The sequence below is a fragment of the Piliocolobus tephrosceles genome, chromosome 2 (assembly GCF_002776525.5).
Source record: "Piliocolobus tephrosceles isolate RC106 chromosome 2, ASM277652v3, whole genome shotgun sequence".
NCBI classification, from domain to species: domain Eukaryota; kingdom Metazoa; phylum Chordata; class Mammalia; order Primates; family Cercopithecidae; genus Piliocolobus; species Piliocolobus tephrosceles.
The window spans coordinates 46,000,696-46,110,573 of NC_045435.1; the positions used below are offsets into that span (position 1 = coordinate 46,000,696).

General features: G+C 41.9%; 1 protein-coding gene across 9 annotated transcripts; it reads right to left on the reverse strand.

Moving 5' to 3' along the window:
• Positions 1-4,640: 4,640 nt before the first annotated feature.
• NR2C2 (nuclear receptor subfamily 2 group C member 2) lies at positions 4,641-100,205 on the reverse strand. Of its 9 annotated transcripts, XM_023216105.2 has the most exons (17): positions 99,888-100,013; positions 88,631-88,670; positions 88,186-88,291; positions 43,340-43,450; positions 42,694-42,750; positions 32,507-32,707; positions 30,021-30,123; positions 25,392-25,571; positions 22,987-23,134; positions 22,127-22,220; positions 19,614-19,747; positions 17,692-17,869; positions 15,381-15,502; positions 13,178-13,317; positions 9,852-9,989; positions 8,748-8,853; positions 4,641-5,157 (listed from the first exon to the last, which is right to left on the reverse strand). In XM_023216105.2, exons 4-17 carry the CDS (start codon positions 43,409-43,411, stop codon positions 4,983-4,985), a joined length of 1,848 nt encoding a protein of 615 aa, XP_023071873.1. In that variant the 5' UTR covers positions 43,412-43,450; positions 88,186-88,291; positions 88,631-88,670; positions 99,888-100,013; the 3' UTR covers positions 4,641-4,982. The 9 variants fall into 9 exon arrangements, 7 of the variants coding, with proteins under 7 accessions (XP_023071873.1, XP_023071853.1, XP_031791022.1 ...); XM_023216085.3 differs by lacking the exons at positions 88,186-88,291; positions 88,631-88,670 and adding an exon at positions 85,373-85,456 and having other exon boundaries at positions 99,888-99,952; XM_031935162.1 differs by lacking the exons at positions 88,631-88,670; positions 99,888-100,013 and adding an exon at positions 85,373-85,456.
• Positions 100,206-109,878: the final 9,673 nt, after the last annotated feature.

A 109,878-nucleotide genomic window follows, 5' to 3' on the forward strand; every position in this document is an offset into this window, starting at 1 on the left:
CTGGGGATAGAGAGATGGAAATTACTATTTGTTCAGTCACAGGACGGTGTCCCAAATCTTGCTGACTGAGCACAGAGCAAGCCTGGGAAATTGCTACCATCTTGGGGAGTCAGGCCTTACTGACACAGACCGTTCTGAATCTCTGACCGTGACGCCTGTCTCTGGGCTACTCAACAGAGCTGAATAGCTGGGAAGGCTGACGGCTCAACCCAACTGCCAAGTCCCTTCCAGGTAGTGCCATGAACAGGTGCACGAAACGGTTAAAAATTCCCACGTAGTTTTGGATATTAAGATAAACTGTCTTCCAGCTTCCTGGCTCTTGTCTGTACCTGGAGAATACAGGGAAATGTCACCCTGTCAGAACCTCTTCTGCCTGGAATTCTTCCTTTTGCAGAGTGGAGATTCTGACTTCATGGCCCTTCCCAGGCAGGCTCACCCAAAGGAAAATGGAGTGAAGAAAATCACCAGCAAATCTTCCCCGCTGAGGGACCTTGCAACACCCACATTAGTTTACATTAGCAACTTTATCAAAAACTCTCTTTAGAACATAAGGAAAGTCTGGATACATGTCTGTATACATAATATACATCTATGTACACATACACACACTATATACACTGTACATAGAGGATATAAACACATGTACATTCATTCAGTCTTACAGCCTAGAAACCTGTACACGCACGACGCTGCTGAAGGGACCCAGGGCCGGACATGCGAAGTGCACGCTGGTGGGAGGCACACAATGAGAAGGTCCAAACCCTGCGTACAAAAGACCCAAACCAACCCTGTCTTGATGAGAGGTTGGCTTTAAAAATTTACATCAAAGTTAAGACATTTTCAAAGAGCCACATAACCGAGAGAATGGAAGCTGGATAAAGGAAGCACGTGGGGCGTCTGCTCTGCTGGCTCAGGCATTCCCAGGGCCTAGTGGGTACCGCCCTCCCTGGGAGAAAAGTGGCTATCAGATGATGAGACTTTCCATGACCTGGACTAAGAGAAGAGTTAAAATGTTACCTATGACCCCACTGCATTTACACTAGAAAGTGGGCAACAAACTTCCGGACTCCAATGAGATCAGGTTCCAGAACATGGATGTACAGACATGGCATGAACTACTGATTGTGGCCAGGGGCTGGAAGCCCTGCAGAGGGCGGGCTGTGAGCAAGAGTGCTCTGCGGGAAATATCCTCAAAGAACTATGAAAGTAAAAGCACTAGAAATAGCTAGAGTCCTTAGAATTTTTTGTTCCTTGCCGTAACTATCCCCCAAACAAGACAGACAGCTAAGTACGTGTGTAGCGTGGATATTGCCTTGAGATCAGGGAGCCGAACGCATCCACTGTTACCACCATGGCTGGTGTCCTAACTGCCTCAGAAGAGTCCACATTCAATACTGACAATGACAAGCTAAAAATCAGTCCCTCTTGAGGGCAATTACACATCTTAGAAGTGACTATACCTGAAATTAAATATAAAGCCCAGAACAGCAAAAGAACCTCAAACCACAGCTTTATGGCAAGGATTAGACAATAAATAATGTAACCCCTCAGGACACACATAGAAATGTCAAATTAGGAGAGTATGGTAGGTAACATACTTCCTTAAAAACACCTTCCAGGAGTAACTTGAAAAGTATTACTTGCTCAACTAATTTGGTCTTTCAAAAAATCTCTTCCTGTCCTGTTTTATGCTAATGTGTAATGATCTCCACCATTTTCAACATCTATCTGTCTTAACCCAACATTATATGAGATACTTCTGGAAAAGAGTCCACTTAACTAAGAGGTGACAGCATGTGTCTGTCCCACCTCTCTGAGCCAGCTGCCTCTCCTCACTGAGGGAGGAGCGGCCAGGCCAGCAGAAAAGGGAGCATGACGTGGCTCCGTGGAGTTCAGCAGCCAGAGAACAGGTCTCACTTCATGAAACCCAAAGTTTCACAAACTGCTAACAAGGGCCATAAGCCCTGTGAAAGCTGGAGCCCAAATATTTGGTTTGCATCTCTTTAAGTAATTCTTGACTTTGGGCTGACTTTCCTTAACCAACCTGACGGGAGATGAAATGGACCTGCAGTCAAAGGCTTGAAATGAGTTCAAGCAGCAAGAATTCAGGTTATGTGGACATGATCCTTAAAGAAAAGGCCACTTCAAAGTAAAGCCAAGAGGATCTCAGAAACCAAGAGGTGTTCAAAGCCAAAACAGTCCCTGGAATCAGCCATCACCAGCAAAGGGACTTAAAGAGCAGGCCCAGGTTAGAATCAGCACCTTTCCAAGCAAAATCATGTTTTCTCCAAGGCTGTTTCACCAGAGCCTAACACTTCCTCATCCAACCTGAATCTAAGAGGCCTACTGACTGCCACTGAATGACCTGGGAATGAGAGGAGGGGCTGGTGGAGACCTTTTCACCAACACCAAGAACTGGGATCTGAAAGCTGTTATGCTTGTATTCCCAGGGAACTGCAACATGGCCCTCATGGTCACTCTCAAGAATCAAAATGACGGAAGGCAGGCAACAATTTGTGTTAGAGGCACGGCTGAGCTTCAGGATGCCTGCTACTAAAATCCTTCACAAACAAGAAATGAAACAAACCTGCCCTAATTCCATTGTCTCAGCTGGTTTTTTGTCTTAATTTTGAAACTGAAAACACATCAGGGTTAGAAAAGTAAAAAATTACTTCAAGCTGCCAAAATGAAATCCTTTCCATTATTTTATAATGGCCACCCCCACTACTCCCCAAAATTTGTTGCCGAGGCAAGAATTATAAAGTGATATAATTAAATCCAAGTAAGAATTTAGGGCCGGGCATGGTGGCTCAAGCCTGTAATCCCAGCACTTTGGGAGGCCGAGACAGGCGGATCACGAGGTCAGGAGATCGAGACCATCCTGGCTAACATGGTGAAACCCCCGTCTCTACTAAAAAAAAATACAAAAAACTAGCCGGGCGAGGTGGTGGGCACCTGTAGTCCCAGCTACTCGGGAAGCTGAGGCAAGAGAATGGCGTAAACCCGGGAGGCGGAGCTTGCAGTGAGCTGAGATCCGGCCACTGCACTCCAGCCCGGGTGACAGAGCGAGACTCTGTCTCAAAAAAAAAAAAAAAAAAAAAAAAAAGAATTTAGAAGTTGGAGACACTGTTCTCACTTACCCTACTAACAATGACTTGCATAAAGTGCTGCTAAGCCTTCAGGATCAAGCATCCTGTTCTGCCTTGAGCCTGCGGCAGCTTCCATTCTGTCCAGTGTAGCTCCACAGGGGCATCTGTAGTTGGCTAGACTGCACCCCTGTGGAGCACATGTGTGGCACCATCTCTCAGCCAGATCAGAGCACCTGTGAGGCAGGGGAGTGTCCAGGGATCTTTTTGGATATCATCTGATTAACAAATCAAGAGGGGCAAATTTAACCCAACAGGGTGTATTTTCTTAATCTGGACTATTTAAAAAGAAAAGACAAAGCAATTGACCTAGTCTTCCACATGCCACTTTTCTCAAACAGGAAAAGCTTGCTATACATTCACATCCATGGGAATTTATGGGCGTTTGCAGTTAGACATAACTTCCTTTTAAGCACGTATTCTGTTCTTGCTGTAAACTCTGGTTGCTATAATTTATGAGGAGAAAGACTATCACCGTGGAAATTAAGGGTTGTTTTTAAGGAGCAAGCAGTCTGCATTTAAAATGCTCCAGGGTAGTCGGCAGGCACACACCTGGGGGAACCAAAGTGCAGAGAGTGCTGGGAACAACAGATTTGCCAACAGAGATGCCAAGTCTACACACATTTTTAAAATCTCTGGTATTTAAGGTCAACAGGAAGAAACTGTCCTGAAACCTTCCATCCAGCTTTACCAGGCCCTGACCACTCTGGCCAGCCCCACAGTTCTGATGGAGCTGCAGAAACACAAGTCCTTTTCAAGGGGGCATTTGGAGTGGAAAGCCCTGGGAAGGTAACCCTCACACTCCAAGGCCACACTCCTCCATCTGGACAAACATGCAAGCACCCCCAATTGTATTGGAAGTACTGTCAAGGGCTCAAAATGCCCACCTTGCGCTTTTTGGTCACAAGGCTCCATCTGCCACGAGCAGTGGATGTGACTTGGGGATGTTTTCACTTGCTGGAGGAATTGTACATCTCATTTGGCAGTTAATGTCTGACTAGTTGCAATCCAATTCAGATAACCAGTCATCAGAGGAGAACCCCAGGTTCTAGAGGAGTCTGCAGATGCCCATCAGAGACCAGGACCAAGTAGTCAGGGAACCTGACAAGTGTCTGCTCTATGGCTAAAAGCTTCTGGACTGGGTCACCACCGACTGTGCTACCACACTCCCACTTACTGCATGATGCAAATGAGCCACGTTTCCATTCACAGAATTCAGCTCAACTCCACAACATGTGCACACAATTAGGAATGATGCCTTCTTTTCTTAAACATAAATGATTGTCTCCTGTACCCTAGTGAGTTTTCACAGAAACCATTAGCATTTCGGCAAAAGACATATACAGTTTTCCATTTGCCCTGCCCACAGGCAAGATGTTGCTAACATTACACATTGATAAGTGCTTAGAAAGTGCTAATATTATTACCCTGGTAATTAGTATCTATAATTCCAAGGACATTTTTTATATATATATACACGCATACTATTCTCTTAGGTTCTTTCAGTTTTCTTTAATACTAGTCTCTGACATTATAAAACTTTTTTTTTTTTTTTTTTTTGCCCTTTGAGAATTTCTAAATACAAATTGAGTTAAAAGATTGCTCCAAAATCTGCTGCTTCATCAAAAGGCGTTAAAACATTTCTTATGTCAGGAAAGGATCCTACTAGTCTTTTAATTGCCATTGTCTGGGATTAACAGATAAGGAAAAACCAGACAGGAAACGGCTAACATATGGAAATATTTGCACATACCAAAATACCACTACTTTTCTTTTCTTTGTATGTGAACGGTCCCGGTAGGATTCTGTTGCTCCTTGGCAGGTGTGTGGTGTGTACTATAGACTGGCTCCGGTGATCTGGCCATTATACTCTGCTGTCTCCATCTTGAGGATGTAGGGGATTATGCTGTCTATCGAAACATTGCCAATGAGGCCAGTAAAAAAAAGTTCTTCTGTTATGTTGGAGCTCATCAGCCTGAGTGCCGGCAGGCGAACGAGGATCCGGGCCAATCTATAAAAGGGAGCATCATTAGAAAAGGAGACTGATGCCCTTCAACCACAGCTCAGCACAGGCTCCTGGGGCCCTGTCTGTACTGCACAGAATCAAACCAAATGGATCCACCATCCACCCACCTCTTTTTTCTGATTTCAACAGTTCCTCTAATAGAAATTTATCATGAGAAAAAAACAAATGAGTACAAAATGTATGTACAGATATGTTCCCTTCACTCTTGTTTATTCCAACTCTCCTCACCCCCACCAAAAAGAGAAAACCTGGAAATTCATCAACAGATGACAGGTTAAAATAAACTAGGAGTCTTCATATGATGAACTGCTAGAGACTCATTTAAAAAATAATACGAATCTGTATTTACTGATCAGGAAAGACATCCATGACATATTGCTCAATAAAAATTTAAAAGGAGATTATAAAACAGCAAGTATAGATGTGTACACAGAGTACTGGGAAAATGTTCACCACAATGCTAACAGTTGGGCTCTGGGTATTGGGATTTGAGGTGATTTTTTCTTATTTTTTTGTACTGCCCTAATTGTCAGTGTCCATTTAGCATTATAAATAAAGCAGTAAAATAGCTTTCATTTTGAAGAAACTTGGGGTGGAGGGTGCACCACGACGCTGCCCTGGAGGGCCACTGAACACTGTGTTATCTCAAGTGTCCCACGTGACCAGGCCATTTCCCAGCCAGGACTGCATCCCAGGTGAACAAGTGAAGCATGTGCCAGGATGCTACTGCAGAGTTATGTGTGACAGCCCAAACTGGAAACACCCTACCGTTTCATTAGCAGGGAAATAGGAACCACAGAAAATGAAGAAGATTATGTATCGTTATTGTATATTACATGAAAAAAGGTTACAAAACCTTTGGTATTTTATGATCCCAATTATAATACATAAAAAATTTCTGGAAGTGAATACGCAAAATGTTAATAGTAGGTATCCCTGGATAGTGCTTTTTTTGTTTTTGTTTTTTATTTTGAGACAGCGTCTTGCTCTGTCATCCAGGCTGCAGTGGAGTGACGTGATCACAGCTCACTGTAACCTCAACCTCCGAGGCTCAAGTCATCCTCCCACCTCAGACTCCTGAGTAGCTGGGACTACAAGTGCACACCACTACATCTGGCTAATTTTTCATTTTTTTCTCGTAGAGATGGGGTCTCACTATGTTGCCCAGGGTGGTTTCAAAGTCCTGGGCTCAAACAATCTTGCTGCCTCAGCCTCCCAAAATGTGGGAATTATAGGTGTGAGTCACCATGCCCTGCCCCTGGATAGTGCTTTCTACAAAGTTTTCTTTTTCCTTTCTAGAACATTCTAAGTTTTTCTACAGTGAATACTACTTATTTTTTAAATGGGAAAATGTATTCATACTACACAGGTAGCATTCCAGCACCAGCATCCATTTACTCAGCCACAATGAGTCACTGTGCTCCAATCTTGCAGGGCACACAAAGGTGTAAGGGACCTGCCATTTCAGCTGGGCCTTAGGGGCTGGCTAAGATTTCTATCAGCAGAGATACAAAGAATGGGGAGGGATGGGAGGTATTTCAGGAGGAATAATCAATATGATTATTGGTACAAGGTACAAGGATGGGGAAGAGTCAAAAATGGATATTCCAAACAGTAAATACCAAGATAAAGAAAAAAATGAATATGCAAATAGGATGTAAAACACTCTAGGGCCTTTTCTTTGAGAACTCTCTCTGCGTGAATTTTTGAGCCCTGTAAGAAAGCCTCCCTTATCATTTTGGGCTCCAACTAACCTGTCATCACCCCACCCAACCCTGGGTACCTGACTGGACAGGAATGACTCATGATGTTTTCAGACACAGTATATCTACTTTCCAAGGCAACAGAATTGCTGATGTTAAAGTGATTCTAGAGTGTGCTGTGGCTCTGCCAACAGCCCCAGATGGCCATTTCCAGCCATCTTTTGGCCATAGGAACTGTGGGGGAGCAGGCCTGTGGCCTCCTAGGAGGACAACCTGACTGTACACTTGGCTGGATGTATAAATTCCGGGTGTGGGTGCATTCCCTGACAGTCCCATTCTCTATGTATTGAGGCTGAAGTTATTCTAGATTCATGATGAAGTCTTTGATGATTCCAGTAGAAAATGGATCTTGCTTTTGTAAAAGCCACATCTGGGCAACAGAAGTATGCCAAAAGGAGAAGCAGGTTCTTGTCTACCAGCAGGACCAGCCAGCCATAAGACACCCCCAGTCACACCAGAGAAATGGCTGGGACTGTCCTGGTTTTAGCGCTGAAAGACTAAGAGCTGGTTACCCTGCTGGGGGGCAAAATCATTTCTTTTGAGAAGCACTGGGCCAGAAGAGGTAGCCCCCAGGGGCATCTCTGTTCCATGGGGCTCCTGGAGACTGAGGTCTGTGCAGAGGACACACGTCTGGGGAAGGTGGGCCCGTGTGTCTTCCCAGGCTGTCAATTTTGTTCCAGTGTTTATTTTAGGGGGACATGGTGGGGAGGGAAATAGGAAATACTTTACTTGAAAGGGTCTCAGAAATTCATGTAGCTTCTGGTAGGTCAGAAGTTGTCATAGGAAAGCACTCTTCCATCTTTGGCTGGAAAGCCTGCCAATGCATTCTGACCTGAACACTTTTCCTGCCTAAAACTGCATGAGAAAGGCTTTTTTTTTTTTTTTTTTTTTTTTGGGGCGCACCTTATTTTTTTGGTTGGAGGACAGTGGCATGATCTCAGTTCACCGCAACCTCTGCCCACCCCGCCAGGTTCAAGCGATTCTCCTGCCTCAGCCTTCCCAGTAGCTGGGATTACAGGCACCTGCCACTGTGCCTGGCTAATTTTTTTTTTTTTTTTTTTTGTATTTTTAGTAGAGATGGGGTTTCAACCATCTTGGCCAGGCTGGTCTTGAACTCCTGACCTCGTGATCCACCCGCCTCGGCCTCCCAAAGTGCTGGGATTACAGGTGTGAGCCATCACACCTGGCCCTAATTTTTATACATATAGTTTTGCTGCACATTAATTACAAATGCTACCACTAATTTTCACCCAAATAAACTTTTTTCCATCAGTTTATCTGAGGGCAAAATGACTTTATGTAACTCATCCACTCCTTTATAGGGGTCAGATTTGATTTCTGTCAATAAGAACTTTTCTGTCAAGTACTCTAGCACTGTCTCTTCAATGGATGCTGACCAGAGAAGCAGACCTTTCAAACTATTCTGGACAAGGGAATCTCCATGAGAACTCAAGCCTCATGTACAGTGTTAGCCCTAGAACAGGCCACGTAGCATCTGCTCCAACTCCTCCAATTAAAGAGTAACAATCTGAGGCCTCGCTCACAGTCACACAGCAACACTGGAATCAGCCACAGTCTTGGCCCTCCTGCTGGCACCGTCTACACTCTACACCACCTCTAGCATTCAAGAATTATCTCTAGCTCTTGGGAGCTAGGAAAAAAACAAAGAAAACTCAAGAATTAGAGTGTGATCCAATGGAGGCTCTATCAGGCTGCTAAAAATGGAAAGGTTAACATAATTTATATTAGAAACTACAAACCCAGCCACATTCCTTGCGACCCCAAGCAAGAGTGCATGCCTGAATGCCTCACCGGTAGGTGTCTTCCGAGTAGGTTTTCTGAACATAGTCCTGCAACTCCATCTGTGCCTTTTCTTGGAATTTTTCAATCTGGCTTGTGCTGGTCAAACCTGGATGATCTGAAAACAGAAAAGTACCCCCCCAATTCCCTCTGTATTTGAAAAGTCTCATCTGCAGACTTCTTAGTATTTTTAGTCAAACGTCTGCAAACTTCTTAAGTATAACAAATTGAACTCAAAGACTGATCTAATTTGGGTATTATTAGAACACTGGGCTTTTCCTCTGTTTTCTGCCCAGGCCTGAAGTTCCTGGGAGGGGGTCGGGGACCCTGAGTGGATGCCAGTCTGAGCAGCCCCACATGGATGGTTCTGGACATCTGGCTTCCTACTACCCTAGAAAACACAGTTTTAAAAACTAGTGCCTAAAATTAGAAATTGTCATTTACTTTCTAAATATTTAATTATATAATTTGTCCCAATTTTACTAGCTATTTTGTTATTTGTGAGTGGAGGGCTGGGAAAGAAGAGAAAAAGGTTAAGCTGTGTCCAACCCCTACTGTGAGGTGAACAATGAGCCTAGGTTGATTCTTCCAGAGGCCTTGAGAGGAGTGAGGCCAGCCCAGGCATCGTGATTGCTGCCTGTTCATCTCCTGTGAACATACCTTTTAGCATGCTCTGCAGCAGCTGCTGCTACTGCTATACACAGTCTGTGGGCAAACAGGTGGAGCTTCAATGTGTACTGGATTATATGCACTAACAAAGCTTTGAAATTGGCAAAGGGCCAAAAAAATAAAAAAATAAAAAGAAAGGACATCGGGTGGTAGCACACTTTTGTTTTGTATGGTGTAGTCTTGTTTGGCCAATGGTTTCATTAGGACACAGATTAAATCTATTCAGTGTGTGACATCATCAGGCACTGCAGCATATTTCTTTGGGGCTGTAAAGGCAAGAATTTAAAAGCGTTTATGTATTTATCTAGCAAAACACCTATCGTAAGAACACTAGGTCACATATAATCTGCAGGCCTCTTTCTACACCACTGATGGCAACATGTTCATGTTCAGAAACATCAGTAGATACAGGTGGAAAGGGTCATGCGTCCCCACCGCATATCTTACCGGGGCTAAAGAGAACTATAGCTTTAAGGTATGCATACTCATAGCCATCTATATCCAGCTTCGCCATGCTGTTACAGAACTCCTGCAGCTTCCAGATGTGCTCCATGACTTGCTTTATCCGGTCACCAGAAAGTTTATCTAGAAACCAATATCACAGATCCTCTGAGAAAGGGTGGTAAGAACAATAAAACCAGCTTATTTGAGGGACCACAGATGGAAAGAAATGGGACCATTTTACTTTTTAATGAAAAATCAGTAATCTCAAGATGAACAAGAGCTTCATTTTCCAGCTGCAGGTGAAGTGACAAGGGGTACCCAAATTCTGCTCCAATATGGGTTCTGCCTCAATAACGAACCCCTAGACCAGTGATTCTCCCTAGCCCTGCTGCCAGGCAGCTGGCCTGTAGGTGTACATTGTGAATTCCTTTTATTCTGTACCTGAATAATAATTTCTTTATTCTGAAGACTCACAGCTTACATACTTGGTTAGGTTTTTTAAGTCTCTGCAGGCACCTGAACACTAAATGCTGGTAATTTTTAGTTATCAAAACAATTTTTTTTTTTTGAGTTGGGTGTCTTACTATGTTGCCCAGGCTGAACTTGAACTCATGAGCTCAAGTGATCCTCCCACCTCAGCATCCTGAGTAGCTGGGACTACAGGTGTGCATCACCATGCCTGGCTTCAGAACAATTTTATATATTTCATTTAATCCTCATGACAATACTTTACTGGCAGTATTAGTATTATTATTCTCAGTTAAAAAATAAAACTGGCTAGTTGTGGTAGCTCATGCCTCTAGTCCCAATGTTTCAGGAGGCCAAGGCAGGAGGACTGCTTGAGGCCATGAGTTTGAGACCAGGTTGGGCAACATCATGAGAGTCTGTCTCTACAAAACAACAACAACAACAAAACATCAACACCAAAAAACAAAGAAAACTAAAGCTCATTTGTGAACAAATCTTACTTCAATAAAATGTAAGGGTTTTTTTTTCTTTTTTTAAGTCTCACTCTGTCCCAGGCTAGAGTGCAGTGGCACAATCTTGGCTCACTGCAGCCTCTGCCTCCCAGGTTCAAGCAATTTTCCTACCTCAGCCTCCCAAGTAGCTGGGATTACAGGCACTCACCACCACATGTCCAGCTGATTTTTGTATTTTTAGTAGAGCCAGGGTTTCACCATGTTGGCTAGGCTGGTCTTGAACCCCTGACCTCAAGTGATCCACCTGCCTCGGCCTCCCAAAGTTCTTAGATTACAGGTGTAAGGCACCACACCCAGCCTGTTATAGGGTTTTTAAAACTTCACCCTTATGTAACTATTCCAAGGAAATAACTAGAAAAACAAATGTATGACTAGGTCACTCACATTCCTAGATATCAAACACCCGGAATGCCCAATTAAAAGTGAAGTTCCAAGCTTAGGCAGCATGGCAAAACCTCATCTCTATAAAAAAAAATGTAAAAATTAGCTGGGTGTGATGGCGCATGCCTGTAGTCCCAGTTACTTGGGAGGCTGAGGCAGGAGGATCACTTGAGCCCAGGGGTTCAAGGCTGTAGTGAGCTATGATTGCCACTGCACTCCAGCCTGGCAACACAGAGACTCTGTATCAAAAAACAAACAAACAAAAAACAATAATTTCCACTTCAGCTACAAGTGTAGATTTTCAGTGTTACTTAGAATTCTGGGCATGACAGCGGTCTTCAGAGTGTCACAGACATGCTACACATGAAGAGACTACAACGGCTACCTCCTATTCCTGACACTGCTGGTGTTTTGAACACCAAATACTAGATAGTTGCCACAGATCTCACTAGAAAAGTCATTTGTTCATTCTTAAGGAGCAGCCTGGGTGAGGTACATATGTTCTGGACTAGGGGGTCAGCATGATGCAGGTCTGTGCCCTAGTTTTTTTTTTTTTTTTTTTTGAAACAGTCTCGCTCTGTCACCCAGGCTGGAGTCAGTGGCGTTAGCTCACTGCAACCTCTGCCTCCTGGGTTCAAGCGATTCTCATGCCTCAGCCTCCTGAGTAGCTGGAATTACAGGCATGCGCCACCATGCCTGGCTCACTTTTTTGTTTTGGAGACAGAGTTTCGCTCTGTTGCCCAGGCTGCAGCATAGTGGCACGATCTTGGCTCACTGTAACCTCCGCCTCCCAGGTTCAAACAGTTCTCCTGCCTCAGCCTCCTGAGTAGCTGGGATTACAGATGCCCACCATCACGCCCGGCTAATTTTTTGTATTTTTAGTAGACACAGGGTTTTGCCATGTTGCCCAGGCTGGTTTCAAACTCCCGAGCTCAAGCAATCCACCCGCCTCGGCCTCCCAAAGTGATTAGAGGCGAAACCCCTTCTCTACTAAAAATACAAGATAAAAAAGGCCACCACACCTGGCCTTTTTTATTTTGTATTTTTAGTAGAGAAGGGGTTTCACCATGTTGGCCAAGGCCAAGCTGGACTGTCCTGACCTCCCGTGATCCCGTCTTGGCCTCCCAAAGTGCTGGGATTACAGGCGTGAGCCACTGCACCTATGCCCTAGTTTTTGTATTTACTGTTTCATTTGGGGCAAGCCAGGGACCCTATCAGGGCCTCAGTTCCTCCATATGAAAAAATGAGGTAATAGTCCCTACTTTATAGGGTTGTGAGGATCTGTGAACTATTAGACATGAGAAAAGTAACTTGTCAATGTCAATGAAGATGAAAATATCAGCTGTGATTATTCTGCAAACATTACTAAATGCCTAGCAAGAAGCTGACCTTTTCCATTTTTTCTTCATATTAATCATATGAAGAGGACAGTCGGGCAGAAATTTACATATTCTAACTGATAAGCGTCCTGTAACATTCATTCATTCATTGAGATGAGATCTTGCTCTATTACCCAGGCTGGAGTACATGGAATGATCACAGCTCACTGTAGCCTCAAACTCTGGGCTCAAGCAATCTCCTGCCTCAGCCTCCTGAGTATCTGGGACTATAGGCAGATGCCACCAGGCCTGGCTAATTTTTTGTACTTTTTGTAAAGACAAGGTCTCGTTATGTTGCCCAGACTGGTCTCAAACTCCTGGGCTCAAGTGATCCTCCTGCCTGGCCTAACAGTGTTAGGATTACAGGTGTGAGCCACCATGCCCAGCCCAAAGGTTCCATAACTTAACAGTCAAACTTCTCTCAGCCTATAGATGTTGTGGGACACTGAGGCTATCCAATTTGCTATGTTGCCAGCCTGGGTCGACAAAGGTGTCTCTGACATGGGCCTCCAACCAGGGGGCTAGGCTCTGCTCCACAGCCACAAGACTAGGCCAAGATACACCCCAGCCCCAAGTCCCTGTGCCCTACCTTCCTGTATGCTGTTCTGCAGGTGGTTGACGATGGCAGCCAGGATGGTGGAGAGACTCATGACCTGGGCACACTGGGCCAGGCCGAGGGTGAAGAGCTCATTCCAGCAGGCCCGCACCAGGCTGGTGTTGCAGTCCTGCCTAGGAATACAGAGAGGAGCCTGAGTGTGGTGTGTGCTGGCATTTCTCCAAGGTTGTAGGGCATCCAGGCACTAAGTGACAGCTGTTCCTGAACAGGTGAACTCAGTGTTTGTTGAAGTGCTATCCAGGATCATTCTTCAAGAAAAAGATGAAGTCTATGAATAACTCTATGAATGTTTTAACTAAAGTCCTTCTAATGATCAACTATTCTCTTAAAAAACATCCTTTAAATAAAAAATTTTAATAGGCATGGCCAAATCATCATTTCCTACAGTATTCTAAAGCCTCAGCATCCTGGATTGGCTCTGTCCCAGGAGATGGTATCAGTTACTTAGGTCCTGCAGCCAAGGTCACGAGAGGCTGCGGGGACCAAAAGACTAAGGGCTGAGCACAGATTCTGAAGGGCAGAAACATGCCCTCCAAACCTTGCAGGGAAGGAGGCAGGCTTTGTGCTGGATCCGAGACAGAAGCAGGGAGGATGAGGGTTCAGCTAAGGCCGCTTCCAGCCCTGCCCTGGCTAATTTCTACTCAGGTTAGTCAGCAAAGTTGGCACATCACAAAACAATACATCCTTATTCTCAGAAACTCGTAAATTGCATTCCCTCACCTGTCTCAAGATTTCAGGAGGCTGGAGAAACTGGGCTGTTTTGACAAAGCTGTTTCCTCCAGTTGCCTTAAGTGTGGTCCAGCCACAGGAAGGCAGTGAGAACCAAGACTACTGCACTGTGTCATTCCCAAATGCCCCAGATGCATGTCTAGTATTTTACTGTGATCACTGCCCTGAACAGTAACTTATGCAAAACGGTACATGAAACGTAACTGAAACCACTTTAAATGTGGTAGCTCATTTTATCTAGCCCGGACTGAGAAACTCTGTGGAGGAGGTTCCAAATTACCTAACTAGAAAAAGTACACTCAGGGCAGTGGGTGGACCATGTTTTAACCTCATTAAAAAAAATCTCAGGTACCTATCAGTACTATTAACTGTGGACTGTGGTGTTACTTAAAAAAAAAAAAAAATGCCTGAGGTTACACCACATACCAGATACTAGCAAGGGGTAGGCCATTCTCCCAAAGAGCTAACAATGAAACTCCTAATACTTGTTTAGCAGTCACTACCTGTCTTGTTCTCCCTGGAGAATGAGACAATTCTGTCTGCCTTTCCTTTAATCATGGAGGGAGGTGACCATTCTAACTACTCAGGACACATCGCACACCACCTGACCCACAGAACCACACTGCCTTCTGCTGAGTCCCTTGCATGCCAGGCACTGGGTTAAAAGCTTTATAGATCTTAACTCCATGCAAGGATTCTACAACAAGAAACTGGAGGCTCAGAGAGGTAAAGTGACTTCCACAAGGCCACACAGCTGACAAGCGCTATTCTTATGCCCGACAACCAGGTCTGTTTGCCCCAAAGACAACAGTGTAAACTACTAGACAACCCTGCCCTCCATTCTGGTGTTTTCCACATATTACCTAAGGATGGTTACTCTGCAATATGCAATAACTCTCCTTGTATTTCCATTTTTATATGGTTACTTATCTTTCAACCAGACTGCTAGTCACCTGATGGTACAATGGCCGCCACACCAGCTGCACAGCACTTGGCACACTGGCAGAGCCGATGATGGGATTTAGAGGAGAAACATACACAAGTGGTACTCCAGAAAGCAAGAAAAGGAGGGGGTTTCCTGTAGAGATGACACCAGGGTCTGTATTACTCAATGTGCCAGTTGGCACTGTGGCTTGTGTGAGAGCTTGTGCATAGCACAGTGCTGGGGACTACCCCTTGCCTTCTACATTCTTCTCCATCCCCAGCTCCCAGCAGCAAATCCTTGGTATATCTAGGAGGCTCCATAAAGGTTAGAGGAACACTGCAGAACTGGCAACTGGTAATCCTGCTACCAGTCCACTAACTATATTTAATAAGAAATTCAGGGTCCTTTGAATGAGGTCATCGGAACAGTCAAACTAGATGGGCCCTCAGAGTTCTTCCAGGTCATTCCTAGGGAGAGGAAGGCCCCTGCCCAAGGATACATGCACAGAAAGTGGCCACTTACCCAAGTGCCTGAAAAGCTGGGATTGACCGAGCCCAGTGCATTGAGAGGAAAAGCAGACGGGATGCAGACTCACAGATGTAGTGCACGTTGAGGTACTCTGGCATTGGGCTGGGCATTGTTAGCTGGAAAAGAGGAGGCACATGGCACAGGCAGTGAAGGAAGGACAGGGGATGGCTTTGTCTGTCAACATGTATCCCCGTCATGCTTCAATAGCAGTGGCATCTAGAGTCACTGTCTCTGATTCTGAAGTCCCATGCAGTCAGGGGGCTTGCACAGACTCCCCATGTTTTCTTGCTCAGTGAACTAGGGTCTAAAGGGCCTTGGAATGTGGTCCATAAGCCTAAGGGGATCTTCCCAGCCCACTCCCATAAAAACATACTCCTCAAGTCTTGCCTCAGCTAAACTGTTATTTGTTCTATGGCAATTCCATTTTGAGCCATAAGTTAAGGTCTAAATTAAATCTGGGGAACAGGGGCCAGGTGCAGTGGTTCATCCCTATAATCCCAGCACTTTTGAGAGGCTGACGCAGGCCGATCACCTGATGTCAGAGTTCAAGACCAGCCTGGGCAACATAGTGAAACCCTGTCTCTATTAAAAATACAAAAATTAGCCAAGTGTGGTGGCGTGCACCTGTAGTTCCAGCTACTTGGGAGGCTGAGGCAGGAGAATCGCTTGAACCCAGGAGGTGGAGGTTATGGTGAACCAAGATTGTACCACTGCACTCCAGTATGGGTGACAGTGAGGCTCAGTCTCAAAAAAAACAACAAAAAAAATCTGGGTAACCAGGGCCAACTTCATGGACTAGCAGGCATTTTGGGAGATGGTCTTAAGGTGGCAGTTACCAAGAGCCAAGCAGCTCACATGATAGGAGGATGACATCCCATGACTAGAATGTTGTGTGAGGCTCCAGGAATTCCATTGTCTAGAAGGGGCTCCAGTGCTTTTGAAGCTGGAATCACACTGGTGACCTCTCTCTTAGGCACCTTTGGGAAACTATGAGCAGGGATCTAACTTCCTAAGTGACTGGCCACATCTCTCTAGCAAAAATACTGGGTCAGGCACAGTGGTTCACGCCTGTAATCCCAGCACTTTGGGAGGCTAAGGTGGGAGGACTGCTTGAGGCCAAGTGTTAGAGATCACCTTGGGAAACATATCAAGGACCCCATCTCTACAAAAAATAAAAATAAAAATTAGTTGGGCATGGTGGTACATGCCTGTAGTCCTAGGTACTTGGGAGGCTGAGGCAGGAGGATCACCTGAGCCCAGGAGTTTAATCCCAGGAGTTTGAGGTTACAGTGAGCCACAATCACATCACTACACTTCAGCCTAGGTGAGTATCCATAAAAAAATAAATAAATAAATAAAAAGAAGGAGGAAAAAAAAAGAAAAAATACTGAGGGAACAGGAAGACTCGGCAGTCTGGAGACCTACAGACTGAGAGGGCTTCGGGTGCCCTCTGAGCATCCTGTAGAAAAAGCAAGACCAGTGAATGACAGCATGGGGAAGACCTGTGAGGTCTTAACAGCACTCTTCAAGGGATCTACTTTCTGTGGCTCTAGAGGGCAGAGTAGCCAGGATCAACAGCTGGCTGCCTGCTTGTTGCAGACTTTATATGAGGGTTTCTATGACACGGAGAAGAGACAAAAGTGCCTGCCTGAATCCATGGGGCAGCCAGGCTGTCATAGAATGGCAGAGGCAGAGCATTCAGCCCTCAGCAGTTACCACTATGTCAGCCTGTCTTAGTAATGATGGGCCACGCCTGCTTCAGGGTTACCTTCAGAATCAAATAGCACTGTGAGCAAAAGACAAGTGAATATGCTTCGTAATGGGAATATCATTCTGGAATACAAGATCCAGTTTGAAGTCATAATGTCCAATACCGCAGTGTGAAGATGAGCTCACTCCAAAGTTTAATTTTTATTTATTTATTTTTTTGAGGCAGAGTTTTACTCTTGTCGCTCAGGCTGGAGTGAGTGCAGTGGTATCGGCTCACAGAAACCTCTGCCTCCCAGGTTCAAGTGATTCTTGAAACCTCAGCCTCCAGAGTAGGTGACACTACAGGCATGTGCCTCCATGCCTGGCTAATTTTTGTATTTTCAGTAGAGACAGGATTTCACCATGTTGGCCAGGCTGGTCTTGAACTCCTGACCTGAAGTGATCCACATGCCTTGGCCTCCCAAAGTGCTGAGATTACAGGCATGAGCCACTATGCCTGGCCCCAAGGTTTGATTTTTAAAACTGCAGACCAGCTTTGGTACAGAAGCTCTCCCCCAGCAGGTTGGGGGCACATAGTTAGGCTGAATCCACTCACCTTAAATGTGACGTGTGTGTCTGAAAGGAGGGGGCCTTCAACCTCAATGATGGGTGTCGACTGGTCTCTGCTGATGACGTGGATGCTGCCTCCTCCACTGGTGTCTATCCCATCTGCCAGGCTTGGAGAGGAGGAGCTGTCTGTGGTATTAAGTGCTTTAGCTAAGGTATCAAATGCCCTGTGAGCAAAAATGAAGCATGTAATTGTTGTCAATCTACAGCTTTTAGGGGGAACAGAATTCTAGCTGAGATACGATTTAGAAAAACTACAATGGGAAAAGACAATTAAATTCTACCTGGTGAGGGAAACGCTAACAATGAAAGCTTTTTTATTTGATTTTTTTTGAGATAGCAGAGGCTGGAGTGCAGTAGCAGGATCTACCCTTCCTGGCTTCAAGCAATCCTCGTGCCTCAGCCTCCTGAGTAGCTGGAACTACAGGCACATGCCACCACACCCAGCTAATTTTTTTCATTTTTCAGAGACTGAGTCTCACTCTGTCACCCAAGCTGGAGCGTGGTGTTGTGATCTTGGCTCACTGCAACTTCCGCCTCCTGGGTTCAAGTGATTCTCTTGCCTCAGCCTCCCAAGTAGCTGGGACTACACACGCTGGTGGCACACGCCACCATGCCTGGCTATATATTTTGTATTTTTAGTAGAGATGGGATTTCACTATGTTGGCCAGGCTGGTCTCAAACTCTTGACTACAGGTGATCTACCTGCCTTGGCCTCTCAAAGTGCTGGGATTACACACGTGAGCCACTGCATCCGGCAAACAATGAAAGCTTGTACATATTATCAACACATCATATTAGGCACTGAGCTATGTATTACCTAACTTCACGGACAATTTCTTTCTTTTTCTCTCTCTCTCTCTTTCTCTTTACTTTCTCAGAGATGGGTCTCAGCTAGTCTCAAACTCCTGGGATCAAGTGATCCTCCTGTCTCAGCTTCTCTAAGTGCTGGGATTATAGCTGTGAGCCACTGCAACTAGGCCCAATTTCTATTTTTCACAAGTACCATCCAAAGGTAAAAATTCTCTTCCACTTTACAGATGTAAATGCTGAGCTTACAGTTGTTAAGTAACTTTTCCAAGACCATCCATACAATAAGTGGTAGAACCAGAATTCTACCTAATTCAAATCCCACCCTCTTTCCACTGGACCTAGATCTTGTTATCAGACCACAAGTTAACAAGGGACTGGAACCCTTGAATAGTCTCCAGCTTTGTATCTGGCTGGTCTGGCATGTTAGGAGCAGAGCACAAGAGCCAAACTGCAGAGAAGAAACATCCTTAGCAGCAGTTATTGATGTCTGGCATTAGCTCATACTATCTATCAGCCACTATCAATCTAGTTACCCTGGTGGATTTAAGCTCTGAATTCATTACTCAGAAAAAATATACATGAGGGTTGGGGGTGGTGGCGCACACCTGTAATCCCAGCACTTTGGGAGGCTGAGGCGGGAAGCTCACTTGAGCCCAGGAGTTCTAGACTAGCCTGGGCAACATGGCGAAACCCCATCTCTATTAAAAAATAAAAATAAAAATAAAAAAAGACGAGAAAAATAGGTTAAAACAGAAGTAGAAAAGGGAATGAACTCTTAATACGTAGATGCATTATGAAACAGTAATTAATACAAATAACTGCTGTCCACTAGAGGTTTCCCCCTACTTCTACTGATTTACTCAATTTTCTTTTCCAAGGTTGGCAATGAAAAGAAGTTTTGATTGTTTTATACTATATAATATAAGTGGGTCTACGTTCCCATAGTTAAAATTTGAAAGAAGACAGATATGCAGGGTCATTCTAACAATTTTGTCATCCTTAAATACAGCACAGGTACCAAAATGCTGTTTTCCACCCTCACAATAGAGGGAGGGTGTCCAGGCCAGGAGGGGGGCCTCCACCTTCATGGGCTCGTACCGAGTAATCTCACTTGCAGACTGGTCCTCTGGTTGGATTTCTGAAGTGTCACCGTTGTTCAAAGATTCACTTAGGTTGGCAAGCGAGGTCACTACATTTGCCAGTGTGCCCAGAGCTCCCTGGCTTGTTTCAGCCTATTAAACAAAAAATACTGACGTTAAAAATGAACACAGATATGCAAATGACTCTTAGGCCAATGAAGTTACAATGCTGGTTCAAAAACAGCTTAGAGGGGAGGGGAATGTGACTACAAAGGAGCAACATGAGGAAGATCTTTTTGGTGATTTAACAGTTCTGTATCTTGGTGTGGTGGCATTTACACAAATCTAGATATGTGACAAAGTGACAGAACAAAAACAAAAACAGATAAATTAGACTTCATTAAAATTAAAACTGTTGTGCTTCAAAAGAAATTGTCAAGAAAGTAAAAGCCCATAAAACAAAAGGACAATTCACAGAATGAAATATTTGCAAATCATATGTCTGACAATGGTTTAGTAGCCAGAATATCTAAGGAACACTAACAACTCAGTAATAAAAAGACAACCCAATTAAAAAATAGAAAAAGAGGCCAGGCACAGTGGCTCATGCCTGTAATCCCAGCACTTTGGAAGGCCGAGGCAGGTGGATCACCTGAGGTCAGGAGTTCAAGACCAGCCTGGTGAACATGGTGAAACTCCATCTCTACTAAAAATACAAAAAATTAGATGTGGTGGCAGGTACCTGTAACCCCCGGTACGCGGGAGGCTGAAGCAGGAGAATCATTGGAACCCAGGAGGCGGAGGTTGCAGTGAGCTGAGATTGTGCCACTGCGTTCCAACCTGGGCAACAGAGCAAGACTTCTACTCAAAACAAAACACACAAAATTAGCTGGGTGTGGTGGCACATGCCTATAATCCCAGTTACTTGGGAGGCTGAGGCAGGAGAACTGCTTGAACTCGGGAGGCAGAAGTTGCAATGAGTCGAGGTGGCGCCATTGCACTCCAGCCAGGGAAACAAGAGTGAAACTGTATTTAAAAAAAAAAAAAAAAAAAAAAGAGGTACATTGTTTCGCAACAAAAAGGAACAAAGTACTGATACATGCTATACATTATGACTCTTAAAAACATTATGCTAAGTGAAAGAAGCCAGCCACAAAAGACCATATATTGTATGATTTCCTTTATATGAAATGTACAGAGTTGACAAAACCATAGAGCCAGAAAGCAGATTAGTGGTTGGCAGGGTTTGAGAAGAGGGGGAAAAGAGGAATGACTACATAATACGGTTCAGGGTTTCTTCTGAGGTGATGAAAATATTCTAAAATTAGATAGTGGAGATGGTTTGTACAACCTTGTAAATATACCAAAAATGACTACATTGTACACTAAAAGGGTGAGTTTTATGGCATGTGAATTATATTTCAATTAAAAAAGAAAGCCAGGGGTAGTGGCTCATGCCTGTAATCCCAGCATTCTGGGGGGCTGAGGTGGGTGAATTGCTTGAGTCCAGGAGTTCAAGACCAGACTGGGCAACATGGTATCTGGGCTTCACTTTCAGGCTTACGCTTTCTCTGCATTTGACCATGCAGTCAGAGTCACTGTCCTAGAATGTGTGCTAGTGACAAGCTAAGCCCATGTGATTCATCAGCTCCCATCATGCATATGGCCCCTGCCCAAAGATAGAAGGTGCAAGGCCTAGCCTGAGGACTAAGGCACGCAGGTCAGCTCTCCATGACAGGCAAGGGCTCTAAATTTTGTCTTCTCTTTCCCAAAAGAGAATGCCCTGTGATGCCCTGTAATGCCCTGAGAACACCCATGAATGAGACTGTGAACAGATGAGAAGGAAGCCTGCAGACCTTGCTCTGGGTCTAATGGTCGCAGCAATGCCAGTGTTCTCAATTACCAAGTCACCCTCTTAGAGTTGTGACTTGCTGCTACTACTTCCTCATTACTTGGTTACATCAGGAGCACCAAGATGAGAAAAACAGTGAGTTCCCTGGCCTGGAAAAATCCCCCTCCTTGGTTATCTTCACAGAAGCCAGCCAGTCTCCCCTCTTTGGACTGACAAACGTCTCTGTCCACAAGTTAAATCCCTATGACTGATCTGCTCTAGCAGTTTTGGAATTGATAGATTCCTGGCTGAGCTTCATCCTGAAGATCATCTAATAAAAAAGAACCCGGGGCTTTTGCAAAAAGGCCATCTGATAAGCAGCTCTTTCCTTGGTATGCTAGTAGTTTGCCAATGTGTATAAGAGAAAAAGAAAACTGTAACAGAAAAGAGAACCACCGAATGTCCACCAAATTAACATCCAGACTGACATGTCACAGTGATTATGACCAGCCAGCTCTGATCTGAAAAGCCATCAGCATCTCTAAACAAATCACAAGATAGCTACAACAAGGAGACCGAGACGTAGGTCATGCTTTTGATGTGGTCTCTGAAGGCCAGGAAGAAGGTGGTGCACACAGTTGGAGAAGCGGCCTGCAATGTCAACATAAAGGATGGGAGAAAGCATGAGTAGAGAACGTCACCTTGGAATCCGTGGCCAGAAGAACTGTACCATCCTCACGTATCAAAGGCTGCTGGATGTTCACAAGCATTCCTGGATCAAGAAGACCTGTTTGTCTATTTAAGACATAAAGAAACTCAGAGTAGCTTCCAACATTTTATGCACAGTATGATCATGCTGCATTTACCTGTCCTTCCATATTTGTGAAGCTATCTGAATAGCAGAAAAGCTCTAACCAGACTCAGCCGCTTAGTGACTAAACAGAACCCCCACCCCTGTCTCTCTGCAATGAGATATACATAAAGTTGGGTTTACAGCTTGAGACAGGATGAAATGCAGATGCATTCCACAGGGCTTTCCAGGATGACTGCACACTGTGGCCATTCTGCCAAGAAAAGTTAACTTGATTTTCAGAAAACCAGCAAGGCATCCTCAACTCCAGCTCTCTCTCTGATACATTTTGGATTTCTTGTTTTCCCCTCTTTCTGTTCCTTTTAAAGTAAGTTCAACAGATTACATTAAAAAGAATATACAAATTAACTATAGCACTGAGACCTTATCTCACCTTAGGCCTTTTGTCTGTACTGCAGAAAAGCCCCAATCTTGAATTATAAAATAATTGTCTTTCTGTATGAATGATGCCCAAATTGCAGGACATAATCTGAATTCAAGGCTAGGAGAATTTCTGACCCCATGATAAATCAGGCATCCTCAGGCCTGTCTAGAGGTGTCACTGAGCAGCTCCAGAAGGGGCAGAATTAGGCAACACAAGGTTGGAGGCTATGGCAGGTGGGTGGGAAGCCACAACAGTGCCTGTTCTGGGACGCGTCTGTGCCTCCTCCATCAGCTGCAAAGGCTGACTGCAGTGAGAAAGGGACTGACCTCGCTCCATCTTTGTCTGCCACAAACGTGGGAGTGGCTATCAGGGGACTTCTCAGGTCTTTCCGGATATAGATTTTCTCAGTTGAAGCAGCACAATTGCTTGGTTTCTCCCGTTGCACATCGAAGGGCTTCCGTTCACTCTGTACAGCTTAAATCACAACATAAACATTTGCGTTTAGAGAAACAATTCAAATCAATAAAAACCACATCCCTCGTGGTAAAGTAAGGGGTTTTCTTTAGTAAATCCATTACCGCAGGGAGGATGACTTTGGTGCTAGGTTTATCTAGCTCAGTTTTCACAGTGGACTTTTCGGCCAGAGAGAAGAAATCAAGCCAAACCATGCCATGTCAAATCTAAAGGCATAAAAAAGACCTCACGATGGGTGGTACTCCCTGCTAAGAAACTGCAGCACAGCATCTACGTGGCCTATGGAAGCACCCATGAGCCTTCTGGGCCATTTTGTTAATTTTATGTTATTATTTTATTGTTTTTTGTAGAGATGAAGCCTCATTATGTTGCCCACTGGACTCAGACTCCTGGGCTCAAGAAATCCACTTGCCCCAGCCTGCTAAAAGTGCTGGAATTACAGGCATGAGCCACAGTGCCCAGTTGGTTTTTATTTCATGATGCTAACAAAATAGACCATTTCAAGGATAAAGAAACGCCCATCTTTGGGCCAGAGGTGGTGGCTCAAGTCTATAATCCCAGCACTTTGGGAAGCTGAGATGGGTGGATCACTTGGCCAACATGGCAAAACCTGGCCTCTACTAAAAATACACATATTAGCCGGGTGTGGTGGTAGGCACCTGTAATCCCAGCTACTTGGGAAGCTGAGGCAAAGAGAATTGCTTGAACCTGGGAGACAGAGGCTGCAGTGAGCCAAGACGTGTGCTACTGCACTCCAACCTGGGCAACAGAGTGAGACTCCGCCTCAAAAAAAAAAGAAAAAGAAAAGAAAAGAAATGCCCACCTTCAAGTAGGCCCTCAATAGAATGCATTTCCTATGCCACAATTTGTAGAGGAACCCTTCTAATTTCCAAATCAAGTCTGAATCACTTCTGCAAACTCTTTAATGGGTGTCAATTTTATATCATGCTAGCAAACTCTCCTTTTAGCAGTCTAATATAAGAGCAAATATGCATGTTAGAAGCAACTGAAGAAAACGAAAGCTTTTTAAAGACAAGACAAAAGTGATGAAGGTCAGGGACTAACATTCAGATATGCTGCTAATCAAACTGCTATCCAATTGAATATTGTGTTTGCAGCTACAGCTGTGATCATCACAAGAAAACTGATTTCAGTCACTGCTCTGAGTAAAAATATTCATCATTGAGAAAAAGGAAAGCTTAGCAATGTGGGCCAGTCCCACACCAAGCCAGTGATTTATTTACTCACTTTGGGGAAAGAGCAGTATCATTAGATTAAATAAAAACATCACACCAGGCAGAAATTAGGTTGATATTTCTAATTTCTCAAAAAATAAATTTCCATTTATTCTCCAGTGAATTTTACAGATTCCCATTCCCAGAAACGTCAACATCAATACTGAAATACATTGGTTTTCAGTGTTCCTACAAAACTATGCAAAAGATGACAGAACCACGCAGCATACTCAGCGGGAGCCTGCAGTCCTGGGTCCACGGCCACCAGACTTGCGAGGCTGAGTTGCATGCCTTGCTCTGCTAAGCTCCATTTTCCTACTGTGGTTTGAGCCTAACTCCACTCTCCTTGAATTTCTTTGTGCTGCCCATCTTAGGTCCTGGTCTTCATGTTTTCACCGCAAGTTAGGGAAGTGACCTCCATGCTGATTGGTCCCTGAAAACCCCCAAACTTCTGGCTATGGGAGTGGAAAGGAGGGGCCTGAGACCTTCCCTGGCTGCCCCACACATCCAGAAGCAATATATTTCTCTTTAGAACCCCAGTTACACAGAGGCTTGGCAAAGGACCTTATCCCAAAAGAAAGCAGAGGGGCTAAGAAGACAAGGAGTAGGCTGATGTAATCCTCAGGAGCAATATATAAGTAAGGTGAATAAGTAGATCACAAAAGAGGACCCTGTGGCTGAGAGGCTACGTGTGTCCTCAGGCGTCATAGCTCTCTCTTAGTGGCACACCTGGAGGTAGATTTGGTATCAGCTTTCCTCCAAAGCCTGTGTCCAATCCACTCCACTAAGCTGCCTCCTGATGCATCTGGAATAAGGCTTTCCATACACACAGCAGGAGAACAGACCAACCCCCGCAGCACTGGCTCTGAATCACCTAGCTGACCCATGAGGTAAACCAAAACGAAGCTTAAGTGCGTAATTTTTCTTCAAGTATTTTAAGGCCAGGTATAGAAACCTTATTTTTTCTTGTTTACTCTCTCCCTCTGTGTTAACTCATGTGGTTTTAAAATATTGTTACTCACATTCCATTTTCATGCCCATCTCTAAGCATTTTTTCAGCCGGCAAAACTGACAGCGGTTCCGGTGATGTTTATTGATGATGCAGTCTTGGTTGCTCCGACAGCTGTAGGTTAAATTTTTCCTCACACTCCTTTTGAAGAAACCTTTGCAACCTTCGCAACTCACAGCCCCATAGTGACGGCCTGAAACAGGAGAAAGAATATACAAATATTTTGTGACTATATTTGTGGATTCAGTTCCTGTGCAAGTCTTATTGAAGTGATGGGTGCATACGCTGTTAGATGCCAACAGCCACGTGGCCTGAGCATTAAGCATACTGGCCACACCCTTCACGTAATTTCTCTACAACCTTTCAAGTAGCCTTATGAGTTCATGATGGAAATACTGAAGCTCGGACAGCTTATATGACAGCTGGCAGATGGCATGACCTTAGTGCTCTTAGTATACAAATGGTCTAACATAGAGTAGGAGCTCACAGGTGACAGCTGAACTCTACTATCCACTTGAACACACCTGGGTCCTATTCCTGGAGATCTGGGCTTATGAAGTGGATCAGGTCCCCTGTCCTGCCACAAGTGGCACATAGCAGACACGTGCATGTGTGGCTTCGGCACAGAGGGTCTCACTTCCTGCATTTACCCCCTCTCTCTGATTCACGTCCTGGGCCCTAAGCCTCCCCTGGGGAAGCGGGATAGTCACAGGGAGAAGCGTGGGGACCGTGACTGCCAAAGCCCACAGCAAAGGAGGATTACCATATGGCTCACCTGGGCTAGCTACTCAGAGCCTTCTAGAAACACAGTTCTAGGAATGCATTTATTAAACACAGTTCATTTTTCTAATCTCGTTTTACTTTGGTGTCTCTTTTTATTTTTGATACATTGTAATTGTCCATATTTATGAGGTATAATTTGATATTTCAATATATCCACATGTTGTATAATGATCAAATCAGGTAGAGTGACCACCACCTTATGCATTTATCACTTCTTTGTAATAAGGACATTCAAAAACCTTTCTTCTAGGTATTTTATAATATATAATACCTTATTGTTAGCTATGGCTACAGTGCAACAGAACACCAGAACTTGTTCCTACTACTTAACTGTAACTTTGTACCAGCTGGTCAGTCTTTCCTAACCATCTCCCACTTTTCCCCTCCCGCGTCTTGGTGCCATTGTTCTACTCTCTGTTTCTATGATATCATTTTTTTTTTTTTAAGGATTCCACAGGAGTGAGATCATATTTGCCTTTCTGTGTCTGGCTTATTTCACGTAACATGATGTCCTCCATATTCATCTACGTTGTCACAAAGAGGAGGATTTCATTCAATTTTATCTATTCCACTGTGCTACATACCACATTTTCTTTAGCAATTCATCCACTGTTGGATACTTAAGCTGACTCCGCATCTCGGCCATTGTAAATAGTCATGCAGTAAGCATGGGAGTGCAGATATTTCTTCAACATAATGATTTTATTTCCTTTGGATTTGGATCCAGTACTGAGATTGCTGGATCATGTGGTAGTTCTAGTTTTAATTTTTTGAAGAACCGCCATACAGTTTTCTATAGTGGCTCTAGTAGTTTACAATCCCACCAACAAGTGTTCCCTTTTCTCCACATCCTCCCTAGCACTTCTTTTCTTTTGTCTTTTTAATTGTAGGCATTTTTTCTTTTCTTCTTTTTTTTTTTTTTTGAGACAAGAGTCTCAGTCACTTAGACTGGAATGCAGTGGTGTGATTTCGGCTCCCTGCAACCTCCACCTCCTGTGTTCAAGTGATTCTTGTGTCTCAGCCTCCCGAGTAGCTGGAATTATAGGTGTGCACCACCACGCTAGGCTAATTTTTTTATTTTTATAAGATTTTATAAAATAAAAATAAAACCTTATATATTTTATAAGATCTTTTTTTTTTTTTTTTTTAAGACAAGAGTCTTGCTTTTGTCACCCAGGCTGGAGTGCAGTGGTGCGATCTTGGCTTACTGCAATCTCTGCCTCCCAGGTTCAAGTGGCTCTCCTGTCTGAGCCTCCCAAGCAGCTGGGATTACAGGAACCCACCACCACACCCAGCTAATTTTTGTATTTTTAGTAAAGTCGGGGTTTCACCATGTTGGCCAGGCTAGTCTCGAACTCCTGACCTCAGGTGATCCGCCTGCCTTGGCTTCCCAAAGTGATGGGATTACAGACGTGAGCCACCGCACCCTGTCAAAAAATATGTATCTTATAAAAATACAAAAATTAGTAGAGATGAGGTTTTGCCACGTTGGCCAGGCTGATCTCGAACTCCTGGCCTCATGTGATCTGCCCACCTCAGCCTGCCAAAGTGCTGGATTATAGGCATGTGCCACCGCACCCAGCCTGATTACAGACATCCTACCTGGAGGTGATACCTCATGTAGTGTTGATTTGCATTTCCTTGCGGATTAGTGATGTTGAGCATTTTTTCATATAACCGTTGGCCATTTGAATGTCTTCTTTTGAGAAATGTCTGTTAAGGTATTTTGCCCATTTTAAAATTGAGTTACTTGTTTTTTTTGCTGTTAAGTTCTTTATACGTTCTGGGTAGTAATCCCTTGTCAGGTGTACAGTTTGCATGGTATTGCCAACTTTTAATTATCAATGACATCAAAAAGTGCCCCTGGCCAGGCAAGGTGGCTCACGCCTATAATCCTAGCACTTTGGGAGGCCGAGGCAGGCAGATCACAAGGTTAGGAGTTTGAGACCAGCCTGGCCAATATGGTGAAACCCAGTCTCTACTAAAAATACAAAATTTAGCCAGGCGTGCTGGCAGATGCCTATAGTCCCAGCTACTCGGGAGGCTGAGGCAGGAGAATCACTTGAACCCGGGAGGCAGAGGTTGCAGTCAGCCGAGATCATACCACTGCACTCCAACCTGAGCGACAGACCAAGACTCCACCTCAAAAAAAAAAGTGCCCCCTCCTTCAGTTTAGCTTTCTTATTCACAAAGTACTTTCACATACATTATGCCTCACTTGTTTCCAGCTGAGACTGACCATGGACATGCTCTTCTGATTCTGTCTTGTTTGTATAATCCAATTTCACAGCTACATTGCCAAGGAGAATACATTTCACAGGATTACCATTTATGGTGGCTACAGAGAATCCCATTGTTCTAAGCTCTAGTATGCAAAACCATTTTCCAAGTGTGCATTTGGAACAACTCGGTCTTGTTCTTTTAAGAATAGTTGTGGTAAAGTGCCTTCTATAACATTGTTTTTCCTTTCTTTGCAATATATTTCCCTGAGTTCTCTATCTCTTTGAGTGACACTAGTATCAGGAGACAATGGCACCAAGAGCCTGTGACTAGGCCTTTCCTTAAGCTCAGAAGAAGACTGACAAAAGGGGAAGTCCAGCAGATTCTATGGCCCTTTTGTTATGTTCATGCTTCATTCATTTGTTCAGAAGTTTGTAGAGTGCCTTTCCTTGCTGAGCAAGAAGACAAGAATACAAAGATAGATGGTAAGACATGGTTTTTGCTCTGACATTCTGATGGGGAAGATAGGCCTGTAGAGTGAATTATATGAGTAGGCAACAACTGATTAGAGAAATCTGTAGGAAAGGGCAATCAGAATCACAGGCAGCACTGTCTATCTGCCTACTGGGGTAGGTAAGGACTTCAGAGAAGGGATAGGATGGATTGGGTTTACCAGGACAAAGGGTGGGAGGAGAGGCAGGCACCATTGGCAGATAAATGGTGTCACCAGCATGGAAGAGAAACTGGAGCTTCCGATCTTCTGTAGATGCTTGTCTGGGTCTGTCTTCCTAAGAGGCTTGGTCCAACCTCCTTTTTAAAAAACAAAACAAACAAAAACCAGGACTACAGTGTCCAAAGTTCCTGTGAATTTTGTGACCACAGAAGAAAGTGGAACCAGGCAGCCATCACAGAACACAGGCCTGTGCCCTTGGCATCCCTGGTACTGTGTTCTTATAAAATACTTTTCCATTCCTTCCTGTCTGCCTCACTAACCTTCTATGGATCCCCAGTACAAGCAGGCCAGCACTTGAATTTTTGGGCCAGACATCTGCTTCAGTCTCACTTTACCCAATCGTAATCACAGAAGCCTATGAGCTCTCTCTCAAGGACACCGTGAGTACAGACCTTAAACTCTAGGCCCTGGCTCCACTTGCTGGAATGCCCTCCTCCTGCTCCAACGAATATGTACACAATCACCAAGGCTCCCAGGTGTTACTGCCTCTGTGGGGCCTTTCCTGACCCTGGGACTCTAGCTGGAATCACATGCCGCCTCCTGCTTCATTACAGCAGTTATTCATAGTGGGTTATAGTAAGGGGATGATAGAGACAGTTACAGTTAGGATGAAGGGGGATTATACAAATTATACATCTTGTAAAATAGCCAAGTGCTGTGCAAATGCACACTTAACCAAGATCTACAAATCACAGAAATCGTTTCTTGACTTTTCCTTTTTATGTCTAATTATTCGACAAACTACCTTATTTACATCATTACCCCAATAAGAAAAGTAGAATTCATGTGTGAAACCTACAAACGTACATAAAATGGTCTTTCTAAATTAACTACCACCCCACCTCACAACAGTTACTTCATGCTGTTGGCCCGTTATAAGTGCCAACATAACCTGGAACTACATACCGGAGGCTTTGTCGCCACAGACCACACAGTACTCTACCACCTGGGGCCGCTGGACGTCCGTCTTCCCCAGTAAACGCTCCACAGAGGCAGAATCCGTGACAATCTGAGAGAAACCAGGAAATAAACAGGGGTGCCAATTAAAAACCAAATCACTGCTGGGCACGGTGGCTCACGTCTGTAATCCCAGCACTCTGGGAGGCCAAGGCGGGTGGATCACCTGAGGTCGGGAGTTTGAGACCAGTCTGGCTAACATGGTGAAACACTGTCTCTACTAAAAATATAAAATTAGTCAAATGTGGTGGCGGGCGCCTGTAATCCCCAGCTACTGTGGAGGCTGAGGCAGAAGAATTGCTTGAACCCGGGAGGCAGACATGGTAGTGAGCCGAGATCGTGCCACTGCACTCCAGCCTGGGTGACAGAGTGAGACCCCATCTCAAAAACAAACAAACAAACAAACAAACACACACACACAGACAAAAACCCAGATCACTAAGCAAAGTAATGTTTAACTATAAATTCTCAATGCTGGGTTTCTAAGCAGGAGAACTCTGGACAGAACTGAGAAAATTTCAAATGACAACTTAATCTGACACCCAGAATGGTTCTGCCACTCATCTGGACTGCTCATCAGCTGGGTGGTTTCCCAGGATCAGGTGCTGGTTTCCACTGATCTACTCTATCTGGCTACTACAACCACCCAAAATTGTGGCCCATGTGGGGAATCACACACAGACGCTTCCAAATGAAGATATTTAAGATTCTTCCCATAACAACTTGAATGTATGCAAAGAAGTGTATTGGCAGAGAAATAACCAAACTTTATTAATTAAATAACTAGGACTCTGACTGAGGCAGCCGGTGGTGAGATGACGAGAACAAATGACCTTTGAAACCTGCTATCTTCCCCTAATTTGTGGTGATTTTCTAGGCAACAGCAATTCATCTGGGAGAATACTATAACTGATATATGCGCAAGTGAAAAATAGCTGTTATTTTAAAATGTACTTGAACTTGAGCCAACAATAAGCCTTAAAATGATTTATACACGGTGGGAACACATACAGAAATCATTAAGTAGAATCACCTCTTGTGAAACATGCAACAAAATCAACAGCCATTCTTTCACAGACAAGGAGTACTCTAAAGGAGGAGGAATTCCTTTCCGATTTCAGATGATCGCAATGTACTCCGGGAAAGGAAGGATGAGACAGCATTTAGTAAGTGTGGCGTTAGGTGTCTAAAAGAACAGTTCTGAAAGCTGAACACGTTGGCATTCTGATCCCAGCTCAATCAGAAGACAAAAAATTTCTTCCCTTCCTTAAGTTTCTTCATAGTAGAACCTCCCCACCCAAAACAGAGATTCTAAGCAGCATGAATTCAACAGTCAAAAGGTGGAAGCAACCTATATGTCCACCAACAGGTGAAGAGAAAAATGTGGTCTATATACAGAGAGGAGTATTACTCAGCCTTTAAAAGGAATGGAATTCTGACACATGCTACGACATGGATGGGGGAAATAAGCCAGTCACACAAAGGCTGATTTCACTTATATGAGGTACCTAGAGTAGTCAAATTCATGGAGACAGAAAGTAGAATGGTGGTCACCAGGGGCTGGGCGAAGGGGAGAGGAGAGTTACTGTTCAATGAGTATAGAGTTTCAGCCTAGGAAGAGGAAAAGAGTTACACAGAGCTGGACAGTGCTACAACACTGTAAATCTACTTAATGCCACTAAACTGTATACCTAAAGCTGATTAAGATGGTAAGTTTTATATTATGTATATTTTATCAAAAATTAAAAAAAAATTAAACACAACCCTGACGAAGCATGCTCTGCGCTCAGCCATCATGGGATACTGACCTTGAGTTTCTGTTCTCTAAGTGTTGGATTTGGAGATTCTATGCTTCCCATCCTCATGCTGAGCAACAACCCTGCTTTCCTTCAATGCCTGCTCCTTTCCTTGCTGTAGACTGTCCTCAACCCCATCCTGCCTTGAGAGAGCAGGAAGAACCAGGGCAGAGATAGAGACAAGAACTGAGGGGCCCAGAGCGAGTAGTAGACAGTGGCAAGTAAAGACAGAATGAAAAGCTGGGACCACAGACCTGATGATCTGAACAAGTCAGTTCTCGCTTGGCTGTAGTCAGCCCTAGGTGGTACCTTTAAAATATCAACGGCTGACGCTTGATGGCTTTAGGTAAGAACAATTCTCCAGTAGCCTCAGGACCGGCTTGCTCATGCCAGTCTCCTGTGGCCACTGACCTCCTTGTTCTACTTCCATCCTCTCTGAGTGTTATAGCTGACTGTCTTCTGGGCCTTGCCACTGGTTTGCTGGTTTATTACTTTGGCCAAAGCAGCAACCTGCCATGTTTGCAGGTCCCCAAAGAACCTTCCAGGGATGGATTTGGCCTCGAAGGCAGATGTAAGAACAAGTCAGGAACAAGTTCAATAGCAGAAGTGCTGAAACAAATACCTGTCCAAAGGCCTTACCTGGATCCTGCCAGGAACGAGGTTGTCTGAGGTGGTAAATATGAGTTGCTTGGCGCTGGATGTCTCTGGGGAAGCCAGGATCACCTTCCCAGTTCCAGCTCCATCTGGGCTGGTCAGGATGAACTGCTGTTTAGGGGATCCGGAGGCGTCCACTGCGGTGACTATCTGGATCTTCTGTCCTGTCTGCTGGTCTGTGACAATCTGTAAGACACAACATGGAGACCGCTCTCATGGAGTGTCACAAGACCCATGCATTTGCAGGTGGTGCTTAAAGTGGTGACTGCCAAACACCTTGAATTAATGCTGTCTAACATGCGGTTTCACCAGTCCACGGTGAATCGAGAAAAACAAAACACAATAATGAGTTTTTCAGAAACAAATTTTCATAAAGCTTATTTTAGTCTAGGACCATATCTTTCCTACGTTTTTAGAAGTAAAATGTCCTTTCTTTTATGAAATGAAGGCAGTAATAAATAATAGATAGGTTTAACTTTTTGAAAATTCCTTGTCCTCACCTATTAAGAAATGTAGGCAATCCTAACTCTTGAAATGCTACTGATCCATAAAGTCCAAAAACTTGGGAATGACTGCTTCAAAGATGGCCTCTTTCTAAAAGGTCCTGTAAATACTATTGCCTTAGGTTGAGAGAATACAGGGAGACCCTTGTCGACACACACTCAACTCACCACTAATTGACCACCCACCTCCTTCACTCCCACTTCCTGACTCTGAGGTCTTTAAGGATAGAGACTACTTCTGATTCACTGCTATATCCCCAGGGCCAGCACAAGGCCTGGCACATAGAGAGAAGACAATAAAAGACCATTGGATGCACTGAAGGAAGTGGGCACTGACTCTGGAGAAGTCTTGACCCTTATTCCTCTGGGAGTTCCCACTCTTCAGGAGCATCACTGTCAAGACTCCACTTCTTCACACAGTCCTTGTCTAACTGCATCAGTCACAACAAAAACAGTTGCTATGACAAGAATGAATTCTCTTTTTCTTGCTCGTGAAGTTCTTTGAAGTTGTTCTAATCCCTGTCCTGCCTCTCTCCTAGGCCAGATGTTCCTGGCTAGCAGCACTGCCACCTCTCCCTCCAGGCACCAGCAGACCCTTACTACAAAGAGGACTCTGAAGCTGCTGCTGCTGTGTTAGGTGAGGGGAAACATGCTATGTCTCTGGCTGGAACTCAGTTTCCTACAGCACAGTACATTTATGGACAAGTCTAGCATCTGTACCACCTCTTGACAGACTTTTGAAATGGAACTCTGGCCAGGCACGGTGGCTCATGCCTGTAATCCCAACACTTTGGGAGGCCGAGGTGGGAGGATCACCTGAAGTCAAGAGTTCAAGACCAGCCTGGTCAACATGGTGAAGCCCCGTCTCTACTAAAAATACAAAAATTAGCTGGGCATGGTGGTGGGCGCCTGTAGTCCCAGCTACTTGGAAGGCTGAGACACGAGAATCGCTTGAACCCAGGAGGCAGAGTTTGCAGTGAGCCAAGATCGTGCCACTGCACTCCAGCCTGAGTGACCAAAGGGAAACTCCGTCTCCAAAAAAAAAAAAAAGAAATGGAACTCCCAAGGTTGAGATAACAAACTCACACAGTCTAACACAACAGCTTTGCTAACTGCAATATGGAAAATAAGACAATGTTGGCTGGCTCAAAATAAAATGACATAGGCAAGAAAAGATTCAATCACTTAAATGTTTACTGAGCACCCACTATGAGTCAAGCACTGTTCTAGGTACTAGGAATAGGGATGTGAACAAAAAAAGGTCCCACTATCATGGAACTCAACTTCTAGTGGGGGAAACAGACCCTGAACTCTGAACAAATAATATCAGTCAGTGTAAATGCCCTGGAGAAAACAAAAAGCAGAATAAACAGAAAAAGCATGACACTGGGAAGGAGACAGGGATGCAACTTTAGGAGGAGAGACATCTCTGAGTATGTGACACTGAGCAAAGACTTGAATCAAACATAAGAGGAAACTGCAAAAATGTGGCAAAGTGTGCTACAGGGTACAGCCAAGTGCAAGACCAGAGAGGACAGTAGAATAGGATGACAGATCCAAGAATGAATCCTCAGCTGATCATGGGACAAACCCCAGTATATCATCATTTCCAATTAAAGGGGCAAAAGATGTTTAAGGCTCAAGGAGAACAGATTTGGAGGGAATGAAAGGAAGAACCTTTCATCATTACAATCTGTGGCATGCCCAGAGTCCCCCAGAAACATAAAACATGAGACAGAAAATCTTGTGAAAAGAATTATCTTTAAAAAAATCTTTCCCACCCAAGGCTCAACTGAGAGACTGCAGACACAGGCTGGTTGACACACACTTCTCTCAGCTGCCACAGAAGGGATTTCTTGCGCCTTAGATAAACAAGGTGGCCTTTCGAAGCCCTTATAACCTTGAGCTCTGTGAATCAAATGTCTATCAATTTTTTTTTGAGACAAGAGTCTCACTTTGTCACCCAGGCTGGAGTGCAGTGGCATGAGTATGGCTCACTGCAGTCTCAACCTCCTAGGCCCAAGCAATCCTTCTGCTTCAGCCTTCTGTATAGCTGAGACCACAGGCGTGTGTCACCACACCCAGCTAATATTTTAGAAAAATTTTTTGTAGAGATGGAGTCTCATTTTGTTGCCCAGGCTGGCCTCAAATTCTTGGGCTCAAGTGATCCTGCTGCCTTGGCCTCCCAAAGTGCTAGGATTCAGGCATGAGCCACCAAGCCTGGCTCATGTCTATCAATTCTTATTTCCTTCCTAAACTGTTTTCCCTGTTAAGAAATGACATAGTTATGTGATTGAGAGGGGTCTTCAATTACCAACTAAAACCAAGGCAACACTAGTAATTCCTTTGCCCTTTTGTATTCAGAGATGACACATTCTGTACCAGAGCACACACAGATAACCAGCATGTCATTTCCTTGTATGCTCTTCTCCAGTCATTGTGGTTGAGGTATGGCAAGTATGAGGTAAGGGTATGGTGTTGGGAGGTAGAAGTTACTGGTTCCAGACAGGGACAGCAGCTCTTAGTGGCAGTATATAACATACTTCAAGGCTCAGAATTTTTTTTTTTTTTTTTTTGAGACAGGGTCTTGCTCTGTTACCCACGTTGGAGTGCAGTGGCATGATCCTGGCTCACTGCAGCCTTGACCTCCTGGGCTCAAGCAATCCTCCTATCTCAGCATCCAGAGTAGCTGGGACTACAGGTAAGCACCACCATGCCTGGCAATTTTTTTTTTTTTTTGAGATGGAGTCTCACTCTGTTGCCTAGGCTGGAGTGCAGTGGCCGGATCTCAGCTCACTGCAAGCTCCGCCTCTCGGGTTTACGCCATTCTCCTGCCTCAGCCTCCCCAGTAGCTGGGATTACAGGCGCCCGCCACCCGGCCCGGCTAGTTTTTTGTATTTTTTAGTAGAGACGGGGTTTCACCATGTTAGCGAGGATGGTCTCGATTTCCTGACCTCGTGATCCGCCCGTCTTGGCCTCCCAAAGTGCTGGGATTACAGGCTTGAGCCACCGCGCCCGGCATTTTTTTTTTTTCTCTAGAGATGGGGGTCTCACTATTTTGTCCAAGCTGGTCTTGAACATCTGGGCTCAAGTGATCCTCGTGCCTTCACCTCCCAAAAGCTGAGAACCAATGTACCTGGCTAGATTATTCTTTTCTTTTTTTCTCAAAGACTCACGCTCATAAAAATTCAATGAATTACTTATAATTTGGGGGTTTTTTTGTTTATCTTTACCCTCCTAAGACATTTGTATCCTCCATTTAGAGAGAACACCTCCATGAGAAAACTAAAAATGCAGGCAGAAAAAAAAAAATCTTCCAAATACCCTATTGGAACACAAGGGTGACCACTAAGCAAGACCTTGTTAACAAACACAGATAGATTTCTATTTAATGACCTAGAGGAAACATCAAATTGCAAGGATATATCCAAGCTCATTAAAATTTAAGTCGGCTGTGGAGGAGAGGTATCGTGCATAGAACTTTACTCCCTGAAAAGACACATTCCAGCCAGAATTCCCAGTATCTATTAATGTGACCTTACTTGGAAGTAGGGCCTTTGCAAATGTAATTAGGATAAGATGAGGTAATACTGCATTAGGGTGGGCCCTAATTCAATGAATGGTGTGTCCTTATAAGAAGACCACGTGGCAATGGAGGCAGAGATTGGAGTGATGCAGCTCCAAGCAAGCGAGGAATGCCAAGGACTGCTGGCACTCACCAGAAGGTAGGAGGAGACAAGGAAGGACACTCTCCTAGAACCTTACCCTGCTGACACCTTGATTTCAGACTTCTGGCCACCAGAAGGTTGGGAAAATAAATTTCTATTGTTTTAAGCCACCAAGTTTGTGGTAATTTATTGTGACAGCCCTGGGAAATTAATACAAGAGGCAAATTTTATTTAATTTCTTTATTTGGAACAAAAATTCTTAACTTTCTGTCTGTAAACTATAACAAATTGGGGGGGAGTAATGTAAGAAGATAAGGGCTATTTTCTGTGATTTTTAAGGCCCTCAATAGCCTACCTAGTCAGAGCTGCTATAATGCTTGTTGTGAAAAGGTGAATTTGTTTGAACATGATTGATATGTTAGTAAATAATTAGCATATAATGCAAATTTTGTGTTTATGCGTGGTTTCTTCCATGAATAACACTAAGTAAATAGGTTAACAGAAAACGACACTGAGCTGAAGTTATCCATGCAGGGATACTCAGTGCACGTGGTATGAGTCACATTCAATCCATCTGGTGATTTCAGGTCACCCCACGTCCACCACTCACAGTAATTCATGAGATGCAATCCTCCCTACACCTACCTCCAAAAAGAAACTACAGGACTTTTTCAAGGTAAAGTGCCGTATTTATTTATTTTTGAGATGGAATTTCGCTCTTGTTGCCCAGGCTGGAGTGCAATGGCACGATCGATCTCAGCTCACGGTAACCTCCGCCTCCCAGGTTCAAGCGATTCTCCTGCCTCAGCCTCCAGAGAAGCTGGGATTACAGACACACGGTACCATGCCCAGCTAATTTTTTTGTATTTTTAGTAGAGATGGGGTTTCTCCATGTTGGTCAGGCTGGTCTCAAACTCCCGACCTCAGGTGATCCGTCCACCTCGGCCTCCCAAAGTGCTGGGATTACAGGCATGAGCCACCGCGCCTGACCAAGTACCATATTTATTATAATCACTATGTATTTAACCACTTGCAGGTTTTATTAGATTCACTATCTGTTTTTTAATGTTACTGACAAAGTTTTTGAGTATTGTGTCACTAATCTCATTTTTTTCCCATCAGTCCTGTGGTTTTCATTGCACAAGTTGGCAAAGTGTGGGAATTTTCAGGAATGCATGTCACATTATAGCACAACTGACTTTCCTCTACTAAGCTAAGGTCCTCTCTAGTTAAGGTCCTCTCTAGTTCTAATCCCAAAGGACCTTGAAACGATCTTATACACTACCATTCTCCCCCATGTTACCCACTCTGTTCCAGCCAGCTCAACATCTCTGTCGCAAAGAAGAGCCTGCCAATGAATGGGCTGCGGGCAAAACCAGCCACTGGATAACTTTTGTTTGACTACCCAAAATTATTTTTTTTTTTAATTTTTTTCTTGAGACCAGGTCTTGCTCTGTCACCCAGGCTGGAGTGCAGTAGCATGATGTTGGCTCTTTACAACCTCCACCTCTCAGCCTCAAGTGATCCTCCCATCTCGGTCTCCCAAGTAACTGGGACTACAGACTCGTGCCACCACGCTTGGCTAATTCTTTTATTTTTTTGTAGAGATGACGTCTCATTATGTTGCCCAGGCTGGTCTTGAACTCCTGAGCTCAAGCGATCCACCTACATCAGCCTCCAAAGTGCTGGGATTACAGGTGTGAGCCACTGCACTCAGCCCCCTAAATTTTTTTTTAAAGAACTTTGCTAACATCTAAAAATTGAGTATTTCCCATAATCAAAATCAAATTTGTAGTTCTCTTGACAAACTGGAAGCTCAGGTCATCCTGGGCTCAAGTTCTCCCCATGGTGCCAGGTGGCTGGAGATGGGGGTTGGCTACCCTTTTAGATGTGGTAGCCTCTCCAGTTCATCCCTATCTTCACCTTGCCACCTTTCACTGTAAACATGGGAGACAGGGCTTGGTAGCTACAGACATGAATATGAATGCTTACTCTACTACTTTCCAGCTGTGTCAACTTGGAGCATTTACACAAGCCCTTGAGCTCCATTTATGAACCTATGAAAAAGGATGACTAGGAAAGTAAAACGATATGATGTGTGTGAAACTGCTTGGTACACTGCCCAGAACATGCCAGGACCTTGGTAAAGTATTTCTTCACTCTAAGCTCTCACATACTCCTTTCCTCACTCAGTCTTGTCTTATCCCTTTCATCTTATCAAATCGCTCCTGATGAAAAAGTCAAGACTTTTTACCATGGCTTACTCATTCTTTCATTCATTCCTCAAATATTTACTGAGGGTCTACTCTGTCAGACAGTGTATTAGATAGTGGCATATGAAGATGGCTCCTGCCCTCATGAAACTTTTAGTTCAGTCGAAGAGACTGGTAATATACAAGGAAACAAACCAGTCAGTAAACAATTTCAATTTATGGTACATGTTATGAGAGAAAAGACCAGGTTGGGGTAACCCTGAATAACAAAAGTACTTAACCTTAGAAAGAGAAGTCAGGGGGCTGGGTGCGGTGGCTCAATCCTGTAATCCCAGCAATCTGGGAGGCCGAGGCGGGCAGATCACGAAGTCAGGAGATCGAGACCATCCTGTCTAACACAGTGAAAACTCGTCTCTACTAAAAATACAAAAAATTAGCCAGGCGTGGTGGCAAGCACCTGCAGTCCCAGCTACTCGGGAGGCTGAGGCAGGAGAATGGCGTGAACCCGGTAGGTGGAGGTTGCAGTGAGCCAAGATCACGCCACTACACTCCAGCCTGGGTGACACAGCGAGACTCCACCTCAGAAAAAAAAAAAAAAAACAAAAAACAGAGAGAGAGGTCACGGAAAACCTCTGTGACAAGGTGACATTTAAGACAAGATTTGGGCTGGGTGGCACAGTAGCTAGTGCCTGTAATCCCAGTACTTTGGGAGGCCAAGGCGGGCGGATCACCTGAGATCAGGAGTTCAAGACCAGCCTGGTCAACATGGTGAAACTCTGTCTCTATTAAAAATACAAGATTAGCTGGGCATGGTGGCGCATGTCTGTAATCCCAGCTACTTGGGAGGCTAAGGCAGAAGAATCGCTTGAACCTGAGAGGCAGAAGTTGCAGTGAGCCAACACTGTGCCACTGTACTCCAGCCTGGGTGACAAGAGCGAAACGCCTTTAAAAAAAAATAAAATAAAATAAATAAATAAATAAATAAATAAATAAATAAATAAATAAATAAAAGGCCGGGCTCGGTGGCTCAAGCCTGTAATCCTAGCACTTTGGGAGGCCGAGACAGGCGGATCACGAGGTCAGGAGATCGAGACCATCCTGGCTAACACGGTGAAACCCCGTCTCTACTAAAAATACAGAAACTAGCCGGGCGAGGTGGCAGGCGCCTGTAGTCCCAGCTACTTGGGAGGCTGAGGCAGGAGAATGGCGTAAACCCGGGAGGCGGAGCTTGCAGTGAGCTGAGATCTGGCCACTGCACTCCAGCCCGGGCCACAGAGCGAGACTCGGCCTCAAAAAAAAAAATAAATAAATAAATAAATAAATAAATAAATAAATAAATAAATAAATAAATAAATAAAATAATAAGAATAAAGAAAAAGATTTAAGGCTGAGGAGACAGCAGCCAGATAAATGTTTAGCATTCCAGCAAAGAGAAATGTTCTGGCATATGGAAAGCCCTGGGAGGAACAAACTCCTAGGAACTGCTATCAGGCCCATGGACAACCAGCATGGCCCAGGAACCTAAAGAGGGAGGTGGGACGGCCCTGCTGCGAGTCTGGATTTCTTTCTGAGTACAATGAGAATCCCTTCAAGGGTCTGTCCCCCGACCCAAAACCAGCTCTTCAGATTTCCCATACTATTTATATACACATACCACCTGTCCACTCACATACCTACATATATACAATTTCCTATAACAAATATAGAATTCACATATAGAATATATATAAAGTTTATAAAACAGATCATATATTAGAGCATACCAAAAGATAATAGCAAAGATTATTAACTAAAAATAAAAAGGGTAGAAGGAACCTGCTTTAAAAAAGGTTTGCAAAAAGGTAAATAAATCCTGACCTTTGCGAAAAGGTAAATAAATCTTTTACTTAAGTATAAATCTTAGCTCATATGAATAGTTCTGAATTACTATTTTAATTTTTTGAGACAGGGTCTTGCTCTGTGGCCCAGGCTGGAGTGCAGTGGCATGATCACAGCTCACTGCAGCCTCAACTTCCGGGGCTCAAGCAACCCTCCCACCAAAGCCTCCCAAGTAGCTGGGACTACAGGAATGCATCACCATGTCTGGCTAATTTTTCAGTTTTTTTTTGTAGAGATACAATCTCACTTTGTTGCCCAGGCTGGTCTCAAACTCTTGGGCTCAAGTGATAAGCCTTCTTCAGCCTCCATAAGTGCTGGGATTACAAGTGTGAGCCACCATACCCAGCCTAAATGGAGGATATTAATCCAAATATATCAACAATCACTTTATGAATTGATCCACATTCACAATGAAAAGACAGATTGTCAGCTGGGTAAAAAAACAAGACTCTTATGAAATTATACAGGAAGTAGGAAAAAAATGGGAAAAAATCAAGACCCCAATACATATTGCCTACAGGAGACCCATTTTATATATAAAGACACAGACAGATGCAAAATAAAGTGATGGAGTAGCTGACGGTGCACATCTGTAGTCCCAACTACTTGAGAGGCTGAGGCAGAAGGACAGCTTGGGCTCAGGAGTTTGAAGTTGTAGTGCCCTACAATCCTGTCTGTGAATAGTAAATGCACTCCAGCCTGGGCAACAGAGCAAGACTCTCCTTAAAAAAAAAAAAAAAAGGCCGGGTGCGGTGGCTCACGCCTGTAATCCCAGCACTTTGGGAGGCCGAGGCAGGCAGATCACAAGGTCAGGAGATCGAGACCACGGTGAAACACCGTCTCTACTAAAAATACAAAAAATAGCCGGGCATGGTGGCGGGAGGCTGAGACGGGAGAATGGCGTGAACCCGGGAGGCGGAGCTTGCAGTGAGCCGAGATCGCACCACTGCACTCCAGCCTGGGCGACAGAGCCAGACTCCGTCTCAAAAAAAAAAAAAAAAGTTGGCCAGGCATGGTGGCCCACACGTGTAGTCCCAGCACTTTGGGAGGCTGAGGCAGGTGGATTGCTTGAGCTCAGAAGTTTGAGACCTGCCTTGGCAACATGGTGAAATCCCATCTCTATTAAAAAAACAAAACAAAACAAAACAAATCGTGTGTGTGTGTGTGTGTGTGTGTGTATCCAGGCATGGTGGTATGCGCCTGTAGCCCCAGCTACTTGGGAGGCGTAGATGAGAGGATGGCTTGAGCCTGTGAGGTAGAGGCTGCAATGAGCTGTGTTCACGCCATTGCACTCCAGCCTGGGTGACAGAGCAAGACCCTGTCTCAAAAAAAAAAAAAAAGAAAAGAAAAAAGAAGAAAAAGTGTCCAAACATAGAGAAAGTTACACCATGCTAGCAACCAACACTAATAAAAAGAAAGCTGGAGTAACTACAGTAATTTCAGACAAAGCGGACTTCAGAACAAGGAAAATAAAGATAAAGGGAAGTGGTACATAATAAGAAAGGGGTGGCTGGGCCTGGTGACTCAAGCCTGTAATCCCAGCACTTTGGGATTACAAAATACTCAGCTGAGGCAGGAGTATCACTTGAGGTCAGGAGTTCAAGACCAGCCTGGGCAATACAGCAAGACCCTGTCTCAAAAATTAATAAAAAGAAAGCAAGCAACCAAGAAAGCAAGCAAGAAAGCGGTTAATTCTCCAAAAAGACATAACAATATAAAACACATATGCAACTAACAACAGAGCATCTAAGTGAGGCAAAAAAACCTGATAAAATTGCAAGGAGAAAAACAGAGAAATCAATAGTTATAACTGGCTTTTTGATTCAGCTTGTTGAGATAACAATAAATCTTTGTCATCAATATATTATCCCTTCCTCCCAGCTTTTTGCCTACAAGCTTGATACACCTACCTTCTCTTTGTTCAAAGAGGTGAAAACACTCAATGGGCCAGAGGCAGGTTCAGAGCCCTAGGGAAGACAACTTCCCATAAGTGAATATCGATTAGTTAATAACAATATTAATAATAATAGTTATTATATAATTAGTACATATTGAACATTATTATGTGTCAGGCACCATTCTAAGCACTTTATAAGCAAGACCCCTTTGATTCTTCATAATAACTTCGTGAGGCAAATAACTACTATTATGTATATTTTCCAAATGAAGAAAGTGAGGCATTAAAATGTTAATTGACCAAGGTCAAAAAAGCTAAGTGGGGCACTGGAATTGACTTCAAGTAGAGGCCCTTGCTCTCAATCACAGTACTAAGATATGCGGCCTCTCAATTTGGAAGCAAATAAGTAATAAAATGGTACTTCATCTCAATAGTTTGAAACAACAGTTCAGGCTTTTGCTTTACATGTAAGTTGGTTAAATAAATGTAAGCATTTTTTATTTTTTTTTAAAGAATTGATGAAGTTGTATTGTATTTGATGCCTAAAAGGCACAACTCCTTAGTGAAACCCTTAGGAAGGTTTGTTTTTGGAAAGAGTTCAGGAAAGGCAGAGTTGCCTTTGGCAGATAGGTGGAACGAAGTGGGACTGGTGCAGGTACCTGAATGCGCTGAGGTGAGGCTACAGCAGAGTCGGTGGAGATTATCTGGATGCGTGGGGAGGGGCTGGTCATCCCTGGAGATTCCGGCCGAGAGGTCTGTGTACGTGTTACCTGTGGGCGAGAAGTGGGCTGGATCGTAAGGGGGTTCAGAATGATGCTCAGAGGTGGCCTGAAGACCATGCCTCTTGCTTTCACTGTGGCTTGGAGTGATAAACTTGTGTGGTTCTGAGGTTGGACCCAGAAGGATGACAAAGGAATCAATGAGATGTTGCTACAGGGTGCCCCCCAGGAAAATACAATCTTAAAACAGCTGTTCCTAATGTTGGAAATGCAAGAAGAAACCAAAGGAATTTGCAATTCTGCTCTGCACACTTTAATAAAGTAAAAACCTACCAAAATAACATTTTAAAGATGATCTTTGAATGTTATCCCTGTCTCCAAAGCCACCTGTAAAACATTCCTTTAATATGATGGTTTCCCAAGAAAGGCTCTCACAACACAGCAGGGGATGACAAACAAAACCGACATTACACTGAAAACTACTGGGATTAGTACTTATAAAAGGGTTCTGGTAATTTCTCAGCCCCAATGGGATGGAGCTGGGAAAAGCCTGTCAGGACCACAGGGTCTGAAATTTAGTCAATACTTATACCAAAGGCAAGGTTCAGGTGCTAGGTGGTCACCTAGATATTTGAAGTGGACAGATATAATTTTTTCTTGATAGAAAGTGTATTGTGGCTGGCTGTGGCGGCTCACACCTAAAATCCCAGCACTTTGGGAGGCTGAGGTGGGAGGATCACTTGAGGTCAGGAGTTAGAGACCAGCCTGACCAACATGGTAAAACCCTGTCTCTACTAAAAATACAAAATTAGCCAGGCATGGTGGCGTATGCCTGTAATCCCAGCTAGTAGGAAGGCTGAGACAGGAGAATTGCTTGAACCCGGGAGGCAGAGGTTGCAGTGAGCCAAGATCGCTCCACTGCACTCCAACCTGGGCGACAAGAGTGAAACTCTGTCTCCAAAAAAAAGAAAAAAGAAAAAAGAAAAAGGAAAACCCCCCCAAAACAAAAACACAATAATCAATTGTATTTTTATATATTAGCAATGAGCAATCTGAAAATGAAATTAAGGAAGCAATCCCACTGACCACGCATCAAAAAGGATAATATATTTAGAAATAAAATAAATTTCACAAAAGAAATGCAAGATTTGAATACTGAAAACTATAAAATATTGCCATGAGAAATTTAAAACACCTAAATAGGCCGGGCACGGTGGCTCACGAGGTCAGGAGATCGAGACCATTCTGGCTAACACAGTGAAACTCTGTCTCGACCAAAAATACAAAAAATTAGCCGGGCGAGGTGGTGGGCGCTTATATCCCCAGCTACTAGGGAGGCTGAGGCAGGAGAATGGTGTGAACCTGGGAGGCAGAGCTTGCAGTGAGCTGACACTGCGCCACTGCTCTCCAGCCTGGGTGACAGAGCAAGATTCCGTAAAAAACAGAAACAAAAACAAAAACCCTAAATAAACAGAGACATTTGTGTTCATGGATTGTAAAACTTAATATTGTTAAGATGGTGATATTCCCCAAATTGATCTACAGATTCAATGTAATCCCTATCAAAATTTCAGGTGCTTTTTTGCATAAATTGACAAAATGATCCTAAAATTAATATGGGAATGAATGTGACCTAGAATATTCAAAACAATCTTGAAAAAGAATGAAGTTGGAGGACTCACACTTCCTTATTTCAAAACTTATTTACAAAGCTACAGAAGTTAACACCGTGTGGAATCCAGCAATCACACTTCTGGGTTATTTACCCAAAAGATTTGAAATCAGTTTGTCGAAGAGATGTCTGCATTCCCATGTTCTTTGCAGCACTGTCTGCAATAGCCAAGTTACATAATCATCCAATATGTCCATCAACAGATGAATGAAGAAAATGTGGTATATACACACAATGGAATACTATTCAGCCTTTAAAAAGAAGGAAATTCGGTCATTTCTGACAACACGGATGGAATTGGAGAACATTATGGTAACTGAAATAGGCCAGGCACAGAAAGACAAATACCACATGTTCTCACTTAAATGCAAAATCTAAAAGAATCAAACTCATAAAACCGGAGTAAAATGGTAGTTACAGAGGCTGAGGGGCAGGGGGAATGGGGAGATGAAAGGTCAAAAGGTACAAAATCTCAGACAGGAGGAATACTTTTATTTTTTTTTAGATCTATTGCACAGCATGGCGAATATAGTTAATAAAAGGCTAGTGTACATTTCAAAATTGCTAAGAGTAAATTTCAAATGTTCTCATGGCAAAAATAAGTATTTAAGGTGATGGATATGTTAATGAGCTTGATTTAATTTTTACACATTGTACTCATAGATCATAACATCACTTTGTACTGTAAATATATGCAATTATAAACTCAATTTGTAACTTATAAAAAAATTGCAGTACTGGTATAAAGACAAGACATACAGACCAAAGGAATATAACAGAGAACGCAGAAATAAACTCTCACGTGTATGTTCAAATTTGAGAAAGGTGCCACAATAATTCAATAGGCAAAGAACAGTCTTTGACAAATGGTGATGGGACAAGTGGAAATCAAACGCAGGGGAACAAATCTGGACACCTACCTTGCACTATTATAAAAAAAAAAAAATCAAAATGGATTAAAGATCTACATGTAAGAGTTAAAACTATAAAACTCTCAGAAAACACAGGTGTAAATTTTTGTGAACTTGAATTAGGTGATTCTTAGATGACACCAAAAGCAAAAGTAGCACAAGAAAAATTAGAAAATAATCATCAAAACTAGAAACTTTTTTTGGGGGGACAAGATCTCTTACTCTGTCACCTGTGCTGGAGTGCAGTAGCACAATTATGGCTTACTGCAGCCTCATCCTCCTGGGCCCAAGCAATCCTCCCAACTCAGCTTCCTGAGGAGCTAGGATGACAGGTGTGTGCCACCATGCCCGGCTAATTTAATTTATTTTGTTGTTTTGTTTCTGAGATGGAGTTTCACTCTTGTTGCCCAGGCTGGAGTGCAATGGTGCAATCTCAGCTCACTGCAACCTCTGCCTCCTGGGTTCAAGTGATTCTCCTGCCTCAATCTCCCAAATAGCTGAGATTAAAGGCATGAGCCACCACACCCGGATAATTTTGTATCCTTAGTAGAGTCGGAGTTTCTTCATTTTGGTCAGGCTGGTCTCCAACTCCCGACCTCAGGAGATCCACCCGCCCTCGGCCTCCCAAAGTGCTGGGATTACAGGCGTAAGCCACCGTGCCCGGCCGTAAAAAAATTTTTTTTTGTTTTTTGAGACAGGGACTCACTCCTGGATGCCCAGGCCAGAATGCAGGGGCATGATCTTGGTTCACTGCAGCCTCAACCTTCCAGGCTCAAGTGATCTGCCCACCTCACGCCCCCAAGTAGCTGGGACTATGGGCGTGCACCACCTAATTTTAAATTTTTTTGCAGAGATGAGGTCTCCCTATGTTGCCCAGGCTTGTCTCCAACTCCTGGTTAAAGTGATCCTTCCTCATTGGCCTCCCAAAGTGTTGGGATTACAGGTGTGAGCCAGCATACCTGAACCCAAATTAATGAGTTTTGTGTCTCAAAAGACACCATTGAGAAAGTGAAAAGACCACCTATAAAATGGGGGGAAAACAGTGCAAATCATGTATCATTACAACTTAATAACAAAAAGACAAAAATCCCAATTTAAAAATGGGCAAAGAGTTAAGACATTTATCCTAGAAGATATACAAATGGCCAATAAGCACAGGAAAAGATGTTTAAAGGTCATTAGTTGTTAGAGAAATGCAAATCAAGACCACAATGAGATATCACTTCATATCCATTAGGATGGCTACAATGTAAAAGATAGACAATAACAAGTATTGGTGAAAATGTGGAGACAGGAACCTTCATACACTACTGGTAGTAATGTAGAATGGTACAGTTACTTTGGAAAACAGTCTGGCTGTTCCTCAAAGGGTAAACAGAGAGTTGCCATGGGACCCATAATTTCACTCCTAGGTATATACTCAAGACAAAGAAAAACATATGTATACACAAAAGCTTGTATACAAATGTTCACAGCATCATTAGTGATAACAGGTAAAAATTAGAAACAACTCAAATATCTCTCAAATGATGAATGGATAAATAAAACATGGTATATCCATGTAATGGAACATTATTTGGCAATAAAAAGGAATGAAGTGCTGATACATGCTACAACATGGAAGAATCAGCCACAAAAGACCACCATTATATCGCATGATTTATTTATTTAAAATGTCCAGAATGGGCAAATCCACGGAGACAGAAAGTAGATCAGTGGTTGCCCAGGTGATAGGGGAATGGAAGTAGCAAGAATAATTGTTAAGAGATGTGGGTTTTTTACTGGGGGCACGATGAAAATATTCTGGATTTAGACAGTGGTGATGGTTGCATACTCTTGTGAATGTACTAAAATCCACTAAGCTGTCCATTTTAAAAAAATGAATTTTATGGTATGTGAATTATTATCTCAATTTGATAAAATATTATCAATTAATTCATTACTGGGCTATTAAATTTTTTTCTTTCATAAGCATACATTTTAACACAACAAATTCACTACAATGAAGTCCACAGAATCCCACATTTTTACAGTGACTTTTAGCTTAAAAAATATGTATTAGCTCTCTCTTCACTAAGAAATAGGCAGGACAAGCACAACCATTTTATAGGAGGTATGGTGAGGCTCAGATCCTGCAAGGTATGTCTCCCAGGATCATGTACACATAATGGCTGGCTCTGTTTATTTGTAACTGAAAAGAAAAAGCTGGCCACTTTATCAGAGTATATTCATTGAATCCTTTAACAATGAACATTTAAATTTTTGGTTGAGTCTATTAGTTTGCAAGTTAATTCTGACAGTTTCAGATACATTTACGTGTTGTTTAAAGATAGGAATATGTTTTGAGAAATGTGTCATTAGGTCATTTCATCGTGTGAACACGACAGCGTGCACTTACACAAACCTAGATGGCATACCTACACATCTAGGCTATGTGGTATGGCCTATTGCCCCTAGGCTACAAACTTGTACAGCATGTGACTGTGGTGAATACTATAGCCAACTATAACACAATGGTAAGTATCTGTGTATCTAAACATAGAAAGGGTACAGTCAAAATGCAGTTATAATCTTATGGGACTATCTTCCTTCCTATAGGCACTCCGGCACTGACAGAAATGTCATTATATGGTTCACATTTGGTTTGTGACTGTATTGAGAATTCTTCACTGGCAGAATAATAGGCCAAATTTTGGCTCACGTCCTTACTTTACTTGCAAGAAGTTTTAAAGTCATCATCATTATTGGAGTACCCCAGGCTATGGAATCTGACAGACCTGGACTTTGAAACTTGTACTATCACCTTAAACAAGTCATTTAAACCCCTAACCAGGCGCGGTGGCTCACGCCTGTAATCCCATCACTTTGGGAGGCCGAGGAGGGCAGATCATGAGGTCAGGAGATAGAGACCATCCTGGCTAACATGGTGAAACCCCATCTCTACTAAAAATACAAAAAATTAGCTGGGCGTGGTGGCAGGCGCCTGTAGTCCCAGCTACTCGGGAGGCTGAGGCAGGAGAATGGTGTGAACCTGGGAGGCAGAGGTTACAGCAAGCTGAGATCGCGCCACTGCACTCCAGCCTGGGGGACAGAGCGAGACTCTGTCTCAAAAAATAAATAATATATAAATAAATCTTCTAATAGCGAATATGTGAAACTTCAAAATTTCCTCAAATTCAACATGGACATATTGTTACTACTTTATGGCACTGGTGTGAAAGTTAATGAATAATAAGTTAAACATTAGTTACCTTCAGCAAATGGTTAACTGATACTGTCATAAACCCTCTGAAAATTTTTCTAAACCTAAGTTATAAACACTACATAAGTGTCTTTGGTACACATAATAAAATGTGCTAATGTGTCTCTCAAACAGAAAATTCTTTGTATTTTATTTTAAAATATAATATTAAATCCAACCTCATATCATATATAAAAATTAAAAAACACAGGTGCAAATCCTCATGACCTTGGATTAGGCAATGGTTTCTTAATATATTACACTTGAAACAAAAGCAACAACAACAAAATACATAAAATGGGTTTTACCAACATTAAAATCTTTTGTGCTTCAAGACAATTAAGAAAGTGAAAAAGAAAATGGATAGAATGGGAGAAAATAATTCTCAAATCATATATTTGATAAGGGACTTGTATTCAGAATACATATGAAGAACCCTTATAACTCAATGAGAAGAAGACAAAAACCAATTACAAATGATCAAAGGGGTTGAACAGACATTTCTCCAAAGAAGATATACAAAATGGCCAATAAGCACTTGAAAAAATATTCAACATCACTGGAAATACAAATCAAAACCACAATGAGATACCACTTCACACCCACTAGGGATGGCTACAATAAAAAAGATGCAGGATAACAAATGTTAGCAAGGTTGAGGAGAAACCAGATCCTTCATATACAGCTGGTGGGAACATAAAATGGTGCAGTCACTTTGAAAAACACTCTGGCAGTTCCTCAAAAGTTTGAAAATAGTTACTATTTGACCAGCAATTCCACTTTTAGGTGTGTACACACACACACACACACACACACACACACACACACACGTAATGAAAACGTGTTCACAGAAAAACTGGTACACAATGCTCATAGCATTATTCCTAATAGCCAAAAAGTGAAAACACCCAAGTCCATTAAATGATGAATAGATAAAATGTGGTGTATCCATACAATGGCATATTATTTGGCAATAATGAAGTACTGGTACATGCTACAACATGGATAAGCCTTAAAGACATTATGCTAGGTAAAAGAAGCCAGTCACAAAAGACCATATATGATTCAATTTATATGAAATGTCCAGAACAAATACAAAGATAGAAAGCAAATTAGCAGTTGCCTAGGGCTGGGGGGTGACAGCTAAGGAGTATGGGGTTTTTTTTGACAGGGTAATGAAGATGTTCTGGAATTACGTATTAGTGATGGCTGCACAATATTGTAAATACGCTAAAAGCCACAGAATTGTACACTTTAAATAGGTGAACTGCCAGCCTGGGCAACATAGTGAATTTGGTCTCTAGTAAACAATTTTAAAAACTAGCTGGGTTTGATGGCGTGTGTCTGTGGTCTCAGCTGCTTAGGAGGCTGAGGTGGGAGACTCACTTGAGCCCGGAGAGTTGAAGCTGCAGTGAGCTATGATTGTGCAACTTCACTCCAGCCTGGGTGACAGAATGACAACCTATCTCAAAAAAACAAAGAATTGTATGGTATATGAATTATATCTTAATAGAGCTGTGATTTTTTCTTTTTTTTTTTTAGAGACAGAGTCTTGCTCTGTCACCCAGGCTGAAGTGGCACAATCATAGCTCACTGCAGCCTGGAACTCCTGGGCTCAAGCGATCCTCCTATCTCGGTCTCCTGAGTAGCTGGGACTACAGGTACACTCCACCACAGCTAGCTACTTTTTTTTTTTAAGAATGAATAGGCTGGGTGTGGTGGCTCACATCAGTAGTCACAGCACTTTGGGAGGCTGAGGCGGGTGGATCACGAGGTCAAGAGATCAAGATCATCCTGGTCAACATAGTGAAACTCTGCCTCTACTAAAAATACAAAAATTATCTGGGCGTGGTGGCACGCACCTGTAGTCCCAGGTGCTCCAGAGGCTGCGGCAGGAGAATCGCTTAAACCCGGGAGGTGGAGGTTGCAGTGAGCTGAGATTGCACCACTGCACTCCAGCCTGGCAAGAGAGTGAGACTCTGTCTTAAAAAAAAGAATAAACAACAATAACAAATTCAATCCATGGTGTAAGGGGTTGGGATAGAGGTCATCTTTAAGGAAGAGGGTGCAGGTAATGATTGGGAGAGGGGCATAAGGAGAGCTTCTGGGCTGCAGGAAATTTCTATTCTGTTCTTAACCTGGGTGGTGAGTACATGGAAATGTTTTCTCTGTGATAATTCATTGTGTTATAAACTGATGAATTTTAAACTTAGGTATGTTATACTACAATAAAAAGTGTTTTTTTTTTTTTTTTTAAATCAGTGCACAGATGAGGGGATAAAAAACCAAAAATTTAAAAACCCTATTCAAGAAGTATTTAACATATCTCAGAAACTTTTCTATGTCATTAAGACAAAGTGACAGTGGTCTATGCTTTACTTGAACCTAGTAAGCACTCACTCTGTGCCACGTTGGGGGTTGTGTGCACAGGGCAACCAGATGTGGCCCTGCCTCTAAGCCGCTGTGGAGGACGAACAGCTACCGGAAAGCACAGGTTGGGTGCTGAGACTGCTATTCCTTGGCTTTGCTACCTTCCCTGAGCTACAGTTTAAACTCCCTGGATTTTGGCTTCCTCACCTGTTCAGCGATACACTTGCAAATTTTATTTATTCCCTTGATATGAGAAGCCCTCAAGACGCTTTACCTGAGAGGGGGCATGGGTCATATTGGCAATGGGCTCCCTGTAGACTCAGTAATAAATTTAGAGTGAGTGAACAGCCCTGAGATTCAGTGAAAAGACGATTAACTCTGGAAGTGACAGGTTAATCAGAAAATGTTTGGGAACCCCTACTCCTGAAGCCATTAGAAAAAAGGTATGTTTAGGCTGGGCGCGGTGGCTCAAGCCTGTAATCCCAGCACTTTGGGAGGCCGAGATGGGTGGATCACGAGGTCAGGAGATCGAGATCATCCTGGCTAATATGGTGAAACCACGTCTCTACTAAAAATACAAAAAACTAGCCGGGCGAGGTGGCGGGCGCCTGTAGTTCCAGCTACTCAGGAGGCTGAGGCAGGAGAATGGCGTAAACCCAGGAGGCGGAGCTTGCAGTGAGCTGAGATCTGGCCACTGCACTCCAGCCTGGGCAACAGAACGAGACTCCGTCTCAAAAAAAAAAAAAAAAAGAAAAAAGAAAAAAGAAAAAAGGTATGTTCTAGTGGCACCAGAGGCAGTTGAGATATGGTCTTGCATGAAGGCAAAGTGATGTTATGATGGACTGCTAAGAAATTATTGCAAGTATATGAATTTAGAGTCTGATAATTATGAACAGACATCAAGGCAGGAAATTTACTTTTTTTCCTGAAACATTTCTTTTTTTTGAGATGGCGTTTTGCTCTTGTCACCCAGGCTGGAGTGTAGTGATGCAACTTCGGCTCACTGCAACCTCCGCCTCGCAGGTTCAAGCGATTCTCCTGCCTCAGCCTACCGAGCAGCTGGGATTACAGGCACCCACCACGATGTCTGACTAATTTTTGTATTTTTAGTAGAGACGGGGCTTCACTACGTTGGCCAGGCTGGTGTCGAACTCCTGACCTCAGGTGATCCGCCTGTCTTGGCCTCCCAAAGCACTAGGATTACAGATGTGAGCCACCATGCTTGGCCTTTTTTTCCAGAAATATTTTATTGAGACTCATCAGCACAGCAATAAAAAGTCAGTTTGGTAAAAAGGAAATAAAAATATTAGATGCATTTCTGACTAGTTGAAATATCTCCTTTCTATTTTTTCCTGCCTAGCACCTCAGTGCCTAATGTCAGTTTTGGCCTTTGCCTTACCCTATTTTCTACCCCTTTAAGCTGCTCAAGTTGCAAAGGATAGGATCACTTAGTTTACACTGTATAAATGCCAGACAACACGTAGGTGTGTGTTATACCTTGGTTAGGGCCACTTTACCTTGACAGGAAAACTGCCAGTTCAAAGGACTCAATTAAAACCATGGGCAAGCTCAGTGTGAAATGTCTTTAGACACAGGCCTTCCAAGGCATGGTCTCCAACTCATACTTAAAGGGTAAAATCATCTGTTCCATTTCACATCCTTTCTAAAGGTAACCATGCTTGCCGAACACAGAAATGTTTTACTGAACACTAAAGAGTTTAATAAAAGCCATGCTCCTCTGGCCAGCCTTTCCTGACACCCCTCAGGTTAATACAAATGCCCTCCTCTGGGCTCCCACAGTCCCTGCACCTTAGTACTCTCCACAGAGCACCAGGACATTTTCTATTTCTCTGTTTATTCCCAAGGCCAGGCACATATTAGGCCCACAATGAATGCTTAGTGAATGAACACTTAGGGAATGAATACCTTTGGGGATGAATAAGCAGTCACTGTCTTCCAGTCTTTGATCCTGGGACTCCGCCTGGACTTTGCTTTACCCTACTCCTGTGCCTGTCTGCTAATTAGACACCCTGGAGGTACAGCACAACACCTGCCTTGGCAGTTCATTATATAAACCAAGGAGTATTGGCTTCCACCGACACAGGTGGGTTTATCAGGCTGTTGAAGAAGTTCATACATTTTCACCCTGGAATGAGAACGTCCTCTATTCCACAATGGCATGACATTGCTTTGACAGCAGGGTTTTTGTTGTTGTTGTTGTTTGTTTTATAAAGAAATAATTGTCAGGAAAAATTTCTGAGGTTTACATGCAATCACTTGCTGAAAAATGAACATCCAGGCTGAAGATGATGCTCATAGGCCAGGTGCAGTGGCTCACGCCTATAATCACAGCAGTTTGGGAGGGTGAGGAAGGAAGATCACTTGAAGCCAGGAGTTTGAGTACCAGCCTGGACAACACTGCAAGACCCCATCCCTACTAAAAATCAAAAACATTATCCAGGCCTGGTGGCACATGCCTGTAGTCCCAGCTGCTTAGGAGGCTGAGGCGGAAGAAGCACTTGAGCTCAGGAGTTTGAGGCTACAGTGGCAGTAAGTTATGATGGCACCACTGTGCTCCAGCCTGGGCAATGGAGCAAGACCTTATCTCAAAAAAAAAAAGGGGGGGATTAAAAAAAGAAAAAGATGCTCATATCATTGAATTAATGTGCAATATTAAGAGTTTCTAAATCTATAATTTATTCTGGATTTTGGCTACAAAAATTCTTATGGGTTATTAATAGGATAACAGAGTTACACTCTGTGAAAACACAGATTGTGCAGATCTAGTGTTACAAATTTCAAACAGGAACTCAGTACTTCTTAACATTCCAGTGAAATCATGAACAATGTAAATGCTTAAGTAGGGTAAAGGGTGTCAGGCAGGAGACACCTCCAGCTTGAACTGAAATGTACCACATAACCTTCACTAGTTTATTTCAAAGGACCATTAAATAGTAAGTGTGTTGAAGGGCCAATGGGCAAAGAGATTAACCCCCTTTGTGCAACAACTTGCATCAGCGAGAAGAATCCATAGGAGGCTGCTGGCTTTTACGTGCAGTTCCAGTCCTCAAAGGACTAGAACCTTACAATAACAGTGTTAAGTAAAGAACTACTTCTCTTGATGATATATATATCCAGCTCTTCTTTACAGTAAAGCCAATGAGGGAATGAAATCTAAATATTATAAACCAGCATCATTTATATCAGGATTAGACAGTTTTGAATTTTACAGTTGGTAATAGAGATTTTAAAAAGATAAAACTTAGCGCTAAATTTCTTGTCACAAAAAAACAAAAACCCCGAGTCAACAACCACTCCCCACAATTATGTAAAACAATGAGATATTCAAGAGCAATATGGTTCATAAACTGTTCACAGGCTGATTAACCTGCCAAAAACAACAAACAACTTTTGCCCCACCTAAATTTACCCAGCATATTCAAATACAAGTTCCTATGAAGAAACAATTTGCTAGGAGCTTCGCATAGCAAGGCATTAAATTGAATTTCTTCAAATATACAATAGGTGTCTAAATCCACTGCTATTATACCAACTGCTGTAAAAATAAGTGCCTACTGAAATACACTGCATTACAGGGAGGCTTCTCTCAGACACACAGGGAAAGAGAATAGACTTCGATACTGCAGTCTTGTTTTCTTTAGGACACTCACACTTACCATGCCAATGGCTCCCTGCAGCTTTATTTATATTTTTTCTCAGCAACCTCCCAGGCCAAAGGTTGGTTGAGGGAACTCACCGGCATTTGCTTTCAAACCCTGCCAGTGCAGATTCCATTCACCAAAACCAGACAGGGCTGTTTAAAGATGCCCTCTCTGTGACCCAGCTCTGCGGAAGGTCAAGTACACTATCACTGCCTGTAACCAAGGAAGCAAAATCGACGTGTTCTTGCTGTTTTGCCAGCTGCTGAAACAGTTTGTCTAATAATATGACTAATTGCTTCTAGGGAAGATGTACTCTGCTTTACAAAGTTCTCCCTTCACCTAGATTGTTGACATTGTTAAACTCTCTCTCCCTCCACCCCTTTCCCCTTAAAGATCACCTTTCCTCAACTGAAAGTTCACAAGAATGTTACCATGGAGTCCAACCAACTCAAAACATTTTTAAACCTACAAGGAGAGGAGGGAAGACTTGGAAAGCCCAGAAACACCACGTTCTGCATATAGCATCTTCAACCTAACAGTGCAGTAATCTAATATTCTTCTTCTTTTTATTAAATAAAGACAAGGTCTGGCTCTGTCACTCAGGCCGCAGTGCCAGTGGTGCAATCATGGCTCACTGCAGCCTTGACCTCCTGGGCTGAAGTGATCCTCCTGCCTCAGCCTCTCAGAGTAGCCAGGACTACAGGTATGTGCCACCACACCCAGTAATTTTCTTCTTTTTTTTTTTTGTTTTGAGATGGAGTCTTGCTCTTGTCGCCCAGGCTGAAGTGCAATGGTGCAATCTCAGCTCACTGTAACCTCCACCTCCTGGGTTCAAGCGATTCTCCTACCTCCACCTCTTGAGTAGCTGGGATTACACGTGCCCGCCACCACACCCTGCTAATTTTGTATTTTTAGTAGAGACGGGGTTTCACCATGTTGGCCAGGCTGGTCTCAAGCTCCTGACCTCAGGTGATCCGCCTGCCTCAGCCTCCCAAAGTGTTGGGATTACAGGTGTGAACCACCGCACCAGGCCAAATTTTTTCTTTAATTTAGTTTTTGTAGACACAGGGCCTCACTATGTTGCACAGGCTGATATTCGAACTCATGTGATCCTTCCACCTGGGCCTCTCAAAGCACTGGAATTACAGGTGTGAGCTACCATGCCTGGCCCTAATATTCTTAAAGATAGGAGGTCTTTGCAAGTTCCTCTTTCACTTAAAGTGCAGGCAAGAATATACGGACTGTATTACATACAAAAGACCCACAAGAACAAAACTGGGCTCATTTAACCATATTCACCCAACATGCACCAGGCATATGAATACAGGATTGAGTTCTGGACTCAGAAGCCTCTCATTCTTGCAGGAAGATGGGCATATGTAGTCAGAGCAAATGAAGAACACTATAATAGGTCCATAGAATGACTTCAAGTCTAAGTCCCATCCCTTCCCCAAAGCCACTGAGGGGATGGAACTCCTGAATTCACAGTGCATTAGTGGTGAGGCTGAAACTAACACCTAGGTTTTCTGGTTTTGAGACAAGAGCACCTGCCGCTAAGGCAGGCTGCAGCCCCATGATGGACATGGGGACTCACTACTTGGTTTTTATACCTCGACAACTGATATGAAGTGAATGCTGACCAATCGGCAAAAACAAACAAAACAAAAGCCTAGGGGAAGAGTAGGAGGAAAGAGGTGTTACAGATATTTACTTTTACAGAGGGTGGAGAAGGAGGCTGAAAGAAAAAATTTGAGAATAAATTCACGCTGCAATAAATGATGAAATTTCCACTCCAGAAGTTTGTATGCGTACTAACATAAAACAATTTATGGTGAAATAAATATGTAATTCGTTCTCAGATGCTAGCACAAACCCAGGCACTGCTATCCAAAAGAGAAAAAAAATTAATCAAGAGGGGGAAAAAAAGAGATGATTGTCCTTTGAGTAGATAAGAAATCCCTTCACCTCAACAACTATTTAAAGTTCTAAGAAACACAACACTTTATTCACTAGTAAGTGAATAAGTACAGCCAATAAATGTGCTTTATGTATGTGTAAAAGGAAAGATTAATACAAGGAAGTAAAAAGTTCCAAGACTAAACTATTGAGGTCAAGAGATCTGGTCCTTTATAATCAGAATTTGCTCATGTTCTCTGACCTGATAGCTATACTTCTAGGAATTCACCTTATACAAATTATCCTAAACATAGAAATGGCTTTATCAGTGTGTGGTCCTAAATTCTTTTTCTAGGAAATATAAGAATTCCCTCTCCCAGGGGTTTGGGTGAGGCAGTGCCTTTCTCTACCTGTAAAAACAGACAATGCCAGGTATTTGCAGTCCTGCTTCCCCTGGAAGAGAGCATGGGGTCAATCAGATTCACTGGTCTCACAGACTTGGCACTGGAAGCTGGAGGTCCGTCTCCAGGCTTTGTGGTACTGGCTGTACAGCCATGGTTTCACCAGACTGGCTCTGCAGCGTGATTTGGGGTGTTGTTCCAAGCTGCAGAGCCACTTCTCCAGTCCTCCCACTGTAAAGTTTATCTGTCTGTCTATATATACATCTGTCTGTTCATCTGTGCATCTTTTCATCCTCACATGAATATACTATTAATTTATAATACAGAAATATCAAAAGCAATCTATATGTCCCAAACTAGGAGACAGTTTAGTAAATTATGCTATGTTTCCGGGATACAGAAAAATAATGATCAAAGCAGGTTATGTGGCAACCTGGGGAAAAGACAATGGTATTTATTCTGTGTAATAACATTTTATAAAAACACAAGACACAAAGTTATATGCACACTGTGATTACAACCAGATGATATGCATGTGAGAAAAGAGCAAAAGATTTATTCATTCAATAAACATATCTTGATTGCTCACTATGTTCCAGGCACTGTATTTTAGGCACTGGGAACACAACAGCAAATTAAAAAAAGTTCTGGTCTTCCTGGAATCTACAATCTAATGTGATAAACAAATTAAGTATATATGTTTGCAGATAATGAGAAGCATTATGGAGAAAGACAAGTACGAGTAAGGAGATTAAGAAGTGACAGAGGTAGAGGTGGAAATGATTATTTTTACGCAGTATGGTAATCAATTCACAACTTTTATAATCAATTAGAAAAAAACTTTGTAATACAAGGCTACCTTTTAAAACCTGCAAATATTGCTACAAATTAGCACTAGGAATGATCTTATTTTCTACCCCACATCTGAAATTACTGGCGTCCTTCACATTTTTCTTCACTTTTAAAAGAAAGACTTGGCAGCATGGTGGCTCATGCCTCTAATCCCAGCACTCTGGGAGGCCAAGGCAGGAGGACTGCTTGTGCCCCGGAGTTCAAGACCCCCTGGGTAACACAGAGAGGCCTCATCTCTACAAAAAACAAAAAAACTAGCTGGGTGTGGTGGCATGTGCCTGCAGTCCCCGCTACTTGGGAGGCTGAGGTGGGAGGGCTGCTTGAACCCAGGAGACTGAAACTGCAGTGAGCTGTGTTCCTGCCACTGCATTCCAGCCTGAGTGGCAGAGTGAGACCCTGCCTCAAATAAAATAAAAAATAAATAAAAATTTTTCTTACCCATCTAAGAAATAACACAGAAACTTTTTTTTCTTGGTAAAACGAGGTATAAAAGTCTACTGTGAAATATAATTATCAGTCTCCTTGCCTATTAAATAATTGCTACTAAAGATTTAAAAAAACCAGGCTGCTTCTGCAATTACAAAGCTAACCTGAATCATCCTGGTGGGCAGCTGATTACACAGAAACACACTACACTTAGAATTACGTTCACGTTTGGGTGGCACTCCTATTAACAATTTCCCTGGAGAAATCAAGTGCAATGCTCAACCTGTGACCCTGAGTAAGATGTTACCTTCTCCCACAGCAGATGCTAATTTTTGATTTTTTATTCTGGTAGACAAAATGGTTTCATTTTCTAATTCTCTATTTTCTGTGACCAATAAAAGGATATGCTCTCCAAGGTCTTTTTAAAAGTATCAGACACTAAAGGTATATCTCACATACAGATTTCAAGAAAGGAGATGTTCTCTATGACATAATGTCATTACTCTGTGGCAAGACATACCGTAAGAAATCATTATGGCACAACACTTCCACATAAGGTATAGATCTTTTGCAAGGGCATCATGCTTCCTCAATTTTCTCCTTAATAATTCCTCCTGTCAACTGTTTTCATCATATTATAAGTAAGTCCAGTCTCACCTATTCTAACATTAATTCCATTTAACATTTATTCCAGCTTCTTAGTACCCTTATTTAAATACGTACTTACTTAAGAAGTATGTGACTTATCTGTTATATCATCTTTAGTAGTTATGCCTTTACACGAAATACATATTATTTCATAATAAGTTGCTTTCCTTTTATTTCTCCTGAATATAATGATTATATATTGATTTTTGTAAGTTATTTGCACATGAATGCTTATATTTTCTATGAATATCACCTTGGTACAGTAAAAGGGTCTTTAAAAAATACTGTTTAAAAAGGGGGCACTGAGTCTGAAGGAACTGGAATCCCCTAAGAGGAAGGATCTCACGGTATGTACTCGATGCATACCTGCTGAATTAATAACTGATCTAGTTAATGGTGCTACTTCTTGCATATGAAGTTATGTGACTGTTAAAAAACTGTTGGGGGGAAAAAAACCCTTAGAAGACACACTTTGACCCAGACAGCTTTTAATTTCAAATTCTACTTCTAGTCTAGAGAGACAGACACTCCCACATATGAGCCCAAGGAGGCATATATGAAGATGTCCGTCACAGTACGATTTATGCTTGAGAAAATCTGGGAAAAACTAAATGTGCATCTAATTGGAAAATACTTCAATGTGCAAACTCAAATGTGTGTCTTAGAGGGGCAGCTAAATAAGTATAGCTCTAATCTATAAAATATTATATGAGAGTAAAAAGGAATTATGTGTATCTCTAAATCTGAGACAGTTAAAAAAATCAGCTTTCAGAACATCATAACCAGTGTGATTCCATTTAGTTTAAATTTTAAAAGCCTATATATTTCTATAGCTACATAAACACGGATGTAAATACCTACAAAAATTCTGGAAGAAAACATAAACTAAAAATAAATTAAGCCAATTTCAAAGAATCAGTTTCATAAAGACCAGATCCTCTGATTACATCGTGATGAAGTTAAACATAACAAAAACGTAATTATTCACAAATGTAAAACCCAGAGCTATAAAACTTTTAGTGAAAAAACAAGAGAAAAATGTGACGTTGGATTAGGCAGAGATTTTTAAATATGACATTAAAAGCATGATTCATAAAAACTTTTAAAAATCGATCAGCATCAAAACAAAAAAAATTCTATTCTTCAAGAGACTGCCAAGATAATGAAAATATAAGCCATAGATTGGTAGAAAAATATCTGCAAACCATATATCTCATATAGGACATGTATCTTACCGAGAATATATAAAGAACTCCCAACACTTAAGAAAAGAAATAACTCAATTTTAATAATAGGCAAAAGGTCTGATAAAATACTTCATCAAAGATGATATATGGATGGCAAATAATCACATGAAAAGATGTTCGACATTAGTCATTAGAGAAATGAAATTTAAAATTACAATTAAGAACTAGTACACATCTATTAGAATGCTTAAGAGTAAAAAGACGGACCATATTAAGTGTTGGCAAGGATGTAGAGCAACTAGAACTCTTCTGCACTGCTAGTAGGAATATGAACTCATACGACAACTTTGGAAAACAATTTGGCAGTCTCTTTAAAAAAAGAACCATATGATCCAGCAATTCCACTCCTAGCTATCTACCCAAGAAAAAGAAAAGCATATGTTCTCACAAAGACATACACAAATGTTCACAGCAACTTTAGTTGTAATAGTCAAAAACTGGAAGTAACCCAAATGTCCATCAACAGCTGAATGGATTAAGCTTATTTACACAACGGATACAAAGTAAAATACTGATATATGCAACAACATGGATGAGTCTCAAATAACTTTGCTAAATGAAAGAATCAAGACCAAAAAAGTGGACACATTGAATGATTTAATAGAAAATTCTAGAAAATGCAAATCCATCTAAAACAATTAGAAGATCAGTGGTTGCCTGGGGATAGATGTGGCTAGAGCTATACTCAGAAGACAATATATAGTCTAATGCTTATATTAGAAAAGAGGAAAGGCTGAGATATCAATAATTTGAGTATCTATCCTAAGAATTTACAAAAAGAATAGCAAAATAGGTGCAAAGAAAGTATAAGGAAGAAAATAATAAAGATAAATTAATCAGTGATAAAACAACTCTGGTGAAAATGACCAAGGGGAAAAAAGAGAGATGACAAATAATATTAGGATCGCAAAGGAGATTGTAACTGGAGATACTTCAAACATTAAAAATACAAAACAAGGCCGGACATGGTGGCTCACTCCTGTAATCCCAGCACTTTGGGAGGCCGAAGCAGGTGGATCACCTGAGGTTGGGAGTTCGAGACCCGTCTGACCAACATGGAGAAACCTGGTCTCTACTAAAAATAAAAAATTAGCCGGGCACGGTGGCGCATGCCTGTAATCCCAGCTACTCGGGAGGCTGAGGCAGGAGAACTGCTTGAACCTGGGAGGCGGATGTTGTGGTGAGCCAAGATTGTGCCACTGTACTCCAGCCTTGGCAAAGAGAGTGAAATTCCATCTCAAAAATAAAAAATAAAAAATAAATATAAATATAAAACAAAGATGTTCTAAAAACTAGATGCCAATAAATTTGAAAATGTAGACAAAATGAACAAATTATTTGAAGAAGATACAACTTACTAAAACTGAGTCAATCACAACTTGAAAATCCGGAAAGTCTTAACCATTGAAGAAATTCTATCAGTAGCTAAAAATCTTTCCAAGCACCAACAGTTTTACTGGTGTGTTCTATAAGCATTCAAGGACCAAATAATTCTCATTTTATGTACATTATTATAGGAAGCAGGAAAAAAGGGAACCTTCTCCCAACTCATTTTACGAGACTAGCATAAATTTAAGAAAAATTAAAAGTTAATCTCACGCATGAACAGAGATGCAAAATTCCTAAACAAAATGTTAGTAAACTAAGAATGTGTGTGTATATATATATATTATGCTCTTATATATATTTTTATATACTCATATATATATATGAGTATAATCCAGATTAACCCATCAAGTTGAGATTAACTGCAGAATATAAGATGGGTTTAATATTACAAAGTCGAGCTAATTTACGTTAACTGGTCAAAAAAGATAAATCATATGATCATCTCAGATCATAAAAAAAAAAAGCATCTGACAATTGAACTCATAGAGACAGAGAGTGGAATGATGGCTATCAGAGGCTAGGAAGGGTAGTGGGGGGGATGCTTAATAGGTACAAAAATATAGTTAGATACAATGAATAAGATCTAGTATTTGATAGCACTACAGTGTAATTAGCAATAAGTTGTACATTTCAGTATAACTGAGGGAGTACAACTGGAATGTTCATAACACAAAGAAATGATGAATGCTTGAGGTAATGGATACCCCATTTACCCTGATGTAATTATTATGAATTGTATACTTGTACCAAAATCTCTCATGCCCCCTACAAATATATACACCTACTATGTATTCATAAAATTAAAAAAAAAAAAATTAAAAATAGCATTCGATAAAATTCAGTGTGGGCTGAATATAACAACTTTTACTCCAATGTCCACAATCGAGTAAAGGCTTATAGCAAATTGTTGAAATCATTCCTTTTAAGGTGAGGAACAAAGCAAGGATGTCTGCTATCAACACTTCCATTCAACACTGTACTGGAGATCTCTGCCAGAATAAGGCAAGACAAAAACACAAGGATTGGAAAGAAAAAGATAAGACTGTCATTAAATCATAGATAACATAAAAATCTAAATGAATTTATTAGAATTCGTAAGAGTAAGATTGTTAAAAAAAATCTATAAACAAAATCATTTACATTTCTATACACCAGTGAGAGAAAATAAAATTTTAGTAAGATATTTACAAATAGCATAATAGAACATAAAACATTGGGAAATCAAAGATGTGCTTAATTTTTGCAGGAAAAAATCAAAGAAAATTTAAATAAATTCAAAGATTTTCCATGATGGATTGGGAGACTCAATATCATGATATCAATTCTCTCTAAATTGATTCATTTAAGTATCTGCAATTCCAATTTTAAAAAGTCAGCAGTCAACAGTTTTTGTTTCTATATGTGTATAACCCTAACAAGTTAATTTAAAAATTTAGAATGGGCACAGTAGCTCACAACTGCTTGAGCCCAGGAGTTCCAGACCAGTCTGGGCAACATAGCGAGAACTCATCTCTACAATACTAAATAAATAAATAAATAAATAAATAAATAAATAAATGGCTGGGTATGGTGGCGCACACCTGTAGAAATAAATAAATAAATAAATAAATAAATAAATAAATAAATAAATAAATAAATAAATGGCTGGGTATGGTGGCGCACACCTGTAGTCCTAGCTACTTGGAAGGTTGAAGTGGAAGGACTGCTTGAGCCCAAAAGTTTGAGGCTGTAGTGAGCTACGACCCTGTCGTTGTACTATAACCTGGGCGACAGCATGATGCTAATATTGAATGTCAACTTGATTGGACTGAAGGATGTAAAGTATTATTCCAGGGTGTGTCTGTGAGGGTGTTGCCAAAAGAGATTAACATTTGAGTCAGTGGACTAGGAGAGGCAGACCCACTCTCTATCTGGGTGAGCACCATCTGGTTAGCTGCCAGTCCAGCCAGGATAAAAGCAGGCAGAGGAACATGGAAGGGCTAGACTGGCTAGGTCTTCCGGCCTCCATCTTTCTCCTGTGCTGGATGCTTCCTGAACTTGAACATCGAACTCCAAGTTTTTCAGCTTTCAGACTCCTGGACCTACACCAGTGGCTTGCCGGGGGCTCTCGGGCCTTTGACCACAGACTGAAGGCTGCACTGTCGGCCTCCCTACTTTTGAGGTTTTGGGACTCAGACTGGCTTCCTTGCTCCTCAGCTTGCAGATGGCCTATTGTGGGACTTCACCTTGTGATCATGTGAGTCAATACTCCTTAATAAACTTCCTTGTATACATACATCTATCCTATTAGTCCTGCCCCTCTAGAGAACCCTAATACAGACTTTGTCTCTTTTTTTTTTTTTTTTTTTTGAGACGGAGTCTTGCTCTGTTGCCCGGGCTAGAGTGCAGTGGCCAGATCTCAGCTCACTGCAAGCTCCGCCTCCCGGGTTTACACCATTCTCCTGCCTCAGCCTCCGGAGTAGCTGGGACTACAGGCGCCCGCCACCTTGCCCGGCTAGTTTTTTTTTTTTTTTTTGTATTTTTAGTAGAGATGGGGTTTCGCCATGTTAGCCAGGATGGTCTTGATCTCCTGACCTCGTGATCCGCCCGTCTCGGCCTCCCAAAGTGCTGGGATTACAGGCTTGAGCCACCGCGCCCGGCCCAGACTTTGTCTCTTAAAAAATAAAAAAAAAAAAGTAAAATAAATAAAAATTTGTATTGAAGATCCTTAGACCAAGAGTATTCAAGACACTCTTAAAGATGAAGAATAAAGTTAGGGAAACTTGACCTTATTATAAATCATCATCTCATATTCAAATGTCGATTCCAGGAGGCCTAAAGCCAAAACTTTAAAACTTTTGGAAGACAATTTAAGAATTACAACCATGAGAGGACAGGTATGGTGGCTCATGCCTGTAATCCCAGCACTTTGGGAGGCCAAGGCAGGTGGACTGCTTGAGCTCAGCAGTTCAAGACCAGTTGGGCAACATGGCAAGACCCTATCTCTAGTAAAAATTCAAAACATGTGCTGGGCATGGTGGGCGCCTGTGGTCCCAGCCACTTTGGAGGCTTAGGTGGAAGAATTGCTTGAGCCCAGTGGGGCAGATGGAGTACTTATATATCACCACTGCACCGCACTCCAGCCTGGATAACAGAGTGAGACCCTGTCTCCAAAAAAAAAAAAAAAAAAGGAATTATGATCATGAGGGTTTCTGAAACAAGATATAGACAGTGCAAACCATGAAAGAAATGATTAATAAATATAAAATATCACAGAGTGAAGAGATAAGCTATAAGAGAGAAGACATTTGTGGCCGGGCACGGTGGCTCACATCTGTAATCCCAGCACTTTGGGAGACCAAGGCAGGCGGACTGTCTGAAGTCAGGAGTACAAGACCAGCCTGGCCAAGATGGTGCAACTCTGTCTCTACTAAAAATACAAAAAAACTAGCCAAGTGCGGGGGCGCATGTCTATAATCCCAGCTACTCGGGAGGCTGAGGCAGGAGAATTGCTTGAACCTGGGAGGTGGAGGTTGCAGTGAGCTGAGATTGTGCCACTGTACTCCAGCCTGGGCAACAGAGTGAGACTCCATCTCAAAAAAAAAAAAAAAAGAGATTTGCAAAGCATACAACTAACAAGCAGGTAGCAACACAAATATATAAAAATTCTTACTAATGAGAAAAAAACAAACCAAAACAAAAATAGGTTTAAGAACGTAATTTCTTAAGTGAAGAGGCATAAACAGTCCATAAAATACAAAAGTATGCTCACTGTCATTAATAAATGAGGAAATGTAAATGAAAACCACACTGAGCAACAATTTCATAACCACCTGAAGGGCAAAAAACTAGAGTGAGATCACACCATGTGTTAGCAAGAATATGAAACATCAGTAACTCTTATCCATCCAGTGTTGATGGGAACGGTGTATTAATTACTTTGGAAACAGTTTGGCATTATTAATGTTGAACATGTATATCCCCTACAATTAAGTGTTCCCCCATTAGCTCTATATACCCTAAAAGAAGCTTCTGCACAAATGTACCAGGAGACATGTACAGGAATGTCTCCTGAAGCACTACTCCTAATATCACTCCCATCCTGCCACCCCCACAAAAGCACAGATGAACAATCCAAATGTCCACAAGTAATAGAATCAATACTTGATGGTATATTCATATAACAGAAAACTATTCCTAGTGAAAATAAATCAACTTGGAGATTCATATATCAACATGGATAAATCTCAGAAACAATGCTGAACAAAAGATACAAGCCACGGAGAAGAATACATATAAAATAACTACTTTTAAAGTTTAAAATTAAAAAACATGTATCATTTAGGAATATACATACAGGTGGTGAAAGTCACAGATGAAAGCAAAAAAAAAAAAAGGTTCAAGAAAATTCAGGACAATGCTGATATGCTGTTACTAAAGAATAAGAGAAACCAAACATTACAGCTAATTCAAGTTCCCTCTCTCTGCTCCTTTTTCCCTACCTTCAGAGGACCTTCCCCACCTCTATCCAATCCATATGTACATCTGAGAGCCATGGGCTTGAACTCCAACTGATAATTTATTCAATTTCATAGGAAAAAGCAGTTAAACTTATCTACTTACTTGAAAATTGATGTTTACATCCCTGAAATGTGACACGCCAGATACATACCAAATATTACAACTTGGGAAGGTTTGAGTGCTTTTGTTAGTGATTGTTTGGAAACAACTGACACTCAAACTTGCTCTAGTGAAAAGAAGATTTGTTGAAAGGATACTCACAGAACCCAATCTCAATATGTATAACCAGGCTATATGGGAACTAGAGAAACTATCAAGCAGCTTCTCTCTCCATCTCTTTCTGGGGCCACATGGTCCCAGAAACTCCTCTTTGCTTTCTTCTGAGAGTCTGGTTACTCTCCAGATTTTCTCTAAAGACAAGCTTTCCTTGCTTCTATGCTCCCTAATAATTAGATGGTATCAACTCAAGCCCTGGTCCCATATGATCTTACAACTTCAGTGTCCAGTGCCACCTATTGCTAAACCATGTGATGAGTAGACAAGTTTTTTAACCCTTGCCTGTGCCCTAGCTTCCTTAATTACGAAACATTACAGTACCACCTGACAGGCTTTGTGTTTTTTGTTTTTTTTGAGATGGTGTCTCATTCTGTCACCCAGGCAGGAGTGTAGTGGTGCTATCTTGGCTCACTGCAGCCTTGACTTCCTGGGCTCAAGCGATCCTCTCACCTCAGTCTCTCGAGTAGCTGGGACCACAGGTACGTGCCACCAGGCCTGGCTAACTTTTTAATTTTTTCGTAGAGACAAGGTTTCACCATGTTGTCCGGTCTGGTCTTGAACTTCTGGGCTCAGAATATCCATCTGCCTCAGCCTCCCAAAGTGCTGGGATTATAGGTGTGAGCCATTGCACCCTGTGGCTTTATCTTAAGACTAAATAGAATGATGTATGTACAGGGTTTTAGCAGTGCCAAGGCACAAAGTTTAATAGCTATTATTGTTAGTATGGTATGAGCTGTTGCAAAGTTAGCTCTGTAATGTGAATTTGATTCTATAAAATTGTCAATAGAGACATGATGCCAGTGTAACAGTAAAAATCAGTCTGATTGACAAGTGATAGCTCTCAATTCTGTAATGCTTTGTATCACCAACTAACAGCCACAGAATGCAAAGTATACTGGCCAGAAAGCTACAGGGAACTGTGTCACACATGATGCCTATTCAACCAGGTTCTTCCTCTTTTCTCAGTCTGGCCATGTGCTGTCTTGAAAATGCTCATTGCATGGCTTCCCTCTATCTTTATGCATTTCTCCCAAAGCCTTATGCATTCATGCAATTACTCAGCATCGTTAACCTTTCTATACAACCCCTGCCATAAAGCTACTTTCACTTCATTTTTAAGACAAAATCCTGTATTTACTCTGTTTATTAGGAATTTAACATGTCTTTTTAACTGGGTATTTAACTAGCATTTTTATTAGGATTGTTATTATCTTTGTTAGCTCTCTGGTCTACTCCAAGCCCTATTTTTCCATAAGGCTTTGATTTTTAGTGGGCAGAAGTACAAGATTTTTCAGAAATGCAAGTATCACATAATAGTAGAAGCACTTGCTTTCCAATTCTTAAGAGTAGGAATTTTAGGCTGGACACAACAGCTCACACCTAAAATCCTAGCACTTTGGGAGGCTGAGGCAGGAAAATGGCTTGAGGCCAGGAGTTCAAGACCAGACTGAACAACATAGTGAGATCCTGTCTCTACCAAAAAAAAAGTTTTTTTTAATTAGCTGGGTGTGGTGGTACACACCTGTAATCCTAGCTCATTGGAAGGCTGAGGCGGGAGGACTGCTTGAGCCCAGGAGTTCAAGGTTACAGTGAGCTGTGATCATGCCTCTGCTCTTCAGCTTAGGTGACAGAGTGAGACCCTGTTCCCTAACACCCTCAACCCCAAAGCCAGAAAAGAGTAGGAATCTTAACAACTCAGCCCATGAGGTAAAAAACCAAGGAAGCCAGGGTTTACGCAGTATATAATACAGCTACCTAGGGAAATTCTATAGTGGGGACTACGGGTGGCAATGGTTTAAAAATAGGGAGCAACCCCAAATTTGCTCACCATCAAGGAAGAGAGCTTGGTCTGTCAGGGCAGGAACTGACTGCAGCAGTTTGCACTATCAGTAGGCTTGTGATTCAAGCCCCAAAGATAGGTCATTCTCTTGCTGAAAACTCTCCAATACCTCCCCAAAATGTATTTTATGTGAAATAAAATACAAACTCTTGACCATAGCCTATAATACCCATGATGATCTGGCCGTACCTCCCATTCTGACCTCATCTCCTATCACCTTCTTCCTCCCTCCCTGCATTGTTGCCACACAGGCCTCTTCCTTATTCCTTTATTGTACCAAGCATGCTCCCCCACTTCTTCCCTGTCTGGAGTGTTCCCTACCTCTGTAACCCCCACCCCCAGACACTTACATACATCATGTTCTCACTTTATTCAGGTTTCTGTTGAAATGTTACCCTCTGAAAAAAATCTCCCTGAATGTGCTTAGACAGTAATTCCTGTCACTTTTGATCCCTTCCCTTTCCTTTATCGCATTTACTGCTCTCCTGACATTTTATTTTTGTTTAGATGTTTATTGTCTGTTTCCTGATAGAATGAAAGCTTCATGTCAACAGAATATTTACTTGAAAACTGTAACAATGCCTAGCACACAACACAGTAAGCACTCCTTAAACGGTTGCTGAATGGATAAGTTAATGAAATATTTCTGGAATACCTTGCAGTCCATCAATGAATAATTTCAATTTGGTTTACTAATAGTAGTACTTTCTCTGAATTCCAGTTAAGTATAGAATAGACTCATGCATTTATCTCTATCCCTTTACCAAGCTACATTAAACAATGAGTAAAGGAACAACAACAAAAATGTATAAACCCACAAGGACAAAAAGAATAGTCAAGGAGATGACAGTGGATCACAGATGCTGACATACTTTTGGAGGATGGAAAGCAGATGATGAAGTGGAAACTAATTTAGGAAAATGGACAAAGCCCCAAATGACTATGGGGGGGTATTAATGAGAAGCAAGCTAATTTTCACCCCAGAACCTTGAAAAGGCTCAGCCTTTGGTCCCACAGAAACCCGGGTTGAGAAGCAGGCTAAAACTAGAGGACTGGCTGAATGTGGTACAGCCAGGTAAACTCACCATCACCAAAACTTCTCATACCACTGCAGAAAAAAGGAGGTATAGTCTGTGGATAACTTGAACCGAAGAGTGAACCAAAGAGGGCCCAGCCCTGAGATATCAAACACATCTTCATATGAAGGAGGGCGGCCCTGTTTTTCGGTTTTCACAGAATTAAAACAAGTGAAAGTGTAAGTATTGCAAGGTGAACCTCCAACCCCCATGCTGCCAACGCTATCCCCTATGCCATAGTTTTAAAACAAGCAAAGATAAAGACTGGCAACAAGACATGTAGTACCCTGCAGACAGGAAACTGAAGAATTTTTGCTGGAAAAAACTGAATGGCCCCAGAAAGGAAACCTATGGACACACAGTCCTCAACTTACAATGGTTCAACTTACTTTATCATGGTACAAAAACAATACACATTCAGTGAAAACCGTGCTTTAAATACCTATATGACCATTCTGTTTTTTGCTTTCAGAACAGTATTTAATACTAATATGTTACATGAGGTATTCAACAGTTTATTACAAAATAGGCTTTGTATTACATGATTTTGCCCAACTGTAGGCTAATGTAAGTGTTCTGAGCATGTTTAAGGGATGTTAGACTAAGCTATGATGTTCTCTATAGGTTAGGTGCATTCAACAGATTTTCAAGCTATAATCAGTTTATTGGGGCATAACCCCACTGCAAGTTAAGAAACATTTGTACTGAAGTTGAGGGTGTGGGTGCCTATCTAATCAATCCACAGTAAAATCAAGCTAGCTGATGAGGCTTATACATATACAAAAAAACTTTTTTGGGGTTTTTGTTTTCAGTATTAAGTCCTTCATTCTTTTGTTTAAATGTATTTTTTTTTAATTTCTTGCATCACCCAGGCTGGAGTGCAGTGGCATGATCATAGTTCCCAGCAGCTGAGCTGAAGTTTGTTATTCTTTTTTTTTTTTTGAGACAGAGTCTCACTCTGTCACTCAGGCTGGAGTGCAGTGTTACAATCTCAGCTGACTGGAACCTCTGCCTCCGGGGTTCAAGCAATGCTTGTGCCTCAGCCTTCTGAGTAGCTGGGACTACAGGCACACACTATAATGCCCAGCTAGTATTTTGTATTTTAGTAGAGACGGGGTTTCACCATGTTGCCCAGGCTGGTTTCGAACTCCTGAGCTCAGGCAATCCGCCCGCCTCGGCCTCCCAAAGTGCTAGGATTATAGGCATAAGCCATTGTGCCTGGCTACATTACTCTTAAATATGGACCAACAATGAGGATCATTAGCCATTTGAGGAAAGCTTCCATTAAAAGAAACAAAAATGAATTTGGATAAAAGTAACTATGTAAGAAAGAAGAAAACTAAACAGAATAAAAAACTGCAATTAACACTCTCAGAGAATTACAAGCTACTGTACCCATGAATAAAAAGTTGCTATAAAAATAAAGGGAGAAAGAGTTCCCAAAATTAAAAATAAGATATCAAAAGTGAAAATAAAATTGAAGAAGCAATAACAGCCAGCTGCCACAATGTATTACTTTCTATGTGCTATACTTGACATGCAGTAAATCACTTAATTCTCACAATAATCCTCTAAAATGAGTTCAATAATTAACCCTACAGTTGGAGAAACTAGCACAAAGACATTAAGTAACATAATCAAGCACTAGTCAGTGATGAAGACAGATTCTAAGTCAGGAAATCGCACTAAAAGTAGAAGCTGGAGGCAGATGGAAACACAAGAGAAAATGAGAGGAGATGAAAGGATTAATTCAAGAGACCCAACATCCAACTAATCAGTTGTTCTGAAAAGAGACTAGAAAAAAACTGAGGGAAGAAATTATCTAAGAACTAGCATAAAACAAGATTTCCCAGAACAGGAGGACATGAACTTTGACAGAAAGAACCCTCTGATTGCACAGTTATCATTTATAAAAAAATATACACAGCAGGAGACATGACTGTATATTTCATGACTATATATTTCATGAACAGAATGGAAAAGATCTTAACAACTAGAGTGGGAGGGAGAGGAAGAGAGGTCACCCATGTAAGTAAGAAATGGCAATGGCAGTATTATACACAAAAGTAACACTAGAAAATGGAAGACAATAAAATGATGCCTTCAAAATTCTGAGGTAAAATTTTTCAACTTAAGATTTCTATTCCTCGTCAAACTATCAATTAGCTACATACATGTAAATAACAATATGTTCAAACACATAAATTTTTGAAAATCACCTCTGATGCACGCTTTCCTAGGAAGCTAATATAGCATGCTGTCCCCCCACCAAAAAAAAAAAAAAAAAAAAAAAAAACCCGGAAAGGAAGGAAGGAAGGAAAAAACACGGACTCAAGAAAACAAAGAATACAAACAAGAGAGAAGTAAAGGATGACAGCTGTGCACAGCGCACAGTAAGTTCAAAGAGCAATCAGTAGGGACTAGAGTAGGAGGTCAGAGGCTTTTAGAAGGAATGTTTTCACAGGAAAAAAGGAAACTAAAAATTCTTCTGATTTGTATAGAAAATAGTATCTGGAGAGTTTTACAGCTATGTTGGAGACACTAGGAAGTATCTGTAATAGTATCATAATTATATAACACAGAACACCGATTTATACAAACAGGATATAATTTTATTGGGAGGGAAGAGATGTGGGAGTATATGACACTGAATGAACATTAAAGTCTCTTCATCTAATGGGAATAAAAGTGGGGGCATTATTACAAATGTTACAGAAATAAAAGATTATAAACTAGTACTATGAACAATTATACACTGACACATTGGATAACCTAGATGAAACGAACAAATTCTCAGAAACACACAAACTACCAGGACTGCATCATGAAGGAACAGAAAATCTGGGCTGGGTGTGGAGGCTCATGCCTATAATCCCAGCAATTTGCAAGGTGGAGGTGGAAAGACTGCCTGAGCCCAGGAGTTCAAGATCAGCCCGGGCAACATGGTGAAACCCTGTCTCAAAATAAAAAATAATAAAATAAAATAAAATAAAAATTATATTTAAAAAAAGAAAATCCAAATAGACCTATAACCAGTAAGAAGATAGAATAAGTAATCAAAAACTTTCCAAAACAGAAAAGTCCTGGACCACATGGCTTCACTGCTAAATCCTACCAAGCATTTAAAGAATTAACATCAATCCTTCTTAAACTCTTCTAGAAACACTGAAGAGGAGGGAAACATTTCCAAACTCCCATGAAGCCAGTATTATCACACTGATACCAAAGCCAAAGACACCAAAAGAAAACTATAAACTGTTCTCTTTCCTGCGGACACTGGTGCAAAAACCCTCAACAAAATACTAGCGAACTGAATTCAGCAGCATGTTAAAATATACAAACCATTACCAACAGAGGTTTGTCTAAGAAATGCAAGAGTGGTTTAACATACGAAAACTGATCAATGTAAAGTACCTCTCATTAAGAGAATGAAGGGAAAAAAACACATGATCCTCTGAACTGATGGAAAAAAGCACTTGATAAAATTCAGTAGCCTTTCATGATTAAAACACGTAACAAAATAGGAATAGAAGGAAATTACCTCAACATAATAAAGGCCATATATGAAAACCACCTGTTGGCTAACACCACACTTATTGATGGAAGACTGAATACTTTTCCTCTAAGACAAGGAACAAGACAAAAATGGCTACTTTTGCCACTTGTGCTAGAAGTCCTAGCCAGGGCAATTAGTCAAGAAAAATAAAAGCCATCTGTAGAGGAAAGAAAGAAGTAAAATTATCCCTTATTCACAGACAACAGAACCTTGTATGTAAAACTCTAAAGATGAACAAAAACTTTCAGAATAAATCAAATTCAGCAAAACCGTATGTTATTACACATAAGAATTAGTTACATTTCTATACATTAACACAGCACATCCCAAAAGGGAAATTAAGAAAACAATTCCATTTACAATACCATAAAAAAGAATAAAATGTTTAGAATTAAATTTAACCAAGGAAGCAAAATCCTTAAAACATTTAAGTATACACTTAAAACATAAGTATACACTAGTTGGGTGCAGTGGCTCACACCTGTAATCCCAGCATTTTGGGAGGCTAAGGTGGGGAGATCACTTGAGGTCAGGAGTTTAAGCCCAGCCTGGCCAACATGGTGAAACCTTGTCTCTTGTAAAAATACAAAAATCAGCCAGGCATGGTGGCACATACCTGTAATCCCAGCTACTTGGGAGGCTGAGGCAGGAGAATTACTTGAACCCGGGAAGTGGAGGTTGCAGTGAGCCGAGAGTGTACCACTGCACTCCAGCCTGGGTGTGAGAGTGAGACTCCATCCCCATCCCCCCCAAAAAAAAAAACCAACAAAAAAACCTAAGTATACACTGAAAACTATAAAACACCATGGAAACAAATTAAAGACAACATAAATAGTGGAAAAACATCCTGTGTTCATGGATTGAAAGACTTAATATTGTTATGATGTCAATACCAACCGAAGCCATCTACAAACTCAATGTAATCCCTATCAAAACCCCAATGATGTATTTTACAGAAATAGAAAAATCCAATAACCTTCATACAGAATCTCAAGGGATCCTGAACAACCAAAACAATCTTGAAAAAGAACAAAGTTAGATATCTTGTACTTCCCAATTTTAAAACTTACTACAAAACTACAATAATCCAAACAGTGTGGTACTGGCATAAAGAGAGACATATAAACAAATAGCCTGAACCGTGAGGACATTATGCTAAGTGAAATAAACCAGTCACAAAAAGACAGGTTCTGTGGAATTCTTACAGTAGTTATCAAAAGTAGTCAAATTCATAGACAGTAGAAGAGCAGTTGTCCAGGTGGGGGAAGGGGGTATTGGGGAGCTGCTATTTAATGTGTACAGAGTTTCAGTTTTAGCAAGACGAAAAAACTGTGAAGATCTGTTGTACGACAGTATGAATATACTTAAACTACTGAACTGTATACAGAGACGGTCTCTGACTTGATGATCTGACTTATAATTTTTTGACTTTATGATTGGTTTACCAGGGTATAAAATGCATTTCAGACTTGTGATGGGCTTACCTGGATGCAGCCCCACTGTAAACCAAGGAACATCTGTACTTAAAAATGGTTAAGATAGTAAATTTTATGTTATGTGATTTTACCAATATTAGAGGAAAAAAAAAAGAATAGAGAGCCAGAAATAAATCCCTGAATATATGTCAAATGATTGTTGACAAGGATGCCAAGACCATTCAATGAGGAAAGGATAGTTTTTTAACAAATGGCTCTGAGACAACTAGATATCCACATGTAAAAGAATGAAGTCAGACTCCTTATACAATACCATATAACTGGATCATAGACCTAAACTCTAAAATTTACTCTAAAATTTAGTACAAAATGTAGAGCTAAAACTCTAAAATTATAAGAAGCCATGCACAGTGGCTCATGCCTGTAATCCTGGCACTTTGGGAGGCCAAGGTGGGAAGACTGCTTGAGCCCAGGAGTTCAAGACCAGCCTGGGCAGCATAGCAAGACCCTGTCTAAAAAAAAAAAAATTTTTTTTCAAAATTAGCCTGGCATGGTAGTGTACACCTGTAGTACTCAGGAGGCTGAGGCAGGAGGACAGCTTGAGCCCAGGAAGTCTATGCTGGAGTAAGCTATGTTTGTGCCAGTGCATTCCTGCCTGGGTGACTGAGCAAGACCCTGCTAAAAAAAAAAAAAAAAAAAAAAAAATCATAGAGGAAAATCTTCATGACATTGGATTGGCGATAATTTCTTGACTATGACACTAAAAGTACAAGCAACAAAAGAAAAAACATATATTAAACTTCATCAAAATTAAAATTTTTACATCAAAGGACACTATCAAGAGAATAGAAAGACAGCCCACAGAATGGAAGAAAGTACTTGCAAATCACGTATCTGTGATATGGTTTAGATCTGTGTCCCCAACCAATCGCATGTCAAATTGTAACCCCCAATGCTGGAGGTGGGGCCTGATGGGAGGTGACAGGATCATGGGGATAGAGTTTTCATGAATGGTTTAAGACCATCCCCTTGGTGCTGTTCTTATGATAGTGAGTGAGTTATCATGAGATCTGGTTGCTTACAAGTGTGTAGCACCTCCCCCTACTCTCTCTTGGTCCTGCCCCTGCCATGTAAGATGCCTGCTCCTGCTTTGTCTGCCATGAGTAAAGCTCTCTGAGGCCTCCCCAGAAGCAGATGCTGCCGTACTCTCTGTACAGCCCGTGGAACTACGAGCCAATTAAACCTCTCTTCATTATAAATTACCCAGCCTCAAGTATTTCTTTATAGCAATGCAAGAATGGACTAATACAATCTAATAAGGGCTTAATATCCAGAATATATAAAGAATTACTACAACTCAATGACAAAAAAACTTCAAACTACCCAATTAAAAAGTGGGAAAGTACTTGAATAGACATTCTCCAAAAATATATGAATGGCCAACTAGCATATGAAAAGCTGCTCAGCCTGGTGCACTGGCTCATGCCTGTAATCCCAGCACTTTGGCAGCCCCAAGCGGGTGGATCACTTGAGGTTAGGAGTTTGAGACCAGCCTCGCCGTCATGGTGAAACCCTGTCTCTACTAAAAATACAAAAATTAGCCAGGTGTGGTGGTGTGCGCCTGTAATCACAGCTATTCAGGTGGCTGAGACATGAGAATCTCTGCAATCCAGGAGGCAGAGGTTGCAGTGAGCCGAAATGGCGCCACTGCACTCCAGCCTGGGTGACAGAATGAGACACTGTCTAAACAAAACAAAACAAGAAAGAAAGAAAGAAAGAGAGAGAAAATAAAGTTTTTTTCTTAATTACAAGAAATTTATGACTGGGCACGGTGCCTCATGCCTGTAATCCCAGCACTTTGCGAGGCCAAAGCAGGCAGATCACCTGAGGTCAGGAGTTCGAGACCAGCCTGACCAATATGGAGAAACCCCGTCTCTACTAAAACTGCAAAAATTAGCCAGGTGTGGTGGCACATGCCTGTAATCCCAGCTACTGGGGTGGCTGAGGCAGGAGAATCACTTGAACCCGGGAGGCAGAGGTTGCAGTGAGCCAAGATTGCCATTGTACTCCAGCCAGGGCAACAAGAGCAAAACTCTGTCTCAAAAAAAAAAAAGAAAGAAATTTATGTAAAATTAATTTTTTAATGTAAACAACAAAAAAAGGAAAAGCTGTTCAACATCACTAATCATTAGGGAAATGCAAGTCAAAACCACAATCAAATATCACTTTACATCCATTAGGGTGGCTTTTATCAAAAAACAAAACAACAAATAACGTGTTGTTGAGGATGTGAAATTGGAACCCTTGTGCACTGCTGGTAAGAATGTAAAATGGTTGCAGCCGCTGTGGAAAACAATATAGCAGTTTCTCAAAAATCAAATATAGAAACCGTAAGATCCAGGAATTCCACTTCTGGGTATACAGATGCTCCTTATGATGAGGTTATGTCCTGATAAACCCTTTTAAGTTGAAAATGTCATTAAGTCAAAAATGCATGTAAGACTAGGCGCGGTGGCTTATGCCTGTAATTCCAGCACTTTGGAAGGTTGGGGTGGGTGGATCACCTAGGGTCAGGAGTTTGAGACCAGCCTGGCCAACATGGTGAAACCCCATCTCTACTAAAAATATACAAAAATTAGCAGGGCATGGTGGTGGGCGCCTGTAATCTCAGCTACTCGGGAGGCTGAGGCAGGAGAACTGCCTGAACCCAGGAAGCAAAGGGTGCGGTGAGCCAAGATAGCGCCACTGCACTCCAGCCTGGGTGACAGAGCAAGACTCTGCCTCAAAAAAATAAAAAAATGCATTTAATACACTTAGCTTATCAAACAGCATGGCTTAGCCGAATGTATCCTACATGCTCACAACACTCACACTAGCATACAGCTGAACAAAATCATCTAACACAAAGCTTATAATAAATTGAATTTCTCATGTAATTTATTAAATACTGTACTGAAAATGAAAAACAGAATGGTTGTATAGGTACTTTTAGTATGGCTTCTACTGAATGCATATGGCTTTTGCACCATTGCAAAGTTAAAAAATTCTAAGTTGAACCATCATAAGTTGAGTACCAACCGTATACCCAAAATAACTGAAAGCAGGGACTCAAGATACTTGTATACCTACGTTCACAACAACATTCCTCAAAGTCAAGAGGTTGAAGCAACCCAAATATCCACTGACAGCTGAACAGATAAAATGTGATACATAAGCAGAATATTAGTCTTAAAAAGGAAGGAAACTCTGACATATGCTGTAACATATGACACATGCTACAACATGGATTAACCTTGAGGACATTATACGAAGTGAAATAAGCCCAGTAACGAATGACAATTACATGATTCTACTTATATAAGGTAACCTAGAGTAGTCAAATTCGGAGACACAGAAAGAATAGTGGTTGCCAAAGGCTAGGGGAATGAGAGGAAAGGTAGCTGATGCTACATGGATACAGAGTTTCAGTCTGGGAAGAAGCAAAAGTTCTAGAGATGGATGGTAGTGATGGTTACAGACCAATGTGACCAGTACTCAATGCCAAAGAACTCCACACTTACACAACTCATTACCGCCCCCCATTCCCCATCCCCGGCCCCCAAAAAAGACAGTACCTAAGCCTGATAAATCAAGAATTAGAAATAGTGGGGTAAGGACATTTTTTAAAGCTGAAGTTAAATACCAGAAGAAATCAAATTTAGAGGAGGCTTGGTGATAAAGGGTAAGAATGGTTCAGGAACCTGCTTTCTGCTTCAAGCCTAATACTGTACTGGTCAACTTTTAAATGTATGTATATGTACTACTTTGACAAGAAAATGAAAATTTAAACATCCAATTAGAGGGCAGGATTAATCAAATTTAGTCCTAGTGAGTTAGGCATTCCAGGACACTGAAAACCCAACTTTGCTTTTTCTTCCTTGAGGACACAGCCTTGCCAATACTGCATTTTGTTCAAGAACTGGGAGAGCTCTATGTTTTTCAACATTCCCTTACATGGAAATGTTAGTGTAAGTTTTCTGCAATGATGATGCAAATCCTGTTGATAAAAAGAATAAAGGGGTCATACGAATTTGGCTACTTTCTCAGCCATGGCAGGACCTTATTTGATGGCTGAAAGCCCCCTTACATAGCCCAGGGATCAGGGAAGAGTTGTAAAGCCACCTCACTTCTATTGCGTAAACATACATGCAACTTACAGTTTAGGTGTATGGGTGATTTCTTTCTGCCAATCAGCAAGCACTCAAAATACTTCAGCAAGTTAACTCCTAAATTTCTCCTGACTCAAAATATGGAATTTAAAAAGTATCTTTATTGGCTGGGCATGGTGGCTCATGCCTGTAATCCCAGCACTTTGGGAGGCCAGGCGGGGGTGGATCATAAGGTCAGGAGTTCGAGACCAGTCTGGCCAACACAGTGAAACCCCACCTCTACTAAAAATACAAAAATTAGCCAGGTGTGGTGGCACGTGCCTGTAGTTCCAGCTACTCAGGAGGCTAAGGCGGGAAAATTGCTTGAACCCGGGAGGCAGAGGTTGCAATGAGCCGAGACCACACCAATGTACTCCAGCCTGGGTGACAGAGTGAGACTCTGTTTCAAAACAAAACAAAAGTATCTTTATTTAGGCAATGAAAAAATACACAGTATATGTACCTATATGTCTGCTTTAAATTTCCAGTTATAGAGGGAAATCTTTTTTTTTTTTTTTTTTTGAGACGGAGTCTCGCTCTGTCACCCAGGCTGGAGTGCAGGGGCCGGATCTCAGCTCACGGCAAGCTCCGCCTCCTGGGTTTACGCCATTCTCCTACCTCAGCCTCCCAAGTAGCTGGGACTATAAGCGACCGCCACCTCGCCCAGCTAGTTTTTTGTATTTTTTAGTAGAGATGGGGTTTCACCATGTTAGCCAGGATGGTCTTGATCTCCTGACCTCATGATCCGCCCATCTTGGCCTCCCAAAGTGCTGGGATTACAGGCTTGAGCCACCACGCCCGGCTGGGGAAATCTTAAATGCTTAAAAAATACTGAAGCTCCTTTAGAAAATTAAATTCCTTTAATATATGAAAAGCAAAATTAATTTCAGTGTTAGACATGATTCAAGCTCTCACTGCTTTGGTTACCAATTATCATCTGCCATCTCATCTCTCCCATTCTCAGCTATTCCTTTTCTAAAGAAATGAACCACATTGTTTTTTAAAATCAAGTTTCACAGTCATTTCATTGTTAATGGACATTTGGCTGACATTCCCACCAGCAACGTAAGAGGTTTCCAATTTTTCCACTTCCTTTCCAATGTTTACCATCTGATTTTTATATGCTAGTCATTCTAGTGGATGTGAAATAGTATCTCACTGTGGTTTTTAACGAAAATTAATGAAACAGAAAATAGAAAAATAGAGAAAATCAATTAAACCAAAAAGCTGGTTTGTTGAAAACAATCAAGTTGACAAACCGTTAGCTAGATTGACCAGAAAAAGAGGGCAGACTTAAATTACTAGAATCACAAATGAAACAGGATAAATTACCACTGACCTTACAGAAATAAAAAGGATTATAAAGGAATGCTATGAAGAACTGTACACCAACAAATTAGATAACTTAGATAAAATGAACAAAGTCCCAAAAAGACAAATTACTGAAACTGACTCAAGAAGAAATGGACAATATGAACAGACCTGTAACAAGAAAAGACTGAATTAGTAATCCAAAAATTACCTGAAAAGAAAAGGCCAGGCCCAGATGGCTTCTCCGCTAATTCTACAAGATTTTTAAAGAAAAGTTAATACCAATTCTTTATTAACAATTCCAAAAAACAGAGAGGTCACACAGCTTTCAAGTGGCAGGGCCAGGATTTAAATCTAGGCAATCTGGCTCCAGAGTCTACACTGTTGACCACTATATTCAACTGTCTCTCCGAATAACTAAATTTGAGCACATTATAGGACATCAAGTTATTTCGTATCACCCAACTTTTGTAGTTTACCTTGGTATTTGCCCTGCCAGTTGAAAGCTGTGTGACCTCTCTGTTTTTTGGAATTGTTAATAAAGACGACTTAGGTCGTCTATAGAGAAAAAAGTTGAACGCGGGGACTCTAGAGAACACCATTTACATAATCCACAATGTTGCTGTATTTCATGGAGCAAAAATGCATGGCACTTACTAAGTTCATTTCTAAAAAGAGTTATTTTAGAGACAGGTTCTCACTCTGTCATCCAGGCTGCAGTGCAGTGGTATGATCATAGCTCACTGTAGTCTTGAACTCCTGGGATCAAGCGATCCTCCAACCTCAGCCTCCAGAGTAGCTGAGACCATATAGGAAGGCGCCACCACATCTAGCTGAATTTTTTGATTGTTTAATAGAGAGGAGGATTTAAACCCCAATTTGTCTGATCTCATGGCTCAAAATCCCACTTGATAGAGTCTCTTTCTACCATTATCCTGTCTTTTCCTATTCAACCAGTGTAGTCCATCTTGGGCTTATCCCATTAGAGAGCTCTGGGAGAGCAAAAGCCCTGTCCTATTATCCACCAGCATATCCTCCCTGGCCTACAGGAAGAGAACAGGTATGCTCCTTCATTATCTGCTGATTGAGTAAACAATTATCCAAAACTGACTGTTAATTATCTCTCAATTGCCGGGCGCAGTGGCTCAAGCCTGTAATCCCAGCACTTTGGGAGGCTGAGACAGGCAGATCACGAGGTCAGGAGATCGAGACCATCCTGGCTAACACGGTGAAACCCTGTCTCTACTAAAAAATACAAAAAACTAGCCGGGCGAGGTGGCGGCGCCTGTAGTCCCAGCTACTTGGGAGGCTGAGGCAGGAGAATGGCGGGAACCCGGGAGGCGGAGCTTGCCGTGAGCTGAGATCCGGCCACCACACTCCAGCCTGGGCGACAGAGCGAGACTCCGTCTCAAAAAAAAAAAAAAAAAAAAAAAAAAATCTCAATTTGGATACTTTATTCCCCTCCATTACTCCTTAGCATTAAAATGATGAAGTGTAGGCCCTCTCACCCATTTAGCTAATCAAATATTATACATAGTTATTATATGCAGCTTAAAATTACTAAGCTCAAAAATCCAAAGGACACAAATACATACTTATTCCTTAAAATAACACTGAGGGGCCGGGCACGGTGGCTCACGCCTGTAATCCCAGCACTTTGGGAGGCTGAAGCAGGCAGATAACCTGAGGTCAGGAGTTCAAGACCAGCCTTCCTGGCCAATAAGGTGAAACCCTGTCTCTACTAAAAATACAAAAAATTAGCCAGGCATGGTGCCCCACGCCTGTAATCCCAGCTACTCAGAAGGCTGAGGCAGGAGAATCGCTTGAACCCGGGAGGCGGACATTGTGGTGAGCTGAGATCATGCCATTGCACTCCAGTCTGGGCAACAAGAGCGAAACACCATCTCAAAAAACAAAACAAAAACAAAACAAAACAAAAAAAACACACAGCAAGGAAATCTAGGAAATATTTTAAACAGAAGGATTGCTTTTGCATTCAAAATTGAGACTGCCTTTCATTATTTTGAGTCTCTAAAAATGCCTTTTTCTTTTTGCCATGGGAAACAACAGTTGCACTAAGTTAATACATGAAATTCTACTGCCTGAAGGAAATAAGGTATTTGGCAGAAAATTTTAGCTAGCAAACTTTTTGAATGCATACAAAGAACTTACATTAGCCTATATTAACCTCTTTTCTAAAGAATTAATGATGTTGCCTGATGACTTGTGATACAGAAAGAAAAAGAAAGAATGATGGCCTCTTAGGGTAGCAATCTATATAGTAGTTTCCAAATCTGCCTCAAGTGGAAACACAGATATTTGAAAAACTAACAATTATTTTTTCTTTTTTTTTTTTTGAGGCGGAGTCTTGCTCTGTCGCCCGGACTGGAGTGCAGTGGCCGGATCTCAGCTCACCGCAAGCTCCGCCTCCCGGGTTTACGCCATTCTCCCGCCTCAGCCTCCCGAGTAGCTGAGACTACAGGCGCCCGCCACCTCGCCCAGCTAGTTTTTGTATTTTTAGTAGAGACGGGGTTTCACCGTGTTAGCCAGGATGGTCTCGATCTCCTGACCTCATGATCCGCCCGTCTCGGCCTCCCAAAGTGCTGGGATTACAGGCTTGAGGCACCGCGCCCGGCCAACAATTATTTTCAAGGTAATTATTCCTATCACAAAATAAAGCAACAAATAAATATGGGAGTCTTCAAATAATGCTGTTTCATTACAATGTTGATGAGAAAAAAAAGTGATTCCAGGCCGGGGCCACTGTCTGTGGGGAGTTTGTATGTTCTCCCCATGTCTGCATGGGTTCTCGGCAGGTATTCCAGCTTCCCCCACCACATGCCAAGGATGTGCATGTGGACGACTTGGTGTGTCTAAATTATCCCAGTCTGAGTGAGTGTATGTGTGTGAGTACACCCTGTGACAGGATGGTATCCTGACCAGGAGGGTTTCTGCCTTGTGCCCTGAGCTGCCAGGACAGGATCCTGCCACCTATCACCCTGAACTGGAATAAGTGGGTTGGGAAATGAATATAAATTATTGTAAAATAAAAATTCATAAAGTCCACAATAATCATACCAAATGCATGACAATAAACTATGCAGTAAGAAGGCATTCAGCAAGGCCAGGCATGGTGGCTCACACCTGTAATCCCAGCACTTTGGGAGGCCAAGGCGGGTGGATCACAAGGTCAAGAGATCGAGACCATCCTGGCCAACATAGTGAAACTCTGTCTCTACTAAAAATATAAAAATTATCCGGGCGTGGTGGCACATGCCTGTAATCTCAGCTACTCTGGAGGCTGAGGCAGGAGAATTGCTTGAACCCGGGAGGCAGAGCTGCAGTGAGTCGGGATTGCGCCACTGCACTCCAGCCTGGCGACAGAGCAAGACTCTGTCTCAAAAAAAAAAAAAAAAAAAGCACTCAGTGAGCCTGTCATACCTGTGATTGACTGCATAGTGGCAGGAGGTACTGACAACTTTTGCTTTACAAAGAATTATTCCTTAATATAATCCACCACCACTATGACTGCTGTCACTCACCGATTTACCAAAAATTGGGTAAATAATTTTGTTGTTAATAGTCTTTAATCTTAAATGCATGTATAACTCACATTTATTTCAATATTTAATATTAGAGGTGTTCTGTATCTTTAACAATTTGATTTTTTTTGACCAGAAATATGCCATAGGAACCTAACTCTTGATTAGCCTAGGGTAAAACTGGTTTTGTTATATTTGGTTTCACCTGAAGCTGGTTTCCAAGAACCCACTGACAACGTCAAATGAGGTCTTGTTGCACAAGCATTTTAATCCCAATACTTGTATAACTCTGAGAGCCCATTCAAAAATATAATATTAAAATATTTGTCAAATCTTTCTTCTTTCATTTTCAGTTAATATTAACCATTATTTGCTGGGTGGGGAGGGGGGTAGGTAACTAGTTATACTGTTGCCTTTAAGTTAATGGTTGATCTAAAAATCTGAAAGATCTGCTCACCATTTTTACCGGTTTAAACTGGCACATGCATATTTAGTTTTTGTTTAAAAAATCCTCTGTGAATGTAAATTTGTGTCTTTGCCCTAGAAATATGAGCATTATTTAAAAATGTGAATCTCAACCTTTTGGCTCCTGGTTGCAGTAGGACTCATGGTTAATCGGAGCTCTGGAAGTGAACACACCTGCCTCAGCATCTTGTCCTGCTACAGAGTGCCTCTGGCTAATTATCTATTTTTTGAGACTTGGTTTCCTTACCTACTAAATGGTAATACTGGTAGTACCAACCTCAGACAGTTATTGTGAGGATTAAAGCCCTAGGATAGGGCATGGTACAGAATGAACGGCCAAAGTATGCTATTAGCGTTGTAGCTTTACTATGCATTTCATGTCAAGTTGCCTGCACATACCAAGCTACTTAATGCCTATGTCCTTTTACATAGGTTTCTGACTTAGGATGCTCTCCCCAGAATCTGTCACAAAGTTCCCCATCCCACTTACCTGGGTCTGACAAATGCTTACTCATCATGGAAGACCCACCTCCAGGATCAAATCCCTCACATGGAATTATATTTCTCAACCTATTTTATAATAACTTCTTAACTAGGCCTCGAGATCACTAAAGGAACAATCCACGACTCATTCACCCCCCATATATCTCAGCACTTAGTACAATCTCTGGTCCATGGCAAATGGTCAATGACTGCTAAATGGACATAATCAGCCTTCTACTATTCCATAGTATTAACAAAGAATCAAGTGTATGAGAAACTGAGAGACTCGAAGTTTAAACTATACCCACCAGGTTCAGTAAGAATCAGATTCTACCAGTTTTTGGTTCAAAGTAAAAGTTCAAGTCACCTTATTAAAAGCAGACAGGCCACCCTACTCATGCAAAAAAAAAAAAAAAAAAGTTACAAATAAACGTTCTTGTCATTTTTTTCTTCCATGACAGCACCCTAGGACATATCACATGCTGACCTATCTCCAAGGGACTGTTTTGAAAAAAATGAGCACACTGATTTTTCTTTCCTTTCAAAAGTGAGGGTGCCAGCTACCGTGCTAGCCCCTGTCACTCACCTCAGCCACCTGATGGGTCCCCACTCTGTGCTGAACCAGCCCCTCCATATTTGTAGCCATGGTGAAGCAAGATCATTAGAGAACCTGTTTGGAAAGATGTAGCAACTTCTATCAGGTAGGGAGAAACCAGGCTACTTGAAAAATATTAGTAATCAAAACTCATCTTTGGTACTGTCTTGTGTGGATTTTGCCCTCTGTAACACACAGACCTAGCAGGCTAGACATAGCTGTATATACTGCACCAGCTCCTTCAGTTACAGGTACCAACATTAATTTGTAGAAACATTTCAATTTAGAAACTTCCACTGACAAATACAGACAAAGATGAATTTGGAAATTTATCAGGTCTCCAGGGTTGTAACAGCTTGGTTTACCTCTCAGAGAGGTGGGAATCACACCTTTTTGGATAGCTCCCTGTCACAGTATGCTAAATAAGGAGGTGGGTATCTGAGAAAGGTGCGACATCAACTCTGGATAGAGCCCTAGATTGCTATCATCAATCATACTTCTTGTAGTAGTGGCAAAGTGAAGCAAAACCCTGTTGATGCTAACATACCTCACTCATAGGTTGAAAAGCAAATACTATCACTAACAAAGCAAGAAGTGAAGAGACTGCATTACTAAAGTGTGCCAACAAGAATATGGTACCTATACATATATTAATTTATATTAAATCCTCATTAAATTACAAAACTAGATAATTAGGCTTTCTACTAGCAGCAAAAATAGATTTGATGTCATTATTCGTAAAAATTTAGAAAGATCACCTAAAGATCAAAGAGTGTGCTAGTCCCCTGGGTCAAGACATTTGAGTACCAGCATTGATGAAGGAGCAGACACCTGGTCTCTTCCGGTCATGAGACAGCTCTCCTGAATAATTCCTAAGCCCTTTCAAAGGCTCTACCGCACAAAATTCAGTAAAATCTAGACCCAATTCCTGGACAATTCACTATTGACTGTGTAGGTCCCATGGCCCACAGGAGAACAAAGCTCAAATCTATTTCCAAAATTTAGATATAAAAACTATAAAGTATTACTGAGTGTGCAAATAGAAGAATACAGTTCACTTGCCTGCTCTCCCTCAATCACAAAGTGGATTATCTTGCAATGCAATTTTACAAAATATTTTTCTGTAGTTCCTATCTAAAGTATTATAATCACTGCTGTCTATGAAGCTTTATAACTCTCTGGTAACTTTCTACATCATTCTATTTATTATTAGATAGCCACCTCTATTATGATAATTTGAATTCACATATTTTATGACCAAAATGCTAAGAGAAAGAAACAGGAGGATGAAACTGTGACTGACAAATATGAAAGACCTGGCTCCTGCCTTCAAGGAGTCAAAATCCTTGACAGCAGATACTGTACCAACTGCTACAATGACACCAGACCACCAGTATCAGTGATTCACTTTCACAAAATATGACTAGGTCTGAAATTGAGGAGGTAATGTTTATTCTTTTAATAGATGGTAAAAACTTAACTTTTACTTGTTTCTAGAAAAAAACATAAAGATACATTTTGGTCTTTTTTTCTTGCTATAGTTTGGTTACAACTAATGGAGATGGAAGGAAAAGGAATCTTTAAGTGTACCAGAAAAGTCAACTGACTTGTTAAAAATGCAAGTATTACATGTAAAAGTCTAGAGTTCGATTCTTCCTCAAAATAGAAAATAAGAATTTTTAAAGAAATGGATAGCCAATAGGTACCATACATTAAAAAAATAAATCTAAACATATGGCTGCAACTAATAATTTTTATCACTTTTAGATGTCAATAAAATTTCTCCTGTTATTAACAATGCAAGAAGTATGTGAATTTGAATTATTACAGAAATATTGTTAGGAAAATATTATTAAATAGTAAAGAAACAACAGAATACTAGAAAGGTGTATCTTTCTATTGGGTTCCCTAAAAGAGGTGGCTTGATACATCAAATTATGAGTCAAAGTGGATTTTATAGATGACAATCTGATTTAATGGAGGCCTAGTACAGAAACTTTTCTGTAATAATTCACTTTAACACTAAATTTGCAGGATCAATCAACTTCAGGTAGGGCTTAGGATCCCAAGATAAATCTAACAACAGGTGACTACAGATATTATGTCACAGAGAAGCAGCAGTAAATCTGTTTAAGTTTAGAAAAGCTAAGTATTCTGGACATGAATGTTTTGTTGGTATGTTATAAATATCTTCACCCACTCTGTGGTTCATCTGTTTACTTTAAGTCGTCTTTTGATGAACAGATGTCCTTAAATTTAATAAGGCTAAATTTATCCTTATTTTCTTTTACAGTTTGTACTTTTATTTATGAAAATCCTGTCCTATCCCAGGAATATAATTGTATATATTTTCTTAGAAATATGAGTTTTGCCCCTCATATTTAAGTCCTCAATCCATCTGCAAATTGATTCTTGAATTTTATGAGAAATAAGGATACAACTAATTTTTTTCCCATGTAGATAACCCATTTTCCATTTTCTGTTCAAGAAATAGTTCTGGAAAACAGATTATCTACATGGGGAAAATCCATCCTTTTCCCCACTGATCTGAAATGCCATGTCTGCCATATCTCTGTTTTTCCTACATATGTGGATATAACTGTACGTTCTCTATTCTATTCCACTAAGTTCTCTTTGTCTTTCTCACTACCTTTTTACTGCAGTGTTAGCGTAAGTCTTGCTCTCTGATAGGACAAGTGCCCCCCACCTTGTTCTCCCACACCAACTTCCTGGATCATCTTAAACGCCTCTCTTTATACACCTGAATTGAGCAGCAACCTTTCTTTATACACTTGAATTCTTACAATTCTTGATCTCACTGTTGGTTTTCTGCCTTCAAAGCAGCGTCAGGCATCATCAACAGCAGCTTTGGAAGCCGCTTAAAAATGAACAAGGAGGAATGTGCACCTTCTGGAAAAACAAGCAGAAACAAAAAAATGAGACTAAGAGTGAGAGAGAAATTGAAAGAGAAACTATGTTAAAGCAAGTGCTTTCAATAAAGACTTAAATCCAGTCAGAGGAGTGAGAAGTAGTTTCAAAAAATACTTTCTATTACTTTTGAAAATAAGTCATAAACCATATCCTATTCTCATATATAAAAAAGGAAGACAGAGGCTTTTTCTTCCAGGTTATCACAATGTAAGAAGTAAAACAAAATCCTCAAGTGATGTCAGGGAAGTGGGGCAGGGTGGACATTTAACTAAAATGCACCCAGACTAAAAAGGTAACATCAGGGGATAAGACTCTCACCTGAGAGCTTCTCTCACTGCTACCGCAGCCATAGGCGGTCCTAGAGACAGAAAGATCACACAGTGAGAAGGTCATACATCTTTGAAAAAGTACCACCAGACAATGGCTATCAATTAGGAGATGTCCCACTAGAATAAGAGACTCCAAGGAATAGTGGGTTGTGTCTATATGTAGTTTGAAAAACTATCTTCACTAGCACAATTTTATATGTATGTATTTTTTGAGACGGAGTCTTGCTCTATTGCCAGGCTGGAATACAGGGGCGCGATCTCGGCTCACTGCAACCTCCGACTCCCTGGTTCAAGTGACTCTCCTGCCTCAGCTTCCCGAATAGCTGGGATTACAGGCATGCGCCACCACGCCCAGCTAATGTTTGTATTTTTAGTAGAGACAGGGTTTCACCATGTTGGCCAGAATGGTCTCAATCTCCTGACCTCGTGATCCACCCACCTCAGCCTCCCAAAGTGCTGGGATTACAGGCGTAAGCCACCGCGCCCAGCCAATCTGAAAAAAAAAAAAAAAAAAGAAAAAAAATCCTATTGTTTTGATACTACAAAGTATAGAAATAAAGCTTTTAAAAACAACCTTCTTGGCTGGTAGAGCCAAGCATAACACTAACAGCAGTAACTAACACTAAGTGGTTACTATACACAGGCATTATATTAACAAGCACTGTGGACAGAACACTAAACTCACTTTTGGCACAGAAACCTGAGTCTTAAAGGCTAGTACTTGACCCATTCAGTTTATCAACCCTCAAAGACTGCTTCCCACCCCCACAATAATGTTTAGGGGAAAGAACCTGATTAGCTACCAAAAGAAGTATAATACTAAGTACTTTCAGTTAAAAAAGAAAAAAGTGCTACAGAAGATGTTCCTCTGGTGATTTTACTAATCAAGTCCAACCACCTCCATCAGTGCTTATTAAGTAACTGCCATGAACTCGGCACAATGAGCTGACTGCTGAGAATGAACAAGGAGGAGGAAGAGGAAAATAAACAGTCCTTGTTCTTGATGAACTTATGAAGGAAACTGTGCAAATCTATGCAAAGTAAATGCTATGAATGTCCCAGGGAAAACACATTTATCTCTGCCTGTGAGAACCAATGAAAATGTTACATGAGAGGAATTATTTAACCTAGGTCTTGAAGGAAAAATGGAAACTTAGCAAGGAAAGACGGATGACAAGAGAGTTCTAAGCAGAGAGGACAGCTCATACGAAACTAGCAGGTATGAGGAAGAATGGCCTATCTGAGGAATCGCAGGCAATATAGTTTGGAATTATTACAGAGACCAGGGAAGGAGAGAGGCTGACACGGTAGACAAGAGAGAATTATCAGGAGTTTGGCAGAAAAATGATGCACTCATATCTGGGTCTTAAAAAAAAAAATTTAGCCTGCAGTGTGGAAATGATAGAAAAGACAGAAACTGTAGACGGGAGGCCACTTAGGAAGTAGTAGCAATAGTAAAGTCTACAGATGAAGGCGGATTCTTAGTGTGTTTTTTTCTGGATAGCACACAAATGACAACAGGGCACAGTATAAAAAAAACTATTTCATATCCAGCCTGGGCAACATCATGACTCCTTATCTCTAAAAAAAATAATTGTAATACAGACCATAGAATGGTAACAGTAAATCATACTTGGCTGACCTTCTGTCACAGGTTTTATAAGAAATTCTTTCAAATCCAAGTGCATCAATATCACCCTATCAACAACAAAAAAGCAGATAACACAATTACTTTGAATTAGCTCTTCCAGGCTCACAAAGTGATAGCTAACTAAACCTTGCAACCAGAGTTTCTTTAGAGAAGTAGGGCACAGACTTCACTGCAGTGAAAAGCTTGGCTCTGGAAACACCTGAATCTCCAGTTTCAGGTAACAATGAACAAGTCCTGGGACAAGGAGACTCTGCTTTCATTAACAGGAATGAGTGAGCCTGCCTTTACATCCACAATCAACTGGTTCAAATCATCCATATTTATGTGTTACATGGCTTATAAATATAACATGCAATGTATCTACGGTCTTGGTATTTCCTTAGCTAAACAACTATATTGGGTTCTGAGGCTCAGGCACTATGCCGATTTCTCAGATACTGACCATATGAGGTTACCGTGAAGATTAGATCTTAAATGTGTATGCGTTGTGCTTGGGACATAGAAATGCAACACATGGTAGCTATTATTGGTGAAAGGTGATGGTGCCACTTTTGCTTTCTCAAAGAAATCTGAAAGTAACTCAAACTGTAAAACGCGTATTATGATTAGGAATAGGTCTCTCATTTTGACATAAGGCTCACATGAAATTTAACTATATACACACGGAAGTAGTGTAAACACACACATACAGCCAGGCGCAGGGGCTCACATCTGTAATTCCAGCATTCTGGGAGGCCGAGGTGGGTGGATTACCTGAGGTCAGGAGCTCGAGACCAGCCTGACCAACATGGAGAAGCTCCATCTCTACTAAAAATACAAAATGAGCCAGGCATGGTGGCATATGCCTGTAATCCCAGCTGTTTGAGGCTGAGGCAGGAGAATGGCTTGAATTCAGGAGGCAGAGGTTGCAGTGAGCTGAGATTGAGCCACTGCACTTCAGTCTGGGCCACAAGAGTAAAACTCTGTCTCAAATAATAAAAAAAAAAACACACACACACACAAAGCATTTGTAATTTGCCCTGTTAAACCGTACAACTGGGTAAAACAATGGGGCTAAATTTGGATAAAATCTTACAAATATTTAAAAATAAACCAATACCTAATAACTACTTGCAAAATACTACTGGGCATAAAACTTTTGATAGGTACAAGGTATTCAGTATAAGTCTAATTATTCTGATTGTTAGAAGTCTGTTCATATTCATGGGAGAATAAAAATGGAAGGATTTAGACAGCCTGAGAGAGGATAAAAAATAAGAAATACATGGCTTTTGAAACTTGCAATCATAGATCAAGACTTGAAAGTAGAAAATTAAATTCAAGTGGCAGGTTTAGTGTAATACAAATGTTCATCAACAGAAAAGATACTCACTGGGATGCCTCTAAGGTTAAGTTTAGGTATACTTCCTGTCAATGGAAAGCCAGCTACTATTTAGACTCAAAGTTTACTTAGCTTTAGGGTCAGGTAGTTTCTTGTCCATTGTGCCCCTCCATAGGAAAGTTATTTCTTCCATATTCAAAGTCTGAACTGTAAAAAAGGGCACCAATGATATGTATATGCTAGGAGTGGCAAGGTGGGGTGAGTGACTAGTAGGGAAGAGAAGTGGCTTTCACCTAAATGAAGTTCTTACATATTTATAGTACCAGGGCAGTTCTACAATTTTCTGTGTGGATACCTCCCGTAAAAAAGTCACTGTATACTGTGGATGATATTTTCTCATTCTACCAAGAGCCCAAGTGTAAGGGTGTTGTGGACTTTCTTCATATCTATCAGTAAGAGCCAGGGTAGATGGATGGAAGGAAAAGCAGGATAAATTCTCTGGACATCCATGATGTACTTTAAATCAAACTAGGCATGATTTAATCCTTAGCATACCTTCTGAGTATGTAGTATTGGCTCACCAATGAAGACGGAAAAAACTGAAACTCAGCACTTACAACTTGTTTCAAATCATCCAGCTAGTAAGTGATGGAGCTAGGATTCCAACTCAGGCCTCTTTGATTCTAAAATTGCAACATTCCCTCTAGATCACAGTGCCCTTCAAAATAATTTCCCAGAAAAAAGGAAGTTAAGGAGGGAATGAAAAAAAAAAAGTGACAGGAAAGAATTATCTATGGGAACAAACTGCTTATATCAATAAGCTAGATCATTTAACAACTGATATACACAACCACTAAGTCCTAATATGTGACTTATGTTTCAGTATTGCTAACGGATATTTCTGAGGCTGCTCCACCCAGGTAGTACCATGGCAGTTCTTTTAGAACCTTGAACGCATTCTTCCCTTAAAACTTAACCTACATGATAATCACATTAATTAAAATAGTGAAGATAATTTTACTATCTTAAGTAAAACTTTTTACTTAACTACAACACGCGAATACAAAAGGGCACAAATCACCCAGGCTCAGTGGCTCCTGCCTGTAATCCTACCACTTTGGGAGGCCAAGGTGGGTGGATTGCCTGAGCTCAGGAGTTCAAGACCAGCCTGGGCAACATGGTGAAAATCTGTCTCTACTAAAATACAAAAATTAGCTGGGCATGGTGGCAAACGCGTGTAGTTTCAGCTACTCAGGAGGCTATGGCACGAGAATCCTTTGAACCTGGGAGGCGGAGACTGCAGTGAATCAAGATCGTACCACTGCACTCCGGCCTGGGCAGCAGAGGGAGACTCCATTCCAAAAAACAAAAACAAAAAAGGCACAAATCATAAACGAACAGTTTGATGAATTTTCACTAACTGAACTCACAGAACACACATGTAAATGCCACTCAGATCAGAAAACAAGACATTACCAATACCCCCAAAAGTCCCTCTCACACCTCTTCCCATAGTCATTGACTTCTCTTCCCTCTCCTGACTTTTATACTATTGGCATTACTTTATAATACTATTGCACTGTTTATAATACACTTTTTGGTGTGTCTGGCTTCCTTTGCCCAACATTATTTTTGTAATAACCATGAGAAGTGAATCCGTTTTCACTGTTGTACAGTATTCTAATGTATGACTATGCCCAATTTATTTCTCCATTCTATAGGTGATGAACATTTAGATTGTTTCTAGTTTGGAGTCCTTATGATTAGTGCTCCTATGAACACTTTCACACATGCCTTTTGATGCACTGGTATCTTTTCTTCGTTTGAAAATTTTACTATTTTTAAAAATTAACTGTTTCACTTTTATCTATTTTTAATTTTTATTCTCAAGAAAGTACATTGCTTACTTCTTTAGAAAAGAGATATATTACAAATTTACATTTTATCTTTAAAAATATGTATTATATTAAATAAGTCAACAACACAGTCTAATTATTAGCCTTTCCAGTTAAGAGCTGATATATACTTTGTGACATCTGCTTTTAGTCTTGGTAAAGCAATCAATTAAAAGACGATTTTTCAGTAATTCCAGGGTTAGTCATCTTATCGACCTAATAAAAAGATGTTGTATCATTACAGACACTATAGTGGGGGGAAAGGGGAAAAGAACGAGTGTGGTACAAATGACATACCCAAAACGTTCTAGAAATAATACCTAATCAGACTCACTATACAACAAATAACACTGGAGGAAATGCAGCATGAAGCCTGCTAGTATTTTGTAACTTCTCAAGGGCCATCCAGCCTCAGCTTTTCTTTTTTTTTTTTTTTGAGATGAAGTCTCATACTGTTGCCCAGCTGGAGTGCAGTGGCGTGATCTCGGCTCACGGCAACCTCCACCTCCCAGGTTCAAGCAATTCTCCTGCCTCAGCCTCCCCAGTAGCTGGGATTACAGGTGCCCGCCACCACGCCCTGCTAATTTTTTGTACTTTTGGTAGAGACATGGTTTCACTATGTTGGCCAGGCTGGTCTTGAACTCCTGACCTAGTGATCCACCACGCCAGGCCATACGTGTATCTTTCTTTTCAAGGAACATCAGTGGGCAGTCAGGTAGGAAACTTTTCTCCCCTGCATAGCTTTTATCAATATATGAACAACAAAGGTAAATAAAGCGGCTCCCTGTAAAACCAGGAAGCCTTCAAGCTTGAGTCTAGCCCTACCAGCCTCTCATTTCTCCTCTTCAGTTTTCAGTAGCAGTCACACCATTTTCCAGGCCCCAAGACCTTTTCTCATAACTCTCACCAACCCAAACAGGGGGAAATATTCTTTTACACTTGGGCTCTTGGAATGAAATTCCTCTCCATCTATATGTTAACACTTCAGGGATTAGAATCTTTGGGGTTATTGTTAATAATTATGGAATAGAAAGTTTCACCTCCTATTAAAGGACTTCAGGCCTCTTATTATAGTGGAGGAAGTACTTTTTATTGCCCCTAAAAAATCACGCTTTGCCCCTGAGGCTGACTTTTATCATTACAGGCCAACTGGAGTCCAAGGGTAACTCAGAAAAAACAGTTAAGTGTCTGAGCTAGCCTATTCCCTTTCTGTCCTTAACAATTCACCTCCCATCCTTCTATTCTAAGACTTCCAGGTACCAGGGGTCTGCATCTGCATTTATTGTCCCCTTAACAAATGCCTATGCCAATGCCCTGATCTGGCTTTCATCCCTCTACTCATTCCCGCTCCTCATCATTTTTGAGCTGTGCTAGTTGAGCTGTTCCCAGGCAGTTCTTCCGTTTGGTATAGAGCTCCTGCTGCTTTACTCTCCAGCGCTCAGGACCTGAAGTGAGCAAGGGGAGTAGGCCTGCTACCTCGGGTAGCAGTAGTGGGATACGGGGAAAGAATGGCAGGATGGGAGAGAATGACACAGAATCTCAGCCTCTGGCATGTTAGGTTGAAGACAAGCAAACCTCCAATGAATAAGGAAGAACATATCTTTTACAATGTTTTACAGGAGCACAAATGTATCCATTAGGTTAAATATGATGATCACGCAGGGAAGAAAAAAGCATCATTTAAGGCCCTCATAATTAGCAATAAAGTAAAAAGAGGTAAATGAAAATCTAGCAGAGGATTCTTATATCAAGCATGAGGCTGGACTTGAGGTCTAATTCTGAGATTTAGGATTCTAGGATTCCAATTCTGAGATTCTAGGATTCCTTCACAGACTCCCCTTGTGTGGTATTTAAGATGATACTTGTATAGGAGATGCTTTGGGACTAAAGGAGCATATGGCTTATAGATAAGAGAACTCAACAACAAAAATCCCAACGGAGGGCCCTCGATACGTGGAGACACTCAGGCAGCTAGACATAGGAGGCCAGTGGCTCAGTGCCACGGCTGAAGACAGGGCTGCTCCACAAAGACTTACTTCCCTTGTTCTCAAAGTCATTCAGACAACAAGTATCCGCTATCCCTGGCCCCAAACTCAATGCTGGCTCCCACCTCCCTGTTTGACAAATGGGGAATTACAAGCCTCAGAGAGGCTACCAACTCCAGGTTCTGAAGCCAGGCCTTTCCGCCTTCATAGCACAAGCTCTGTCACTGCACCGCCCTGCCACGTCACTCCTTGAAGACAGATGCTAAAAACTTCCTAGCTGCCAGGCAGCGTGGCTCACACCTGTAATCCCAGTACTTTCGGAGGCCAAGGTGGGTGGATCACGAGGTCAGGAGATCGAGGCCATCCTGGCTAACATGGTGAAACACCGTCTCTACTAAAAATACAAAAAATTAGCTGGGTGTGGTGGTAGGCGTCTGCAGTCCCAGCTACTCGGGAGGCTGAGGCAGGAGAATGGCGTGAACCCGGGAGGCGGAGCTTGCAGTGAGCTGAGATGGAGCCACTGCACTCCAGCCTGGGAGACAGAGCAAGACTCCGTCTCAAAAACAAAAACAAAAATTCCCAGCCATCATCATAAAGTGAGGAGGTTGTTACACATAGGGATTTTCTTCTTTCTATAAAGGAATGATTATGAAAAAAAAACTTCAAAGTCACTGTGAATACAACTAATGAAAGCAATAAATAACTTAATGGTGTAAGACAATATATAGTTGTTTTACTAAACTAGTAGTTATTTGGTTACCCTGAGTAATTAGCTCAAGGAATCCAAGTGTTGAATTGAACAAGTGATACCAAAAATCTTTGAGTAAGACAGAAAAAAAAAAATCCAAAAATAAAGTTAAACTATTATTATTTTTAAAATACCATAACAATATCTTATTTTAAAAGTTTTACAATATAAATTAATACAAATGTTTTATTTACCACACTTTCGAGTACAAACGAAGTATACTTAACAAAATTTGCTTTTTACCTTGGTAAAGCAATTAAAAAGTGATTTTCAATAATTTCATTAAATGAATCAATTTATCTTTAGAAAGATAAACATCCCAAATTAATGGCTACAGAGACTTTCAATTCCCAACTCCCTGTGAACCCACTGAAGGCTTCTTCCTTGCTCTCCAATCCCGTGATGGTGAGACAAAAATCAGAATATTTGATTTCAAGATAATCATGTTAGCTTGGTGCTTTGTTTCTTCAGTTAAAGTAAATAACACAATTATGTTTGGGTTATTTATTTCTTCACATAAGAACTTATTAACTTTCATGTAGTTAAACTTGTAATTCAATCATTAAAAAATTAGTGGGAAAAATTATTGAAATGGGTCATTTTATCCATATTTACGCCTCCAGGCGTGGCATATCTGTCAGAAATCACTTCCTAAATTCAACCAAATATTATAACATGCTTATTATTGCTGGCAGTGCTATCTGAATTGCCAAAGAGGCTCACATAAAAGGTATCCATCAATGCACAGCAACTTAGTTACCAGTGACACCATAAATTATCAACAATTAATTCAACAAATAGTGCCAGGCACTCTTCTAAGTGCTGGATAAGTAATGGTGAACAAAATGTATTCCTGCTCTCACAACTTACAGTGTGGTGAGGACAGACATTAATCAAATAATCACAGAGTGTGTCATTATAAAGTGAGATAAAGGTTATAAAGAAAAGAAACAATAAAAAGAATCTGATCTAGACTGGCAATGGGAATTAGGGAGGACTTCCCTGAAGAAGCGATGCTTGAACCAATGCGAGGTAGGGTGGGGGTAGGGGGCAAGCTTACACTGTCAGTTACACTAGTCAAGGAAGTTGAAGGCAGGCCAGTGTGTCTAGAGCACAGGGAGCTAGGTATCACAGATAAGAAAATAATGAAAAGCCTTGGAAAGGTTTTTAAACATGGAACAGGAAGCCTCTGCCATCACGTGGGTTCTGGTGGGGCCTGAACAACATACTGCTGTAAGAGAGTTTTATAAATCATAAAGCATCCTATACTTTGGTTAGTACTATTTAGCTCCACTATTTTGTTTTCTAAACTGTTGTCCTGGATGCCATGTAACTAGCTGAAAGCATAGAGCTAAAACTATTATCTCGGTGTTCGAATCTATTGTTTTTGCTCCTACACCACACTGCATAAAAATTTCATTGTTTATATCACTTAGTCCAATGTCTATACCAGTACTTCATAATGACAATAACTCTATTTACACAGTATTTACTATACGTCAGGCACTTTTCTAAGCTCTATTATTTACATTAACTCATTTAATCCTCAGTTCTAGAAGGAAGGTTCTATTATTGTCCAGATGAGGACAGTGAGGCTAGGAAAGGTAGCTTTCCTAGCAAAATCACACTGCTACTAAAAGTTGGGAGTTGCTAACCACAACACTAAAACATTTTATGTCTGTGTATATATGTGTATACATATCTCTATCTCGAGAGACAGAAAACTCACAGAGAATTATATTCAACTCCAGTCTGGGCGACAGAGTGAGACTCTGGTCTCAATCAATCAATCAATCATATTCACATGTTTGAGGACCAGTGTCTTAGTCATTTTTGTATTCCCAGCCTAGCACATAGTGCCTGGAGTATTCGTAGCACTCAGGAAATACTGATGAATTGAAAATATATATATGAGGCTGACAAAGGATTTCAATCTGGAAGTAAAGTGAATTTCTGAGGCCCTCCTCCCAAGTCTTGTATTCATCAGCAATTCATATGAAGGCTGTATCTTTCTCGACTTTATTATTTTATTGAAGATTTGTTTCTCACTACCGTTGCTATTATTTCACAGCCTTTGGCCTGGAGACAGAGTGGGATAATGGACAATTACCAGTTTCAACCAACTCTCCAGCCACAAGCAGCCAGTTCTCCTCACATCAAACGCTCTTCCTCCAGGGCCGTTACACGGGCTGTTCTCTCAGGAATGCTATTCCTTCCTTGGGTTCCTCTGTTCAAACAGCACTTGCTCAGAGAGGCCACCCTGACCATTCCATCTAAATTAATGCCTCAGGTCTTCTTCAGCAGGTCATTTGGCTTCGTTTCTTTCACAGAACTTATGACTCTCTGGAATTATTTCTTTGTCTATTCACCTCCCAGCCCCCAACTCTAGTAAGGCAGGGGTCTTGTACAGCTGGTTCTCCAGATGTACCCCTAGTGCCTAAAAAACTAAGTCAACATGTATTCAGTGAACGAATGAGAAGAGAATCACCCCCGAATTGTGCTCTCTCAAACCTAAATACCCTTAAGCTTGCCTCCCCTGGTGGCTGTAATACCATTTTTAACAATAACACCATTTCCAAGTGACTCTGAGGCTCGCAAAGTAGCGTTGACTCCATTTTCTGAGAACAGCCCCACAAACAATGCTCAGAAGGGAGGTCCGGCCTGGCAAGAACGCCCATGCTACCCATTTACAGTCGATAACATTGAGCTTCATTAGGGGATGCGCCAAGGCCGCTCCGAAATAACGAGCAGGAGCCCTGAAAGGTGTCCTGGTTCCGAAAATCTCTTCCCACGAGAGCGCATCGTGGACTCGAAATGCTTCATCACCTTTATTACTATTGTTCTTCTGTACTCATTCTGGACGCATTCCAGGCGCAGGGAAGCTGCCCACCTCTAGACCCAGGGCCGGGCGCCGGCCTCTCACCCGGCCGCGCCCCTCGCGCCCCGCCTCCGGCCCCGCCCCCACCGACCCGGCCCCACTGCGCGCCCTGGCCTCTACTCCCGCCCCGCCAGGGCTCCAGCGCCCCACAAGGACCGCCCTCTTTCGCCTTAGCCAATCAGCAAAGATCAGGGGGGCTGTGCCACAGGACCCGACCCTCCTATCCGGGCGCCAATTGGTCAGCCCATCAGTCGCTCACGAGGTGGCACCTCGCACCCGCCTTCCTCCTTTTCCTTTACCCACCCCTTCAGAAAAAACGGCGGTTGGGCTGAGGCGGCCGCCAAAGGCGGACTAGAAGCGAAGGGGTCAAAAGCCCGGGAGAGAGGGAAGAAGGGACTGCAAGCGGGAGGAGAAGGATAAGGAGGAAGGGAGCCCGCCCAGCCAGAGCCATCTCCGTCGAGAACAAAATGGCGGCGCTGGCGGAGGGCCAACTGTGAGGCGGGGCCGCGGCCATTCCCCCTCCGCCCCCACCCTTGCGCCGGCCGGGCCGGTCAGGGGGAACCCGCTCGCTTCGCCCGGCCGCGGGCGGAGAGGGGAGGGGAGCGGCCCGGCCCACTATGCAAAGCGCCGGGCGCCGCCGCCGCCACCCCGTGGCAAAGGTAAAAGGGTCAGGTTCAGCCGCCGCCGCCGCGGCGCCTCCATGTCCGCGCGCCAGGCCCGCCCCCTCCGCCGTCGGCCCGAGCCCGCCCGACCCTCTTTCAATTTTACCTCAGGATTTGGCGCCAAAGCGGCCTCGAAGCGGGTCCCGTGTCTGCGGCGGGCGGCCCCCGGCGCGGAGGGCAGGGCGAGGGGAGCCCGGGCTCCCGGCGTCGGCGGATGGCGGGAGCCCGGGGGCCGCGGGCTCGCGGGGCAGCGGGCGAGAGACGAGACGTCGAGGTGGGAGCGGGGTGGCGGGGACGGGCCCGGGGGCGCCGCCGGGGTCGCGGAGAAGGGGGGGTTTGTTATTGTTTTTGTCAGTGAAAGGTCAGAGTTCGTGACCCCGGTGCCGCCGCCGCCGCCGCCCGCGCGCTGGTAGGAGGAGGGCGAATGTTCTTCTTCCTCTTCCCAGCGCCAGCCTCGCCGCGGCGGCGGGGGGCGGGCGAGCACGCGATTGGCTGAGGCGCGCGCGCGCACCGGAACGCCGCGGCCGGCGCTCGGTCCATCCGGCCCGTTGGCTGCGGGGCCCCGGGTAGCGGTGACTGCGGCCGGGCGGGCGGATGTGTGGCTTAAATGGCGCAGGCGTCGGGGCCTAGAGGCTGAAGGGCTGGTCGTCCTAAAAAGTCGTGGACGTCGCGCACGGTTACCCGGAAGCAGGCCCGCCCCTCCAGGGAACCACGAGCTTCTCGCGGTTGGGTGGGGACCGTCCTCGCAGTGGCGGCCTTCACCCTGGCCTCCCGCTTAGCCGAGGCTTCTGGAAGGCTCGCAAAGTGTCTGTTGATTGAAGAAGCCGGGCCCTGGCTGGCGCGACGCATTCACCCAGCCGCTTAGCAGAGCGTCTGTAGGTCGGAAGTGGGGGTTATATTGGGTGGTATTGAGCTCTTCGGCCCTAAGGTCTAAAGATGCGCCCGCTCTGGCCATCTCAGGTGAAGTGTTGAAACGTCCTAGAACCTATAATTTTTGGTTTCTTAGTAAACATACGGTCCAGATCTTGTGTAATTCCATGCCCCTCCTCGAGATTTGGAAGTAGTGAATGGTAATAGGTAGGGATGTGTAAAGCAGCTTTTAGCAGCATTACTTACATGAAGAAAAAGACCTGTCTTGATCTTAAAGTTTTGGGCTGTAGGTTTTCTTTAAATATTTCTTTCTTTTATGTTGTGGTTTTAATTTGCCTGGGAAGGCGCAGCGCTTATTTATTCTAAATGCCTTGAAGTGTTTAGGCTACAGGCTGCAGATCTTGTACTAACTGATTTTTTTTTCTTCAGTTTTCTTTCTTATTAAGAATAAATATTGACTCCAGAATGGATGTTTTTGTTTGTTTGTTTGTTTGTTTCACACAGTATCCATTTGGGTTTTTATCAGGATGACTCCAACTTTTAGTATTTTTTTTTCCATAGTCTTATTTCTATTTGGTAAGAAATGTTTTAAACACACCTATTTCCCCTTCCTCCTTTTTCTCACCTTGAAAAATTGGGAAAAGAACTAGGTTCGTTTTGTCATGGTGAAGCACGGATCTTGAAATTGGAAGGGGCCTTAAGAGAATGTGGTCAAATTTTTTTGTTGCAGAAAGCTTTTCCGATTTTAGGAGTGAAGTGGGTGAAAACTAGAAAGGTCAAGTGATGTGCCTGAGATGCAAAAGCAATTGCAGTTTTTGCATTGTTGAAATTTGCTGTTTGATTTTGGAATACATTCTTAAATGTGAATCATTTTAATGCACATTTCTCACTTTATTTTTTTGCTAATGACTTATTACTTGCTGTTTATTTTAGAATATACTTTTTGTCTAACATCAAAAAATTGGAGCAGTTTTCTTATTCGAGTTCAAAATCGGTCATAAAGCAGCGAAGACAACTCAAAACATCAGTAACACATTTGGCCCAGGAACCGCTAACAACCATACAGTTCAGTGGTGGCTTAAGAAGTTTTGCAAAGGAGAGAGCCTTGGAAATGAGGAACATGATGGCGAGCCATGGGAAGTTGACAACGACCAATTGAGAGCAATCATAGAACTACATGAAAAATTGCAGAAGAACCGAGCGTTTACTCTTCTAGGGTCATTAGGGTCGTTTGGCATTTGAAGCAAATTGGAAAGGTGAAAAAGCTTGATAAATGGGTGCCTCATGAGCTGAGTGAAAATCAAAACTATTGTTTTGAAGTGTAGTTTTCTTTTATCCTGCGCAACAACAGCAGACCATTTCTCAATCAGATTGTGACATGCAATGAAAAGTGGATTTTATACAACAGCCAGTTCAGTGGTTGGACCAAGCAGCAGCTCCAAAGCAGTTCCCAAAGCCAAACTTGCACCAAAAAAAGGTCATGGTCACTGTTTGTTGGTCTGCTGCCAGTCTGATCCACTACAGTTTTCTGAATCCTGGCGAAACCATTACATCTGAGAAGTATACTCAGCAAATTGATAAGATGCACGGAAAACTACAATGCCTGCAGCCGGCATTGGTCAACAGAAAGGGCCCAATTCTTCTTCATGACAACACCTGACTGCATGGCCCACAACCAACGCTTCAAAAGTTGAAGGAATTGAACTACCAAGTTTTGCCTCATCCTTTATATTCACCTGACCTTTCGCCAACTGACTACCATTTCTTCTAGCATCTTGACAACTTTTTGCAGGGAAAACACTTCAGCAGGATGCAGAAAATGCTTTCCAAGAGTTTTTCAAATCCTGAAGCATGGATCTTTATGCTACAGGAATAAATAAACTTATTTCTTATTGGCCAAAGTGTGTTGACTGTAATGGTTCCTGTTTTCATTAATAAAATACGTTTGAGCCTAGTTACAATGATTTAAAATTTGCAGTCTGGAAATTAACTTTTGTACCAACCTAATATTTCGATGGTAAATCCTTGCAAACATGGAAACTGCATTTGGCCCAGTGCTTTGGGGTTGTGTACTCTTTTTTTAATAGATGGCATTGGCTGAGCATGGTGGCTCACGCCTGTAATCCCAGTACTTTGGGAGGGTGAGGTGGGTGGATCACCTGAGGTCAGGAGTTCAAGACCAGCCTGGCCAACATGGTAAAACCCCATCTCTACTAAAAATATTTTTAAAAATTGCTACACGTGGTGGCGGGCATCTGTAATTCCAGCTACTTCGGGAGGCTGCAACAGGAGAATCATTTGAACCCAGGAGGTGGATGTTGCAGTGAGCCGAGATCGCGCCATTGCACTCCAGCCTGGGTGACAAGTGAAATTCTGTCTCAGAAAAAAAAAAAAAAACATTTGGGGTCTCGCTGTGTTGACCAGGCTGGTCTCGAACTCCTGGCCTTAAATGATCCTCCCATCTTGGCCTCCCAAAGTGTTAGGATTACAGGCGTGAGCCACCACACCCTGCCTGGTTGTATACTCTTTCAAAAATTAAGTTTTTAATGTTAAATGCTGCTTCTAGATACATTGTAAAAATTCACCTATCAATGAGTTTTTTTATTAAAAACATTGCAATTATACTGGACTTTAAATACTAAGCAATAATTAAGGCTTCGATGTTGGTTTATAGTTTTCTCATTTCTTTCATTTAATAGCTCTGTAAAATGAAGCAGTTACTTCCATTTTCCTGAGGTGCAGAAACTGGCCCAGATGAGTTAAGCGATCTGTACAGTGTTATAGGTCCAGTAAGTGAGACTGGGGCTCTGATCTAGTCCCTTTGACGTTAAAGTTTGTGCGGTAAACCAGCTATGTCAGTTTGCCACATTTGTAATAGCGTTCAATAAATTTTCACTTAAAGGTTTAATATTAAAATAGTAGCAAGAATTCATAACCTTAATTGGCTTTAACAGCTTTTTTTCCCCTGAAAACAGATGCATATGTACACATGCACACAGATTGCTTGCAATACTAGCACATAGGCCTTTGCACGTCACTGCTATGGTGCCTTTTTTTTTTTGGCTGGCTTTTTTGACTGCAAGTCTTTTTGGGTAGAACTTTATAGTTAGAAAGTAGCTTTCTAACACTTGGATGGGTTTTATAGGCACAAAAAACAAGTCTTATACTAGCTGTACTTTATTTTTTGAGTTCTTATTAATGAGCATCCACTTTTGCATTGACAGTGGTTTCAAGATTGCTTTATCAGCCTTTAAAGGATTCTTGGACTAGGCGTGCACATCATAACTGCAAGGTCCCCAGTGGTTCTGAAGCAGTAAGCTTTGGGTGGTCTCGCATCAGCACTTTCACTGAGCTTCACAGATAATTCTGATGCATACTCCAGGCCTGAACCATTGATCAGTTTGAAACCTGCATAACAAAGCCAAAAAAGTTTTGTTGCACCTTTTGAAATACAGTTAACTCTTTTACCATTCAGAGAGACAGGTCCTTGCTTTGGAGCGATGATATATATCTGGCAGTACCCAGCCCTTGTGTGTGTGCATTAGCTCAGCACCTGCCCACACTACAAGCCCCCATAGGATGTACCTTGTCCTTCCCTGTTTCAGCCCTTAACACAATACCTGGTATAGAGTATGTAGTGGGCATCTGTTGAATGAATGGTTTTCCCAGTAGCAGCGTATTCATACAATATTAATAAAATTGTCCCCTGGTTTACAGATAAAAGTGAAAGCACTAAGTGCCCAGTGAGTGAGACCCAGTGTTCTTCCTCCACCCCTAGTGGTCCCCTGGGCAGGTTTTTTTTTTTGTAACACTCACCAGTCTGTTCTGTAGTCAATCACTGATTAACTTGTCTGTGAACTTGAGAGCAGGAACTATTTCATAGTTTCATTAGCACAGAGTAAACATGTTTGCCATGCAAAGTTATTTTGCATCTGCATTTAAGTGATGTTGAGTCAATGAAAAGTTTTGATTAAGCAATAGTTGTAGATGTGCTAAGTTTTTCAAATTACTAATATCAAGCGGAGATTATTTTTACTTGTAAGGGTATTGCTTTTGTGATAGCATAAATAATGGTTTTCCTTTTTTGTAATGTAAATTAATTGCTGGAAACTTTTGTATTCCCATAGACTGGGGAAGCTTAATTGCCTTTATAAGTACTTACGTACAACTTTGTATCAAATTTTCTGTAATAATTTATGCTTTATTACTATATATGTACTAATAATTTTATCTGACTTCTGTTTATATCATTTGTACAATTACATGGTTGTAAAATAAACTTTTAAACCTCACATACTTGCTGTTAGCCACCCATCCCCTACCCCCTTTTTTTAACTGTGGAATCTGAGCCAGGTACGGTGGCTCACACCTGTAATCCCAGTGCTTTGGAAGACTGAGGCAGGTGGATTGCCTGAGTTTGAGACCAGCGTGGGCAGCATGGTGAAACACCGTCTCCACTAAAAAATACAAAAGTTGGGGGTGGCCTGCCCTGTAGTTTCAGCTACTCAGGAGGCTGAGATAGGAGGATTGCTTGAGGCTAGGGAGGTAGGGAGGCCAAGGCTGCAATAAGCCATGGTTGTGCCACTGCACTCCAGCCTGGGTGACAGAGCAAGACCCTGTCTCAGGAAAAAGAAAGTATGGAATCTGGACAGATAGATATAATCTCTGAACACCAGATTGCATATTCCTTACACTTAACACCTTATCCTGTTTAATCTTATAATAACCTTGTGAAGTAGATGGTATTATCCTGTTTTTACAGCTAAATAGACCGAGACCTAACAAGAGAGGATGACTCCTCCAAAGTTGCCGGGCTAGCAAGGGGTGGAACATTTATTAATAGCTCTTTCTGTTTGTTTCTTCTTTTCTGTCCTTGAGGGCTCTGAGAGGAAGAAAACTCTTCTACCCACCTCCATGCTCTGTCAAAGTCAAGCTCTAGCACAGCCTACCAGGCTATTTGGGGAGGCCTCAACTTCTATATAAATGGCCCTTCTTCCCAAGAGGAGAACAGAGAACGGCTGTTTTCCCTGTGGTGGATTAATGTATGAGAATGCAGCAACACCAAGAATGCATTTCCTAGCCTCTTCCTGAACTGCTTTTCTGAGACTCACACCCCTTTAGTTTCTGGGGCTTCCTGGGCCTTGAAAAAGTGTTATTTCCAAGTTGTACTTGGCTCAAATATCTTAAGAGTAGTAGTTCTGTCCTTTGAGATAGGCATGAACCTCTTTGAGAATCGGATGGAAAGTTATATTCTCAGAAAAATGCACTGACCTTTGATCCCTGTTTTTAGAGTATGTGTTGTTCCAAGGGATGTTTTTTGTTTTTTAAATGTTAGCTAACTAGGAACTGTCTGTGTCAATCTTAAGGATAAGAGGTGGAAAGGAGAGTTCTACTGGTGAGCATGTAGACTCTTGGCCGTTTGTTTTCAGTTGAGTATCATAACCTTGGTCTTAGCCATGCATGTGTCCCTGAGTCCCCAGCCTCTTCCAGTTCTTTTGTTCCCCTCCATCGCCCCCTCCATCCCCCTACCAGAAAGAAAACTTATTTTCTGCTAGCGTGGGGCTAGGGAATCTTAGGATGTCATGATACCTCACAGAGATTCCTAACTGATCCCCCTGTCTTCAGTCACACCCTGGCTTTCCAAGACACCCGTGCCTCCAGTTTGTGAGCCTCCAGGGACAGAAGCCCTTTTGTGTCTTCACTGGCATCCTCATCTGAGGTACTTTGGTGATTATTTTCTCTGTGTCTGCATGTTATATCTTCCAAAAATGGGCTGACATTTTCTATACCCTGTGTCTCCTCTGGAACTCTATCCTTTGGGTTATATCTTTTTATTCATTTGCTGGCTTTAGTGGATTTGAAGAGGCATCTAAGAAATGCATGTTTTCTAGTCATCTATTGCATAATTAATCACACCCAAACTCAATGACCTAAAGACTCAACGGTCACTTTTTTTTTTAATGAAAATCTTTCTGGGCGTGGACTTCATGTCTAAAACACCAAAATCAGTGGCAACAAAAGCCAAAATTGACAAGTGGGATCTAATTAAAGAGCTTCTGCACAGCAAAAGAAACTACCATCAGAGTGAACAGGCAACCTACAGAATGGGAGAAAATTTTTGCAATGTACTCATCTGACAAAGGGCTAATATCCAGAATCTACAAAAAACTCAAACAAATTTACAAGAAAAAAAACCCATCAAAAAGTGGGCGAAGGATATGAACAGACCCTTCTCGAAAGAAGACATTTATGCAGCCAACAAACATGAAAAAATACTCATCATCACTAGCCATCAGAGAAATGCAAATCAAAACCACAATGAGATACCATCTTACACCAGTTAGAATGGCGATCATTAAAAAGTCAGGAAACAACAGGTGCTGGAGAGGATGTGGAGAAATAGGAACACTTTTACATTGTTGGCGGGACTGTAAACTAGTTCAACCAGCAGGGCACGGTGGCTCAAGCCTGTAATCCCAGCACTTTGGGAGGCCGAGACGGGCCGATCACGAGGTCAGGAGATCAAGACCATCCTGGCTAACACGGTGAAACCCCGTCTCTACTAAAAAAACCAAAATACAAAAAAACTAGCGGGCTAGGTGGCGGGCGCCTGTAGTCCCACCCACTCAGGAGGCTGAGGTGGGAGAATGGTGTAAACCTGGGAGGCAGTGAGCTGAGATCCGGCCACTGCACTCCAGCCCGGGCGACAGAGCGAGACTCCGTCTCAGAAAAAAAAAAAAAGAAAACTAGTTCAACCATTGTGGAAGACAGTGTAGTGGTTCCTCAAGGATCTAGAACTAGAAATACCATTTGACCCAGCCATCCCATTACTGGGTATATACCCAAAGGATTATAAATCATGCTGCTATAAAGACACATGCACACGTATGTGTTTATTGCGGCAATAGTCACTATAGGGAACCAACTCAAATGTCTATCGATGATAGACTGGATTAAGAAAATGTGGCAAATATACACCATGGAATACTATGCAGCCATAAAAAAAGGATAAGTTCACGTCCTTTGTAGGGACAGCGATGAAGCTGGAAACCTTCATTCTCAGCAAACTGTCGCAAGGACAGAAAACGAAACACCACATGTTCTCGCTCATAGGTGGGAATTGAACAATGAGAACACTTGGACACAGGGTGGGGAACATCACACACCGGGGCCTGTTGTAGGGTGGGGAGGGGGGAGGGATAGCATTAGGAGATATACCTAATGTAAATGAGGAGTTAATGGGTGCAGCACACCAACATGGCACATGTATACATATGTAACAAACCTGCACATTGTGTACGCGTATCCTAAAACTTAAAGTATAATAAAAAAATAAATTCTTAAACCAAAAAAAAAAAGTAAAAAAAAATAAATGAAAATCTTTCAGTTCTAGGGGAGTCAAGTTGTTCTCTCTTGGCATCTCTCATAGTCACATAGCTGGAGTCATCGGAAAGGCTCCCTTATACGTCTGGGATTAGTACTTGCTGTCAGTGTGAACACTGACATGTGGCACAAAATAAGATTCAGGGTCACATTGAGTAGTACTATAGCTGCATTTTAAAAAGCTAATTTTATGCCTATAATAACTTTCATAACTATGTATGTTGGAATAATCAAGTCTTATGCTTTAGGGCATAGCTAATTACTGTAGCCTTCAAGAAGTCATTTATTTTTTCATGTATGCTGCTCACAACAGGATAGCTCCGTTACACATTCATGAATTCTAGTGTGGCATTGTTAAGGCCTGGTAAGTACAGGCCACTGGATTTGAAGGGCCACAGACTTACTGGAGATGACAATTATTGAACATCCTGGTCTCCCACTTATATCTGTTACTTAGTTCTAAGGAGCATAGGGCTTATTGACTACACTTTATCATGAGATAGATTTTTGGATACAGCTGTTGATGAACATTCCAAAGATGAGATTTGAATATTGATGAGAACGAGGTCATTTAGGGCAGTTTACACTTGAGTGGGTTATCTTCATATATAAACAAGGGTAGTCATCACTGTTGAACACATGCTTTAGGGCCACCTGGCATGAAACGTTTTAAAGTTCTACAATAGAATTTGAAAGAACTCTCAGTTCTTGAAGGATTTTTATAATGTATAATTTATAAATACAGATAAATGGGGTTTTCTTTTAATTGCTACAGTATCCATTTCTGAATCAGAAGAATTTGTGTAAACTTTACCATGAATTTTATATCTTTTTCCAAAACCTTGTTACAGTTTTGAAGCCAGCCAAAAAATAAAACTGGAAACATATTACATTTCCATCAATTTTGCAACCCATTTCCAGAGTTTGAAAAACATCGCTCCAAGCGGGGAAAAAAAAAAAACGAACAAAAAGCTTGTTTTCAGCTTTCTTCATACAGATTTTATTTTGTGCAAGCCTCTCTTTTGCTCTTGTAGAAGTGCTGCCTCTCTACACTGGCTCTGTCACAACAGCAGTATGAAAGAATCAAAATTAGAGAATGAGGCATGTCATCATTCTGCTGTCAACACAGAATGCCCCTTCCGGTATGACAGCTTCAAATGATCTGTACAAGGAAGATCCCAAGTCCATGTAGAGAATTTGTTCTGCAGAATCTCTCATGTGATCACTGGGATATTATGAGGGTGGTCATAGGGTCATCAAGCTTCTCCAGAGGAGTTTTGTGGAAGGGGATGTTTAACCAGCCGGGTGCCACGTTGGTGGTAGTCCTCTGTCTACCTCAGACTGGTTTTCCTCCTCAGATATTACTGTGGGCGTGTATTTCTCCTGTAATGTTTGGCATAGTGTCATAGTCTAAAAGGCTTCTTGTAATCTTGTCTGATGGTACCAGTGCCAGTTCTCATGCCTTATAACATTTTCAGATACTCTTGGATCTCACTTTCTTTAGCTAAGGATCTGAATATTCACTGCAGATACACCTGTATACTGCCACTTCTACCACAGACTCAGTCTGGTGACAAACTGAGATCACTGCCAATATCTGAACTAAGTTTTTATTCGTTATTCACGGTGGCTGAGCTACCACCTCCTCTATCCTTCCTTCTACCTCCCTCCATCCTGCCTATACACAGAATCTCCTGAGGTGCCTGTAGAAACTGAAGATGTCTGGGCCCCACCCCAGACTACCTACCCACAGGGAACCCCAGGAGGTGAGGTGTGGGCCACAGGAGGAGCCTTGAGGAAGTCCCCTCTGGCTCTCTGGCTGCTCCTCTACGAGAGCCAGAGGG

Excerpts from the sequence above, each read along its gene's own strand:
- NR2C2 (XM_023216085.3), bottom strand. The coding sequence starts at position 85,432 with ATGGCTACAAATATGGAGGGGCTGGTTCAGCACAGAGTGGGGACCCAT. Across the intron at positions 30,124-32,506 it reads TCGTTCCTGGCAGGATCCAG|ATTGTCACGGATTCTGCCTC; the intron begins GTAAGGCCTTTG and ends GGTTTCTCTCAG. Across the intron at positions 13,318-15,380 it reads CCAGCTTTTCAGGCACTTGG|GCAGGACTGCAACACCAGCC; the intron begins GTAAGTGGCCAC and ends CTGTATTCCTAG.